A 144,179-nucleotide genomic window follows, 5' to 3' on the forward strand; every position below is an offset into this window, starting at 1 on the left:
TCGCCAAAGCAAAAAGCAGACAGACCTCGTATAAAAACACAATATTAAAAAAAATACATATCTATTTGTTTGTAACCAAATTCTATTATTAAAATTCTAAGGCTGAGTTGCACCATCTTACTTTAACTTTAACAAACGTCAAAATTCTGTCAAACTCCATACAAAAAGCACCGGTTACCGTTATAGTTACGGTCAAAGTTAGGTGGTGCAACTCAGCCTAAAACTAAGAAAGATTGAAGAAAAAGAAACATTTCGTTTTAAACCTTAACCGTATGACAATAAAGTGCACAATGGTATTTCGTATTGCAACCTAAGCCCTGATTGTCTCTTATTGGTCGTAGTAAAAATATAGTAAAATGCGTAACCAATTAGAGACGGGGTGAGCACGTGACCGGAGCGATGCGCTTACGCTAAAATTTCTACAAAGTGGTCAGGCGGAAGAGTCCCCGATAGTACCAATAGGATATCTAGAAAGTGATACCATTGAAACAAATAATACATAATTATATGAAACTACTAGGTACATAATAAAAAATAATACCTAGTCCTAACATAACGATTTTCCACGAAAATATTACCTACATTTCCCTAAAACGGGGGGTATTGAATGATAAAGCTGTATCGATTTTCCGCCAGTCCTTTGTTAGGGGTTCCAGGAACATAGCATTGGTAAATAGGTTTGAAATATTTAATTCCGCAAATACTTATATTATTGTAAACATGAAGGTATTATAGAGCTGGAACCTATTTGGATGAACAAAGGCAGCTGTAATTGGTAATCCACTGACACATTTCAATAAATTAATGGTGTCGCTGAAAGCTTCTAAATATCGAATTTGTCTCTTTTGGTGTAACATTATGCCGTTAAATTATTTAAGGTTTCTGGTTATAGGAAGCACATTATGATGAATTTATGCAAATAAAATACTAGGGAATAAATCAAGTACAGTCAGCGTCAAATAGTTCGAGATAACAAAAAGATCGCAACTCGTCTTTGTTACAATTTACTTAGATAAAGGTGGTGTTGTCAACTTTTTAGTCACTTTGGACATCACGAACTATATTTTTAAATAAACAACTTGAAAAAATCGAACTGCCTAAGGCAGAACTCGAACGACCTACCGCTTGCCGGGCGACTGCTCTTCCAAAGAAGCGACTCTATGCGCTAAGAAATTTTAATAACGATCACGAACTATGTGTGACGCTGACGCCCTGCTGAACAATAAACTTGAATGATTGAAATAGGTGTGTGCTTTTTTGCTTCAAAAAATGTAGAGTCCGATGCGCAGGCGGCAGAACATTTCAAATAACTACACCCAGTTTCTATTTCACAGGATACCAATGTATTTCGTAATTAAATCACAATCCTCAAATAGCAGCTCGTCATAACGATATACGAACCATAGGTATATTTGCGGTATTTAATAAACCAGTGCAATATCAGAATTATTCGACCAAAGAGACGCGGATTCCGATTGTGAGTGACCCATCGGACGCCATTTTGAATCCTTTGTGATACCCGAACTGGTATTAAGGTATGTGGCCTTTTCGTTCTGTGTGTACTCTGCATAACAAAGCTTCGAATTTTTGGAATCTACACTTGAGTCTATTTTTTTACTGCTTCAAAAAGATTTGAAGTTGCGAAAATGTTTACAAAGCTATGAATTGCTTTGACGGTTTTTGAAAGGGACGTGCGCAATAAAACCTTTCAGCAATATTCACGAGGGCGAAGCCGCGGGAAAAAGCTAGTGTTAAGTTTAACGTAACGTAAACAATTTAGAAACAAATTACAATTTCACTTAAAATGTAATTTGCTTCTAAGTTGTTGATCTTCTGTACTGTTATTAATTTTAAATCACGTTAACTTAGGACTAATAGCAGTACAGAAGTTTGTAATTTTGGTCAAAGGTCATGCTTCCCATTCAAGATGTGCGTACTACATTATACAATCAGCAGCACAACAAACTATACATTTTTGTTCCAAAATAGTCCTCAACACTACGACATAAGAAACCACTGTGTATAGCTTGACGTGCTCGTCCGTACATTTGCCCTTTAAAAGTATTGTTCTTATCCGTCACTTCACAAAGCGGAGCTTGCGGAGTGATCCAATTTTGCCTTCCCGAATTTTATTACACTTTCCTGAGAGTGATAAAATTTCAAGCGAAATTCGTTGACGGAGTTTCTCGAGGCGTTTTTTCGACGCTAGCTTATTTACACCTTAGAACCAAAGCACACGATGCGTTGCGGCGTCGCTCCGCAAAGATTTCGCCGTATGGCGCGACACGGCGCCGCACAGCTCGTGGGATTTGGCTCTAGTTGTAAATAAACCAGCGTTAAAAAAAACGCCACAGCGATACAAGACTACGCAGTGACACCGCTCCGGCATCGCACCGCCGCCGCAACGTATCGTATGTATTGACTCTTATTTACACCTTATAAGTGAGTGTATAGAGCGAAATAATGTTATGTGTCAATTATAATCATTCTATATTTGTAGTTATAACATTGTTAGCGTTACGGCCTACACGTGGCCTCGTTTCCAGTTAATAGGGAACGATGTTCATGTTAGGATTCTAAGTAAGTACTCGTAGTTGGTAGAATATTTTAAAAACTTTTATGTGTATATCAAAAATGTTTATCATGTAAAGAACTTCCAATCAGTAATTTAATATTAACATTCCGATACCTGTTCGTCTGGATACCAAATATTTTGAACTTTACAAATTCATTTTGAATTTAATTAATAATCAAAATACACTTGAATATTTGCCTCTGCGAACGACATCCACTTTAATTGGCTCAGTATCGTCATGCCAGTTTGATTTTGTTTGATCTCGACGTATTTTATTAGTTTTATTCAAAATATTTCCTGAAAACAGACCCAAACGATCCGAGCTGCGAGTAGAAAAATAATTATTGAAACGGCTCATGTAAAGTAATAATTTTTTTTTTCAAAAAAGTAATTTGTGGTTTCCTTGAACTAGAACTTGACTTAAACAATCGATTCCTATTTTAGTTCATTATAGATAGACTTAGGACGATTGATTTCTTCATCTTAGTTTTCTTATTAATGATTTTATAGTATGCTACGAACCGCTACGAATGATTCAACGGTTAAACAGCAAACGTTTTGTTAAAAAATAATGCTGTACAGTTAATTTGTATGTATGGTAATGAGAATATAATATGAAAATGAAGAATCTACCATTAATGTTATCTAATACCTATTTGGCGATTCAAAAATACACTAAATAAAGTAGATTTATGTTTTCGTCTCTGAGTATACATTTATCAAATTCATCTCCATTATCGGTGTCTTCATTTCATAACTTACAATGCAGAAAATGGAAACCTTGATCATAGAGATATGAAATAGCACCATCCATTTTAACGCCGAACGCACTCACGTCCAATATTGATTTAATTCCAATATCGTGACGTACGAGTGGGACGCAACAGGTTTTCTGCATACAATGTTCGAATAGCTCACACATTGCTCGCTTCCTATCGGCTCTAAAGGCCGTATCCCCCAGCGATAAAGTCCACAATTGATTGACCTAGGTCTCAAATTATATTGCAGCTGAATCTAGGTTTCCCCGGGCCTCGATAGAAAGGGACAGATATCTCAAAAACTGTAACTAACTCGGTTCAGCAAACACGGGACGCTCTGACCTTTCGAATTTAAAATCTGAGTAAATAAAAATGGGTCTATGTACTTGTTAACTTTTGTTTGTACGTGCGATACAAGGCTGTTATTTGAATGGTGTGGGCTTGAATGGCCGAAAACGCTCGGTTTTGCTCATTTAATTTGCTCATTGACAATTATGGGACCACATTATACGGATTACGGCAGCTGGATATACATAACGGAGAAAGATTGTCGTTTGTTTAATCTTGTTAAGATGCTTATTTAAAACAATTGAAAATTAACTAAATTATTGTAAAATCTTAAAGGAAATCTGTGGATTTTGATAGGAAAACTATGTGTAGTGCTTAACCATCAGTTGAGATGCAAACCAAGAGCTTCCTCGTGGATAAAAATATTGTAAAGCTTAAGCTTTACAATATTTCTGTATCGAATATAAAAATATTGTAAAGCTTAAGCTTTACAATATTTTTAATCAACTAATACTTCAAATAATACTTTAAATTTTTAATCAAATAATACTTTAAAGTAAAAGCGGTAATCAAAAAATTTCAGTGCAAGTAAGCAAGCAGAGCCAAGTCTAAAGTGGTTGTACTTTTACAGGATCTGAATTACATAATAGGTAGGAACTCTTATACCTACTATTTTTTTTAAACCTACCGCCTTGTTTCTACAAGGAAAAATATTTCCAGAAATCTGCAGAAAAACTGCATAAGTAAGTCTGAAGACCTATAAAATAGTTGCTGTAACTTTTTATACCATGGAATTCGCTAGTAGAAGACCTATAAAATAGTCGTCATAACTTTTTTTAATTTCTATTTCCCTAGTAGGGGTCCAGGCTCTTCCTACCCCTAGTAGGGGCTTGCCCGGGCGAGCTATAAATAGCAGCTGCGATTGCAGTTACCTTTGCACTTTGCGTAACATTTCTCCCGCTCTATCGATTAGGGAACACTAACACATAGAAAGTAGGCACACACACGCACGATAACGTTGTTTTAGGTCAGTTGTGATTGGATATTCGGGCGGTTTCTGGAAGCTGTATACAAGTAATTATAAATACGAAAGTCTACTGCCTGTCTGTTACCTTTTCAAAACCGCTGAAGCAATTAATTTTGGTACAGAGAAACCTTGAAGACTTAAATAGGCTACTTTTTATCATAAAAATAAAACTTTCAGCGGTTTAAATAGGATGAAAGTTTGAATGGAAAATTAAACATTTTTCATGATAGTGCGATAGCGGTTTAAACACTTATTTATACCTTTAGACGAATATTATGTTATCTGTGCCTTTAGTAAGAAATAAATGAAGGTCGCGGAATCCTGGGTGAAGCCTTTGTCCTGCGGTGGGCGTCATTAAGTTGAACTAAGAAATAAAGTGTTTCTGACCTAATAACGCGCGCGACAAATAATACATCATAACAGTGTACATAGTTTAATTATATTTAATGCTATATTTGAACAAATTAAACTCTACCCCTCTCTTTAAGGTAACTTATTAGCATAGAATGTGGACAGAATGCCGATGAAGGTGGCCGAATAAATGTAAAGCACGTTTAGCTCGGCAAGATTACATGTACGGGCCGTGACCTAGAATTTACGGGGTTAGGGAGGGAGCTAAGTCGACAGCACATCAACCTATACATTTTTGTTGCAAAATAGCCTGTATTACAACGAGATAAGACGCCACTGTGTTTAGGTTGATGTGCTGTCGTCCGTACGTAGACTGTAGCAAGTAAAGGATAATTTCGCCCAGACATACTAAATTACAGATATTACATCCTTCTGTATCATTTTTGTAGGCTGGGTAGGCGTTTGATATTGCGCATGTAAACATATTTTATTGAAAATGCAGGTCAATTCCAGCCTGTAAAGACAGAGTAGAGCTAAAAAGAACTTAGAATTTCGTGATTTACAGTTTATTATATTGTCGTAGTCACTTCAAATAATACTGAACAAAGCTGCTAGCCTTTTAGCTTTCAAGGTTAAAATTTTAAGTCAGAAATTGGTCTGTTGTAGGGCTTCCAATCCCGCAATACCGAGATCTCGGTATTCCGGGATTCCGCATCATTTTTTAGTCCCGCGTGCTGCGGGATTACGGGTGCGGGATCCCGCGGGATTTGCGGGACTGTAAAGAGACATGCGCACGACCATTCGCGTCACCGTCTCGGGCTAACAGTCTCGAATCGATCATAAAAAAAGAAATTACTCTTTATGAGTCCGGAGGGTCAATGGGAAAATATCTCACATTTGCATAATATATAATTCTTTAAAAGGAATACCACCAACTAGTGTGGAAGCCGAAAGAGCCTTCTCTGCTGCTGGCTATATTGCCTCTAAAATACGCTGCAGTTTGGCAGACAACACTTTAGACATGCTATGTTTTCTTCGCAAACATTTCCAATTGAATGATAAAAAAAATATGAAAGAAAGTAAATAATTCTTTATCATTCAGCTGAATCTGTTTTTTTCTATTGTAGGTACTTGATTGTATTTTTATATTTGATCTCAGTAATTGAAGTGTAATTTGATTGATCTCATTTAACGTTAATTAAAGTGAATTACGTTGATTTCATTTGATTAATGTATTGTTTTATTTGCCTCACATAATATTTTTCATAACTAATATGCGGGATCCCGCCAATACCGGGATCCCGCGGGATTTGAATTCCAACTCCCGCCAATACCGGGATCGAGCATGGGGTGCGGGATTGGAAGCCCTAGTCTGTTGCCAAGAACTTGCGTCACAGGTTTTTTATTTCTATCTGTAACTTTAAAGAACTAGTAATAACATAACACGTTTAAAAAGACGCTTTGTATCTAGATAACACGAAAAAGCCATTTGTTCGAAACGAATAAATAAAAGATTAACAAAAACATTTATAGTGAAATCGATCGTTCAGGCTGAAGCTGAAATACTCACTCCAGGCGCCTTTCAGAACGCAGAATTCTTTGGAAAAGAATTATTGTATTGTTCAAAGGACTACTTCGATCATAGTCAAAGTAAGAAGGTTACCGCGACAATACTTTCTTCTCTCTTTGCCTGGCCCTTTCCAATTTTATTAAGGGTCGGCCCTCCATATCACGTCTCCAGGCGACTCGGTCCTGGGTCGTCTCTCTATTGACTTGGGCATCTTTGAAGTCCTTATTTACTACGGATATCCATGTGATCCGGGGTCTTCCTCGTCCTCAGGGCTTAGTTTCGATGTCTAGCACTTTTCTGTTCATGTGGACGGATAGTCGCCTCATAACCATGTCCGTACCACTACAGACGGTTCTCCTGCAGTTTAGCTGGTATAGGTCTCACTTTGAAGGTGCCTCTTATGATCGGTGATTCTATTTTGCAGTAAAATACATCTTAACAATGTGATGTGCTGGCCACTTTGCATTACAAATTAACAGTACTTATTATTATTCTGTGCTATAACTCTATTTTCTATAGTAAAGAAAGTCGTAACCGTGGTCGTTAAGTTTTAGACGGGTCTTTGTAATAACTAACTTTGATAATGATCATAGCGGAGATTTGACAAGCTTAGACAATGTCCACGAATATTAAACTGGAGGGTACGCATTGTTTAGGACGTACAGTCAGCCTCAAATAATTCGTGACACTCTAAGTAGCCAATAAGTTAGACGCGACTTTGGTGCAATTGGAATAATCTTGTTTTGTTATCAATTTTTGACCAATTTGGGTGTCACGAATTATTTCACGCTGACTGTAGCTATAGATGATGGCATTTCAAGCTAAATACTGTGGCATCTATTACACTGTAATAAGATTTTTCAAAAGAAAAGTATAGTATGACTAGCTTTCCGCCCGCGGCTTCGCCCGCGTCGAATTTTGTCTGTCACAGAAAAACATTATCGCGCGCGTCCCTGTTTCAAAAACCGGGATAAAAACTATCCTATGTCCTTCCCCGGGACTCAAACTATCTCTATGCCAAATTTCATCAAAATCGGTTCAGTTACTTTCGCATTTATAATATTAGTATAGATAAGCGCTTGAGTTTATTTACTTGTTTTGAAGTTACCTAATAAATCATCTCGCATTTATTTTCAGTGTCTGCACAAAATTTTCAAGGCTCAAAAACAATGCTGGAAGACTTGGAATACGTTTATTTATGACCTTTATTTTGCCCTTAAAAACATTAACCCTCCTTCTGGCGCAGTCGGGTAATGATCCAATGTAAACAATGTTATCTTCAATGCAGTACATACCTTTGTGAGGCAAGACAAGACAAAACTAAATGCTGAGATCCTTAATCTCGTAAGCTCCAGCTTGTTGAAGGCAGATTATGGGAGACATCACATCAAGCTAACACTGAGGCATCTTACGTACGTTGTCATAAGAGCGATTTTGCAAGAAAAATGTGAAGTTTGATGTGCTGCCTGTACCTACAATGGATTAGATATTTTATTTGCTCCGGTAAATAACAATGCCAGGTAAATGCATTATTTTTAGACATGGTAGAAGCTGTCTAAGAAGTATAAACTCACCTATAATGGTGATTAAAAACCATTTATAAATACATCTTTATGAAAGTTTTTTTATGCAAGACAAGGCAGGTATTTGACCGCAATCGCACCTGGTGTTAAGTAAGTTTTACTAAATACCTATTGTAAGATATCTCAAGACTTGCCTTTAAGGAAGGTCTGTAGTGTTTATATGTAGATGTAAATTCAACTTCATAATCACTTCGCTTAGTCCTTTTAAACGTAAATCATATGCCGTATAAAACGAATCTTAGTCTAAAGTACGTAATTTAGACAATACAGCTACAGAATTGCCTTGAACTAACAATGAACCAAAAGGTCAAAACTCTCGTAAGTAATTTCAAGCCCCGAAACTTATTATTCTCATAGCAACCAGAATCCGTAATTCGTTAAGGAATTCCCGGGGAGCCAAAACTCGTAATTAATCACAACCTGCCTAAACCATATGAAGAACCTTGAGCAAAGTTTCAGAAAAAGCTGGCTATAAAATGTTACACACCCCTGGATCGCGACGTTAAGCTGCCGAGTCAAATATACCGGACCCGCGTAATGTGGGTAAGGACTAAACATACATCGTTACAAAGTCAGGTAGCTGCTTACATGGACAGGAAGAAAAGCCTGTTCATTTGATAAGAATATCAAGCAACCCCACCACATTCAACTAACAGTACAGAAAAAATGCACTGTTTGATCATAGGGTCATAGGTGTCAGTCCCCTAACACACACAGTAGTATTTTCAAGGGAAACGTCTTGTTGAAAAATTAATTTATATTTCTTATTCTTACTTTTTCGTAACTAAATAAATGAATTATAAAAGCACGGTTCTGAAATGTGCATGAAAAAACAATGTAATTGTTTATTTAGCTTACCTAATAGGACTAACTGCTGCTACTAAAAGACTCTTATGTATGTCTTATAAAATTGGCATAAAATATTTTATTGCATTTCATACACCTATCAAAACGCTTGAAGAATTTGAAACTTGAGTATTCAGCTACATCCTTTGAGTCTTTAAACGTGTATGATTAATAACGTAATCGGCTTATCTTACTGGGATTTGCTACGAATATCTACGAGCGTCTGCGTAGCAGGACGACCCGCGCCTGTGTGAGTGCGTGATGTTTATTGCTGTGTGCGTGCCCTACATCGCCAGGGCTGCTCCCTCCATAACATCAGATGATACTCACATACTCACATCTCGCTTTATATGAGCTCGTACGTACGATAGTTATTTTTATTGCAAACGTCTGAGATTTATTTTCCAATGTTGCTGTAATAGTTATATTTCCTGGCGGTTTTGCTTCGCTGATCAAATGAGAAAGGTTTTACTTTAATAACGATTCTAGTTATTGTACCGTTGCCGTTATTTGCAGGAATAAATGTTGTTACCTACTTACGCTGCGTTTAATATTGTTAGCAAATTACTTCATTCTCTCTTCCCGGAGTAATCTATCAATACGTAGAAAAAGTTGATTGAGTTCTCTGAAGTTAAGCAAGTTGTAATTAAATCTTTCCAAAGAAAATGCTTTCCAGGAATAGGTACTTATCTTCCTGATATCAAGATCGATCTTCTAATCTCGACTTATTTAAATTAGTTGGATTATGATTATGTTAATATGAAGAATTCAGACTAACAAAGGTGTTGTTACTCCAAAAGAATCTATTTAAATTGCTGGCTGAAATAATTTACTAACTCGAATAAAATATCTGTAATTCATATAGAACGTGTACGGAACATGTGACTGTATGAAACTGAATGCGGCTATCGGAGAGATGGAAACTACATAGGAACTGATAGAAACTAGAACATTAGAAGTTTATTTTTTGCAGAATAAGGCTGGTATGAACGCAATCACGTCTGATGTGTGAGATGCAGTTTAGGGTTATTTTTTTTGGCTGAATTACCAGATTTCGGTTTTTGATAGTATTTTTAGAAAGTACTGGTGGTTTCTTGCTAATAATACGAGCAAACTTGAAGACCCCATACGTTTAATGTGCACATGTTTATTATTACATCTGTCTTGTAAGTATTATAAGTATTTTACAAAGATTAACTGCTTGTAAGTAAATAATGAAAAGGGACAATCAAAATCGTGCTTCTAAACTTAAACCTTAAGTAGACCGTTCTGCTGGGTACTTACGCCCGTAGTCACAAACTTTACTATGAAGTCTCACAGTGCGCGTGGACGCACAAGGTGCCACGCGAACTAATCACAGAGCTCTATTCAACGCTGTGCGTTCGATTAAGCAAGCGTTTGTGAATAAGGGCGTTAGACTCTAATAGACCATTTTCCTCTTTTCTTCCACCTTACTCCTCCAACCGCTATCTGCCTACGTCAGAGCAAAGTACGTAATTGGTCTTATAAAACCCGGAACAGCTAGCTCGCTTGAATGTCAGGGGTCGCGCGATCGATGCAGCGACCTTGCTCATTCATCGTTTTGGATCGGCAGCCGGCATTTGCAACACTGGCGGATTTTATTTATAACTATGATGTTTAGAACTTTTCTTTGATTAGGCTTTATGGTCGAGTTTCGTGTCAAGTTAAGGGCTTCTAATGTACTTGTGAAAATGTGTTATAAACAAAATCGACTAATAAGTAATTACAGTAACACTGTAGGTGTAATATTAATGTAACTAATGGATAATGAGGCCGAAGGCGAAACGAGTTTCAATTGTAATCCCCACTCGGATTTTCCTTGCATAGTGACTGCTTCTGGAGAAAGATACGGCTTCAGCCAGTGATCTACAAAAAATTGCAACTAAAACGAAAATTTTCCCAAACTTCAGCTAACGTCTAATACATAACCCTTTTCAATACAAAACCACTGGCTCATATAAATCGTATAACTTTTTCTTGCCCCGTACTAAATAAGTGGGTCTCAAACAAATGATACAAAAGACCTTAAAAAGGGACCCATTTNAGACCCAATTGTCCACACTACTGGTCTTTTGAACAATTTCCACGAACCTGTCATTGTATTCGTCCACATTTTCTCAATCTCCTAGGCATTCGAAACGATTTTGCAGCTCGAGCTGAAAGCTTTCGGGGTTTTAGTTGGATGGACGCTGCGCGGAGTACGCTCCGTGAAATTCGAATTCATTAGTCGATACCTCTCGAGCTTGGGTCTGATATTCAATGTGCCTCTTTCCATTCGTTGATCACTTCCTGTTTTGACCGAGTTGATCACAGATACATCATTTAATATATGCTTCTTCGTCGACAAAATGAAGTTGATCTCATTTTTTATAGCGCCATTGGGATACAGCCATATCCACTTTCTCTGCTTTGGCTTCCTGAAGAAGGAGTACATCATAAAGAGGCTCTCCCTCTCCATAAAGCCAGCCAGCAGTCGGCCACCTGCGTTCTTCTCGCCGTACCCAAATTGCCCCACTTTCAGCTCACTATCGCTTCGTTTACCCAGCTTCGCGTTGAAGTCCCCCATCATAACGGTAAAATGGGACCGGGAGGTATGAATGGCTCTGAAAATATCCTCATACATAGTATCTACTTCGTCGTTGGGGTGTTACGTGGTCGGTGCGTATGTATATACCTGTATGACCTCCAACGAATACCGTTTGGTGATTCTGCTGAGTGTAAGTTACGCTACGCCGAAACACTCTCGATCTGGACCACGTTGTTGACAAGGGACTTGTGGACGATAAACCCGACACCACCCTAGGACTGCTGGTCGCCCTCCCGGAAATAGAGCAGATTCCCGGATTTGAGGATTATGGTGTCCTCCCACTCTCTTCGGACTTCATATAATCCTACGATATCCCACCGCAACCTGCTCAGTTCTTCCTCGAGTTCGGCGAGCCTCATGTCAGTCCGCAGTATGCGAGTGTTAAAGATTGCCAGGGCTAGAGATCCGTCCGGTACTGCAGTTTTTGTCGCCTCTTACGACACGCCATTCATGACACGCTGTTCCTGGTAGAGAAGAGTACTTATTCTTTATGGCCGTTCCCACACGGCACAAAGAAGTTAATATACAGAAAAATATCAGAAGGAAGGCCGTGATGACAAAAAATGACATGGACTTACTTTAGCTTACAGGAAAAGCTATATCTGAGGCTAAACTAACAGAATATTAAAAGTTTTCTGCATCTAATACCAAAACGACACACACAATTTCTACAAAACCCTGAAAAGCAGCAACATAGAAGACCATATCGACAGTATTACCGGGCCTATCGATTTTGAGGTAGAAGACGATAATAATAGTGATTTTAGTTTGAAGGGTTCGTGATTCCAATTCACTATCTAATAAAAGGCATTAAAATCTATATTTTATATAGAATGACTTTTAATTTTAGATTAATCACAACAATGAAATCTTACATCCATTTTGCAAGAAGGAACTAAGCAACAAAAAATGATTTTGCAAGAAAGAACCAACCGGTTTTTAACGATTTACTTTAACTTTAACTTTACAAAATTTATAAATCTTATATTCCTAGATAGGCTGCAGTATCCCACATAAGATTAACAAGTAATCATTCATTTATATATTATGTATGCATTTTGCGCACTCTTTTTACAAAAGTCTCATTTTCTCGAAACCACCCTGCTGTGGGTTGGTTCTTGTTTGCATAAATGGGTCCAAAGAAAGACTTGATTTTTTATTACTCTTTTATAAAATGAACACTTGAATCTCCATTTTATAGTAATATTAAAACTAAAACTTTTAAAAGGACTTCGCATCTGAGTCATGCTCGACAACTCAAGCTGTTAAAATATGTACGGCGAAGTTTTATGTCTTTAAGTCTCACAGACAACACAAATAATGTAGTTTTTATTCACAATTTATTTTTCAACAAACAAAAAATCAAGTTTTTAGTTTTAAGACTGATATCATCGGTTCCTAATACAGTTTCAGATACGAGTAGTAGCTTATCTTAATAAAATCTATCTCCCAATAGCTAAATTTTGACAGGCTTGATGATTTTAAACGCATTTAACATAATATAAGAACAGTTAAAAAGGCGTAGAGTCTTTCTCAATAAGGCATAAAAGAGGCATAAAACCCGGGGCTACGTCCCCAGCATTCCACCGCTCACGTGTGGGGTCTTCTCAATGGCTGGAGCGATCGATGCGACCTTGTTCCGTCATCCCACTGGACGTCCATCCGTTCATGCATCAACCCATGGCATCAACTTGATATTATTTAATAAGAATTATTAACATTACAAAATTGTAACACCTACTGATGTAAACCCATTTTTGCAAAATAAATGATTTGATTTGATTTACAATAAATAGGTAGGTAAATACATGTTTGGGTGCAACTGCGGAACTTAAAATACAACTATACTACTACATAAATTGCTAAAATCATAACCCTTTTGACTTCGATGTAGTCGGGTAAACGATAATAATTTATGCAAGGAATGAATATTACGATTTAATAGAATGAATTCTTTTAATGCAGAGCTATCAACTTGCTACATAATAAGAGGTAATTAAAACACAAAAAGAACCTCTTATCAATTTCAGTTATACTTGTAGTTGTTGCAATAATTCACGAAGGCGAGTGAGCTTTAGATACATGACTGTTAGTGGCTCGTTTTTACAAGTTTTGATAGATATTACACTATCGTTATGTGCATGTAAAGCTCACACACACAAGTAAAGCTCACTCGCCTTCGTGAGTTGCAAGACTTGTGTTGCTTTCTTGAGATTAATGTGTTAGACTATCTTCGTACCTATCTGTTTCGAATGCCATGGATGTCGGTGTAATGAACGGATGATTGATGAGGCGCTGCTATCAAACGAAGATGGTTCATTACGACAAGCTTTGATCAAGAAAACACCCTGGTACAGTACTGTTTTTATCTCTGATTATTTAGATATTAACCATGTAACAAGAAGAGTAACCATACATTTGCTGTTCGAAACGTTGAAATCTGTGTGTTTAACGTAAACTCATGGTGTGCTCGCTAGTGAGTACGTCAGAAAAAAAATTCTATGAAGATTTTAGTTCTTGAAAGTAGCCGCTAGGGGCGCTGTACAATCTTTCGTACATTAAAATGTTTTTTTTGCGTAGTCGTTAGCAAGCACACCTAACGTAAACTCATGGTAAGCACACTGTATCCTTCATAGTATTACACACAATGTGACTAGGTAGTTTTCTACAGCGCTTTATAAGGCTGATTTACACGTATTAACCCTTAAATTGGCACTCATTGAACCCTTGCTTCAAAAATGGTCAAATTTGGGATTTGGGTATTGTGTTGATAGATTAAGAAAAAAATGTTTTCTTTTTGAAAAAATTTCAATTAGTATAGAAGTTATGACATGTCACTCAAAACGGACATTGCCAATTATTTAGAATTACATCCATGTCACTTAAGGCGGACATTGCCAGTTTAGGAAAACAAACATAAAACAACTTTTATTAATAACAATACAGGAATCCCTGATAATCAGCCTCTGGCTAATCCAGCGCCTTTTGCAATCCATCCGTTATATTTACTGTTGATTTTACAAAAATTTATCAAAAAATACCCAGACATATAAAAAAAGAAACTGACTGCCTGATATATCAACATAAATCCCAAACCGGTGGGTATAAAGACACAAATTTTGGCATGTAGTTTCCTTATTAGGGTCTAAGGGTGTTATCAGAAAGGATTTTTCCAAAATTACCCCCTAGGGGGGTGAAATGGGGGTCCAAAGTTTGTAGGGCGAAACAAAATTAGTTGCACTATTCAATTCGAAACTTCACAGGAGTACTCTTATGGATAAATTAATAAACACGTGTTTCAGGTTATTTCAGAATTCAACCCCTAAAAGGGGGAAATGGGTTAAAAATGTCTAAAAATCAACGTGAGTATTTATTACTCATACATGGCGTTGTCCGTTTTAAGTGACATAACATTTGTAACCTTGAAATGAATTTTTAAAAATCGATATTTTTTTACAGTTTTGGCAATAATCGTCAGTTTTATTCGTTAATATTCTAAAATCAGTCAATAAAGCACAAGAACAAGTGTAATACCCACAGTGTTGCCATATTTATCAACAGCGAAAACTTGACCTTGCTGTTGCAGTTATTCAACTGTCTTAATTTTTAAAATTCGCGGTTTTTTATGGAACTACTGCCCCGTGTTTCACATAAAATATCATGCTTTTTATAAAATATCCCTTGAAAGTCGATAAATTGCTTTAATTTAGATTCTGTAGGCAATTGTTTGACATGTCCTTTATAACGGACAGAAACCATTTAAGGGTTAAGTAATTAAGTAGTTTTAACTTCATTTTAAGTGATCAAATTCTGTGTAAACATGCAAATTAAATTGCTACTAAATTCTATTTTCATGCAATTTGATTACTTAAAATTAAGTTACCTACTTACAGCTTAATTAGCCTTTACAGTGAGAGTTAAGCCAAAATGTTTAAAAAAAGGGGGTAAGCCTATTTGTTTTTTACAGCTTTATAAAACTTTTTGTTTATTAAATAAATTAGTATCCACCTTGTTAATATACAAGAAAGCCAGAACTAATCTCAGCAACATGTTAAAGCTGACGTGAACTAGAATTGAATGTCAAGGGTCACGATCGATGCAGCTAACTTGGATCCCTGTGGACTAGATCTGATCTAAGCCTAGCTGGAAAGCGACCACTTAGCAATAACAAGAAACAAATCGCCATCACGTTTCGGTGGTTAGAGTAGGCGCACACCGTTGATTTTTAGTTGGCCGATAGTTGTGCCCGATTTTAAATTGTATGAAGAATCGGCCAAATCGAATCTGCGTAGTGTGCGCACTCCCATACTGATCAACTGCCCGACTAAACTATCGGCCGACGAAAAACTACCTACTCTAAACCTAGCTGGAAAGCGACCACTTAGCAATAACAAGAAACAAATCGCCATCATGTTTCGGTGGTTACGCCCGTATTCACAAACGAGTGAAGCAGCAAATCTAACGCACAGCGTTGATTAGAGCTATGACGCCCGTATTCACAAACATTACTATGAGGACTCACAGTGCGCGTGGACGCACAGGGTGACACACGAACCAATCACAGAGCTCTATTCAAAGCTGTGTGTTTGATTTGCTGCTTCACTTAAAAACAAGCATGTTTGTGAATAGGTACGTGCGTTATGATTGGTTCGTGTGTCACCCTGTGCGTCCACGCGCACTGTGAGGCCTCATAGTAAGGTTTGTGAATACGGGCGTAATCTAGAACTAGCTGGAGCGACCACTTAGCATTAACAAGAAACAAATCGCCATCATGTTTCGGTGGTTACGCCCGTTTCACAAACGATGCTTGCTTAAGTGAAGCAGCAAATCGAACGCACAGCGTTGAATAGAGCTCTGTGAATGGTTCGTGTGTCACCCTGTGCGTCCACGCGCACTGTGAGACCTCATAGTAATGTTTGTGAAATACGGGCGTAGATCTAGCTGGAAAGCGACCACTTAGTAATAACAAGAAACACTCGCCATCATGTTTCGGTGGTTACGCCCGTATTCACAAACGAGTGAAGCAGCAAATCGAACGCACAGCGTTGATTAGAACTCTGTCGCCCGTATTCACAAACATTACTATGAGGACTCGCAGTACGTGTGGACGCACAGGGTGACACACGAACCAATCACAGAGCTCTATTCAAAGCTGTGTGTTTGATTTGCTGCTTCACTTAAGCAAGCATGTTTGTGAATACGTGCGTTATGATTGGTTCGTGTGTCACCCTGTGCATGCACTGTGAGACCTCATAGTAAGGTTTGTGAATACGAACGTAATCTAGATCTAGCTGGAACGACCACTTAGCAATAACAAGAAACAAATCGCCAGCATGTTTCGGTGGTTACGCCCGTATTCACAAACGATGCTTGCTTAAGTGAAGCAGCAAATCGAACGCACAGCGTTGAATAGAGCTCTGTAAATGGTTCGTGTGTCACCCTGTGCGTCCACGCGCACTGTGAGACCTCATAGTAATGTTTGTGAATACGGGCGTAGATCTAGCTGGAAAGCGACCACTTAGCAATAACAAGAAACAAATCGCCATCATGTTTCGGTGGTTACGCCCGTATTCACAAACGAGTGAAGCAGCTAATCGAACGCACAGCGTTGATTAGAGCTATGATGCCCGTATTCACAAACATTACTATGAGGACTCGCAGTGCGCGTGGACGCACAGGGTGACACACGAACCAATCACAGAGCTCTATTCAACGCTATGTGTTCGATTTGCTGCTTCACTTAAGCAAGCATCGGTTGTGAATACGGGCGTTATGACTGGTTCGTGTGTCACCCTGTGCATGCACTGTGAGACCTCATAGTAAGGTTTGTGAATACGGGCGTTAATCTAGATCTAGCTGGAGCGACTAACTTAACAATAACAAGAAAAATCGCCATCATGTTTTGGTGGTTACGCCCGTTTCACAAACGATGCTTGCTTAAGTGAAGCAGCAAATCGAACGCACAGCGTTGAATAGAGCTCTGTGAATGGTTCGTGTGTCACCCTGTGCGTCCACGCGCACTGTGAGACCTCATAGTAAGGTTTGTGAATACGGGCGTTAACTAGATCTAGCTGGAACGACCACTTAGCAATAACAAGAAACAATCGCCGTCATGTTTCGATGGTTAATGTCGTAACGTCGCGAATGATTGATGAGTCGCATTGATACGAATTGGATTTACAGACGACAGAATATCAAGGTAAAAACATAACCCTCATTCTGGCGCATTCGGGTAAAAACTGAGGAAAATTATTTATGTTATTGGTAATATAGGTGTTGTTTTGCAAAGAAAATGTGTAGACTGCGAAATACTTGTACTGTACACTGACTGTTTTAAGTGTAGGTAAATGTATAGATAATATTTTTAGGTAAAAGGTAGGTAGGTATGTGATTTACATTGAAGCTAGCTGTGGTAGTGTGTCCGTATCTGCTAGGGGGAATATTTAGTTTGACGTGCTCGTCAGTTATATGTATTTGGAATCCTTTTTCTACACGTTATGGTTTACAATCTCAGATTTCTATGACTGAGTTTACAATACACTGTTGAATACTAAAACATGGTTTTCTTAAGTGGGTATTTATTCAAGTAATACTTAGTTGTTTTCTAACCGCTAAAGTAAAGCTAAGCTCTGATAAGTTGAGATAGGAACATGTTTTTTTCTCCTGAAAATTAGATAATTTTTATACTCTCACTGAACGCCAAACTAAATCACTGTACAAAGCCAGACAAAGGTAACATTAAAACCACCACAATATCTATTAACACAGGAATATTAAATATAATGTATCTTTTATTACCACAATCTCAGGTAAGTAAGGCCTGATTCCGGCCGCCGTAGCTCACACGAGCTGTTTGAATGTCAGGGGTCGAGCGATCGATGTAGCGACTGCCTACGCCCGCATCCGCATCCCTGCTATGGGGCCGAGGCATGGGCGGCAGCGAGGCTGGTTTGGATGAACGATATAAACTTTGATATAAAGCAATTAAGCAGCAGTTATTGCAAAGGTTCATCATTTAAATGAGTAGGTACTAAAACCGTAGTTAGGTAATAAAAGTTATTTTAACTTTGTCATTTGCCTTTAATCGGTTATGTTTTACGATTTATGTTAGTCGATAGCACATGCGACGATGTATATAATTTTGTTGCAAAATAGCACATAAGTTACCATCATCACCATCATTATTTATCATTTCAGGACGTCCACTGCTGAACATAGGCCTCTGATAGGTCAATGATTTCCATATTGAGGTTGGTAGCGGCCTGCATCCTGCATCCAACGCCTTTCTGCTACCTTTATGAGGTCGTCAGTCTACCTTGTAAGTGGATGCCCCGCGCTGCGTTTTCTCCAGTAAATGTTCTCTAGAAAAACTGCGGTTGCTTGGCAGGTCCAAGCGTGGCGATTTTTGAAAATTTCCCCAATTAGATGCCACCTTACCTTGAATGCTTTTGACCGTATACCCTAGCTAAGACTTATTTATTTATTTGTGGCAACCTCTTATGCCTTGAGTACTCAAGCTAAAGCCCAGCTCAAATGTAGCTGAAAGAGCGAACGGTTGTAAGCGGCGATCCGAACCTTTGCGTATGCTCGCGACCGTGCGATTAAGTGCAAACGGCCGAAGACGTATTGTACGGTTTCGACGATTTTCCATTGGACTTCGAATAAAGGGGCTTTCAATAAAAGTTTTACTCGCGGATAGGAAACTTACGCCCGTACACAAACGATGCTTGCTTAAGTGAAGCAGCAAATCGAACGCACAGCGTTGAATAGAGTTTTGTGATGGTCCGGGTGTCACCCTGTGCGTCCACGCGCGCTGTGAGACCTCATAGCAATGTTTCTGAATACAGGCGATATATTTTTACAACATATACTCCATAGTACTTGAAGTACTAGCTCTGCATACTAGTAGTCAGTACCATATTCATTCAAACAAATTAAATAAGTCCGAATAAGAATCACAACTATAAACAGGGCAGTCTAAAAGGTACTCAAAATAATCCAAACTAATATTCTTTAAAATAGTTCATAACAGTTTTCGAAGCGCCTTTAAAACTATGTTAGTAGGCCGAGACCCAGGCAGGGAAAGCACCAGGCAAAACTTAGTCTCACAAAGTACCTGCATTGTCCATTTAGTTACACACGGGAGTGCTTAAAGCTGGATTTACATTATGCAACTAGCACAATATAATTTTTACGAGTTCAGTTACATTTACGAGTACAATGCATGTGTTGATTAGATCATGTCATTAAGCATAATTAGTGATTCTAGAGTAATAGAGAGAGATTGTCATTTTATACCAACGTTCATCCGCGTTAAACTTTTTTGTAATAGATACTGTAATGCATTCCAATTATACATAGGTACCTCGAGTATCGAGTTTAAAATATCAATCACCATTATCGTCGTCGGATCATTTTTATCCACTGTACGATCTTAATTAATTTACCAAATCCACTAATGCTTTATTGGTTGATCAACTTTTAATGAGTTAAATTCCATAATCCCAATTCCCGATCCATTCACAATTTGATTACATTTATTTTAATGGCTGAAATAACTGTAAATGCGGAATTGACTTGACAACAGGAAAACGTCTCACAGTAATTTTACTTAGAAATTACTTAAATAAGTATGTCTTTTGTTTGCTTTATTTTCTGAAACGATCAAAGGAAAAAAGTTCCCATAGTAAAATATTAAAATCAACGTCAGAACTTTATTTAATTTTTGCAGTAATCGATAACAATTATGGAGGGTAGATACGTATATCTGATAATCCATTATAAACGTTTCCTCCCCATCTTTTGTGTACGAATATAGAGGTCTTAAAATAATATTCCAATAAGAGTTTCCATTTCCATATTCCATCATATTAATTAGATGGTACACTATAGTCTATCCAATATAGCTTGATTAGAATGACAGTTGTCAAACGAATGTGACTAGTGTTGGGTATGTTTCGTACGGTTCACATAGATGTATTATTATTATTATAAAACTTTATTGCACAATAAAATAGTACAAAAGGTGGACTTAATGCTATTTAAGCATTCTCAGCCAGTCGACCCCTGGGTTATGCAGAAAGCTGTGAGTGCGAAGGTAGAGGTAGAAGGGTAGAAGTTAAAATTGAAGTTAAATTTTTAATTGATATCGATAAGTTTTCGAAAAAATGATATAAAAAAATACACCCAATTTTTCTTCATATCTTTATTCATAAAAATGACAATTAAAATATTTAAAATTTATATTTAAAGACAGTAAAATTTAAAATTTATGCAGTGTTGCCAGTCGGGTCTTGTCAGAAATTACCAGAAATATAAAAAAATGTAACCTTTTTGAATAAAAAGTAACCTTCAATTCATTCATTTCATTTCATTCATTTCAACATTCTTATAGCCGTTGATGGATGTGTGTCATATAAGACAGCCCTCTACGACATGGGTGTTTTTGCTATGGCTCCGAAAATTTATAATAAAATACCTAATCATATTAAAGAGTGCACTGATATCTCAATCTTTAAACAAAAGCTATTTATATTTTTGATCAGTAACAGTTTTTACTCAGTGCATGAATTCCTACAATTTAAATAGTTTTTCTACAATTTCTTCCTTGACAACCTTGATTTAATCTAATATTGACTAATATCCGATTGACTGCCCTGCATTTATTTATTTTAATCTTACAATTAATTTAACTGACATTTATGATTTGACATTTAATTTGCTCATTATTACTTTTCTTTATTTATAATCACGCTTTAACATTTGTATGCCGACAAGGCTGATCACGGCTTGAACACATCTTTTGTTTGTACATCATACTCCTTACCTGTGTTTCACAAATAAATNGAATTTGAATTTGAATAAGACTTGTACATTATAAGTTAAAAATGATTGAATAATAAATTTCAGCGAGTGATATCCCTTTTTCTTATAGTTTTTAGGATCTGCAGAGAAGGGGGAAAGGAAGAAAAAGAAACAGAAAAAGAAGTCTGAAGATGATGATGGATATTTGTCGGATGATGTCGCAAAATACGTTGATAAATCTTACAAAAACTGTGCCTCCAGACTTAGCTATAAGGTGGGTGATTAAGTTTTGTTTATGTGTTAAACATGCTGTATAGTCTTACTATACTAGTTGACAAAATGGTACTTAATTAACTATATTGTTATGCTATTCTAGAGTATAAAACCAGGAGTGACTATTCTGGGCCGAGTGCGAAGCGCACAAGAAACTAAGCTGACAGTGTCGTTACCGGGCAACATGATGGGCTCAGTCATGGCGTGCCATGTTAGCGAGGCTTACAACAAACTGCTGGAGGCTTACGTCAATGATCAGGTAACTCGAAGTTTTATAGTTAATGGTGTTCTTAATAATGCTGTTTACTGTTGGTTTTGACCTATTCATGTCATGAGATTTTACTCAATGTCAACGTAAATTTATTTTTATTGCTTTAATTAAATGATATGTACAGATGACGGCACATCTGAACACTGTGAGATCTTATGCGAATTTGCAATAAAAATGGGTAATCTGATATGCATGTAATCGGTACATAATAGTAGATATCTGAATATCTGTGCTTTAGCTTCATGGGAGATGTTCTAAGTGTAAATTTTCCTTAACCAAGAAAGTATAGATTTCTATTTTTTTCAATTTGTTAAGGAACGTCAGCGTTTCCTCTAAATCTGTTCTATTGTTTTCGTCCAGGCTGAAAAGATACGAGAGCTGCCTGAAATGTTCCGGCCCGGGCAGTACATCGCTGTGAAAGTGTTGGAGGTGGAAGGCACTAAACTCATGCTGTCCATGATGCCGAAAGACATCTATGGGGGTCTCGCACGTGAAGATGTTCAGAAAGGTTAATATTTTTTTAGTGAAGGTAGAAGTCCTGTGAAATCTGAAATCATTTTCATCTAATTTAGTCAGATTTTAATTTTTTATTTACTGTTAATAGATAGATCATTCATTATATTAGACTAGCTTTTGCCCGCGGCTTCACGCGTGAAATTTAGAGCCACAGGTTCGCATAAATTATAGCCTATATGATAATCTGAGTTACAAATAATAATATTGTAAAGTTTCAACCAAATCCGTTTAGTAGTTTTTGCGTGAAAGAGTAACAAACATCCACACAAACTTTGACCTTTATAATATTAGTGTTGGATAGATCTTAATTTTTTTTAGAAAAAAGTTGCTGGATTATGGAATAGTGTAACTGAAGCCAATGTAATATGAAATTTATAACGTCTTAATGTCTTATTAATCAAACTATGTATAATATTGTGTGCAGGTGATCTAGTGCAAGCTGCTGTGACGTCAGAGGAAGACCATGGCTACATTATGGATATAGGCATTCCCAACACCAAGCCATTCTTGCCTAAGAGCAAACACAACCCAGAATTGGAGCTAAGTGAGTATTTCATTTAGGGCTGATTTTTCAATCGTCAGATAACTTTTAACCGAAGAATAAGTTTGACATATTGACAGTTTCAGTATGGGAAATATGTCAAAATGACAAGTTTATTCTTCAGATAAAAGTTATCAGAAGATGGAAAAATCAGCCCTTAGAAATGTATCCTTATACCATAATCCAAAAATTAACTGGAAGAGAGAAGGAGATATATTTGGAAGTTTTCTTTTTGTACCCTGTTCAATACAAATAAGGATAATTAAATTGAAGGCTCTCCTCAATTTGCAAATAATTTCATTTCAATGACCCACCAGGTGCAGGTATGGTGACGTGGTGCTCCGTGCGGTCGGTAGCTCCTGAGACCGGCATCGTCAAGCTGAGTACCGACCCGGAGACCGTGCGGCGGTCGGCGCCCTCCAGAAAGCCTGGCAAGGCGCTACTGCCCGCCACTTCAGTGCAATTCGTTGTTGACAAGGTATGTTGAATGACCCACAAGGTGCGGACGTAGTGACCCGTGCGGTCGGTAGCTCCTGAGACCGGTATCGTCAAGCTGAGTACCGACCCCGAGACAGTGCGGCGGTCGGCGCCCTCCAGAAAGCCTGGCAAAGCGCTACTGCCCGCCACTTCAGTGCACTTCGTTGTTGACAAGGTATGTTGAATGACCCACAAGGTGCGGACGTAGTGACCCGTGCGGTCGGTAGCTCCTGAGACCGGTATCGTCAAGCTGAGTACCGACCCCGAGACAGTGCGGCGGTCGGCGCCCTCCAGAAAGCCCGGTAAAGCACTGCTGCCCGCCACTTCAGTGCACTTCATTGTTGACAAGGTATGTTGAATGACCCACAAGGTGCAAGCGTAGTGACCCATGCGGTCGGTAGCTCTTGAGACCGGTATCGTCAAGCTGAGTACCGACCCGGAGACAGTGCGGCGGTCGGCGTCCTCCAGAAAGCCTGGCAAGGCGCTACTGCCCGCCACTTCGGTGCACTTCATTGTTGACAAGGTACGTTGAATGACCCACAAGGTGCGGACGTAGTGACCCGTGCGGTCGGTAGCTCCTGAGACCGGCATCGTGAAATTGAGCACCGACCCACAGTTTAAAACTAAATCTTAGTCTCCCACAAAACTAAATCTTGTCTCCCCACAGACTACCAATTTTTATGCCCATTTCACCATCAATCCCTAATTTTTAAGTGACCCCTATGAAACGTCAGAGAAAGTTCCAGAGCTACTAAAGCCTGGTCCGTGAGCACGTAGAATCCCGTCCAATGACCCCAAGCTACCCATCCCTATCGCTCGCGCGTAATTATGTTGCTGTCCCGACTGTGCGACGGGCGCCCGCAGTGAGTGTGCGAGCGCGACAGCAACATAATTACGCGCGAGCAATAGGGATGGGTAGCTTGGGGTCATTGGACGGGATTCTACGTGCTCACGGACCAGGCTTTAATACAATGCGGACCTTTGATGCGTAAGCGGAGCTTACACCTGGGCAAACATCCTAAGCCCACAAGATGTAAATCTTAAAAGCCTTAGGCTTGATTACCTTTTAGGCTGACATCGGTGACCGACGTCAGCAGCGCGCATGATACACACTAGTTCTATGTAATCATCTGCCGCTGACGACGGCGTTTCAATGCGGTGCTTCATAGAACATTGTGTTTATTCGTACGCTCGACCGATGCACGCGACCGACGTCAGCGTAGGAGGAAATCAAGTTTTAGGGGGTAAAACGGGATCCACGCGTACAAAGTCGCGGGCGGCGGTTAGTAAATAATAATACAATAAGAGCTATATTATTATGTTGCAGCCCCTTGACAACGGGCTGGAGGGCCGCGTGGGCGAGCTCACCGCCTACATCCAGCGGCAGCACCTCGACAAGGTCGCGGGGAGGAAGCCCGCCATCGGACAGAGGGTCAGTGCATTTACTTAAAAGCTAATTATTATTATTTACGTGATTGCTACCATGTACCTTAATTTTGGGTTTCGGATATTTTGACTTTCGGCACTGTTGCAAGCGCCTTGGTAGCGGCAGAGAAAGAGAAAATACAAATGAGTAGGTCATCTTCATAGAAACGCCCGAGCGCGGTTTGTATGTGAGCGCGCCATTACGTATGCGGCGCGCACGCACACACTGACAAAATTTAGCGTTTATTAGCGGTGAGGTGCCCCGAATTTTGTCAGTGTGTGCGTGCGCGCCGCATACGTATTAGCGCGCGCTCACATACAAACCGCGCTCGGTGCGTTTCTATGAAGATGACCTACTTATTTGTATTTACTCTGGTAGCGGAGTAACTGAGGAAACTTGTGGGTGAGATGTTATGGGCAGACATATCGGTCTACCCTCTTTCGCAGTCCTTTATTACGATTGCCTCCCGTTCATCAATCACTGTTCACCAACTCACTATTTTCTCTCAACTGTTCTCGACACACAACACTTACAGTTACCGACCGAAATAATAGTTTGCCCATGTCGCAAGTCCAAAATTTAAGTACTTGGTACTTAGGCCGGTAATACTCGGACAGCTCGAGCAGTTAGTCAGTGATCAACATACACGGACCGCTCTTGCAGTTAAGAGTTAACAGCTTGAAGCTGCCAGCGATAACTGCTCGAGCAGTTGGTATTAACTGCTCAACAAATCACAAGCGCGCGCGCCGTGGAATGAAGAAAGTGGGCGGAAGTAACTGCGCGAGAGCTGTTGACAGCTCGAGCAGTCAGTGTATGGCTGCGACTGCTTGACTGCACGATGAAAATTCACCGTGCTGTAGACCGCCCGAATCAGTTACAACTGCTCGAGCGGTTCGTGTATGTGCGTCCATAGAACTCTGCAGTTCACTGTGCAGTCGCAGCTTGAAGCTGTCGACCCTGACTGCTTCAAGCGGTCCGTGTATTGCCGGCCTTTCATATGTTCAATGTATGTAATTTTGACAAACGTATGCGTTGTAGATAAACGCGCGCGTGCTATACGTGATGCCGACGCGCAACACTCCGTTTCTGACTATGAAGGACATCTTCGCGACCACCTGCCCCGACCTGCAGCAGGAGCAGACGCTCAAGGAAGGGGACATCATCGAGGAAGCTCAGGTTTGTGCCTCAATTGTTACTCTATGAACAGGAAATTTCTCTGCTAAATAGAAGCACGTAGAATTTCGTCCAATGACCCCAAGCTACTCATCCTTATCGCTCGCGCGTTATTATATTGCTGTCGCGCTCGCACACTCACTGCGGCCGCCCGTCGCACAGTCGCGACAGAATATAATTGGGGTCATTGGTCGAAATTCTACGTGCTCGGCGACCGGACTTTATGTGTTTTGAATTTTTTTTTTATAAAGGATTTAAGGCATATGTTGGTTTGACCAGCCCTCAAAAGCAAAGTCTATTCACTCGCATGATGTGTGAACAAGCCATCACTTCACTCAACCACTATGCAGGGAATATAGCGATAGGCTGTTAACAGATGATGAGCCATGTAATGGTTAATTTTAGATTTCATAAGACTCGACCTGTGGGCGAGGGCCCTAAGGTGTTCAAGCGTCAAGGGGGCTACTGGTGGGGCGTCCATTAATTACGTGAGACAATTTTGGCGATTTTTCAACCCCCCCACCACCCTTGGTAAGATTTGGTGAGATTTTTCCAGACCCCCTCCCCCTCCTTACAATCTCACGTGAGATTCTAAAAACACCATAAAATATTTGCAATGTAAATCTATGCTTCGATTAGGATTTAATATAAAAAAACCGTTTCTTCTAAATTTTAAATTAAAAAAAATAAATCTAAATTTTTTTAATTTAAAATAACCCAGTTTTTTCATTCTGAATACGTGGAATTTGAGTTTTCCGCAACATGGCGAGGGTTTTTATGTTCCTGGTCAGGCTATACATACTTTGTTGTAAACAGTCAAGTCACTGGACCTGAGATGCAATAGAGAAGTTTCCAATTTTTTTCTATTGATCAAACTTGAAAAATGATGTATTTTAAAACCATTATTTTGACATTATCCAAGACCTGGCCAAATGCAAAAAGAAGAAGACTTTGACAGTGTAATTTTCGACAGTTTCGTAACCGCCTATTAATTTCCACGCGAAAATATGTAGGTAATTTAAATAATTAATTTCTCAGCTGCAGGATTTCAAAAATAACTTCACTGACTTTTTAGTTTTGGTCTATATTTTAATCCCATTCAGTGAAATATAATGTTTTCAACATCACGAAACTTCTACATTGTGTACTGTAAAGCAATCGTATTCATTTGACAGATCAAAACGCTAGATAAAATCTGTTTAACAAACCATTTGACAGAATATACCATATTATGTTTTGAACTGTCAAATGAATACGATTGCTTTACACAATTGCACCTCTGGACCATTTATGGATTAAGTGCAAGGCAAAAAAAGAAATTTTAAATATGGTTGACCTGTGCAGATGGGCGGGCGCCTTGTTGAGCAGCGTGTAGTACTGGCGGACAAACTCGCGGCCGACGCTCTGCGGGGACGGGGACGCCTCCATTACCATCGCTGTTGTTTACAATGCGCCAATACAGCCCTCTGCTATACGCTGCCCTGTAATTGCAAAATCATCATTCCTAACGGACACACATAACACCAAAATCAAAATTCGTTTATTAGTGGAACATACGTAAATTACATATTACAGGTGTTAAAAATTAAGTAGTCGGTATCACTATGTTTGGCCCAAGGTCGGCGTACAAATTTACATAACACCCCCTTATCAAATCGTTTATTAATGTAAGTAGACTTCCAAAGGCAATTATGCAGATCCCAACCCTACCACTGCTTTGGGACAGCAAGCAATATGGGCCAATGTTGAGTATTTAACCAGTATAGATAAATAATATGAAAATGAAATCATAATTAATACACCATTTTTATGGTTATTGCTGATTAATCATGAAAACTCAGAACTTTAACACTTACAAACTTGAGGCACATAGTTATAGTATAATACTATATCGTGCAACGAAATACATTTAACACACCCACAATACAATGTATGTATATTTTTTACTCATTGTAATCATATCATATTTTTCAACTAGGTAATTTTTCCCTCTAGAATTGACAGATGCTCTCAATTCATAATGCTGAATGACTGTATCATCAGCTGTGGGTCTAGACAAAGTGCACTTTTTGATCGAATCGAAAATCGAATCCCTCAAAACTCCATACAAAAAAAGGCTCTTCGACCACTTTTCGACTGGTTTGCGATTAAAATGTGCACTTTGTCTAGACCCACTGCTTACAATGGTAAATAAAATTGAAGAAATAAGCCAGTCTATGAGTTGACTGAAGTGCAAATTGACACTTTGACAGTCTTTTTGATGTAAATAATTTAGATCAATATCTACCAAATATTGCTCATAATTAAAATGAATCATTAAGTTAGCATTTAATAAATAACATAACATTAAGTTAAGAAGTGTAATTAGCAAATTATTGTAGTATTAATAAAAAATAATTACTAATGAAGCATTAGTTAATAGGTGTAATTATGTAATGTGCAAACAATGTAAAGAAAATATTATGAAATAACAAAATATATAAAAATCTTGTACCCGTTCGCGCTAATATTGCCAGTCTGTGGAATGCGCGTCAACAATTAATTAGTGATTAAACCCAATTGTCTTATATTACGCAAATACACAATTTTTACCAATATTAATAAATAAAAAATATTTTCAATATAGTTTGCTATAGTTATAGATGCTTTCCTTCGAGTGATGTCATAACTTATCGCGAACGGATAGTACCTCCTAACTACAAACAAATTACATCCATGTTATAGTAATTAGTAGTTTAAAATATAATTTCATACTAAATATCACTTTAAACCAGGTTACACTGCATGTGTCACCATTTTGTAGTAAGACTGCTAGCTATTTGACCACATTTGGTACTTATTACAGTAGAACGCCGATTATCCGAATTAATTGGGACCGGGGTCGATTCGGATAATCGAAAATTCGGATAATCGGACATAGACTGGTAATAGAGAAAAACCAACTGTCACACATAGAATAAAGTTTAATTAGTTTAACAAACAGATATATTTCTACTTGGCGTTATTGTAGAACTGCTACAATAACGCTCAGTTGAAATATATCCGAATTCAAACAAAAAAATCAAAAATTACTTGGTTTTAATTATTTATATTACGCTTAGGACCGATTCGGATAATTGGCGATTCGGTTAATCGGCGTTCGGATAATCGGCGTTCTACTGTATATTCAGGCAAATAAGTAAGTAGTCAAAGTTATTTAAGTATTTATTTTATTCTCATTTAGTTTGTACAAAACAGTTTAACAAAATGATTTACAGCAGACAAATATTGAAATGTAGATAAACATTTCAATATTTGTTTCAATATAATGGGAAAATTTGTATCAGTCTGAGCAGAGCTCAAAGATATGATTAATGGATTTAGAATTTGAATGACATTCCTAAACGAAGTCTAATTGTTTAGCAGCAGTTGCATGAATGTTGTCGTCCTTCGAGCTGTGCAATAAACAAATAAATAGTGCTGCGCTCCGAAAACCCTACGCAACTTTTTATCAACAATTTCAAACTCGATTTTGCAATCATATGAAGTGGCCGCAACCTAATTTTCGTGTTTGTAGAGCAAAAATACACACTTTACAACGGGTCGAGGTGCCCTGCAAAATAACTGGCTGGCTCGTATTGTCAAAGCACGCATGGCGACTTCACTTGGATCCTGAGACATTTTCTCGGGAGAACTTCTCAAATAATGTTTGACATTAACAACATATGTGTTAATTACTAAATACATAGCATCTTTAATAGTGTAAATATCCGAAATTTACTTTAAAATAGTATTAGATGAAGATTAACCTTTAAAAAGATATACTCCGCCGACAATAATAATATTGGTCCACGGTTGAAGTTGATCGATGTTTATGCAAACAAAACTTACCTCAGTAAATTTTAGGCATCAAAGTGGAGTAATCTGCTACAAACTATCACGAAAATCGCGTAATTTTCACTATTTTACGGACTGAAAACAGAAAAAGAGCCTACCTCACCGTTCGGATGTCAAGTTTTTTTTTAATACCTTGATGTAGTGTTGCCAACATTTTGTTTAGTTCAAGAGAAGTTATAGGATTCGTTATAAAAATAAAATGCCTAATACAAGCATTATTTTATTAATTCTCTAAGATAAAAGATTATTACATACTTATTAATTTAAGTTAATATGAAACTAGTATTTTAAAATAGGGCTACAGACTATAAACCATTTTGTTTCTTACGCTTAACCCTTTAACGCCGTAGTATTATTTGTTTATATCATTATCTACCATGTATTTTATTCTAAAATATCTGTCGAATCGAATCAGCTAGAAGAATCAATATGATCATTCGATAGTTTATGAGAGAATCAGAATCTCTTTATCTCTAGAAGAGTGCACACAAAAGTCTTTAAAAAATAAAAATGTTTTATATTTCTGATGATTTTGAATATTATTTCGGACTAAAATTATATATATTAAAAGATCACCAACAAATTGTATGGACTAATAAAGGATTAAACGAAAGCACATACAATGCACTGACTAGATAAACAAAATCTAAAACGGAAGTCAACAAAATAACTCTAAAATCAAATAATATCGATCATAGAATGATTGTATTTGCATGTATTAACTACAATGACTTGCTTGCTGACTTGTATATTGATTAATTTATCCTACTTCCTATCCTACTAATCCTACTTAATATTATAAAGGCGAAAGTTTGGATGTCTGGATTTCTGGATGTCAGGATGTCTGGATGTTTGTTACTCTTTCACGCAAAAACTACTGAACGGATTTTGATGAAACTTTACAGTATTATTGTTTTTAACCCAGAATAACAGGCTATAATTTATGACGATCTGTCACAAACTAAATTTACGCGGGTGAAGCCGCGGGCAAAAGCTAGTTAAAAATAAAACGTAAGTACAAAACAACATATTGGTATAAGGTCTCCCTCCAGCGCGTGTTTTGCCCTACACAATCGACAAAAACATGTCAACATTCAACATTTTTTTGTAGGCAATTTTGTTGAATGTTGAGATGTTTTTAGACCTGGATTTAATCTTTAATCATCTGCTCTGCCTCAGGTAGCCTCCCTTCACACCTATAGCTATGAAAGGTTTTAAATTCAATCTTATAAATCATTTTTTCCTGTTTCCAGATTATCCAAAAAGTTGAATTTAATTCGTATTTCGTTATTTTAAATTGTTTAATTTAATTAGTCATTGAGATAATATAATGTAATATTATAATTAATATTACTTCAATGGATTTAGTGACATGATGGCTGATGAGCATGATGGCCAGACGGCCACTGGTTTGGCATTGAGATGAGACGAGGCAGGAATAACAGCCCCCCTAGACAAAACGCACTTTTTTGATCGAATCGAAAATCGAATCCGTCAAATCTCCATACAAAAAAGGGGCTTTTCGACCACTTTGCGACTGGTTTGCGATTATAATTTGCACTTTGTCTAGACCCACAGGATGACGATTATCACGGAAAAAAAAACTGTTTTCTATTTAGTTAAATAAACTAAAGTATAATGTTCTGTATATATTTCTGCATATATAAAAACACTATGAAGAAATATTTATTATAAATGTACAAAAATTTTGACTTAAATATTTTGTCCTATTTATTTATAAACCTGTAAATAGAATAAAATATGTTTACAATTCCTGAACGATTGGATTTCCGCCAAAAGACGCGGTAAAGTGTTATTCATGTTGGTAGTACTATTGATTTTTTGTTATGCAAACCACGCTCTTTGTGTCTCTTTCTTTCCTATTCATAATTATTATTCCGTTTCTTCCCTGTTGTTGACAGAAGCCAATGACCCTTCACGTTCGCTTACGATCATTGGTTCGTTTAGAAGTGGGGATGAATACTAAGGAAAAAAAAGAAGCGTCCCTAGCAATGCTGCCAACATAACAAAAAATTTCGCGCCGACTCCTCACGCATTTCCTTTCATTCTTCTTCATTTGGCATTCGGTGTTGAAGGTCGTGCGTAGACCATACTTTAGTTTGTAATTCAAATACCTAGTTATTTAAGGTCGTGATTAAACAAGCTATGGCTAATAACGATAACTTTGCACAAGACGTTACGGATAACCAGCTAAACGGAAATATGGAGAACGGTGGTGGCGACGGTCAACAAGACAATGGCGATGGCCCAGGACGCGATGACGACAGGTATTTATATTTTTCAGTAATTCCTTCTACTTTTTAGTAAATGAATTATGTTAAAAGTCTATACAAGTTGAGGTAATTCTATTATTACTAAATCATTTAGCTTGCTATAGTTCTTTCACAGTTCTAATCTTTGCCCGCCACAATGGCGGCGGTCCGGCATTATCATTATCGGCTTGTAAATCTATTGTAATCATGGTGATCTTTTCAAAATTGTACTTTTACACCTTCGCAGTGTGTTCTCCGCGATGTAAAACAAGTCTTAGATGTCATAGTTTTAGTTTCAGAGTACTTTCAGGTTACTATTGCTAAATTTTATTTTATCACGGAGCCGCATGAAGTAAAATGGCGTCATATTCGCGTCTCTTTTGCACCCGGCACCGGTTCAGTCCCGTTATCGATTTTTTGTAGTGATTTGGCAGTATCGTACGATGTCAAGTGAGCGGCCCCGGCCAATGAGCACTGCGGTAGTATAACTTCGTATAGAGTAGGCATTTGCAAGATTTTAAATCGGTGGTATCGCAAAGTGCGTCAGTGGGTCGTCCAAGTTGGGGCGGCCCGGCGGTCAGTTTGGGGCGCTACTAACGCTGTGTCTCTCTGCAGGTGTGAGCCTGCCGAGCCGCCGCACCCGCCGCCGGAGGACGTCATGGTATATATCTGCTGGGCTCACACTAAAGTAACAACGACCAAACTGACTAGTTTGCCTAGGCCACTTAACTTTGGGCCTTGTTCACACTTGCCAATTTCAAATCTTGCGATTTCACTGTAATATTGTTTCATTTTTTGGTTGTCCTTTCTGATAATGTTAAATTTCCAGTTTACCTTTGTAACTTACAGGTTGACAATTTGTTTTGCTGCAGTGCTTGGAGTTTGTTTTGAACAAAAAAAGTAGCTGTAAAGTACTGTAAACAAGTACTGCATAGTGTTAATGTTAATTAACTGTAATATAAGTCAGTTTCTAAATCGAGACACAAGTCTAAAGATTATTGTACACTTGTTAATACTTGTGCTTTGATATTGCAGAAAACTCTTTGTGGGAGGCTTGAGCTGGGAAACCACAGACAGTAAGTAATCAGTTTCTTATGTCATGTTTATTTTCCTTAAATTAATATATGATATTATGATGACCTAATTCAGTTCTGCTTCTGAGTATGATTGAAGACAACTTTACCCACAATTCTGATGCTCCATGAATTAAATTTTTTTTTGTCATAGTTCAAAGAAAATATTTTCAACTTGACGAATTTTTCCAGAGGAGTTACGTGACCACTTCAGTGCATATGGCGAGATCGAGAGCATCAATGTGAAGACTGACCCTAACACAGGCAGATCCAGAGGGTTTGCATTCATCGTATTTAAGGCGCCAGACTCCATTGACAAAGTGATGGCAGCCGAAGAACACACAATAAACAACAAGAAAGTTGATCCCAAAAAAGCAAAAGCAAGACATGGTAAAATATTTGTTGGAGGACTCAGCAGTGAAATTTCAGATGATGAAATCAAGAACTTCTTCAGTAACTTTGGCACCGTAAGTTTCTTTTTGATGTTAATATGTTTTGATGATAATAATTGCAATTATGATGAAAAATCCGGATTTGGTGAGATATTAGTTTCTTGATCATAAGTGAAGAGGAAACCGGGCCACTGACGAATCCAAATAATGTTTATTTTGTTTCCTGTATATAAATTAGTTATTTATCCTTGTTTTATTATTACAGATAATCGAAGTCGAAATGCCGTTTGACAAAACAAAGAACCAAAGAAAAGGATTCTGTTTCATCACATTTGAATCTGAGCAGGTCGTCAATGAGTTACTCAAGACACCTAAGCAGACCATCGGTGGAAAGGAGGTCAGTATTCAGTATTTATACACAATATTCATTCACTGTTACAATCCATACATTGGATGCGTTATAATCGAACATCTGAACAATATTTGAACGTTCTGCAGGTCGATGTGAAGAGAGCGACGCCGAAGCCCGACGGCCCCGGAGGCATGGGCGGGCGCGGCGGGCGCGGAGGGCGCGGGGGCCGCGGCGGGCGCGGGGGCCGCGGCGGCTACGGCGGCCAGGGCGCGTGGGGCGGCCAGGGCTACGGCGGCTACGGCTACGGCCAGGGCGGCTACGGCGGCGGCTACGACGGCTACGGATACGGGGGCTATGGCTACGACGGCTACGGGGGCTACGGCGGTTACGATTACTCCGGCTACCCCAATTACGGTAAACGCGGCAAGCAGTACTAGTATAGCGGCGAGCCCGCGCCGGCCCGCTCACCGACACATTACCTCGACTGATGTTACCTGATCCCTAGGATGTAAATGTAGATTAAGTTGGGGGGCGGGCCGCCGCCCCCGCGCTAGGTTATATTATAATGGTTGCGAGCGGGGCGACGAGCACCCTCCGTCCTCGATGATGCCTATTTACATTATGTGTATAACGTATATTATCTTACATTTAATTCGAAGAGATCGACATCACGCGAAGCTTAGATATTTAACTTAGTGTGTAGAAAATATTTATTTTTCTATATATTTAATATTCTATCGAGATAATGTGTAGTGAATGTTGTGGAGGCGACAATGTATATCTGAATATAACCGTGATCAGTCTAAACGTTTTCACTAAATAATAGTATTATACTTCATTTAAATTGATTAAAATATCATTAGTTGCATTATTCTGTTCTCATACTAATTTGGCTCGATATTTACTGGCACCTCTCGCACTTGTATGAGTCGCGGCGAGCGTTCTTCGTCGCTAAGTATTACGAGTTGAGCGCTGAGCCACTTCTCTTTATCATTATTTCACTGGGTACTATATTCTGTACATATGTTACCTGCCTTATGTTTTAAGTATGTTTTATTTGTAATACCACTTTTGACATATGTAGCAATGTTGCCTGAGTTTTGTTTGGTATTTTTTGTTTTACCTTTTGACACTCCGCCACATGCTACATCTGGGAAATGGGGTAAATATGGAGAGACATTGTGAAAGTGATAAAGATACTATGATGAAAGCTTTTGAATAAAGCACTGTTACAAAAATTCTCAATGTGTTTCCATATCTAACCCCAGTCCTCTTCCTACCTTAGACGCCACTACCTCGCTTCACGATGACGCTCGGGTGCGACGATAAGATAGGGCACACTAACTGCATGACTAGCTAACTGGCATACTCATCGTCATCGAACAGGTGTATCATTGGGATCTGGTTAAATGCCTTCAAAATTATTAAATCTCATAGCCATTGCAAATACACCGATTAAAGTGTACACGGTTAGGGGGCGAGTAGAGTTAGCGAATGGTCTCTGGCTCAGCACTAATGCGCGTTGTGTTGGGCAGACTACGGCGGGTACGGAGGGTACGAGGGCGGGTACGGCGCGCGCGCGGCTCCTCGCGGCAAAGGTACCCGCACACTTACTACTGCACACGCCACAAGACGCTCGCAAACGCCACCCCTAGATTAGACATCGGGTGTTCTCGCCACTCGCACCGCGAGTAGTAGTTCTTTTCGTACGAGTGTCTCGAATTGCAGTGCGGATCGTTTGAAGTCGTCTTGTGAACAGTGTATTTGTGTAGATAAGTAGAGATCATGTTTGCCCCGCTTACGTAGTTGCGACACGTTTGGCATTGTTCTGATCTTATTTGGGTAGAATCTAAAATTTTGTTACATCGGTCGAAACTGACGAGCAAAGCTGGACAAACATTTTGTTCGATCGTGACTGATTCAAACATGTACTAACATTTTAAGATTACATCGTTACTAACTGTTCTTCGTTCTGTTGTGATTATGTATGTCATTGAATTTAATGCCAATGATGCATGTCTAAAACGTTTATTTACACAATTTTGAAGTATATTATTTTATAGTATAAAATCTTACTTGATTGACCCATAGCTTTATCTTTCCGAAACAAAGTAGTAGTGTACCTGTTCTCATAGTACCTATTGTCCTAATTAATTAAAAGTAGTACCTCTTCCGTTACGTATTTAGTAATTTTCAACCGTACGCGTCCACTCAAGGTGCTGTGAGCACAAGCTAAATATATTTGTATCGAACATCTAGTGAGCCACACCTGCAATCAGTGCGCGGCTGTTCACCCACGACATGACTCACATGCATGCCGCACGCTATTGTTTGTTCACACATTTACATTCATTAAAAGTAATTGAAGTGTCGAGGTGAAATTCGAGAGCTTGATGAGTCGCGGTGTTACAGCTGGATACCAAGGAGGCAAGCAGCGCGGTGGCGGCGGAGGCCGCGCCAACCAGAGGCACCAGCCCTACTAAGCAACTCACGTACCTGCCGATAGTCATCTCAGTCCAATAGTAAGGTACGTGCCCTTCTAACCGATGTTACCTATGAATAAGCGGTGTATTTTTGACATGAAGTATAGATTCGTACTCTTCAGATTAACGCTTCTTATCTAAGATTTTAACCGGTAACAAAGTTACTTGTCTGCTGAACCTGTTAATAACCCGCCTTTTGATTGTTCCAGGTTAAGTCATCGGTCATGAGTGTCCCCCGCGCCTCGTCTCGCCGCGTCGGGGGCACGTCATTTCATTCCACATAATTTAATTTAAGAAAGTAATCTGTTTAAGAAATTTTTTAAGGATAAAAATACTGTCGTATGTAACGGTCGCGAACGGGAGGCCGCTTTGCATAAAATTATTATTAATATAGTATGGATTATAGATTCACTTGAGTATTATTGCCGATTAGAATCAATTTTGACCTTGGAACTGAAACTATAGTTGATATTATCTATTATACAGAGCTTATAAAATATGAATGAATAGTGTCCCCGTCGCCGCCAGCGGCCGCGGCGATGTGTGCGCTAGGTGTGTGTGGGAGCCGCCCTCCACTTGCAGATGAATGTTCTGGATCTCATTGCAGAAATGTTGTAGTTTTGTATATTTAATTTGGTTAATGAACAATCAGAATCATGTATTTTATACAACTAGTTTCTTCCATCGAATAGGGATGAAATTAAATTCTTAGAATAAGTGATTGGACATGAACAAACTTCTGAAGATATACATTGTGTATGTCGCAATAAACAAATGTGTAAATAAAATTTTGACTTTTTGTCTGTGTTTATCACTTGGTTAGGCCAATTTACTTTGACCTTGGTCCACGTTTAGCATTTATACAATCGGACAGGATAGATAACTACTAAGATCTCTTTCGAGACACTCCACTAAAAGACTTCTTCTACCAATGGTTTGGTCTCATTAGTTCGGTTAGACGTCATAACCGTACTAATATGACTTTATTAGTATAGCCTGACCAGGAACATAAAAACCCTGGCATAGAGGCGCGTCAATTGCATTTGATAGTGCAACACTGAGTACAGTCGTACATGTGTTAAATTAATAGGCTAAATTTATGTACCTATCAGGATTCAGGATTACGGGCTAATTTGATATTTTCATAAATTAACGAAAAAATATGATTAAAGGTAACCTGGTTTAAATAAATTAACCTTCAACTGGTGACGTGAATATGGGTCACAGTATTGGTGAGGTGACGTCATTTTGACGTAATACTAAAAAGCCGAAATTCAGGAGACTTACAGCATAATCAATGTAATAAATTACATTATTTATAAGAATATGAGTTTGTTTTCGTAAATAAAACACACTGGTCGCAATAAATATTGAAAATTTTAATTAAATAACGCTTAGAAACATGGCAGTCATTTTTGGTCTGTTTTTGTAGACATGAGATCAATCATAATAGAATTTAAAAAAAAACAAAGGAATTTAACAAAAATTACTTTCTTCTTAAAAAACAATAAGACCATCAATCGAGCTAGTATGATTTATTTTATTATTCATCAATAATCAAATTCAGAACTTGAATATTCAACTGCAATGTCTGCTCATGAACGCTTCAAACTCGGTACTTCTTTCCCAATTCCATAAAATTCAAAACTTAGAAAGTGACAAAAACTTCGAAATAGGTAGTTGAAACAGACTTCAGCTAATTTTCATAGTGGACTGTACTATACGATAAACTGTCAGTCAATTTGACAACCTTTGTCGGAAACATTATTCAATGAAAATATTGTCCGAACCCTTAGTATTTCTCTTCGACAAATACATTAACACATTGTGAACCACTTTTCTTTCACGACTATAAAAAAATTTTAGCAATTTAATTCACAAAATCAATTGCACACATTTAAAATAAAGTTTGTTTACACTTTGACAACAATAGACTGACATGCAAGGTGACATGTCAATGAAGTTTTCAGTTATTGTTGCCATTAAAAGAAATTAGTACCATTAGTTTTCCGCAACATGGCGAGGGTTTTTATGTTCCTGGTCAGGCTATATCAGAAATCCGGGACCGGGAAACAACGGTATGAAGAGGTCGGAGGTATACGTATCAAGTTGAAATCATGAAAAATATGCTCTGCTGTCCCCTTGCAGCAGCTGTAAGTCACAACACGATTTCATATTCCTCAACATTTTTTGGAGCACTTAACATCCTTCAACAATGGTTCAAGTGTTACATAAAAATGGTGTGACTCAACGGGAAAAAACGAGAAAAAATTTCCAGTGTGACAACGAACTTGTAGAGGAAAGGAAACTACTTTTTTTAGTTCCTATCCTCTTGCCTGGGCGTTGCCGAGGGCGACGGCAACTGATAATAATTACGCCTTTCAGAAAGTAAGAGGTGGTTTTTTGGTCGAAAGTGTGCCTGGAAGCTCTGGAAGGTGATGTGTGAGAGGAGGATCGCTTATCGGTTGGACAGTCTTACTTCATCTATTACTTAACACAGAATAAGTTAGAGTACCAACCATCAATTTCTAATTTAAGTGATCCTTAATAATGTCTTAATTGTATTGTAAATAAATAAATAAAAACAAAATTCCTGTTATGTGTTACCATAGGCTCTGTGACCATTAGGGGTCACTTAAAAATTAAGAATTGATGGTGAAAACGGGCATAACTCTTCTAACTAGTGAAGAAGAAGCTATTCAATGATGCCAATGAAGTGCTGAAATTATTTACAGTAGTAATAGGAACTCATTGGTAATATTTAGAGCCTTTGGAGGACAATAAGTTATTAGAAAAACTCAGATGTAGGTAGGTAGGTACCTAACTGCGTAGACTACGTAATAAGGAAGGTAAAGGTTTTGTTCCTTTTGAAATGTGAATAAGTATACTTGTGTTTTACGTTCACATGTAATGTAACGCGCGTTAACGCAGGTCATACTTAATTCAATAGAGCCTTAATACAGAACCGAGTCTCTTGTTCAGTGCCCCGATTGCGCTATAAAAATTTTCAAACTTTCTTAAACGACGCCCTACTCGAACAAAAGAGCACTTTAAGGCCTATTCAGACCTATTAGCGGTATTCGCTACCGTCTGCGGCATAGAAAGAAAACCCAGTGGGTATGCGGTAATAATACTGTTCAGACCTAAGCGGTATTCGCTACCGTCAGCGGCAGAGAAAACGCTCTAGCTGCGATACTTGATACTAAAATACCTGAGCGAAACCCGCGCGGTATGTACCTCTACCCACAGCGGCAGCGAATATCGCTCTGCTTTGAATAGACCTTTAAACTTACATATTTTATTTTGCAAACAGATCCCTTAATCGAAAAATAGTCTTAGAAACCCCTAAGCCATTTTCAAAGACCTATGTATCCAACGATACCCCACACGATGGGGTAAAAGATGAAAAAAAAATCATCCCCACTACTAGGGGAGCTACCCTAAAATGTTTTTTTTAAATTTTATTCTACCACTGATGGCGGCGTGAGATTAATATACACATACCTCCACACAAAATTACAGCTCTCTAGTGCCAATAGTTTCCAAGCAAAACCTCGGACAGACAGACAGACAAACATATCGAAACTATAAGGGTTCCTTGTCAGGACTAACCCTAAAGGTGTGCCTTACCCTACGTGTTTCTGATAAGTTGTAACATAGGTAAGAAGATAAATGTGTCGGGCTCATGCCGGAGTCTATGTATACATAGACTCTGGCATGAGCATAATATGAAATGGTCAATGTCCTACGCTGGAGTCATCGCATGGGCAGTAAGGATCGTCTAACATCTTGAAGCAGTGTAGATAGATAAGGTAGGTAGGTAGGTTGGTGGGTTGGTTCTCCCAACCTTTTTTTTGGAGAAACATGATAAACATTACATATGCCTTAGATTTTAATTTGGTATGATAACCGAATCACAATTCACAACCACGTCTTTGTTACAAGGTTTTGTTATCAAATTTTTGGCCACTTTAATGTCACGAACTATTTGACGCTGACTGTACCTATCTACTTGATCATCTAAATTCCATAAACAGCGAGTACCTAGGTAAGTATAATGTAAATCGTACCTATCATTCTATACTCAACATCAAATAAACCGCACCTTCCGCGACGCGAACTTTAACGATTTTCTTCTGACACAATCATGGTACCCCAACAAAATTGGTGTTATTTGAAAGCCCAATAAATATCCTTAAAGAAAAACACATTTAATTTCTTAATAAATGATTAACATAATATACCATAAATGTGACTTGAAAAAATACCTCACTTTGGGGCCCACCCATGGGATCAATTAGACCAATTTTTATGGTTATAAAACCAAAATAATTTCACGTGTCCTCCAGATGGATAGCAATTAAACCCAACTTAACAGTTTTATAGCCATAAAAGTTGGCTCTAGCGTAACTACCCATTTTTTGAAGAAGTGACTGGATCCTTCTAAAGACATTTTTGGGGTAAAAACCTTTCCTTTAATGAAATGAAGGTTAGAACTAGGCTTTTCAATGGTACCAATATTGGTGGGAAGTGGGGATGCATACGTTTGAAAATGCTTGTCGCGGGAGGTGCGATTTATTTGACGTCGAGTGTAGATTGCCATTGATAAAGCAATTCAATTTCCACTTAATGCAGTAGTCCCAACAAACCACTCAGGGCTCCTTTAAATAAATCTAGATAATGTATCTGTAAATATTCAGTCGTATCATTTTTGCTCAAGATGGCAAACTACTTGCGGATTCTAGTTTTACTTGGCCTTACGCTTTCTGTAAGAGCTTTGACGAAAGCTTCACATCTGTAAGTTATTTTATAAGTTCGCCTTACTAAGTTTTATCACTTCCTTGTTGCAAATCTACATATTTAGGTACAATAATTTATCATTTTAAATAGCAATAGGTATTAACTATTGTACTTTCCTAGGCATATTGGATTTTATGAATCGCGATATCTCAGAAATTGATTTATTATAAAAGTATTAGCTTTAGGATTATTTAATTTTATAACGAAAAATTTTTGTCTGAATTATACAGTGTGTCCGGGTTTGTAGTGATCCTTAGTGATCAAACTATAAGGGCGTAATCTATGGACAATTTTATCGATGAATATACTTCTTTGAGGCCAGAAAACCCATTTCTCGAAAAAGTATATGGATTTAAGTTTTTAATTTTTAGTTTTCACCTCTTCCTTCAAAAACAAGTGAAAGTGTGGGTAGCTTAACATTAATAAGCAAATATTTCATATCATGCGATAGCCAATAAAATTATCTATTAGTAGAAGTAGAAAACAGACTCAAGTTTCATACATTTTACGGGAGTAAGAATGCTACCCACGCTTTTACTTGTTTTTGAAGGAAGAGGTGAAAACTAAAAATTAAAAACTGAAATCCTTGTAATTTTGCGATAAATGGGTCAAGCCCCAAATTTGAAGTATTTAATTATCGATAAAAATATTGTCCCTAGATTTCGTCCTTAAAGTTTGATCACTACATGCCCGGACACATTGTATATTTGGGTATAGTTGTTGCAATTCACGAAGGCGAGTGAGCTTTACATGTGTGGAAATCGTGGAGGAGGCTCGCAACTGTTCGTTTTTCAAAAGTTTTGAGTTCTTTCTTTCTTTTAAGTACCTACCTCATTAAAAAAAACTCATTTATTTCTGTAAATAGGCTTAAAAAGCACTTTTACACGTTCCAGTATTAACCCTACCACTGCTTCAGGACAATAAATGGGCCAGTGCTGAGAAGAAGCAGCGCAAGAAACTCAGTCACTACTATTGTCAGCCTCTTTTTCAAAGGTTTACATGCTTTAAAATGTACAAAGTTATAAATATTTATGCGAGCTAGGCAGTAACGTTTCAGTTCGTAGGATGTAGGATAGAAAGTCAGTTTGTAGGATAGAAAAGTCAGTTTGTAGGATAGAAAACACGCGCGGCACAACACACTGACAACGCGTTTGCGCGAGGGATTTTTTATATTATTAGGTAGGTATGTCGCCACGCGGATCGCGGCGGAGCGCGGTGCAGTGTGATAATCGCCTAAAGCTTACTCGCCTTCGTGAGTTGCAAGAACTCTATCAAATGTCAGTTCTGTGTGGTACCTAATGTTACTTAATTGCAATTTTACCCAATTTTCCGATATATGAGGTTTGTGATCGCGGATAACTATGTTAAGGAAAGGATGTATTGTAGATTGAGACTAAAAAACATTCTTTCAGAAGCAACAAACGTGAGGTTTCGGACATATGCGCCGATAGCTCGATAACCCAGATATCCTGCGCGGACGTGGGCACCGACGGGCTCCTGGCTCACCCGGACGACTGCCGTCTGTTTTACCAGTGCACGTACGGCGTTCCATTCTGCCAGCGCTGCCCCGACGGCCTGCACTTCAACCCGGCGCTCCACGTGTGCGACGCGCCGGAGCAGGCGGGCTGCGTAGCGCCCGGGGCCGGCCAGGCGGCGCCCGTCGAGGACCAATTCAACAAGGACGATTCTAAAAACGAGATCCCGCCGCGCTGCGCGGTCAACTCGGTGACGCCGGTGTCGTGCGCCGACGCGGCCAGCCCCGACGCGCTGCTGCCGCACCCCGACGACTGCAACCTGTTCTACTACTGCGTGGGCGCGGCCGCGGCGCCCGTGTGCCGCCAGTGCAGCGCCGGCCTGCACTTCAACCCGGCGCTGCACGTGTGCGACGCGCCCGACCACGCCGGCTGCGACGCGCCCACCGGCGATCCCACGCTGAAGCTTTTGATCGTTTGAAGCACCGCACTAGCGGCGTAAGGGGGGGGTGGCGGTGAGGGCGGTCCGCCCCGGGTGCCAAGCCTCAGGGGGTGACACAAGTCGCTCAAATTAGTACTGATTAGCGCATCTGCATGACAAGTTCATGATACGGGGGTTGAGATTGTCTTTCAATTTTCAACCCCAAAATCCTGGGGGGTAGGGGGTGCCTTAGGACTTATGAGGGNGGGGGTGATCGCCCCGGGTGCCAACCCATGCTACGCCGCCACTTACACCGGTGATGATATTCAGAGCCGCTTCATACTGTTCCACTGAACGGCGCTGCCTGCCTCTTTTCGATGAAGATACTTAACACTAAACACCTATGCAATAATATCTACATTTTAATCAATAAAACATGTTATGCGAAGCAACCGGACGTTTAATTGAGCGAGCACGAGAGCACAGCACACAGGACGAGCGCGGGAGGGCAGGAGGTCAGCAGGGCTGGCCGCTCGACGTGGCGTACAGCACGTCCAGCGCGTTGCACAGCGCGCGGTAGTTCACCTGCGCCGGGGATGCTCATTATTCATCCATAGATAACTAACTATTCAGCGATGTACGTAGGTTGAACTGACAGGGAAAATGTAATTCACTCAAACCATATAGGGTGCCGAAACTACCCAAGGTCTGACTTAAATAAATATTTTTGAATAAAGGCCTATTCAGACCTAAGCGGTATTCGCTACCGTCTGCGGCAGAGAAAACCCAGTGGGTATGCGGTAATAATACTGTTCAGATCTAAGCGGTATTCGCTACCGTCTGCGGCAGAGAAAACCGCTCTAGCCGCGGTACTTGATACTAAATACCTGAGCGAAACCCGCGTGGTTATGTACCTCTACCCACAGCGGCAGCGAATATCGCTCAGGTCGCTCTAGCCGCGATACTTGATACTAAATACTTGAGCGAAACCCGCGCGGTATGTACCTCTACCCACAGCGGCAGCGAATATCGCTCAGGTCGCTCTAGCCGCGATACTTGATACTAAATACCTGAGCGAAACCCGCGTGGTATGTACCTCTACCCACAGCGGCAGCGAATATCGCTCAGGTCGCTCTAGCCGCGATACTTGATACTAAATACCTGAGCGAAACCCGCGTGGTATGTACCTCTACCCACAGCGGCAGCGAATATCGCTCAGGTCGCTCTAGCCGCGATACTTGATACTAAATACCTGAGCGAAACCCGCGTGGTATGTACCTCTACCCACAGCGGCAGCGAATATCGCTCAGGTCGCTCTAGCCGCGATACTTGATACTAAATACCTGAGCGAAACCCGCGTGGTATGTACCTCTACCCACAGCGGCAGCGAATATCGCTCAGGTCGCTCTAGCCGCGATACTTGATACTAAATACCTGAGCGAAACCCGCGTGGTATGTACCTCTACCCACAGCGGCAGCGAATATCGCTCAGGTCGCTCTAGCCGCGATACTTGATACTAAATACCTGAGCGAAACCCGCGTGGTATGTACCTCTACCCACAGCGGCAGCGAATATCGCTCAGGTCGCTCTAGCCGCGATACTTGATACTAAATACCTGAGCGAAACCCGCGTGGTATGTACCTCTACCCACAGCGGCAGCGAATATCGCTCAGGTCGCTCTAGCCGCGATACTTGATACTAAATACCTGAGCGAAACCCGCGTGGTATGTAGGTACCTCTACCCACAGCGGCAGCGAATATCGCTCAGGTTTAATAGACCTTTGGGCAAACGCATGCGAGACTTTAAGGAGAGATCCTAAATGTTGATTAAATTAAGAAAGCTGCAATAGATATTCTAGAGGGCGTACTTCGTCGCCGCAGCCGCGCCGGTAGCCGAAGGCCTTGTAGACGAGGTCGCGCTCGCGCGCCGACACCAGCTGCAGCAGGCGGCGCTGGCACAGCGCGCGCTCCACCGACACGCGCGGGATGGTGCCGCAGCGCTCCTTGTCCATGTCCTATAACAGTCAATATAACAGTAGGGAAGGATTCAAAATCAACGGTGATCGAGACTTGCGTACCCACTACACTCGAAAAACATAACCCTCCTTCTGGCGGAGACGGTTAAAAAGGATTTCTATTTTTTTATGGATACTATAGGCTTGCTCTTTATTAAAACCCTCATCCAACAAGTAAAGTAGGAACTATGCAATCTAAGGTGGAGCGAGTTTGTCCGGCATAGATAAGTAGGTACATACTTTTTAGATAAGTGGGGTATTTGCTCTGAATTTGGAATATCAGATTACGAAAGAGGCATTTATAAACTTTCTTTAGTTAGCACATAAAAGCAAATGAATCCCCATGGCCCGCACTTAGTTACTTATATGCTCTCGCCGCACTCACCTTGAACACCTCCAAGATGTTGGAGAGCTGGTCGGGGAACTTGGCGAGCTTGGTGAGCGCGCCGGAGACGATGTTGCGCTCCTCGAAGGAGAGGAAGTTGAGCGGCGAGTCGAGCGTGGGCACGTGCGGCACCGGCTCCAGCAGCGGCGCGCGCTCCAGCCCGCCCTGTGTCTGCGCCGCGCCCACCGTGTCGCAGAAGCGCTCGTACTCCACGTAGCGCCGCCGCCCCGGCGCGCAGAAACTGCCGGCCACATTACATTGCCGTGGAAAAAATCTTTTTTTTACGACAGGATTGACGGCAAGCTTTTGCCGTTAATCCTAGGTAGGCGATTTATGAAGGCCTATGTATCTCAGACTTGTAATGTAACGAATTAAGAGATGCATTTTCCAAATTATTATTACTGACGGGATTGCTACCATGTACCTTAGTTTCGAGTTTCCGATATTTCGGCACTGTTGCAAGCGCCATGGTCACGGAGTAACTCAGGAAACTTGCGGGTGAGATGTTATGGGCAGACATAACCGCCTCTGTGGTCTAGTGGTTAGACCACCTGCTTCAGACGCAGAGGTCCCGGGTTCGATTCCCAGTGGGGGCAGAATTTTCTGTTCGGTTTGGTTGGTGGTAGGGCTTGTTCTAAGTCCGCCTGGCTAGCTACCACCATCTTACCTAAGTCTGTCGCCATAACAACAATGTTAACAGCATTGTTGTGTTCCGGCAGTTAGAGGTAAGATAGCCAGTTCCTCCGTGGTTGAGGATTCCGGGTGAAGCTCGCTTCCACCTTCGGCCTGATCATCACTTACCATCAGGTGAGATACAGGCCAAGAGCTTCCTCGTTGTGAATAAAAAAAAAAAAAAAACATAAATCGGTCTACCCTCTTTCGCAGTCTTTTATTACGATTGCCTCCCGTACCACCGTTCACCAATCCCGTCAGTAATAATAATTATAATAGTGACAATAAAAGATTAAAATAATAAAGGTACTAAAGCCTGGTCCGTGAGCACGTAGAATCCCGTCCAATGACCCCAAGCTACCCATCCCTATCGCTCGCGCGTAATTATGTTGCTGTCGCGCTCGCACACTCACTGCGGGCACAACTGCGGGCGCCCGTCGCACAGTCGCGATGCGATAGGGATGGGTAGCTTGGGGTCATTGGACGGGATTCTACGTGCTCACGGACCAGGCTTTAATGCATTTCCAATTTCTCTAAGTTGTGTTGCTCTGGCTGACCCTATATGAGGGTTGTGTGCTTGGGCGTCGGCTACTGTGGTGTTGTGGGTACTCACACTTCCATGAGCGTGTCCATTTCGAGCGGCGTGAGCGCGAGGCCGGAGGCGGCCAGGCCGCGGTAGAAGTCGGCGCGCGGGATCACCAGCTCGTTGCGCTTGTCGAACTGCTTCAGGAAGTCGCGCGGCCGCACGCCCTCGCGCACCATCTGCGTGGCCACACAAGGTCACCATATCGTTTGTAAATTGACGCGGGTTGTCATCATCATCATCATTTCAGCCATATGACGTCCACTGCTGCATATAGGCCTCCCCCAAATATTTCCACAATGGCCGGTTGGAGGCGGCCTGCATCCAGCGCCTCCCCGCTACCTTTATGAGTTTGTCGGTCCACCTTGTGGGTGGACGTCCTACGCTGCGCTTTCCGATACGTGGCCTCCACTCCAGAACTTTGCTGCCCCATCATCGGCCGTCAGTTCTGCGTACTATATGCCCCGCCCATTTCCACTTCAGCTTACTAATCCGTTGGGCTATGTCATCGACTTTAGTTCGTTTACGGCTCGGGTTGTAGCAGTTGCTAATTCTGGTTTAATAATGGTTAATGTACCTTGCCCTTGATCTTGGCGAGGATCTGCACGATGTCGGTCTGCAGCGGGTCGTGAGCGGCGTGCGCGGGGCGCGGCGGCGGCCCCGACGGGCCCGCGATGGTCGCGCTCTCCGGCTCGCGCTCCTCCATCTGTGGGAAACCATCGCACGCTTTTAACATCAGTCCATGGCACTAAGTTGTTGGACGAAAGCCTCTCTCAAAGTACGTTCTCTCAACTTTATCATCCAGGCCCCTGGCTAGCGTTCGTCTTGAGGATTCGATCGAGTTGGAGAGCAAGAACACTCAAGAACCCTCATAATACAATAGGGTATTTTACACCATGTAAGAAAAAAAATTCATGATTTTAAAGATTTAATAAAAAAACAAACGAGAAACGTTGATATTTATTCTTAAAAATCTAATTTAATATTTATAACTTACAGTTAAAAAAACATCTTTTTTAATCTGTTGAAATACTTTTTTTAATCTGTTCTTCAATTTTTGAAACGCCATTCGCCATTACGGGATAATTATTCCGATAGCCTACTTCTGCCTACTTACACAAAATACTTAGATTTTTGTCGTGCTCTGTGTTTCTTTGTTGAATTTATTTGTGTTATCATTACGTTAGGGACTTACAAGTTTTATTATTTTATCAAAATCGCGTCATGGAATAAGGTTTTGTGAAAGCGGATAGTACCTACAAATCTACCAATCATTATACGTTGATGGTTGCGAAATGTTTGCATTTAGTTAATCCCGATTTATCTATTCTGCACAGTTGAGAAATGATAAAACAGCCATGTAAGTAAACATTATAACTATTTTTTTTCATAAATTTTGTTACTGAGTTTTTGGTAATCGTATTAGGTACTTGGTTATGGAGTGACGTCACGAGCCGAATCAGCATGGTGGCTAGTTTCCGCGCGAAAAATCTAAATTAGAAATAAAAAATCTACTGGGAAATTACGACCTCTGGATTGATTTAATCCAGTTAAAAAAAGGTGTAAATACCCTATGCCTATGACTTCGCTTAGTGCCAAAGGCCAAGTGTTGGGCTGACCTCGTCGAGCAGGCGCACGTAGCTGAAGCCGCAGTCGTCCAGGTAGCGCGCTTCGAGCGCGCGCAGCTGAGGCGCCGTGGGCAGCACGCCCAGCCGCGCCAGCACGCGCCGCACCGCCGAGCGCGACACGTGCCCGTTGTTGTGTCTGCCGACCAGGTCACACCGTCCATTCGCATGATAAAATAAGAGGTAAAGCCTGGTCCATGAGCGCACGTAGAATTTTGTCCAACGGGCGACTGTGCGACGGGCGCCCGCAGTGAGTGTGCGAGCGCGACAGCAACATAATTACGCGCGAGCGATAAGTGTGGGTAGCTTGGGGTCATTGGACAATATTCTACGTGCTCGCGGACCAGGCTTTAGCAATGTTATGATTCTACAATGGTCTTAGGTCTTCTCTAGGGAAGTCGAACCTTAACTTCGAACTCCTACTATGTTCTTCAGATTAATTTTGTTGCGGGTCCAATGACAGTTTAACTTTCCCCGGGACAAACTTGACCTTCATTAGTTGGGTCTTTATGGCGGTCAAGCTGTCTGTCTGGCCACACAGGTGTTGCAGCGGTGGGAACGAGAGGTGGGAATAGTCCCGTAAAAAAATGGTCTTAGGACAAGGTTCTCGGCTACTTTCTAAAAACACTGACTCGTCGTGCTCGCCGAAGGCGGGGCGCAGGTCGATGGCGCGCTCGTGGCAGGCGGCGCGCACGCGCAGCAGCGCGGCCTGCGCCAGGTCCAGCGCGCCGGCCGACGGCCCGCCCGCCTCCTCCGCCGCGCCGCGCGGGGGCAGCTCACGCACCGCTTCCGCCGCCGCGCCCGCTACTGCTGTCGGGTGCTTCTCCAGCTCCTTTGTTGTGAACACTGCAACACACGCACGTTAGCGTACTTTTACATGTTTTTTCAGGGAGGAATCGCGAGAACCTCGGTTAACACACACTCAAAGCCAGGGGTTCCCAAATGAGGGCTATCGTTTTAGCGCTCACCAGTTAGCGCCACTGTAGAGTAAGGTCCTGTCACTTGCTAGTAGCGAAGACAGTGGCGCCAACTTGTGAGCGCTAAAGTGGTAGGAGGACTATCGCATTTGCACTCATCAAGATGGCGCCACTGTAGAGTAAGGTCCTGTCAATCGCCAGGGGTGCCAACTGTTAAGTATAAAAACGATAGCCCTCATTGGGAGGCGCCCCCCCCCAGGGGAGGCACTAAGACCTTTAAAGGGGAACGCGGGCCATCTGTGTGTTAAGTATTAAAAAACCTGCGACCGCTGAGAGCATACATTGCAGACTGCTCGATACGACCCATAAATAATCAGGACTGGAGAATGGGGGGCGCAGATTTTTTTTATGGTCAAAAGGGGGCGTTCAAAAGTTCTGTTTATGTAATTTCAAAACCTTGGTCGCAGTCGTCCTCGAAGGTGCGCCAGCAGACGCGCTCGGTGTCGTTGGGGTCGAGGTAGTGGCGCATGACGCACACCACCTCGGGCTGCGACAGCACGGCGCCCAGCCCCATCGCGTCCAGCGCGCGCCGGAACTGCTGCGGCGCGATGCGGCCGCAGTTCAGCGGGTCGTAGTCCTGCGACACACATCATCCAATAGCTGATTGACTCACGAAGATGAACACTCATAAGGTAATAGCGGCCGCCCGCGACTTCGTACGCGTGGATCCCGTTTTACCCCCTTCATCTATCTTACGCGGTTTAGATTTTTTCATACAAATGTTTTTTCCCGCTAACTCCCGTTCCCGTGGGAATTTTGCAATATCCTGTTGTAACTATTAAGCTTTAAGTTTACTAAGGCAAAGGATGATGGGCATATTGGGCGTTAAACCAACAGAAACAAAAAGTATACCAAATTAAAGCTTAATACTAGTACTTCATTTCATAGTATGACAAAAATCCTGAAATATGCGGGGATACGGAGATAGAGGTCGTTGAATATGCAAAGTTTCCATAGTATTTCACATCACATTAGGGTAATAAAAATAGTATTAGGTCAATTAGATATCTTTTATTGATCATATTGAGAGTTTTGTATCATATCTTACTATCGATTCTATCGATTTAGTAAGTATGTATACCGAATAAATCATAATCGATTATTCGATTGCAATAATCGATTATATTGCTGAAAATAAGGTATTGAATTAACAATCAAATGATAATAATGATGGTAATCAATAAAATCGATTAATCGAATTGTTAATCGATAAATCGTTATTTGGCAATATCGATTAATAATCGATCCGTGATCGATTATGCGACAACATTACAACTTAAACGGTAGAAATCCCATTGAAACATGACTGTGTTCATGTCATTTCTCTAAACTAAATGGTACCTAGGTATGGTCCTACGCTTATAATGTAGAACATGGTTTAAATATACCATTTGTTGGACATAATAATGGATAAATAACTTAATGTATTTAAAATGTAAGTAGATAAGTATATTAATTAATAATATTTTTTTGTTTGCGCAGCGCAGCTCCTATTACTATTACACATTATGTCAATTTCCAAGCAAACCCGGGAGTTTTTGGTAGTTATTTATATGAAAATATGTTTCTGATATTAAGTCCTAACAAATAATAGTAGTTACATTTCTGTTGGTTTTACGCCCAGATTCCATAGAAAAGTGCCCATCATCCTTTCAAGCGTCTAATTTAAGCGGTTTAGATTTTTCCTACAAAAGGAATTTCCCGCTAATTCCCGAAATTACAAAAGGAATTTCCCGCTAATTCCCGTTCCCGTGGGAATTTCGGGAATTCCTTTCTTAGTGTACCTTTTCGGTACCTAAGCTACTTCCCTTCCAAATTTCAAGTACCTACGTTTAGCCGTTTTGGCTGTGCGTGGATATGTCAGTCAGTCAGTCAGTCAGTTTCTCCTTTTATATATTTAGATATTATTGGTACAGTGTGAAAGTTTACCCTCAAGAATTCGGAGACTCGTATCCTCCTCTGCATGACGAACTCCTGGACGCGGAGCATGAGCTCGATGAGCTGGCGCGAGGGCCGCGGCGGCGTGAGCGCGGGGTGGAACACGTCGCCCTCGCCCAGCGGCGCCGTGGACAGCCCGGCCGCCACCTCCGGCCGCGACAGCTTCGGCAGCGTCGTGTCGATCACCGCTTTCGGGTTTGTGTATTCCTGAAAGTAAAAACCGGTGGCGAGGTGATGTGGGTCTAATTCTTATTATACAGCCTTGGCCAAAAGTATTGAGCACCCATGATATTTATTAATTTTGAAGGAATTATACATGTGTCTGAATCAAAACAGTTTTTAACAGTTTTATATTGTTTATTAACAACAAAAAATTAATACTTTGTTGGACCACCCTTTGCCTTAATTTCTGAAAAAGTTATTTTTGGTAAAGATTGTACTAATTTATTACAATCGTCACATGTTAAAGCGTTCCACTCTTCCCGCAAGCGACGTTTTAGGTCTTCTTTTGTTTTTATTCAATGGCGCCGGACCTTGTCCTTCAATAGACCCCACAAATGCTCGATGGGGTTCAGGTCTGGTGACTGGGCAGACCATTCAAGCAGCTCGATGTTATTGTCACTAAACCAAGCCATCGTTTGTGACAAGGTGCGTTATCCTGCTGGAATTTGACGCTTTCCATGTTGGTGTCACCAAAAAGTGTTGTAAACGAGGGCAGAAGTGCGGATTCAAGAACGTTTATGTACTTTGTAGAGTCCATGCGTCCTTCACACACAAACATTTCCCCAACTCCTGCGGCGCTCATGCACCCCCAGACCATCACACTGCCGCCGCCATGTTTGACGGTAGGTACCTTACACTCCGGGGTAAATTCTTCGTCTACTCGACGACGGACAAATGTCACACCAGGTGTGCCAACAATCGTAAAGTAACGAAATTTTGTTAAGTGTTTTTCGGTCCAATATTTATTTTTACAAATATAGTTTTATAATATTATTGTCGCGTATTGTTATTACATGATATTGGCTAACTTACCTCAAAGTTTGATTCATCTGACCACACAATATTTTTCTAATCTTCCTCGGTAAAAGTTTGGTATTTTAAAGCCTACTCGTAACGAGCTGTTTTGGTCTTTACTGAGAGCCATGGCTTCTTTCTGGCTGTATAGCCCTTAAGCCCAGCTTCTTGGAGTCTTCTGCGAGTTGTTCTTGCAGAAATCGGCGTATTAATTTCAGCTGATAACTCAGCAGCGAGGTCGGAAGAAGATTTTTTATGATTTTTCAAAGACTAACAATACTACAGTATCATAGCTTAACATCTCGAAACGTGTTTTATTGCACGTTGTGCCGTGAGTTTATGTTTCAAAACCTGTCAAAGAAAGGTTTTTATCAAATATCTTTGAGTATCTTTTATAGTTATCACGTATAAGCAGTATTTAGGGGGTGCTCAATACTTTTGGCCAAGGCTGTAGGTACCTTTCATTATTAGTCTATCATAAAATCTATTCTCGAAATAGACTATTAAGATCAAATTACTCACAGCGCCAAGCCCCTGAATGCCCTCCTTCTTGACCGCCTCCACCGCCTTGAGGAACTCCACGTAGTCCAGCGTGTAGGAGTCCTTGATGAAGCGGCGCACGAGCAGGTTGAAGTCCTCGGGCGACACCAGCACGCCGATGTAGTCCAGGATGCGCGCGAAATGCGCGAACGTTATGCGCCCGTCATTTTTCGCCACCTAGAGAAGCAGACTGATGGTGTTTCAGGAGTACACTTTCAGGATTTCACTTGAATCAGATGGTTTTTTTTAATCCACAACGAGGAAGCTCTTGGCCTGTATCTCACCTGATGGTAAGTGATGATCAGGCCGAAGGTGGAAGCGAGCTTCACCCGGAATCCTCAACCACGGAGGAACTGGCTATCTTACCTCTAACTGCCGGAACACAACAATGCTGTTAACATTGTTGTTATGGCGACAGACTTAGGTAAGATGGTGGTAGCTAGCCAGGCGGACTTAGAACAATACCTACCACCAACCAAACCGAACAGAAAAATCTGCCCCCACTGGGATTCGAACCCGGGACCTCTGCTTCTAAAGCAGGTGGTCTTACCACTAGACCACAGAGGCGGTTAATTGGTCACATTGTACCAGTTCGTAGTCCTGGAAGTAGGGCTTGAGCGGGATCTCGCGCGCGGCGATGGTGGCCAGCAGGCAGCACAGGCGGCGCAGCTGCCACTGGTCCAGCGTGTGGCAGGCGGGCTCCGGCGGCGGCGGGCACGCCTCCAGCAGGCAGTCCGCCGACGTCTTGTCGCGCCCGCCGGCATCTGTTCAGAGGCCACAAGTTTACAATAGAGTTGACAATCAACCCACAGCCAATATAAGTATCGTTACTCCATGCCAAGATAAATTTACAAACCTGACGAATCGATTCTACGAGTTGGAAGAAATTGAATTGCTGGCTAACAAATTCTTTCTAATGTCGAAAAAACGACGGATAGCGAGTATTATCTTCGTGTACGTGATGCTCATAAGTCGAATGACTAATATTACACCCTCGAGAGATGTCGGTTAGTGGAGCTAGTTTGTAAGCAGTTCAGCTGGGACCTGGGGCTCAGTATCGACCGCCGTGACCCAGTGGCCGCGACCGTTCGGTCACAAGAGAGCGATAATAGTAGGGACCTATTAATAATAGTTCCATGTGTTACAATATCGATTATAAATAATATACCTAACATGACGTCTGACGTTCTTTTTCTTATTAGAATAGGAATCATTTTATTATAAGATTAAATTATACGTTTCCATTTCATTTTTAAGTCATTTTCTATTATGATAGGTATCATCAGGTAAGGTAGGTATCATTTTATTGAATCACTAGTTTCAGAGAAATACCCACATAATGTGAAGTGATCCATCTAAAGGCACTTGCACTATGCAGTGTGCACTGAGCTAATTGCAGCGGCAAAAATAACTCTTCCACGTGCTTGCCACTTCAATTACTCGCCTTGTTTCAATTAAATCTTTTTATATCGACCTTTCCCGCGGCTTTGTTTAGCTTATGCACTTATTTTATATTGGATGGAAACTGAATAAGTAATTAGCCAGACGACAGAATTAAAAAAAAAAAGTTATGTAAAAAAAAGAAAAAGGAAAGATCGATATATGTATTTTTACGATATTTTTTATTATGATCCAATGTCTACTTAGTTAATGTAAACCCATCTGAGTATTAGATGACATTTCTCCTTCTGGAACCAAAAATCATGGGTTTTAAAAGAGTTAAGCAGACCTGCCTACATGGTAGGTAAAGCGCTGACGTAAACAAGAGCTAGCACGTTATAGCAAAGCAAGGGCTCGACCACCGAGCGCCGTAGACAAGAGCTGACAGGCTGCAGCGAGAGTCGTACCTTCCCCGTGGATGATCTGGCAGAGCTGGTGGTAGAGCACGCGGCCGTCCTGCGCGCGGAAGTAGTCGGCCAGCTGCGCGATCTCCGCGTCCGACAGCCCCACAACAGAGCGTAGGGGCCCGGCTAGCACCGACACGAACTTCGACTCTGAAACGGGACACCAGAGTTAGGGAGAAGCCACACAGGTCCTGCATATAAAAATCAATGAATATGCCAGACGGTGCGTTCCGGCGCCGCACCGCAGGCACACCGCACTTCGATTGAGCGAGACGGTGCCGTATTGCGGCGCCGCACCGCACAGTTGGGTTTCTCACTAACGACGAATAGTCAATAGCCCATAAATGTTACAATTTTACTGTAATCATCATCGTCCACAGCTGAACATAGGCCTCAATACTCAATCGTTTATTGCATAATCACAATATTACTGTATAAGATTTCGTCAAAATGTATTCAGTAGTTTTTACGTTAAAGATTAACAAACATTCACATTTAATATTAGTAGAAAATAACATAAAAGGGCCCTTCAGATTCGCATTTCAAGCGCGTAAAAGCTGTCTTCGAAAGCACGTAGGTGTTCAAGTGCCACCTACGTAAGTATAACACGCCTCGTTCGACGGTGTTGGAGCGTGCCTAGTTTTTTGAAGTGTTTAAAAGATTGTATGCCGAAACGATCGGATACTGCGTAGGAAAGTGATAATCTGAAAGAGCTACGGGTATGATCACTACCAAAGCAAAAAGTTGAGGAAAAAAATACAATGAGTATTCATAATTTCGTATTAATATCTATCTATCAAGTGGAGATAACGTATGACATTTCCCCTCAACGTAAGTTCGTGTGTACAAATTTGGTGTTATTTTGTATTCTAATGTACAGTGAAGTAATAAATAATGTATAAAAACATTAAAAACTTCGAATTTGAGCGCGCATCGAGTGTCGAATGAGTTGTCGTATGAACAACCCGCTTTGGACCCCACGGCGTCTTGAAACCTGCTTACGAGAATACTAATTTTCACGGATTCACGAAAAGCAATTAAACTGAAACATCCACGTTCTACTGCAAGATAAAAAATTAAACTCGACATTGGCAGAAATAAACCTCCCACAGAGGAGATGTGGTTGCCATTAAAAAAAAAAGCAAGTTCGTAACTTTTAACAGATTTTATGATAGAAGGAAGAAGGATCTACAAATCATAGTGTTATTACCGGATATGAGCGAGTTGCCCTCGGGGTCGAGCGGCCGGTACCAGTCCCACAGGTTGAGGCCCACGCGGAAGGCGGCGGCGCGGATCTTGTTGCACGTCTTCCACACGTCAGCCAGGCGTACTATCTGCCAAGTAAGTGCTTTTATTTAGCACGGCCAAGAGTCACGGTGACAAGTCACCCGTGCGCGCGAGCCCTAAGTTAGCTGTAGTGCAACACCTTGCGATACGAATTAAATTTTGAATAACAATTACCTACCCTCAAATTTTAACAATATCTTTTTAAAACAGTGATTAGGACGATGATAGAAAGCAACTAATTAAAACGTGAGTGTTTAATAAAATCGCTAAAATAATTGAATTGAAAGCAATGAGTCGTCGTAACCACGTCGTAGACTGTAGCTATGCTACGGCGTAGGGCGTCGTAGCGCTTTCGTAAGCTACGATCTACGATAACGAAACTTACGAAAGTTGCAAACAAAATTAAGGTTAGATCTTGGTTGTTAACGGCAATACTATCTTTTACACCTTGTTTACTATACTATTAATGTAGAAAAAGGTAATACTTAAACAGAATATTATTACAAGGTGTATTTTCAGTAACTTGCATATCACCTGACATTGCGTTGGCAAAAGTTAGTGGTTAAAAAAGCTTGTAAAAATGTATCTTACCGTGTCATGCATTTTGGAAGATTTTCTGCGATACTGAATGTAAAGTACAAGATAGTGTTAAAAACTTTTGAATTTAATTTTGAACGTGTTTTAACCGCACATGAATTTTGATATAAAGCTTGATTGATTGATTGATTGATTTTATATCAAGCTTATGTCAACCGCGACAGCTGTCAAATCTAGAGGGTATCAATATTTTTTAATCTAATCACGAAGAGGTTAGTTAGGTAGTATATTTTATTCTTAAATACCTAAGTTGTTTATGAGTTGTTTTCATACATAACCCGACGTGACCCGACGGATCAGCAAGCTAAAGTGGCAATGGGCAGGGCACATGATACGCAGAACTGACGGGACGGCTGATGGAGCAACAAGGTTCTGGAGTGTGGGCTATGTACCGGAAAACGCAGCGTGAGACGTCCACCCAAATGTACCAATCATGTGGGCGATGTGGGAATCATTGGGAGAAGTTATTTTCAACATGTAGGGTAGGTACACCTACACCACCAAAACATTTTAACTAAACCAATAAAATGTTGAAAGATTAGACATAGGTAACTCATGTTGTGAGCCGCTGAAAGTATTTATATCTCAGAACAATGTGACTAGTCATTAAGAATCCCACTCATCAATCAATTTGTCAATGGAAAAGCACGCGCGGCGCTGAACCGTCCCGGTACGGCGGGTCTCCTGCGCCTGCCTCTCGGCCAGGTGGAACGTGCGCCGCATCGCCGAGTACCTGAGGCGTACGACGTGGCTGGTTCACTCCGAGCCAGCGATGGACGCCGAAAGCTCGGCGGTGGGTGGGCTCCGGGCCGCGGCGCGCGGGGCAGACATGCGCGCTCGGGCGCGCGGGCGACCAATGACGTCAGGCACATCGATCCGCCCGCCCTTCGGCCATTATGACCTCCTGTCACAGGCCGCGCACGTGAAGAGCTGGCGCACACGATGGGCCTTACATAACGCGGGCGCCCGCCGCTGATGCCCGGGCTGCAGGCCACGCGCGCCCATGTGCGGACTAAGCTTTAGGACCAGAAACAGTCCGTCGCAGAAAACCTCGCTCCGATGGGGCGACTGCTGCCCGCAGGCTCCCAGTGACGTCCCGTGCATAGTGACGACAGTGGTATTTATATAAATATATTTTTGATCGTACGTGTTTATATCGGATGATATTCCAAAATGGACGTGACTGTAGTGCGGTGTGTGTGAATTAAGGAGCTTATACATATAGAGGACCGACGAGGGATATATTCTGAGCGAGTAAGTATTACATTACGTACGTAATTTGTAGATTGTCGAGCTTAACGCTTGGCCATTACTCTAATTGAAAGAAAACAACCACTTTTAATAATGAACCACGTAAAATATGACTGTAGGTGTAAGCTTTGGCCACAGGTGTAACGGTCCCTCCAGATATTCAAGTTATTTGCTTGGAAAAAATAACAGAAAACTAGTACAAAGTAGTTTTACTTTGTCCATAAGTGTTAAGTCAGACACTGTCAACACTTCTTTCGGGTAGTGTTTTATGCTTTTGTTGTAAACTTGGAAAGTATAAAATCTCACTTGTTATCTAAGTTAATATTACTTAAGATTGCAGGAAAAATTGATGATTGTTCTTTCCCCTCAGGGACAAATAAATCATCCAAGATGATCAACATAGCGGGGGTGATCTCGATCATCCTGTTCTACGTGCTGATCCTGGCCGTGGGCATCTGGGCCGGCCGCAAGAAGCCGCCGGGCAACGACTCGGAGGAGGAGGTGATGCTGGCCGGCCGCTCCATCGGCCTCTTCGTCGGCATCTTCACCATGACTGGTGAGTCAGCATCCTGGGGCCGTACAGGCCGTACAGCTGTGAGGCCTGAAATATGGCTGGAATGGCGGATAATTTGGTCTCCTAAAGTCATACTAGCACAATTCGTTTCATTCAAGAGGTAGTGAGCAGGTGAGTCAATTTGTGCCCAACCTTGGAATCAAAATAGCATCACCAGTGGTGACTAAACTGTTCAATTCTACATATAGATAGTGGCCGATTAATGACTTGCTGCGACCTTCAAAAGTTGAGTAATTGAAACGAAGTCGTTAATCCAGTAATTAAGTATTAGATAAATTCCTTGCCGCTGCAATTCCAGGTAATAATTGATTTTCAAACTACCTTGGCTCTAATTTAAATTGTGTCAAACGGTTCCAGGAATATTTAAGTACCCTACCAATCAATATGACATCATTAGGCAGTAGGTTCGCTTTTCGAGGTTACTTGTAAGTATATCGAAAAAAAGTATACAGTTGGTACCTAGTTACTATACCTAATTTAAGAAGTTAGTGACCGTTTTGGATGACAACACTGTAAAAATAAGATTTCAGGTGTTGTTTCATGTTTGACTAAAGAGTACATTAATTTTTTGTATGAACTAATTTTGTAATGAGTGAATACCTACTAGCTACGAGTATACATAATTATAGTACTGTATGAGGACACGAGTATCAATTAGTCATTGTACCTGGATGAATTAATCTCATTATAGGGTGGTAAGATCTCATTAGCTGTAATCCATTTAATTCACAATCCTATAACTCAATTAGTACGTATCAAAGCCGTACTAATAAAAATCACAGTACCTATAGTTAGGTTATCACCATTTAATCACTTACTAATTTGTTATTTAGTTGTGACAATAACACTCTAGTTCGATTGTTAGTTAGAAATCTTAGAGATAGCTAAGAAATAATCACGAAAGATAATGATAGATACTTGATTGATGATCTAAGGACCTAGGTAATAGGTACTGGTAGGAATGTTTATTTTATTGTATGATGTCATACTCATGTAGAGGATCCAGAATGTGTAAATGTATCGCTATCAAAATAGGTATGGCGAATTGGTGGCGGGGTAATAGTATTAGCAAGCGCAATTATTATTCTCTGTAGTTTAAAACATTTTTGTGTGTCGCGGTTCTAGATAAAATATGGAATAAAGATCTTGAGTCGAATGTCCAGTTACGAGGGACCCTTGACCTTTCATGCGCTCCATTTACTACCTACACCTCATTAGCTTTATCTTTGGGTCCCATTCAATATAAAATGGACAATATGGTTTTGTTAAAGATGTTGTGATGTAGTAGCCTAGTTCACCTGCCTTTTTTAGTAATATGTGTTTATTGTTTGACTTAAATAAGTTTATTATGTGCAGGACAAAAGTAATACTTGTAGTAACTACGAAAAACAATAGGATTCTACTCTATGGCGGAGTCTTCAGTGATCGAAGTAGTAAGAGCCGTAATAGGTAATGTATCAATAAATGGCTTAATCGAACCGGCTTGTAATCAGGTACTATTTACGACAAAGATAATAGTTAGGCAATTCAAAAGTAGTATAGTAAAAGTTTTCAAACTAATATTTTTACAACTGAGAAAAGAGTGTGATCATGATGTGGTTAATTTATTAATTCATATATTATGAGGAATGCGCTCATGTTCTGTGTCTGGTTGAGAATTTCAGGTATAGCTCGACCTTCGTCATTAGGTACCTACTTTTAAACAGATGAGATGCAGGCCAAGCTTTCCCGTTGTGAATAAAAACAAAATGAAATCAAACCTTGTTGGTTGGAAAGAAAATGAGTTCAACAACTTAATTTCATTAATACTACGTAACGACTAACAGGACCGTTCATTGTGGAAAACCTTAGGGGAGGCCTTTGTCCAGCAGTGGACGTCATTTGGCTGAAACGAACGAACGAACGAACGAACGACTAACTAAGCTCACGTGAGCTTGAGCTTAGTTAGAAAAGTACGTAGATACAGAGTGAGCTTAGTTAGAAAAGTACGTAGATACAGAGTACAGTCGAGATCATTAATAAGTGGAGCGATACGTGGAGCAGCGCTAATGTTTCAAAATATTATAAGCGTTTTAACGAAATATTTTCAATACAAACTCAACATCAATAAAATGTAGTCCTATAGACTGTTCATATAAATATGTTGCGGCAGTGCAGTATGGACTACGCTACTGCGCTACAATATTTTGAAATAGTGGCACTGCCAATATATTAATGAACTCAACTGTACCTACTTTTTCCATCAGCAATTCTTTTGAAGGTTTCTGGAAAGTCACTTAACACTTATATTAATAGTAAACAAATATAATTTTCGTCCTCTAAAAGCTACCAATTCAATTTTGCTCAACAAAAATTTCGCGCTTCTGAGAAAGGTAAATAAATAATGGTTCGGAAATTACAAATAAATTGCTTATGAAATATTATGATTTCATGAGTTTTATTGTTCCAGAATAACCAATAAAACGTTGGTAATAAAATTTGATGAATATTTATGAAATTTATGATTTCAGATTATTTTTCCGATAAGTGGGGTACTTTTTACACTCCAAGCTTTACATTTTTGAAGCATGATTTGACATTATTCGCGAGCGTAGATAACTGTTTGTTTCAGTAAATACTAATTTAAAAAAGACGAAATATGGTTGTTTAGTTTAGAATAGATGAATAAAATCATCTGCCATTCTGTAGAAAAATAGCACTAATAAAATGATGATCATACTCTATGGTGGGTCTGTTTGGTGCGGAGATATAATCTGTGCACTGCTCGGAATGGCGCCAGGGTGTGGATAATTTATTTGAGTGATTTAATAACGGTACGTAAAATAAGGTTTTTTACGTTTTATTTCGAATCTAGGCTTGCTTTCACTGGGTTGTCACGAATTTTTTAAACTGAACTGTAAAAATACTTAGGACGCGATGGGATTGTTAACCGCTAAATTATTCAGGTTTGCATTCGAGCTCGTGTTAATAGGTTTTCCAAAGGACTTGAATTCTCAAAGATACGTATCAAATTGGGTATAATAAAAACAATGGAAACCTATTATACCTAGGTACTTAAAACTTACAATAAAAGCTACTTATTGCAGTTTAAAATAGAAGAAAGTACATTATTTAGGTACAAGTGGGTAGGCCTAGGCATCAAGATTTTTTTATCTACAACGAGGAAGCTCTTGGCCTGTTCCCACCTGATGGTAAGTGATGATCAGTCCGAAGGTGGATGGTTAACATTGTTGTTAGATTATGTTGTTTTATTGAGCAGTGTTGTGGTTGCAGCGACGTGGGTGGGCGGCGGCTACATCAACGGCACGGCGGAGGCCATCTACACCTCGGGTCTGGTGTGGTGCCAGGCCCCCTTCGGCTACGCGCTCTCGCTGGTCTTCGGTACGTACCACTACATCTACTCATAATAACACTGAACTCGGGCAAGAGATCAGAGAGTGATATTATGTTTTTAATCCTTGTTTTAATGTGAATACTTGTACGTTTAATCATCAGTTATGTACCTACTACATAAATAAATAAATAATAATAAATAAATAATCTTTATTCACAAATATCATTTCCTGTGATGTAATAAACCACAGCTTCTGCACTAGGCTCGCAGGCCTGTGTCGCAGTAGTTGTGTTGAGTGAGAATTACAGATTACATTTTTACATTATGTTCTTCTTCATTCTATTCCATGTTGGCTTATAAGGATCGTGTCGTTTCATTATGCCACTTCGCAATTTTTCATATGGAAAAAATATAAAAATGATTGTATGATATCGAGGTAATTCAAAAGTCAAACAAAATTATAAAGTTAATCGGTGGACATTCATTGATTGAGTGGGAAAGTGGCGGTGTCAGCCTGAGTAGATTGGAGTTATTGAATCATTCAATATTTGATGTTAGAAAATACATTGATCGTGTCGCAGTCTAATATAAGATTTAAAAATTTCTAAATGTTTTATGTAAAATTACGCTTTTACAAAAATAAAATGAGTTTAGTGAATTTGAATTTGCAATTTAATACACTAGGGCAGTACTACGAGTATAAAGTGCTATTTAATGGCGGCAGAATGTAACAGTGAAACATTTTGCAATCAAAATTTTTAAAATCATGCATGTGTGTGCTCTAGCACAGATTAAATAACAGTTCTATACCCTAGAGCGCGCAACCCATGGACAGTCTATGCAGCCTATTTAAAAAAAAACACGAGTGTAAATATTAAACAAAAATAAAAATTCTGTAATTTTATTTTTTAAATTGTATGGTTTTTGGCCAATTTAACATTAATGTTATTAAAACAATGGAATTATTTCTATAAATCGTGTATGCTTTCGAGATGATTGCTTTGCATGTAATTTATTGCATAAGTTAGCATAATCATAAATCTATGCTTCAAAATATAGCGTGAAAAGGAACGCAATAAAAAGTTTATACGGAGTCGGTAGTCGAATCATTTCAAGTCACGGTAGTACACGCACCGGAGGCTCTTCGTGAATCGTGACAAGTTTTTGAATAGCAGTGAATTGAGGGAATAAAAATTCGCACGAGGAGAAAATGTGAGTTCCAAAAATACTTTTACCTTTGTAAATATGTACTCCTATACCTACAATATTTATGAATAACAGTGTGTGTAAAGGTAATAATGATGAGTGCCCGGTACCTGTAAAAACTGTTTTTTTCGTTAACTATTGAACATGAACGGGGCGTTGGCCAACCAATAAAACGTCATAGTGAACGTTCGCGTTAGGAGTCTGTATAGTGTTGAAGTGATTTTAAAATAGGTAAAGTAGGTACATAATAATAATATGTAGGTATGATAGTAAGATGGTGATTTTCTGATTTAGATCACCTTTGACCTTTACACTAGATATTTTCACATTTTCATCTCTACATGTTTAAAGTGGGTAGGTGATGATGTCCATCGCAGGAGCAATGTGGCTGAGAAAGGTGATCGGGCTGAAAAATCCTACCCCACAAAACCGATATCACTTACCCGATAGGAATGTATAGTTTCAGCAATAGACTTTAACTATACAGGGTGGAAACGATAAGTGAGTTCACTCGATTATTCCTAAACTATACAAGAAATCGAAAAACTGGTTACTGATCCTGAAATTGCTTCACGGGCGCTTTCAATACCAATAATAGGTTACAGAATAAACTGGAACTATCCGAAAATGCAACGTTTCCACCCTGTATATTAGTTGCAAATGTTAACGATGTTGGTGGCCGGCAGGCGGGATCTTCTTCGCGAACCCGATGCGGCGGCAGGGCTACATCACGATGCTGGACCCGCTGCAGGACTCGTTCGGCAGCCGCATGGGCGGGCTGCTGTTCCTGCCCGCCCTGTGCGGCGAGGTGTTCTGGGCGGCCGGCATCCTGGCGGCGCTCGGTAAGTCACTCATGCTACAAGTACAAGTGTACAAGTTTCCAATTTTTTTCTTTCAATAAATCTTGAAAATATAAGTAAAACTAATAATAATTGTGAAAGAATCATGAACATATCTCTACAAATACAAAAGATACAGGGCCCTAAAGTTGCGCATAACAAAATTCGCGCTATTTTGATTCTAAGTAGTCACGACAGTCATTCGAAGTACAAACAGTAGATCACCCCAGCCCCCCTAGACAAAGCGCACTTTTTGATCGAATCGATAATCGAATCCGTCAAAACTCCATACAAAAAAGGGGCTTTTCGACCACTTTTCGACTGGTTTGCGATTATAATTTGCACTTTGTCTAGACCCACTGGTCCAGTGCTGTTACTTTTTGAAAACTTAAAAAAAAACTCATACAAATTCAAAAATTTATTCATTAATTGCACTTAAAATTATTGCGTATCATTATACTTTAAGTTAGTAAACCAAATTATGTCTTAACTCTTTTATTTATTTTTATAAATAAATATTTATCCAAAATGGCACAAATCAATCATGAAATTTTGTGTACCCTAATACTGGATACTGTATCTTCCTAATATCGGATATCCCATATTAGGATAACAATTTAATATGGAGGCCTATTTTCGGCAGTGGACGTCCTATGGCTGAGATGATGATGATGATGATGGTCGCGGTAGCTCGTTTATTAGGTAACTGAATTAAATGAAAGCTAATTTTGGTATTTATTGCTAGTTTTTTTTTTAATTTTTTTTTATCCACAACGAGGAAGCTCTTGGCCTGTATCTCACCTGATGGTAAGTGATGATCAGGCCGAAGGTGGAAGCGAGCTTCACCCGGAATCCTTAACCACGGAGGAACTGGCTATCTTGCCTCTAACTGCCGGAACACAGCAATGCTGTTAACATTGTTGTTATGGCGACAGACTTAGGTCAGGTAGTTATAAAGCTAATTTGCGAACGTCGAAAGCTCTCAAGCCATAACAACTGTTGACCATCAGTAAACAGTAGTTAATAAGCTCCTTTTCCATTTTAGGATAAAAAGTAGCTTTTCGTCTTAGCTTCGTTTTAATTAACTGGTCTATTGTTTTACATCGGTTTTTCACAGCTTTCCAATGTTGATCGAGCCCCGCGAAAAGCTTTGGATACTTTTAAATATCTCATTTCCTTATTAATAATAGCATTTTATGCATGTCACACTGTCAGAAGAATAATAAATGCTACAATTTATTTAGGTACCCTTATACTGGATACCCAGTATTGGGAATAGCTAGGTATCCAATATTGAGGTAACTACCTATTTTTACAAAAACCGTTATGAAATTTTTAACCTATTTCAATTATCGAGAAAACGCATTTAATATGCTTCAATAACTTTATACCTGGCTATTATGTACTATCACTAAAATAAAAACATCACTTATCATAGTTTTATTGCCTCCTGAAGTCAATATCAAAAATAAAACGACGAACGAAAATCTAATTGCCAAGTAAAGAGAAATATGGCGATGCCGTTTAGGAAACTATCCCTAACATTGCATTGACCAACTGGTTTTAAATATTTCATGAAGATAGCGTTGTTACTTTTTCAGTAATTGGAGTATCCAGTATTGCGCACGTATACAATATTCGGTTCCGCTCCCCTACATTTTTTTTTAATCTAGTAATTTTTAATTTTTCAGCCAGGCTCATAATTATTTAAAAAGAAAAAGAAGACTGACATTATAGTGTCATTCTCAACAATGCGTTAAGGATGGTATAGTTCCAAAATACTGAACTGTCCTATCCCTGACATTGACAGCGTGGCGCCACCGTCAATACCGGATCGCTGGTTCCGATTTTTGCCATGTTGGAAACCATATAGTTGAACGATGGTAGCGCCACCCTGTCATTGAGTTTGGTGGGACAGTTCAGCGTGGGTCATCATAAGCATTGTGATTGAAACTTGAACAGGTGGCCTGACATCACGGCACCGCCTATTTTTAAGTTTCACCCGAAAATACGGAGTTAATTTAAATAAATAATTTCTCAGCCATTTCTTGATGGATTTCAAAAATAACTTCACCGGCTTTTTAGTTTTGGTCTATATTTTAATCCCATCCAGTGAAATCTAATGTTTTCTACATCACGAAACTTGTTATTTACTAATGTCGTTGATATTTACAGGACGATCTAGATGATTATCTAATTTAAATGTGTGGAAACATGTTTGTTTCTAACTATCCATAGGGAATAGAATAGTTGATTTAATACCAGCAGAATGGAAATGCATACCTACTACAAGTCTCCTTATTCCTTTCGTTTACGTAGCGTAGGCCTATAATAATTATTTTCCATCAGTTTCTGACCTTCTCATACATTTGAATATTTGTGATACAACCAGTTGTCGGTACAAGACACTGGTTTTGTGTCACCCATTACAATATTCAAAGGGTTGAATCCAGTCGGATCGTTTGCATATTCTGGAGATAGGGACGCTACAGGACCTTATGTTTAATCAGCGAGGAGTCGCAGATTCCGAGTGGATAGGCAACATAATAATATAGAATGCGCATCTTAATGACAAATATTTTCAATCTAAGTTGCGTTTAAACATTTTAAACTATGCGAGAACTAAGTAACAACCATTTAACAACAATTTAGGTCGAGTAATGAGAACGTTACGTAAAATTAACAAGAGTGAAAAGCGAGTAGGTAATAAATGAAAGAAGTTGCCAAGCTGTAAGCTTGAGATCAGTCAATGTCGCCTGCAGATTCGGCAACGTTTTGTGATAAATTGGCGGCAGCAACTTTTCCTTCCTCGCCACTTATCTACTGAATTTGAACTGTCGAAGTTCGGGGTAAGTTTCGTTTACTATCGCTTTTTGTAACAAATGAGACGCTTCACAAAGTCGTTAATTAAATTACACTGTCGAACTATTTTATTGAGAAGGATTCAACATCTTACAATAACTTTATAAGAGCAGGTTAGGTATTAAAGCTGCATAGAGCTAGAATAAATATTAAAAACTGTATGTAAAGGGTATTGTTATAAATGTTCAGTTAAATTAGGGTGGAAGACAGAACAGAAGAACGTTTCTATTATTCATGCAATATGTGCTGTACCCACGTTTCTTGTACATTATGCCTTGTGCATATTGCAGAATATCTCTGTACCTCAGTGGATTACACTGCATGTGAATAACTGAAAGTAGTGGTAAATGACTGCTACTATACGAGATATTTACTACGTCTGATGTTTCAGTTAAGCAATTCGGAGGGAATGGGGATTTTTAATGATATTTGATAGCATCAAATGATTTGTCTCATCACAGAATCAGAAACGAAACGGAATCACGAAAGGGATCTTTTTATGACGCTAATTAGATTTTACACCATGTGAAGCCACTGCGATTCACCGAACGGGCAAGGTTCCGTCATCGCGACTCGCCTCGCCATAATGGCTCCTCATATTGTCCCCACTTCACAGATCTATTTGTGAAGTGCTGTTTCGGCACTCACCGAGAATATCAAAGCACTAGCCGACGGCTGTAACGTTTCCAAACGAGCAGAATTGCCGTTTCTGCCACTCTGTCCGAGCAAACGGCCAGAATTGTGTTCTTTCATTATTTACACATTCAAGCGCGATGTGAAGGTACACACGTACCTATTCCATTTCAGTTGTATTTTCAGCTTTACTAAAATAGAAGATTTTGCAAAAGGTTGTTAGGTTGATTTTGTGTTTTGTGCCTTAGCAATTTGTCTAATTAATATTTGTGTTTTCGACCCTCCCATGCGTATTCTATCTAATGGATTCATTCAAGTATTCAATTTTAATCAAAACTATTTAACTAGTACGTGTATGTGGGTCTTTATGAATTATTTGGTTTAGTGGGTACCCACCTAAAAGTGTGTAAGATGAACGAGGCGGCGTACGTGTTGTGTTGTTGAACCATCCCGTGTATCCAGGTCAAAAGTCCTTCACCGCGGCTTTGTTCCGCCCCTTTGTTCCAAGATCCACGCATTGCGAAATTAAATGAGCAACTTTTAACAACCCCCGTTATCGTGTACCTACATTGTTGACTACCCACCCATGCAGTTATTTTTAGATTCATACATATAATAGGACTCACAATTTTGTACTTTATTTGGAAGTGTCATATTTTACATGGTTATTATGACAATTTGCAAAGTTTGTATCTAAATGTCGGCGTGGGAGTTCGCGTGAGTGATATTAGTCAAACAGCCCGAAGCGAGCTATGTATAAGTTTTAGCTTCAGTAGGTAAAGCTCCTTTGAGCAAGTTCACCCGAGCTAAGTAATTACTATGTTGCGGTCTTAAGTAACAACTAATTACGAAGTGTCAGGAGCAGGCCGCTATTCAAGTGTATTTCAATAGGCTTTTACATGTACTTAATTAATATGTTTCGACTCTTTCAACTTAATTAATAAAAAAAATTATGCTTGTGGAAATAACATGGATACAAATTATTACCATGTAGGTACTTACTCGTATTTACCTAACGTATTATTTAGCTAAATATTATGTTTTCTCTTTGACATTGTATTATATTTTTCCCAGAACCACATGTGGTAAAGAGAATGGTTAATGTGTTTATAATGGTTGTATTGTAAGAAACATTTTTAATTTAGTACCTAAATAGGTAAGTCTTGTAATAAATTAATGAGATTTAAGGGCTGATGCCCTTGTATTGGCATATTTGACACTCAGATTCATAAGTAGGTATCTCACTTTACTTTTTGTTGAACGTTCAACTTATTAGTAGTCAAATTAGAAAAAAGTTACTTTTCAAAAGATTGCAGTGAAGTGGAAGGAAAAGTACGTTTTCCCACAATCACGTTCCGGGAATCCGGGAAAGAGCCCGCGTCCCGGCCCGAATACAAATGGGCTCCCCGGGGACTGCCCCGGGATCGCGTAGGCGACACGGCAGTCAGAGGAACCTAAGCGACTACTAATGAATGTCATATGTAATAAAATAATTTGGCTTCTTAAAATTATGAAGCTTTCTTTTTGAATGTTTGTTACTCTAACGCGCTATAATGACTTGCTAATCTTGTTATTGAGTTCGATAGCAGAATTTGATCTCGAATGTTTACGCCCACTTGACTGAAGACTGAACTGACTGAAGAACAAGTAAAATTTGTCAGGAAAATGATCTCATTCTGAATAGAAAAGTATTTTCTCAGCGAAGTAGGTAAAGTAACTACTTACTCGTAGTTGTCGAGAAAAGAAAATGCAGAAGGAAAGAAAATGCTTTCTTCGTAAACTACTTTATTTTGAGAGTAGGTAATGTTATGCGAAAGAGTGTTAATAATGTTGTATTTATTCAGTAAACTTAGGAATCTTCAGTTTATTTCTGTAACTGTGCAAACAAAAGACTAAGTATAGAGCAGAAAGCTCAGCGCTGAACTAAATTATGCAAATTCAGAGAGCCCGATCGATGGCGGGCTTATTTTTAACATCGGGCGGCTGCAGAACGGCAATAACTTATTCAATACTAATGGATTTACAACACCGGCGGACTAATTGAAATAAGAGGCAGGTAGTCGCAAAAATTAACCTATAAGGTAAGTGCCCCCTACTTCGGTATATTAAGGCGATTAGAGTCCTCAATGACCTTGGGCGTTTGACCTTCACGCCGCGAGCAACACCCGCGTACCCCGCACCAAAAACTCCGATTTGACACCGATCAAAAATACACGGGCATAGGTAGATACAGAATAGAAGCTCTTTCTTTATACATTACTGCCTATTATTTTAAACTTAAATTGATGAACCTTGATGTCGGTGTCATTTAACTCAGGCGTAAAGGTATTTAATAAAAATAACAAAATCCATGAACATTTTGTACGGGATAAAATTTTATTNGTTTACCTTAGTTACGTTCCATTTCTTGTATAATCACAAACTGGAGGTATAAGAGCAGGATTATTGCGAAATATTGTCATTTTATATGAACTACGAGTAATACGAAAAGCTGCAGATGCCCCATTCCAAGCAGGGTTTTCAACATAAAGCATCGCTTTAATTAAATGCTCTAACTTTTGTTCTAAACATGAATAGTTATCGTTCGTTTTTGTTCCTTACCTGAATTTCCTTCACAGGCGCCACACTGGCCGTGATCATCGACATGGACCACCGCACGTCCGTGATCTTCAGCGCGTGCGTTGCCGTGTTCTACACGCTGTTCGGCGGGCTGTACTCCGTGGCGTACACGGACGTGATCCAGCTGTTCTGCATCTTCCTGGGGCTGTGGATGTGCATCCCCTTCGCCTGGGCCAACCCGCACGTCAAGCCGCTCGGCTCTATGGAGGTGGACTGGATCGGGAAGGTCGATCCGGAGTATTACTGGTTCTACGTGGATTATGGACTGTTGCTGATCTTTGGAGGAATCCCGTGGCAGGTTAGTGGCTTTGTTTCAATAAACCCTTAAACTCAAAGGTACTGCAGTTTATAATCCACTAGTAACCTACTAATAAATATTCAGGCTACATTCACATTATAGATTCTGTACTGTGATTCACGTAAATCGCAACAATACACTGCATATTAAAATTTAATGGGCTCTGCTGTTGATAGTTGATGTTTTAATCGAGCAAACAATGTAAATCCAATTTTACTGCTCGCAAAGACAATGTCGTGTTTGGCAGCCATTTCCCTCGGGAAGCGAGAGCGGGCCCAAAACGCCTGTACATTTGCACCTGCAGGTTAAACAACGTGCTTTCTTATCGTGAATAAAGTAAATTATCAACAACAACGAGCGACCTTTCCAGTGTAGTCTCAATAATTTAACGAGAGCAACAGAAGAATAGAAACGAGTCTTTGGTATCTTGTACTGTTATGGATTTTATTACAGTTTATATCCATTGAAGTAATATTACTACGTAGTAGGTACATTATAACTCAATGTTTATATCCCGAAATATACCTTTAAGATTTGTTGCGCGTGAACCTTTTTATCAAGGAGCTGATTTATATTACGATGCGGTTGCCCTAGGAATACAGAATTACAAAGAATAAAACATATTTTTATGGGCGTTTTCCTGAAATTCTGCTATAAACTTACAGTTGTTGTACTCGTGTAATACAACGGTATTATTAGTCTAACAAAGAAAGCTTTTCTTTTGTAATCCTGTTTTCTCTTTTATATACGATTTCTTTTGCAGACAAAAGAATATCTTTTACGCGAACATAATTCCAGTAACTTAAAGAATAGCTTAATTAAGTATTTCAAATAATTTCTTGTTTTGCGCGGATGTTTAATTTGTTTTCTTAGAAATCTCATTGAGACGAGCGCCAGACATTTTTATTACGCGAGCTCTGCCCGCGTTCCGACTTTGCTGTAGATTGGTTGGCATATCGATTTTTCAACGAATTCATCTCAGGGATTATGACATTGAATCTATGTTGAGAGAGACACTTCGTTAACTAAGTTAGTATAGAGTACGTTGTTTGATGTGATTTGTAGTTTCTTTTTATACGAAATCTTCGATGAAATGGTTTGTCTCTTTGTCATCGGACCTCTCTGCAACTTTTCTGTTACATGAGTTAATGAAATGTAGGAAATGATTTTAACGTCATCACCGAAAAAACAAATTACTCATAAATTTTCCGGGAAAACTGTTTTAAAATCTCTGATTTTCTTTTGTAACACACATAGCGGTTATGACATTATCCCTGTGCCCTGTGTAAGGATAACTTTTGGGTTAGCCTAGTATTTCGTTGGATAGGAATTAGGGATCGGTGTAAAGCCCTTGACAATAGGTTGTCATTAATGATGGAGTTTCTCAGTACTGGCCCAATTATTGTCCCGAAGCAGTGGTCGGGTTAAAGTAACGTGACGTTGAAAAGAGCTTGTTGAAAACGAACTTTTAGAGTAGGCGCACACCGTTGATTTTTCGTCGGCCGATAGTTTAGTCGGGCAGTTGATCAGTATGGGCATGATGGGAGTGCGCACACTACGCCGATTCGATTTGGCCGATTCTTCATACAAATTAAAATCGGGCACAACTATCGGCCAACTAAAAATCAACGGTGTGCGCCTACTCTTAAAATGAATGAATTAGAATTTGAGTGAGTGACTGTGCTGCCCCTTCCACAGGTATACTTCCAGCGCGTGCTGAGCAGCAAGACGGCGGGGCGCGCGCAGGTGCTGTCGTACGTGGCCGCCATCGGCTGCATCTTCATGGCCATCCCGCCCGTGCTCATCGGCGCCATCGCCAAGGCCACTGGTACGTTATACTAAAGCCTATATGGAGCAAGTAGTTAAATGGTGGTAAAGCCTGGTCCGTGAGCACGTAGAATTTTGTCCAATGACCCCAAGCTACACATCCTTATCGCTCGCGCGTAATTATGTTGCTGTCGCGCTCGCACACTCACTGCGGGCGCGCGTCGCACAGTTGCGACAGCAATATAATTACATTCATTGGACAAAATTCTACGTGCTCACGGATCAGGCTTTACCACCATTTAACTACTTGCTCCATATGAATCTTGGTCAATGACAGTTTAACTTTCTCCCGGACAAAGTTGACCTTCACTGGTTGGGTTTTTATGGCGGTCAAGCTAGATCCTGGCTACGCAGGAGTTGCAGCGGTGGGAACGAGAGGTGGGAATAGTCCCGTGCTTGGTAAATAACAGCGCCTGTAAAGAAGAGCAGCATCAAACGCAAACAGTGAACGTTTGGTGGTTGATCATCCCTTGTGACCACCGTACCTGTACGTACATTGGTATCTTAGTTTCAACAAGTTTAGAACATTTTAACTACATATTGTGTCATAGGTACCGACGATACATACATTTGAAGGGTATCAGGAAATGTTTTACACATGAGGAATGCCTACGGTGTAATTTAACTCTCAGGCTAATTAATTTGCTAAATAAATAGTTGGTATTCGAGACGAAGAGATATTTGAATATTACGCAAGAGACAGCATGGCGCCTTTAGTAATTGGATGATTTGTATGGACCCAGCAGCGCTCGCTTACGGCAACTCTATAAGCAATACAGCTGATCAGGCCAATTATTTCATTTGTTAGGATGTCACGTCCCTTTTCGTGCACGTGTCATATCCTACTAACATTGTATAGTAGCCCAATGGCTTCATTCTAGTTAGTATTAAGTTGCTTAGCCACAATTTTCCCAACTCAACAATATACACGTGGCGATGTATTCTCCACAGACAAGTCTGGGGCATTTCTCTAACCTTCGGAATTAATAATTTAAACTTTGCGTTTCGACCCGTAATTACACGCGCCGAACCCTCGATGGGCCAGGTGATAAATGGACGGAGTTCTAGGTTTTCGGCACAATTATTTTATCTCGATTTCGGCGTAGGTACTTCAGTAATTAGTTATTTCAAAATATTGCTGTGTTATTTCAATAAAGTTTATAATACAGGTCTCGTTTGTTATGTTTACCATCCTAACATTAATTAAACGAAGGGAATTAATTGTTTTTATAATTACTATCCGAAAAGTAGGTTGGAGGTAGGTACATACCTACTTCTGAAAATTCTATAATTCGACTGTAGTTAGGAAGTAGGTAATAAGTGTGAATTCTAGAACATGACTTTTCTTTAATAGAAGCGGAAGAATATTTATAAGCTTAGATTCCTTCAACTTTAAATCTAGCCCTTTTATTACAGATGTAGTCATCTGGAATGAGGGCTATCGTTTTTATACTTAACAGTTGGCACCCCTGGCGATGACAGGACCTTACTCTACAGTGGCGCCATCTTGATGAGTGCAAATGCGATAGTCCTCCTACCACTTTAGCGCTCACCAGTTGGTGCCACTGTCTTCGCTACTAGTAAGTGACAGGACCTTACTCTACAGTGGCGCTAACTGGTGAGCGCTAAAACGATAGCCCTCATTAGAGGACTCTTAATTGGTTTGCCACACTACCAATTAGAATATAAGGTAGATGGGTATAGGTTGGAGCCTATAGCTACGCTGACAGGCATATGCTGAGGGGTGGTGGTTGTTGCAGCGTGGAACGAGACGGAGTACACGGGCGCGCTGACGCCGGACGGCGAGCTGACGCCGGAGCAGACGTCCATGATCCTGCCGCTGGTGCTGCAGCACCTGACGCCGGACTTCGTGTCGTTCTTCGGGCTCGGCGCCGTGTCCGCTGCTGTCATGTCATCAGCTGACTCTAGCGTGCTCAGCGCCTCCTCCATGTTCGCGAGGTGAGTCACATCTGACAAGTTTTCTCATTGTTACAGTGAGCTTCGTCTAGCAAGCATAGTGCAGGATGCTCCTCAGCTCGATGAAACGACTATATAAAGAAAATAGACGTGAATGTCTGGATGAAACGGAAGATTGTTTTTTAAGTCTTTTTGGAGTTTATTCAGCAGTGATTGCCTGAATTAACGGAAATGATGGAATTGATAGAAAGAAAGAAAGTTGTGTTTCTGCTGTGGGTGTGCTAGTATCTGATTGAGCGTTAAATCTGTCAACTTTGTATTGTTCAGCTGTACTTAATACTTAAGGCGGTTATCACACTGCGCCGCGCTCCGCCGCGGAGCGCGTGATTTCATATAAAAAATCACGCGCGCGGACGCGTTGTCAGTGTGAAGTGCTGCGCGTGTTTTCCATACAAACTGAGGTACTTGCATACAATTATTAAATCTGTCGCCCCGCGCTCCGCGACGGAGCGCGGCGCAGTGTGATAACCGCCTAGGTAGTGAAGTCAGGATAGAATAATAGAATCCAAATAAATTCTGGGTTTCGCTGAAAGTGGTCTCCCCCGCAGGAACGTGTACAAGCTGATCTTCCGGCAGAACGCGTCGGAGATGGAGATCATCTGGGTGATGCGCGTGTCCATCCTCGTGGTGGGCTTCCTGGCCACGCTCATGGCGCTCACCATCCCCTCCATCTACGGGCTCTGGTGAGTCTAAGCTATAATTTGTATTCTACGTGTTACATTCAACTTGTAGAGCGAGCGATTGCTGTTTTATTTCAAAGTCAAAGTCAAAATTTCTTTATTTGTTTAGACTAATAAATAGTTCTTACAAATCGTCATTTTGCTCTTAAGGAGCCTCTACATGTCTCATAATCTTTTTACCCTACCAGCGCTTCGAGACCAACATTTGGCAAGTGCTGAGAAGAAGCGCCGCAACAAACTCAGTCACCACTGTCTGCCGGTTAATATAAATAAATAGAAATAGCATTTGTGTATATGCAAGCCACGATAGAGGCGATCACTCTAAGGATAATAATTTTAACTTGTATGGAGCAGCGAGCAAATTTTACCTTGGGTATGTTCTTGATCACCTAGGTAGATACGAATAATGGAACTCCAGACCACTTTACAGCAAGTCCATTCTATTTATTTTAAATAATAATTAATAGTGTCTCACGTCAGTTTTATTGTTTTTTGGCCTCAATCATGCCTGTATGAAAACGTTTTAATAACCCCGTGCGACACCGCGACAATGGCGGCCGGAGATCGTTCCAATGAACATCTATTTCCCATTAGCCCTGCGTCAGTTTCGCAAGGTAATCGCCGCGCGCGCCGCAGATTCTATATTATTTTAATGGGAGTTGCACATCGCACCATTACAGTTCACCACTTGGGAACGTGTGGGGCATTGACACAGTTTCACGCGTTTTCACGCGAATTTGGTTCTTATGATGAGCAGGCCACGGGGCAAATGTTAGGTCCAAGGACTGCGGCCGTCGATAAGTCCTGATAATGGCCATCGGTGTTGCCCTTTCGGCCGGTAATCAATGAAGCATGCCACGCGGTAATGACCGGGGATCGAGGCGAGTTATTTATGCATCGAACATCAATCGGCGTACAAAAGTAGCCCTTTACTGAAGGATTCTATAATTTTCGGTCATTTGCCTTGGGCGTTTTGACTATCAAATGACTATGAAATATGCATAGCCTTATTAAACCACCAGCCAGCATTCGCAGTTGTTTTCATCATCTTCAACTAAATTCACAATCGAAGTAGAACTTGTATCAGAATTTTTGTCGTCTATATTGCTGATACTTAAAATTTTGAGGAATGTGCGTTTGAGTGGAGGACACTATAGGCATATCATAGGTAGGTAATTCTCGAATGTTAAGGATTTGTATTGTATTCCTGCATTTTTCAGTTCAGTAAGTCCACGCGAAAATACTGTAGCTCGTCTCGTATAATGTTCAAAATGTCGAATACCTATCTAAAATGGTGAATATTTTTATCTCATTTTCAAATAATTTCATAGCAGAAAATTCAAATTCAAAAGCGAGTTAATCAGTTCAGTAAGCTTATTCCTCAAACGAAAACATAATCCCTTAAAAGTGTCAGGGTTGTCTCATAATTAACAGAATAGGCTTTATCGTTTTAAGATCTTATCTCGCAAAAGATGATTAATTGTGTTTGAAAATTAACTCTTATTAAAGTCGACCTGGTGGAAAAGCGGACAGGAAATTTCAAAAGACTTTTTTTGGCTGAGAGTACCTATTGGTAGGCGGGTAAAATTATTCCTGTGCAATTAAAATATGGTATATGACACGGTGCATAAATATCGCACACCTTATAGAAACTTACAATTTTGTGAAGTGATTTTATTAAACTTTATAGTCCTTTGAATTCAAATCCTTTGATTTCAAATGAAATCGGTTGCTGGATAAAAAATCATATCGTGCTCATTGGTATACCTACATATTCTGGCTGACGTACAGCTATAGATTGGAACTGGCTCATGTATGTTCTTAGTTACGAAGAAATTGATAGATTAAAGTAAATATTCTAGAGAACCAGATTTTCACATAGAATAGTTAGTTACCGTGAGAGAGTCAAACTGTATTCAAGTGACGGCAACCCTAGCTTTATTCCCAATCGATTCTGGAGCAGGGCTGTGTCGCTGCTCGCGGCTGTTTGATCGAGTTAATTGGATATCGAGCCCGCGGCTCGTCTGAGCTTTCATAGATAGACCCGTCTGAACTTCTGATTCTGCTCGTGCACACTTTGCTTACCTACACGTGTGTTTGGTTTTCATTTAGCACAATTACCTGCATTATTTGACATTACTAAGTTGAATATCCGCATAAATCGCATTTCCTGCGACTTTAAGACTAGGCTGTGTTTGGCTGTATTTTAAAATATTGGATAAGTTCATTCAGCACTTATTGAAGTCGAAAGCATGAAGTTGTAACAAACATTGTACTCGTATCTATTTATCATCTACCTATTTTAAAGTCTAAGAAAAAGCGTTACAACATAATAGCACACCATGAGTGAATGAACACTTTCATAAAAGTAAACCGATTTCAATTATTTGCACATAAATAAAAATAAATCATTGTCGAATTGATCTCACGGTCCAATATAACCATGTGAATCGGAGAATCAAGCTTAAGATCGTCCCAGCTTGTATCGAAGTTCGCAGCTAAATCTGGAGCAGTGCCAGCCTGATCTAGTTAGGACTTACGTAATTGGATAGCGAGCCACAAGATGGCTTATACATCCCTCAGTTACAGGTATCTAATGTCGGCAATGACCCTTTAAGGTACTACGTTGTACGTCAGTAAGAAGTTTTGGTAAAGTTGGTCAAACGAGCTTTATTTTTTATCGCTTCTCGGCCTTTTGGCTAAGATCAAAGTGTGAGCTTTATTTTGGCCGGTAATTGAAGGCTGATTTTAAAAGTTTATACTACATATTGGGGAAGCAAAACGTAACGTAAAATCCATGAAAATTTCACTCTAATTAAACGCATAATATCTACTCGGAAATAAAATGCTTGACGGCTCTGTGGCGGCGCGCCAAGGTTACAAAGTTTTTGTTACCATTTTGGAACTTTGTTTATGTCATCTGTAGCGATTAATTGGGTTCGTTTGCACCTGGAACCCTGGAACAACTGGCATTTTATAGGAAACAAGGATGTTTAGTACTTTCTTCCAAGTTTAATCGTTCAATATAATAGGTTTTATAGCATTAACCATTAAAGCCTTTAATAAACATCAGACCATCGTCGAAGCAGATGAATTAACCCAATTACGGAGGCATCGAATTACGGTAATGCGAGGCTTAATTAAAGAGATATGTTACTGTAGTATTGTTAATTGCAATTAATGCCCATCTCCAAATTATTGGCTTACGTGCAATAAATATGAGCTATCGCGTCCTCGGCGAATAATTCAAGCAGAAGTAGGTCCAGTGGGATTATATGGCACATACACTGTAAAAAGTTAACTGACAATTCTACGATTCCTTATCTACACTGTTAAAACTAATTTCTCTAAGCTCAAATAGCTTATGTCTCACGGTTTCACCGAATAATTTGGTTTTTAGGTATTAGCTAGATTTAATTCCTTGAACTTTTGCCAAAGGGATAGTGTGGCTTTGATAAATTTTGGCAATTATAAAGATATTGTTCATCGTTCGATTGGTCCCATGCTGTCACTCTTGTAATGTGTTGATCCTCAATGCGTGTCCTGTGCTTTGGGAGCCCACTGAATGAGCCTCCGCGTTGATAACCATCAAATAGTGGGTAATATCTTGCTGCGAATGTGCGCGTGCGCGGTCACCGCGCGCACTAAATCCCCATGTTTATGGCGCCCAACGTTGGAGAGGCGTTGCGCAAGCGACGGTGTCGGGCAGAAGATTTTAGTGATGATCAATACTGTATCGATTTTAGTTTTAGTACAAATCATTTTAATTTTCTTTGTACTCGTGCCCGCAGATCCCAGAACCACGCAATCCTATGAATGATTATACGCAGTGTCTTGAATCACTCGATTTATTGCGGTTTATAGATAGATTGATTTGAAGATCAAATTCAAGTGACACGTCTTAATGTTCGCCTATTTTATAATGAAGAGCTATTTCGTAATCTCAATGTGTGTAGTGACAATGTATCGATGTTTTACCTAAACTTTACCGTCTCTAACCGCCATAAAGCGAGTCCTTGTCAGTGCTATTATATCGTAAACTGCATACCTGAATCAGATCAATGACTATATTGAGCGCTGGATCTTAGTACCTCTCATTTTGTATAATTTAAGAGAAGGCACGATTCTATGTTCGATTAGGTACATCAAAGTACGTACAGATTGTCATAAATACCAATATTATGATGAATACGAAGGATGAGTAGGACGGTCACGATATTAGTACAATCATTAAACAATTTCAACGGTAAGCAGCTTTGCCGCCATTTTCCCAAAGTGAGAACGACGTTATTACAGTATTAAGAATTTAACTATACCTACATATAAAGTCTAAGTCCGCATATAATTTGAATGTAAAATTGCGTTTAGCGAAAAAGTGGGTGTGTACCGTTATTATTTTATAAGCGTCATTTGCATTAACCTATAACATAATAAATAATGCACACCTATGTACGCAACCGTAATTGGCAATATTTAAAGGCTAAAGTAGGTAATAACTTTGCAAAAACTTATTTCATTTTGCGTGAGCAACATCACGCAATATTGTGTACTTTGAGCTTTATTTTATCGTGGGTGTGTACTAATATTTATAACAGACTAGCTTTTGCCCGCGGCTTCACCCGCGTGAAATTTCGTTTATCACAGATCGTCATAAATATGTTATTCTGGGTTATAAAAAATAATACTGTAAAGTTTCATCAAAATCCGTTCAGTAGTTTTTGCGTGAAAGAGTAACAAACATCCAGACATCCAAACTTTCGCATTTATAATATTAGTAGGATATTAGTAGGATTCATCAAAGGTAAAGTTGGCTGCCGAAAATGTATTTTTTAAAATGATTTTACCCGTTACTATTAGGTGCGAGATGAACTTTGGTGACGCGTATTTCCAACCATCGCATATTTGAAATAATGTATGAAACCATAAACCGATACCTATATGTATTGATATTCTTTTGTTGTTATGTGTGTGTGTGTTTTTTTTATTACACCCAAAGCCTAGCCAACAAAAAACATGATTGTTGTTGAATCACAGTTCGTTATTTGTATCCGTATTCGTATTTTCTCCAAAAGCAAGAAGATCAATCGAACACTTACCTAAACCCAGTGCGGGATTCTACTGATGCTTTAACTAATCAATTCACACCTGTACCCCCTGCAAGCAGTAAAAGTTAACGAAATGCGACTTGCGACTTTTACGGATCTTGAATTCTCGGAAAATAGAAATGTGATAGCAATTTTTTAGGCTCTTAGGTTCCCCCAAGACGTGATGCCCTAAGCAATTGCTTAATATGCTTATGGGTTAATCCGGCACTACCTCAAACCTAGCCTGCCGTTGTAACGAGTCGCGCCCGCAGGTCGATGTGCTCGGACCTGGTGTACGTGATCCTGTTCCCGCAACTGCTGATGGTGGTGCACTTCAAGAAGTACTGCAACACGTACGGCTCGCTGGCCGCGTACGTCGTGGCGCTGCTGGTGCGCATGTCGGGCGGCGAGAAGATGCTCGGCCTGCCCGCGCTCATCCACTACCCCGGCTGGGACCCCGTCAACGAGGTAACATAGTATACGATTCAAATTCTTTCATCATCATTATTTCAGCCATAGGACGTCCACTGCTGAACATAGGCCTCCCCTAATGCTTTCCACGTTTATCGACTGGTAGCGGCCTGCGTCCAGCGCTTCCCTGCTACCTTTACGATGTCGTCGGTCCACCTTGTAGGTGGACGTCTCACGCTGCGTTTTCCGGTACGCGGCCTCCATTCCAGAACTTTGCTGCCCCATCGGCCGTCAGTTCTGCGTACTATGTGCCCTGCCCATTGCCACTTCAGCTTGCTAATCCGTCGGGCTATGTCAGCGACTTTATTAATCTTTCAAATTCTTTATTAGTGTGTAAACCCTTTTCAGAACAGTCTCATAAGCGCGTCGCTCACTGGTAAGTCGAGGCGGGACGTCGCGGTGGTGGCGAAGCGTTGTTTTTTCCCATTTGTTTCTAAAGAAAACCTTGTGCGGCGTGCCGTATGCGTCCGCGCCTCTACTCCGTCTGGAATGTTAATCCTGTGAGCGACGCGCCTCTATTCCGCCTCGACTGTTGATCGTGTGAGCGACAGCCATACACGTCCCAATATAGCTGCCCTACCACCACTTCGGGACAACATATCGGCTGGTGCTGAAAAGAAAATCGGTCACATTTGTCAGCTTATTCATAACAATCATTTCAGCCAAAGGATGTCCCCTGCTGTACAAAGCAACTTCTAATTAATTTCGTTGCGGGTCCAATGACAGTTTAACTTTCCTTTCACTGGTTGGACAAACTTGACCTTCACTGATTGGGTTTTTATTGGCGGTCAAGTCCCGTTGCTGTACAAAGGCCTACCCCAAGGATTTCCACAATGTCCAGTCCTGCGCTGTGTTTTCTACGACCCGAGATATAAGATATCAACATATTACACAAAAAAATATAACCATAGATAGACAACAGCAGATTTTACTTTCTTACCAAGCGCCCGCTCAGTAATAACAGTATGTTACATAAAAACTATACAAAAAACATAACACTCCTTCTGGCGCAGTCGGGTAAAAAGACAAATGAATTCTGTGCAAGATATTAATTGAAAAAATAATAAATCCAGGTGCAGCTGTTCCCGTTCCGCACCATGGCCATGGTGCTGTCGCTGTTCACGCTCGCCTTCATCTCCTGGCTGTCCGTGTGAGTACCACTTTTTTCAACTAGTTTAAGACAACTTTTCAGTGGGAAGCTAGTCTTTTTCAGCTTCAGGATCTAGCCATCTTGACTACAGATTTTTGTAAAACTCGATTTACCTATATTATAACAAATAGAAAAACTTTGTTTGATAGAAAAAACTTTAGTACAGAAACAAAAGTACTTACCTAACTTAAGGTTTTTTATTGGCTAAAGAAATAAAGCTTTTCCGTTTATCAAACGTTACTGGCGGCTAAAGTTTTGCGCTCTACACGCTTAATGCTATAGAAGATGAATTATATTATCATTATCTGTAGTACTCGTAGGTATAGCCATTAGCCGTTTAGTACATAATTATCTTTCGCTGTGATAAGTCCTGATTTTCAGGTTATCGACTACTTATTTCAGTTATTCCGTTTCAAAAAAAGTTTAAGTCTTAAGAAAATTACTATTTTCATCGCAATGTTTTTGGGTATACAGTGTATATGTTATCTTGAAGGATACTAGATAAGTACAAGCGAGTAAAAGTGAGTACAATCTTTTTTTATTCAGTATTCAAAAAGCAATCGTTGCAAATTGATAAACGAGATTTACAGCGAAAATCTCCATGGCTGATGGTATTCCCATGTTGTGTCAAGTATGGTCCCGTTACATATGTGATGGGCAACTAAGTTGACATGAGATGCGTTTTAGGCGCGCGGCTTCCTAATTGTGGAACAACGAGGGTTTCGTACATACGTACGATATGATAGAGACAATAAAATGCAAAAACATTTTCAAATGGATTTAAGTACGATCCTATTGTTTCTATCTGAATAAGTACTGTTAAAACGCCGGAAATGTACGCTAATCACGGCCGAAATCAATATTTTCCGATATCGTTAAATATTCACGAAGGCCCCGGCCCTTAGCGACGGGCTCATTATGCTGATTGGCTTCGTATTTCGCAGCGAAGTTCTATTTATTTTACCTCATAATAATTATGCCAATTCTAAAAACTCATTGTTATAAGGTAAATAATAAATGGGTACTGTAATTTTCTTAGAATCTGAGGATAACACGAATCCTATTTTACTTAAGTGTGAAAATTTACGTGCAATTCTAATATCCTGAGAAGTTTTGGAGAAAGTAATAATTAATTATTCAATTTATAACAGGGTTTTAAATTGCCAAAATCGTTTAACCAACGAACTTTTGGTGTCTTTAGCTTTGAAGAACTTTTAAACGCTCTATTTCTGCGGCTTTAAAACGGCTGTGTTACAAAATCGGTACCAAAATTAATAATCCTTCACGCATGTATAGAGTTCGTGTGGTGAGGGGCTATTAGGTGTACATTATCGGCGCGGGCGATATATTAGAACATCATTATTGAGTGTAATTTATCCGCGCGGTCCCAGCAACAATGTAGAGCCGCACGACATTGCTCCTCGTAGGCTGCGAGTAATTGCGCGGTGCGGGCGAGTCGCTGACTTAGGCCGTTTGTAGACATCCGTTTTTTCACCGGACGACGGACCGTCAAAAAACTGATATCCTTTGTTTGCTGTTAATTTTCTCGCCGGACCTATGTCCGATGCATGTGCACACGTTCATTATAAATCATACGCCACCGCTAAATCCGGTGAAAAAATCGGGCCGTTGTCCGGTCAAAAAAACGGATGTTTACAATCGGCCTAACGGCGTCGTGACGGACGGACGCGTCGCTATGTATACCAGCTCCCAAATTATTTAACTCATAATTCAATGGACTAAGGTTGAAAATGCAGCTCGTTGTTCAGATTTCGGACAAGGAAAGTGACGGTCGCTCCTCACGAGCCGATAAATAAACGTTAGAAGGGAATCTAACTCTTCGTAATTGTTATTATTATCGATGATCAGTCATAATGTAATGTCATTCTAGTAAAATAGAAAGTTTAAACTAGGTATATTGTGTCATTTTAAACCTATTTCGTAGTTGGATCGAGGGTTATTATATCGTTAAGATAACTGATACCAATTACTTACCTAACCAAATATTGTTCCATAATGTCTAAAGATGATTAATGGCAAAACTTTAAAACTAATTTCAGTTTTTCTAACGTTTAGTTTACATGATACACCTAACAATAAGATAAAACGAGTGTCTATCAAACAGAGATTTCCTGACAATTTTTTCACGCGATGCGTATATTACCTCTCATGCTCATTTCTCAAACGTTCGCCGTTTAGCTGAAATGAAAAACAGCCGTACATAAGTTTGTTCGTTCAAGTGACGGCAGAGCAGAACTTATCCAACAGGTACCTCTTCAACTCCGGCTACCTGAGTCCCGAGTCGGACTACTTCAACTGCGTCGTCAACATCCCCGAAGACATCCGCCGCGTGGACGAGCCTTCCGAGGCGGGCGAGCAGATGTCAGTGCTGGGCGGCGTGCCGGGCCGGCTGTACGGCGCGGCGTCCACGCTGGCCGGGCCCGACGAGAGCAGCGGCCGCGTCAACCCCGCGCTGGAGCCTGACGACGACCTGGACGACCCCAACGACGGGCCCACGCCGCTCTTCGGCTCCAGCAACGCCCCGCCGCCGGTCCAGCCCTTCGGCAAGCAGACGGCTTTCTGAGATATGCATAACTATTAGACCGTTTTCAGCGGGTGGGGCGCAGCCAGACGTGTTCAAAATTAGATCGATTTTATTTGCTAATGTTCGCGCATCTTCATTCCAGAAGTAGAGGGGTCGAACTACAGAATCCGACTCTACCTTATTAATTTAAATATGTTTCACAGATTTCAAGGTAAGTAACATATTATCAAACAATGTGAAGCAGATAAAAACAGTTTAACAATTTTGGAGTCTATAGGTAGAGTCCATTGGTACCTGGATTAGGACCCTGATACTATTTTGTTATTTTCGAGCATGATATGCCGAAAGACACTTTCAAGAGTTTTATTATATCAAAGTTTACAAGATCTAAGTAAATGTTGCGTTTAAGTTTATTGTGTAAAATGAGTGTGGGTAAACATGCGATGCCCATTGCTAAATCTCTGTTTGACTTCACATCAGAGGTCAAGCGGTAATGATAAATTAATACAAGGCTAGACATAGGTTTTCTTTCCAAATATTAGCCATTTTGCAACAGTTGCGTAACTGAGCAGCTCCGTCTGGCCGGGCCCCAGCTGGTAGGCTCGTGAGCACAAGGAGGCATATTTTATGACGATTTTACTGTCCGCGCAGACTTCGACTTCGAATCGACCACATTTCTAAACTACATCGAAATGGGGAACCGTTTGATCTTCAGTATTTTTCGAATTAGAATGTATGCTCAAAGTTATGACATATCGCCGTATCTTCCGAACTCACTTTGTAAGTTTACGTAGCGCTACGAGTAGTGCACAGCCTCAGCTACTCCGCTGACGACTTCTGTATTTTGTCTGTCTTCCTCACTCCTGCGTGAGTGAGAGAGCCCGACGTGCGGAGCAGACCCTGGACGTGGACCGCACGAGACCGACCGCAGCGAATGTATGTAGCAGGTAAGAAGAAGCAATAGACTATGTTCTTAGTGGATGTGTAATGATTAAGTGAGTTATTTTGTAGCTAATTGTATAAAAGCAACTGATACATATCATAAAAAGTCTTAGTTCGTTGTTAGAAGAGATTTTATAAATTATATTGTTTATATTGAAGAAGATTCCTTATTTAAGTCAATTAAAGTAGAGAATTGAGAGCACATAATATGTTGCGTGCTTCATAGGTCATGAGACAAGTGTATGTGCGTCGTAGAACTATCACATAATATATTGACTACACGTGACCAAAGTAATATTCGAATGTATCTATCTGTACGTTGAATGATTGAAATATATATGGACATGAACATATCGCTTGCAAAGCAAATATTAGTAGAGTAATGGATTTAATATCGTTGATTTATGAATACGATCGAATATTTGTGACTATTGTCTTTGTTTTAAGTTTCTAAGCGCCGCTGTACAAGCGGTCATATACGTAATTTTTTTAGAATAGTCAGTGCGATTTAGTGGCTGTAATTCTGTATAAGCAAAGCTTAAAAGACATAATTTATTTATATAGAAATTCATTTTTATATTGTTTTTATTATATATTTTAGCTATAAGGTTCTCAGCTTCGTTAACATATTGATAAGATCGATGGGCATTTATGAGGTGGATTCGCATCATCGGCCAAAATTGACAAGATTAACGTTGTTGAAAATGATGATATAGCAATATCACACAACCGTCTACTTGTCAGGCTCGAACTGAAAAAAATAATCATCATCACCATCCTTTCAGCCAAAGGCAGTGCACAGCTGGACGTAAACCTCCGCTGTAAGTAACACTTATAAAAGCACGATCTCCTGCAATTGTTTAAATTCAGACAATTGTGGCTTTGTTCAATTTAGACGGCCTAATACAGTTGCATTACTTCGTGAAATATCTTTAAGAAGATATAGCTTGTAACATGTGGTGACATGTACTCAAAATATAATGGCTTTGATAGTGCGAATCCACTTTTTTATATAGGAACTTATTGTAATCGGTGTTCAGTATATCCCTTCCCGTGGGCGCCGCCCGCCCGGCGCAGCCGCCGCTCGGCCGAGCTCTGCGCCCGGTGTTTCGATCAGTGTTTGTAATCGATGTTCGTCACTATTTTGACGCTTTTTAAATGTATTTCCTATTTGATCACAGTGTACGCTAAGTTCTCATCTGATCTTGGAGTTATATAGGTGTAAATAAAGGGTCATAAAGACTTAGCTGCTGTTAAAATGCTGTTGGGTTTATAACTTCGCTTACTGCAGAATACGGTATCGAGGTCACAATAACACTCCCTGTAAGGGTTTCTGCGTAATCTGCGAAAACTCCCGCTAAGTCTGCTTGATCCTTATTCTATCGGCTTTCAGAAATTGTTTTACTAAAGATTTATTATCGTAGGTGTTACACCTACGTATCAAATTATATACCTAAATATTGGAGATGTATTTATAACTTTATTTTTGCGCAATTTCCAATGTGATACCAAATTATATGATGACCTTTCTATACTAGCGGTGATAGTCGCCCGAGTGTAACTATATTATTATACTGTATGCTAAGACTACAAATACGATACATATCATGTCTGCGTGATTAAATATACCTATACATATTATATAAATAAATATACATATCATAGATATTTAGTGTGGAACGAAACATATCAATATTTGTAAGAGTAGAATAGGATCGTTGTTGTTCTTTCGGCCCCGTTTTCTAATACTCGTGCGCTTGTTAGTTGATTGTGATTTTATAGCTACGTACTTTACAGTAGCAGTTAGCATTACTGGCACTGCTTTAAAGGGCGATTAACGCACTTTAATATTCATACAGATACGTCAGTCTACAGTATACCCCGAAAATATGATCAACTTTGATGATAGAGCCAATAATAAACTACGATTAATACCTATATTAATACCTAATAAGATACCATCTTCTATGTCATACCCAATACTCGTATAATATAGCCTTTTCGCTTGATCCATCTAAGTATTGTAGCAAAGATGATAATATAATATAAATACTTATATTTTTATTGCTAGAACGTCGTCCTTTAAAGTTACCGGTATACTCGGTATCTGAGCAACGAGAACCATAAATAGATACCGATTTACATACATATTTATTAATATCCCACGAATTGTAGAGATCGTATGAATATATGAATAAATACGATCGTCAAGCTTTTCAGATTATACCCTCACTGTAGCTGTAAAAAGTATCCGTCCCACGCATTTTCACTTGTGTGGTTTCCTATGCTTTTATTTGTGTTATGTTGGTCTTTAGACAAGTAGGAATATTTGATATTTTTACTAAGATGAGTTTAAAGTAATGATGAATTGCGGTATTAGGAAACGCTGGGCCCACTGTTAGTTATTAGATATACCTACTATTTATTGACTTATTCCTAGTTCTTGTTGAATATTTTGAAAATGTGAAAAAAATGTGTAATGTTGTGAACTCTGCCGCCGCTCCTGCGACATAATAAAAATATAGTACGTTGACCGGCTGTTTCACTCGTCGCGTCGCGGCTCTCTGGCGAAGTGTTTAGTTGACAAAGGTGCATAAAATAATAACTCGACACTTACTTATTTACAAAAGATTTAATTTATACAAAATCATTTCCGTACTTAATCTAATTTTTTGTACAGTTCATTATAATTAAATAAATTTAATACTTTCGTTTAGCGTCGAGCTCACAAACAGTAGAGACAGTACGGCGACTGAATAAATAGAGAGACTACATATTCGTGATTCACTTTACCGTGTTAAATTTAACATAAGTACTGACCGTCTCGAGCCGTGAAGACTCACACATTCCGTGGCCTCTACTCTAAATATTGCACCTTCCACTATCCCAATTCCACTCGCAAACAGACGGTAACTTAACAAATTGACTATATTCCAATTCACAGTATGGAGAATGATGTAAACCTAGTATACGTAGCCACCGTTGGAGTCGTAGCCTTGGTTGATGGTGGCGGGCACGCCGGACGAGTAGCCGCCGGAACCGCCGGACGAGTAGCCGCCCGATCCGCCGCCGGACGAGTAGCCGCCTGAACCGCCGGACGAGTAGCCGCCGGAGCCACCGGACGAGTAGCCGCCGGACGAGAATCCGCTAGAGCCAGAACCAGAAGAGAAGCCACCAGAGAAGCCGCCAGAGCTGGGCGCACCGTATGAGCTGGACGGGGCGGCGGGGGCGCCGTAGCTGCTGGAGGGAGCGGACGGGGCGCCGTAGCTGGAAGAGGGAGCGCTGCCGCCGAAACCGCTGGAGCCGAAGCCGCTGCCGCTGTATCCGCTACCTCCGAAGCCGCCAGATCCGGACGATGGGGCGCCGTAGGAAGATGAGGGAGCGGGGGCGCCATAGGAGCTAGACGGAGCCGGGGCGCCGTAGGAGCTGGACGGGGCAGATGATGGAGCACCGTATGAGCTAGAAGGAGCGGGGGCACCGTACGAGCTTGAGGGGGCAGGAGCGCCGTAGGAGCTTGAGGGAGCCGGGGCGCCGTAAGAGCTTGAAGGTGCTGGGGCGCCGTAGGAGCTGGACGGAGCGGGGGCACCGTAGGAGCTAGAGGGGGCGGGGGCGCCATAGGAGCTTGACGGTTTAGGCGCGCCGTAGCTGGAAGAGGGGCGGGAGGCGGGGGCGCCATAGCTGCTCGAGGGCTTGGGAGCGCCGTAGGTGGTCGAAGGACCGGTGGGGACGCCGTAGCTAGTCGCGGGTGGTCTGGCGGGGGCTCCGTACGAGCTGGAGGGCTTGGGCGCTCCGTAGCTAGACGAGGGACGAGGAGCTCCGTAGCTCGATGAAGGTGCTCCGTAGCTCGAAGAAAGTGCCGGGGCTCCGTAACTGGACGACGGGGCGGGCGCGCCGTAGGAGCTGGATGGTGCGGGGGCGCCGTAGCTGCTAGACGGCTTCGGGGCTCCGTAGCTGGAGGAGGGCCGGCTGGGGGCGCCGTAGCTGGAAGAGGGGCGTGGGGCGCCGTAGGAGGACGAGGGCCGGCCGCCACCGAACCCTCCGCTGGACGGAGGCAGGTACGACGAGCTCAGCGGCGCTGCGAACAAAGGTATTGGTGCTTTACTTGGCATCGTATAGAATCCTAGTTTGTATATCAGAGCCTCTACCATTTAATTAATAGATGTGTCATTGAAAATGCATGTAGTAAGCAGCTTACGGGGGAAACGGGAGCAACACATTAACTGGATTAAAAACTAAAGCTCCATATTTGTTTATTAGAACATTGAAATTGCTTGTTGTGCGTCAAAAGGTTTTAGGTAGAGGCTCTGAGGCTAAACGGGTGGTAGCGGGGGTTACCATCGCGCTTGTTGTGCTTGCGCGGGGTCGCGGCCGCGAGCCCCAGCACCGCCAGCGTCAACAACACCTGCAACAAGTTACACCACAATTAGGACAAATTACGACAACAGACGCTTTCTTTTCCTAGGAGCATCAACTAGCTCACACCCTCATGGACTGGGATCGATGAACTTAACCGTTTGCATAAAAATCTAAAAATTAAAGTCCCTAATTCTGCAAGTTTTTGAAAATCATGAGCATAGGTATTATTATTATTATTTATTTACAAAGATCTACCAACTAAAAAGGTATAAAAAAAGAAAATATTTTATTTGGCACTTTCACACAAAATGACATGTTAAAAAAGTTACTTTGTGAGTGGTTATGTAAGAATAAGTACGTCCAGCACCCAAAGTAAAATACCTACTCAAGTTCGGTTTAAAAACTTAGTAATAAAAACGCTCGTGTGGTTCGCATGCAAATGGGGCCGAATTTACCACATCCTAGTGAAAGACTTTGTATTCAGGTTATATGCTGGGGACATGATCTGACTTCAGAGCACCGCCTCAGTCGTCTGAAAGCTTCTGGCAATGACCCTGGCTTAGATCCTAAAAATGTGTACTTCTCGTATATTTTTATCACCGCATTATAAATTTATCTTAGGCTATTAGATGTTACTGAGAAATATGCGCGTATACACGTGTTTCAGGTTTCATTTATTTCAGTGAAAAAAAGTCTTCACTAATGGACAACACGCATAAGTTGTAATATTAAGTTAAATTATGACTTAATTTAAAGTTTAGATCACACACATTACACTAGTTTTTATTTCACCTCAATCCATCCAGTATTACCGAAGATAGAGCCTCGAGAAGTTTACGGACTTTTTAAAATTTTCAAAAATTTCCAATATTCGCGCGTGACGTCACAACATGATTTTGCAGCCCCGCACGTTAACCCATTTACCACTTTTTGTCTTTTTCCAACTAAAATAAAATTTTACCTAACTGACAACTGTTGTTAGTTGTCATCGTTCAATCACATTTGAAACTAGGCGCTAAAAAAGTAACCATTATTATGCCACCTATTGCCAATTTTGTGCAATATGAAGCCATATTTACATTTATGCACTTAAATATAAATTTTCTGGAAAAATAATTAAGTTTGTGTCTCTGTGCTCAATAACGAGTAAATAGTCCAGTTATTTGTTAATTTTACTTGGAAAGTTTTCCGGAATTTTTGAAAATTGGTGAATAAATAGATTTCGCTATGTTCTTTCCGAATTTTGCGACCTAGTTTATAGCCGCGCGCGCGCCCGCTTTATTGAAAAAAATCCGCCTTAAAAAGGTTTTTGACAACTACTTTTTTCATTTAATAATTTTTGGGACATAGACAAGCTAAGAAGCTTTGATAAATGTGATAAATTTCATGTAATGTAAGTTAAATAGATTTAGAGTTGTGAAACAGTCAAATTAATGTACCTGCTAAATTGCGAGTTCTTTTTTCAATATTTAACTTATTTAAATATGCTGAAGTATAAAAAAATTCGCGTTGCTTAAGTATAATTTTTTTTGTCTTGTTTGTTTCTACATTACATAATTGTATCCTACTAATATTATTGGTAAATGCGAAAGTTTGGATGTCTGGAAGTTTAAAATAAAGTAAAGTAATGTTTATTTCTCACCAACATAACAGATAATATTATTAAGATAACAAACAATCAGGAAAAACAAAAAGTAAGAATGTTGGTGGGTTGATACCTGAACTAGGAAGATTCCCGTGTCTCAGGTTTGTTACTCTTTCACGCAAAAAGTACTCAACGGATTTTGTTGAGACTGTATAATATTATTGTTTGTAACCCAGATTAACATATAGGCTATAATTTATGCCGATCTGTGATACTAAATTTCACGCGGGTGAAGCCGCAGGCAAAAGCTAGTCGTGAAATAAATAGGAAAGTTTAAGGTTCTGAAACGTGGTCGCTTACTATGGGCCTCATAAGAAGGCTCAAGGTCACCCAAAGGGTGATGGAGCGGGCTATGCTCGGGGTGTCCCTGCGTGATCGAATCAGAAATGAGGAGATCCGCAGGAGAACCAAAGTGACCGACATAGCACGCAAAATTGCTAAAATCAAGTGGCAGTGGGCGGGACACATAGCTCGTAGAGACGATGGCCATTGGGGCAGAAAATTTCTTGAGTGGCGACCACGGGCTGGAAGACGTAGCGTGGGCAGACCTCCTACTAGGTGGACCGACGATCTGGTAAAGGTCGCGGGAAGAACCTGAATGCGGGCAGCGCAGGAATGTTCATTATGAAAAACCTATGGAAAACCCAAAGGATTCTCGCCCTTGTCCAGTAGTGAACGTCATTAATTTGGCTGTAACGACGAAATAGGAAAGAATGTAACTATCAAAAATCTTCTCTAAGGCAGCATTTTTCCAATTTCGCACCGAGCGCGGCAATCACACTTAACTAACAGACTAACAGAGAGCACAGCGAAATCTATTTTAATCACCAATTTTCAAAACTCCCGAAACACTTTCCAGGTAACCACGTTAATTTGTACCAAACGACTGGACTATAATTTAATTGATATAAAAATTTGGGTACATCTTCTCAAAAACAAAAGAACTGGTGCTAAAAGGGTTAAGTGACGTTTTGACATTTGTAGAGGGCCTTGTAGAAGGGGAGGCTATGGTGCTGAATGTGGATTAACTCGAGTGTCATAGTAACTTATTAGACTGCTAAGCTTGATGATAAAAAGAAAAATATTTTATTCAATGTACATAGTCTGGTCATAAGTTCTGTCATATGATAATAACTTTTGAATTTTGAATGAAGGTTTCAAAAACATTTTTTACTGAATTAGAATTAAAAAGAAAAAATGTGCGATAGTTCGAATTTTATTGTATGTGTAGTGGACGCATAAAGAAGTCCGAACTGCAGTTGTCACGTTGCATTGCTACGCGCCAAAGCAGATTTTCGTTGTGCTGAAAAAATTTAGTTTATCTTTTCATTAAATGATAGGTATAGGTGTACCAGAATCTCATGGCAAACAAAAATATTGGAAAAGTGTGTCTTTCATATGGCAAATGTCTATGGCTTTATTGTCACCTGTCAAAGTAAATCAAGTGAACTGTCAGTCGCTGCAGAAATTTTGTAATCTCTTCATGCCTATTTGTTATTTTTGTGAAAAAGTCGAAAAAGCTCAAGCAAGTCATATTGTTTTCAATGTGTATTGTAAAATAAGGCATAATTCAAAGTCAATCTTTGATTTTAAAGCGCGTCGTTGAGTTGACAGTAAGTTGGAGTGAAATTGGATACATTTAGTTTATTACCTAACTGCGTCAGAAGGAGGGTTTTTTTTAAATATTATTCTTATAATAGCTGCTTTATCGGGGGTTTCAGGTGTACCTCACAAATTGGTGCAGAGGAATGGTGAAAATGTTATGACCATGTAAATAAAATTGAAAAAGATTTCATCAAGTAAGATGTAAGATAGAATAATTGAAATGGTGGAAGAGCAATTTATAATAAATACCTCTTTATCTTGATCATCTATTGAAGAAAAGTGGAATCCTTGGAATCGTTTTCTAGTTCTGAATGAAGTGATTAGTTATAAGTATGATACATAATAAAATTAGTTACATAAAGTAATATACGATTTACTTATTTTTCAAGACATTTTCCTATTATTATTACTGACGGGATTGCTACCATGTACCTTAGTTTTGAGTTTCCAATATTTCGGCACTGTTGCAAGCGCCATGGTCACGGAGTAACTGAAGAAATTAAAACCAGACATCGTTCAGATGTGCGTTCAAAAGACCTGAGATTTAAAAAAATCCCACGTTTTGTTTAAACAGTAAGCGAAAAAAAAGTGACTTGAAAATGGAATACAAAATGATAAGGTATGGTAAATGATAAGTCTTTATCAATGAAGAAGCAGAAGTTCAATTTCATGTGTCCTCCATCTAGGCTAGTTTCCATCGTCACTCAAAGTTTGGCTGCGGTCTCAAATTTGGGCTTAATTGAGGTATTTTTTGGGTGAGAGGCATAAGAACTAATGCCGTTTTATATCAAAAATTCATACTTAAAGGTAATCAACCAGGTACAAAGTATTTCCTTGTATGTTAGTCTGCCACTCTTTAGTAAGTCCCGAAATCCCCGCTTCGGCTCCCCTACTAACCATTCTAACCATTGTACACAGATAATATCTTACATGCAGCTTTTCATGTTACTACGTCACATTTTCAAAATCCGCGCGGAAAATCGCTCCTAGCGGAAGAGCGCACTTTGAGCTTGAATATTTCAGTCATTTTTAAAGATATCAAAAAAGTAAAAATACAGTATTCATTCTATTTTTTTGTAGTTTTTTTTGGCATCTTCAACAAAAATTGTGCGCCATGTCCATTACGTAAACATTTTTGTTTGTTAATAACGCGTTAGGGATTACCTATGTGCGAGAGTGATAATGTCAGTTTAAACTTCTAGCTTTTCCCATTTGTTGTGATTATTATTTTTGGTGCACCCTATGGCCTTTGTTAATCTTATTTTTAGGTTTTATAAGTTTAGGTGTAAGTACACACAGTAGCAGTGTTTGGAGGGGACAACGTTCCGCTCTAGCTAGATAATTACTTTTGTACAAAATATTTATTAAAATAATAAATTACACTCCGCGTCAATAGACTTTAAGATGATTTTGATTTATTTATGGGATTTGAAGTTGATTGTAATGGACTGAACAATAATAGCAATCGCAACATGTTTTCACTCAAAAATATGTCTACAAAAAATACTAAGGCTGCGTTGAAAGTAGGCTTCATCATCATCATCATGCCACAGGATGTCTATGCAGAGCATAGGCCTAAAAGTAGTCTAACTGCGTCAGACTAAGGTAAATTAGGGTAAGTAAATGAAAAGTGCGTCAATGTCACGCTGGGTGTCAAACTACAAAGGCAGATGCGCTTGCGCCACGCGTCCTAGGCGTCGCCTTGCGCAAGCCGGTGAACTTGGGCGCCTCAATGAGTGCAGCTTACAGTGGCCGTAATGGGAGCTAGCTACTGTTAAGGTTTTGTGACTTAGTCTGTCGCAATGACGGATGTGTGGACTGTGGGTATTGACGTTTTGCCAATGTGCAATTTGCATGAAGAGGTGCAAAATATGTGTAAATAAAGTGTGTCAGCTAAGTTCAATTCTTCAATACAGTTTAAATTTGAAGAAGCCTTGACCCGAATCTACTGTTTACCTTTATCATGACTACACTAGACATTGCAATACAGTACTACAAGTACTTAAATAAAATCTACATACATCTTCGATTACATTTTATTAGCAACTTAAAAGAAGTGCAACAAAACAATGCCACGACTACTAATGACCGTTAAAGGCCAATTCAGATGAAGTTTGCATGCGCAGTGCACGCCGCGTCGCGGCGCACGCGGCTCTATCAAGTGACAGGAGAAATTTCAATTTATTGACTATTTTCTCCTTGTTTTTACATTAAATCCTGCAACACGAATCTTTGGAGTGGAAGAAAGAAGAGAAATCTGAGATTCTTAAAAAAATTCTACTTATCTATTTTCAGTAAACAAAGGCCTTCAATGATATAAGATGATTTTTAAATTATTTTATATGAAATAATATTTTCATTTAGGCATTTTAACTATTCAACTGTAGTTTCAGCATTTTTTTTTAAATAAATCTGAAACTGTAGTTGAATAGTCTTAGGTATTGCGCGTTTACACCGTCTACTCGTGCTCATTCGCTTTCCCAAACTACATCGATCTCTATCTAATAATAAAAACGTGAATCTTTTTGTTTGTACATTGCAATCTTATCTTAAGGCGATTAGAGTCCTCAATCCGCGTCAAATGGGCATTTTGTAAAGCCTACTCCTCTTTTACTGCTGGACAGAAATAGTTGAAAAAAATATATGTTATACAACAGTTCAAGGACTACATTTGTGACGTTTGAATTTTCGCTACGTCTCTTTGTTTTGGATTAAAAAAATAAATACGGGACATCGATTTTTTACTTAAATTCCCTACTCCTCCAAAACGGCTATGTTAATTTAAAATATTTTTGCACGAGTAGATTAGGAATTCTTTAATCTTTAAATGACACGTTGCGTTTTTCAATCGAACATTACTTTCATTCATAAATTTTACTTTTGATAAATTCCGAACGTTTTGCTGTTGAGNTAATTTTTGGTAAAAATTAATTTATTTCATGCCTTTAATAGACTATAGGTACTCAATAGAGCTTGTTGTTGCCACTGAAGGTGCATAGGTACACAGTACATTGATACCATATTTTTCATGTTAAGTGCAAAATAAACTTCCCTAAATTACCGAACCATGAAACGTACCTATAGGCTATAATAATTAAAAAGTTTCGTCGATAAAAACTGAAATCCTCTTATAAGATGATGAATTTTGGGAGCATGTCATGAAACTAAAATTATTAGCATACAAAAACTTGTTTTAAAAAAAGGTTTTTTCTTTTAATTTATTTTTTTATTTATGATGCGGAATTTGCTGCGGCGTAGTAGCAAAGGTTTTTCGTTATGTAGCTCGTAATAATTTCGAAGAATAGGGATGTTTCCTGGGTAAAGCAAGAGTTTGTCAACAGTCGGTCAACTTACCAAAAAAATACTTTAAATGTATTTTTCACCTTTTTAAACTTATGAAAATTTAAAGAGATAAAGCGCGCCAAAGTTTAGAACAGGCACATGACGTTAAGGCGTGCTTAAAATTGTTGCGATTTGTGACGTCACGCGGAATTTCATCGCATCATAACTTCGTAATTACTTGTTTGTTGACAAATAAAAATATCCCGTGTCCAATATTTTTTGATAGTGTAAATTGACGGACTAAAAGTGTTTTTTTTAAGAAACTAGCCTATTCCTACGGCCACATTCCAGCTCCATCATCAGACCCTGTTTGCCTTTGAGAATTGAAGTAGGTAGGTACTCGTGATTTTTAAAGTAGCTTACTTACTTATATTTATATAAATAAATAAATACAAATCAAACGAGCCTAAACTCGATCGAATCGTTTAATCCCGGAGTTGCTATGGGGCCACTGGCATTCCAGTTCTATCATCAGATCGACTCCATATCATCACAATATTGCATTGTCATCCGAATTACATGTATATCCAAAATTTTAACTCAATCAGTTGTTGAAGGATTTCTAATAAAAAGACGAGATTAAATACATTTTCAGTTTATTCTTCATAAGTGACACAAAGAGAATGACAATAGACAAAAGAAGAAACATTTGCTTTTTTAAACCATAGACAATACTACTATGTGTTCCAATACCTACAGTTGTCGTCAGGAAGTTGGTCTAACAAATTTAGCTTGCAAGATTCCACCCGAAGTTACCTACATATTACATGTTCAAATTTCGAGAACGGCTGGACCGACAAAAACATTAGAAAATTTACGAATAAATTTAAAAAAAATATCCCGTACAAAATGTTCATGGATTGTGTTATTTTATTAAATACCTTTACGCCTGAGTTTAATGACACCGACATCAAGGTTCATCAATTCAAGTTTAAAATAATAGGCAGTAATGTCAGAAAAAAGAGCTTCTATTCTGTATCTACCTATGCCCGTGTAATTTTGATCGGTGTCAAATCGGAGTTTCCGTGCGGGGTGCGCGGGTGTTTCACGCGGCGTGAAGGTCAAACGCCCAAGGTCATTGAGGACTCTAATCGCCTTAACAAGTGGCTATTGTCGACATTTTCTTTCTACACTCGTATCGTTAGCGTCGTTTAACTTTTGATGGAAATATTACATGAAACATGAATGACTATTGTTTCGTAAGTAAGTGATACTAACTGGAACCAACACGCTAATATTATTATGAAGAATGGCCGCTTTGTTTAATGTTACTAACATTATTTAACGTCTAGTTAAACTTTTTTAGTAAAGTGGGAACGTTTCGATTATTAACTAGCTTTTCTATTATTTTGTGAAATTGGCAGAGAAAGAGTAAGCACGTAAGTATATTTTTACACAAAGTATTTTTGAGAACAGAAATTATTCAATGAATACCTAGATATTTTTAGATAGTTTCAAAGATATGTCAAAAAGTCTGGGAACCTCTCGCAGTCCCAGAAACAGGGCACCGATTCTGTTGCGCCAGAGCACACAATGGCGGCATGCAAATTTATTTAAATGGCTACACGAGAGTGCCATTTCTTTTGCCAGTGAGCGATTTGCTCATTGTTGGAGTGAAGTAACTAACACCTAGCCCAGTTTGTGGGCAAAAAGTGTATGACCACTTAGCTCCTATTAGAGGGTGTTGTTTACTTTTATGGCATTAATTTAGTAAATAACAGAGCATAAATTTAGCTTAGTCACGTGTAAACACTTACAAAAGATTACGGCATCAAAACGACGCAGATATAGAGGAGGATCGCTAATAGAGGAAATTATATTACTTTCACCACTTTAGTTCCAGCTGTATGTTATATGCCGGCACAGTACAGTCGGAAACAAAAGAATCTGGTAATTTAGAAAATTAATTACTTCTTGGGCTTTAAGGGATACCTATGGGTAAATAAAATCTTTAGATAAGAAGGTATTTAGCATCTATTAGGTGATTAATATCAGAGATCAGAACGATTAATTTATTGATTCTACTTATTGCTGTTGGCACAGATGGTGTCGTCATTGTAGGTAGAGTCATGATGAAATATGCAGTAAGTTCTGTCGCATCATTAATTAAGGACTTTTCAAATGACAATAATTGTCGGAGAAACAATAACGTATGCGATATGTTTAATTGCATGTAAGACATGACTTTAAGGATATAACAAAGCAGTTGTGACATGTAAGAGTTCATTAATATAATAAGTAAGTAAAAATCCAAGTTAAGGCAATTCTAAACAAACAAAAGCAATTCAAGATAGTTAAGTTAACCCCAGAAAATAAATTATTCAATGACAAGCTTAAGCTGTCAGTCTTAAAAAGCAAATGAGGACAAATATAGAAAATGGCACACATTATTATATCATTAGTTGCACATTTCCGAAACTAAATTATATAATGATGCATTTGACTCGCCGACAGTGAGTCACGAGGCCACAGGGCTCCCGACGCCCCTGGGAAGACCTTTTGTTTCATCTTTGTTCAGTTTTCCCTTGTAGAGTGTAATGATAATATTGTGTAAAGCTTTATGATAGTGGCTGAAAAGATTTAAGACTACTTTGACTTGGGAGAAACATTTATAATATCTACCAACTAATCTTTACTAATATTATAAAGTTAAAGACTTTGTTTTATTACAGTCAAATATTCAACCTAAAGTGGAATAGAACTAGAGCGAACTTAAAAAAAAAAACAAACATACTAGAATCGTTACAGCACCCTAATGGAAGAAGACAATGGAACTAACTATAACTCCCTAATCTTTTAGTTTACAAGCGTATTACGATAACAATGATTTAATTAGCCTTTTTTGTCAGAGAAACAGGAATTATTCCTAGTTCAGGCACATAAGCAAGCGTATGTAATTTATCTTTTATGTTTCAAGATTAGCCTCTAATTAAAAACTGGCCAATAAGTTATTTAATAAAGATTTTCATTAATTTACTTTTATATATTATTTTATGATTTTATTGTTGGAAGCTGTCACCCCTAGCGCGCGCATGCGCTGCGCCCGCGCCGCTCGTTGCGCCACTGTCGTGCTCTCCGCGATCTCATTGTCTGCGGGACGTCTACTTAATTGTTTTAAGACATGTCGCGAATTATCGCGTTGTTGGTCGGTACTGGTTTTTGTTGATTTATAAATAAAAAAAGTAATTTATTAATTTTGGTTTGGTGACATTTTGTCCGTATTGAGTAACCGTAAGTTGTCAATACTACAGGGGCACATGCAAACATCGGCTAGTACCAGGAACTTTGTTGCACGACTCTATATTTGTGTCAATTTGAGAGTAGAAACCATATTAAAGAGGGCAGTGTCGCTAGTATTTCTGATTTTATTCAATATACCTAGACTCTACATTTTATTAGTTAACTCTTTACTAACTTAAGATGCTCTGTCCTATTTTTAAACGTTGTCAAACCGCAGTGCTCACTTCCTCGTCGTAACAACGCACGCGGAAACCGAGTCTAATCGACGTCTTGTCAACTGTCGCATAAACCGCCTCGATGATTCCGCACTTGCATCTGAATGCACCGAATAAACTCATCAATCTTAAGGCCGGGTAACAGAGAAAATGGCGAAAATGAGGTTTTCATTTTTCATTTTTGAGGTACTAAACAGTAAAATAAAAGGCTAAGATTTTTTTTGGGCATAGTTGAGGATATTTTCTAGGGCTATTAACGGATGGAAACACGATTTGATGAAGTTGACTCGATAGAATAAATTCCCAAAGTTACCTCTATTCGTTTTCTAATTATGGTTTTATTTTTAAAATAAGCGATTTGAGATTCTGAATCTTTTACTAAACTAAAGTTCAGAAATAACTTGAGGGCTTTTAACGGATGAAATTTTTATATTGCGTCTTATTTAGTTACTATGTTAAAAAATGTGGAAAAAATCGCCCATGACGGCTTGGACAATCTCAATCAGTCGCGCGGTGGCGCTTACGGAGGACGGACGCGTGCCAGTTTTTTGGCCGTGACAGTTCTCGATTTGTCAATATTTTTGACAATGATGACTTTGATGAGTCACAGTATAATAATACCAGTGTTACTGGAGAAAGCTAAAATTTTTGATAATTAAGAATTCTGAATTTTGTCTACCTATTGAAATTTAAATCGTTGGCATCCTTTTAAACTAAGACTCTACTCATGATACATTCCTCAAATATGAGACAAAACCAATGAGTTAAAATTACATTTTAATAGTACCTACATACAATCGTCTTCACTCTTTAGAAGAGCACACTGACACAAATAAATAATAAAAAATTAGGTCAGTGGGTCAAATATAGGGGCAGCTGCACGTCACTGAAAGACGATTCTGTTTACTCGGCATCTGGGCTGGAGAACATGAATCCTTGCTTACAGATGCAGATGTAAATAGAGTTATAATTGGACAAATTTTACATGAAATGTTTAACAGAACTCAGTTAAAAGACACATACATGGAATACCAATAAGGTTGCGGAGGGAAAGCTACCTATTATAAACTAGCGGCCGCCCGCGACTTCGTTCGCGTGGACCTCGTTTTACCCCCGTTAGATATGATGTTTTACCTCATTTTACCCATGTTGATAGATGGCGTTTCACGGTTTCCCCCGAATGAATATTTACGAACGTCATACCGTAGTTTGTCCAGTGCTGTAGATTTTAACCAATGACGATAGATGGCGCTTTTAGACACGTCTTATTTATTTATTGAAATTTATTTGCCACATATCGTCATAATGTTAATCTGGGTTATAAACAATAATACTGTAAAGTTTCAACAAAATCCGTTCAGTAGTTTTTGCGTGAAAGAGTAACAAACATCCAGACATCATGACATCCAGACATCCAAACTTTCGCCTTTATAATATTAGTAGGATATTTCACAATCCAAACTAATATTTACTATTTAGCATTTACTTACAGTAAATATTAGTTTGGATCGTGAAATATTTAAAATAAAAAAAAGAATAAAACAAAATAGGGTTTCAAATTACCTATCTATAATCTAATATTATAAAGAGGTAAAGTTTGTGTGTTTGTATATTTGTTAAATTGTAAGGGGTAATCTCGGGATCTACTGAACTGATTTTAAAAAATCTTTCACCAATAGAAAGCCACATTATATCTGAGTGTAATAAGTTATATAAAAACCAAAAAATTCCACGCGGGCGAAGCGGCGGGCGGAAAGCTAGTTTATTTATAATTATGTAAGAGCATAATTATTAAAGTCGAAGTCAAACATTCTTTATTTGTGTGGACCTATATTAACGAGAGATTACAAGAGATTACAAGGCGTCAAATATTTCAAGAAAAAAATTAAAAACTATTATAAAGCTAAATTTTGCTCTCATGGAGCCTTTACCTACTCTGACAAATTAAGACTTAGAGAAGAAACTAATAATAAAACTATTTAACTGTCCTGCAATGAAAAGCTTGATCGGGTACAACACCTCAAGTTATTTCAGAACTTGATTTCATTAAAAGACTCCGAATATCAAATCGCTTAGGTATCTAAAGTCAAACGATTCTGAAATGTCAAGTGGACTAATGAATAACCCATTAAGATAGTAGCGCCCTCCTGTCAATGACATACCTGGAACGATAGAGTTTTGAACAACTAATAAAAATGCTTTGTCCTAAATGACTGACGGATATCGTAGAGACCTGAAAGTTGGAAGGTGTGTTCTTTTTATGACGTAGGCATCTCATAAGAAAAGATTTTCCGAAATGGGGTCATGAAATGAAGGGGGTGAAAAAAGGGGGCAAAGTTTGTATGGGACAAAGTGATTCCTTGGTTCAATCTACTTGAAATTTAGTTTAACAATACCTTAATATAATTCATGAAAGACGTGTGGAACGGGTAGAAAGTAATTTTGGCAGTCATTTTCTTCGAAGTTGATATCAATACTACTTAGTGCCTTTGATTTAATTACTTTTTATTTTTACAAGTGTTTGAAAACTCCATTTCAGATTGTGTTCAATGTCAAGTGAAATCTCAAATTGAAATGTCTCAATCTCAATGAGGAGACTCTGTATTTATTCCTAGAATTCCCCAAACACCGTCAAATTACCCTTTCGAATTCAAGACAGTGCAGTTTCCCATCAGTCTGCTTCGTAATGACTATAAACAAAGCTCAAAGTCAAACTCTAGGGACCTCTGCTTAAACTCCCATGAGTGCACAGAGGTACGCAGGTAACCGCGTGTGATGCTTATAGCAATTTTCGATAGGTACAGAACCCCGTACATACGTCATACATATTATAGAAAGAAAACACCCAGACCAATACAAACAAATATGTTTCTGCAATTTTAGTATGATATTTTTATTTATTAATAAACAAAGAGACTGAACAAAATTGATGCGTACCTATACTGATTAATGTTATTAACCACATGCAAAGCTTCGTGAATTGCAACAACTATAATTAAATTTATTATCCAAGCTCTAAATAATCGCTACTAAGAGTAACTTATCATAAAAAAAAATTCCAATCGCTCAAGCTCCCAAGGGCCTACCGATAGGTCGGGTGACGTAATCTTGAAATTCTTTAAGCCGGCGCAGAACTTCCAGAAGGTCGGGCGACGCCACGGCCACTTTGAACAGTGTTTACTTCTGCAGTTATATTTTATATTTATTCGATTCTAGAATATATTCCCAAAAAGTCTGAAAGGTGTTTTAATTTGTATCACTTGGATATGATTTCTATTAGAAAGTGTTGTGAGTGTGACGCTTGAAGGGAAGGAAGTCAACCTAACCTAACCAACTGCGTATTTCTATACTGTGTAGCTGGAAATTGTGGCGGGAGCTCTTTGACGCGCTGTTTTCGGCGAAGAATTGCGCGCGCAGATTTTGACAGCGCGAAATACCTACTTTAGAAGAAATACCAAGCCTTAACTGCAAGTCGTTTAAAACGCAACGATTCATGCAGGCACACGGCGTGACGGTACGGCAGGAAAACATTTTCATTAGGTTTATGATGAATCTTCTACCAACAATGTTAATCGACTTAGCGAAAACTAAGAAACCCATTTGAAAGATTTTGACTCTACCATTACTTTTTAATATTTGTCACTTCTGTTTAAACGTTTAATTTAGAATTAACTTGAAATTATGCTTAATTAACTTGATTTCAATATTTCTTAAATTTTCCGTTATGATGGGGTTCTTGATGGCAGCCGGACGGGCCAGGGACGCGGCCTGTCTCACGGGAAACCGCGGCGCAACCACCATTGTTGGCGTTGCCAAACCCGCCGCAACCATTCAGACCCTTTACGAGCGTTCCCGCGACACATCTCTAGATCGGAAACAATTAACTATAATTACGCCTTGTTTCACTACAATACCAGATCAATCTTGAATAATTTTAACACGAATGTTAGTTTTTCGTGTGCTTCACACGCAGTCATTGTTCGGCGACAAAAGTGAAATATAATGACCTTTTTCTAAGAGGAAGCGTATTTCAATACGCGCGCAGTTAGCACGCGGAACCCGCACAATGAGTGCGCGCTTTCCAATACAAGATGGCGCTAAGCGTTTTTCCCGCCCAACTACTTTTTGCTTTCTTGCGTTGCGCAAGGGCGCCATTACAAAGGTCGGAGCGCCACGAGGAAGCGTTGTCTCAACCCGGGTCAGGCTCGTGATGAGCTGTCACCGCTGCTACCTACAATTAAATGTCACTTGTCAACGTTGTGATAGAATCGATAGGCTGTACTAGAAGTGATTACCGACGGTATGAAAATTGGGACACAACGCATGCCGTAATAAGCTCTTGTGAAAAAATCATCCTTTCTTGTATCAAAACCCATTTCAAAGGAACATTCTTGGAGATTTCATTTGTATGTGCTTATCATGATACCTTATTAGACTCAGAAAAGTCGTTAACCCCAAGATAGAGGCAACAACATGTGTATTACAAAACCGACGCTCACTGTCTCCCAAAATGGCTTGATAACCCCGTGAGCATTGATGTTGAACATACTAATATCGCATACGATGCGTAATATTCACTTACGTTACGTGTGCGTTATTAAACTCCAATGCGCTGGTAAAGTCATGTAATTGATTAAGGAAGGTACATGGAGGAAAAGTCTCATCTTAATATGGTGACCTCCACGCGACGGAGGCTCCCTCTCATTTCGCGATGATTATGTTATTATGCTGATTGCTAATTAGTAACAGTAAGTATGTTATTAAGTTTCAGAAATGTAGTTCCGGTATTGTGATTATGATATCAACACTAACTGCATAAGAACTTACATAAATTATATTTTTATTGCATTATCAACGCAAGTATTCGTAATTTTATGGCTTTTAAGATAATGAAAATGCAGTTCAAGATTTCGGTCAGTAAGTAACGAGAGCGAGGAGCACACGTGACGACACCGCCCGTTTAAAATGCAAATCTGCGCATAACTTCCCGCGAAAACTTCCGAATGCGTTACGTTCTAAATGTATCGACATAATAAAATGCGTATAAATTTAAATAATGCGAGTGACGTAACGTCGTCACATGATGGTTCACACAGAAAGTAAAAGCTGATGCGTGCGGGAGTCCGTTTTGCATTGGACGTCACACATTGAGGGCTGTACTATTAAATCAGTAAAGTTCTGATGCGCACGCGTCGATGTGTGATGCTTGTGGTCGACGCTGTTACGTAAGGAGCAATCGAGGCTGCGAACTGTGACCCAGGCTTTTTGCGGCCTACGAGGTGGCTTCGCTCGCGTAGTCGAGATTCATTCATTTCAGCCGTCTGACTGTTTGACATAATTCCTATTGTCACAGTTTTGAATATTAACGCAACATGTGTTAGCGTGAGTAACATGTTACATGAAATGACATTGTGTCGCTAATTATTAATCTTGTCTCCTTTTTTTGCTTATTTGAATATGCAAATGTGTTTGAAGATAAAATGATAATTCACTGATTGTACAATTATACTTATACTAACACTTAGGTACACGTTAATATTTAGTGACTCAAGAAAGTTATTGTAAAATATAATTAAGTATATCAAATGGGTAAGTAGTAGGTATTTTGAGTTTTAACAAAATTATCAATCTGCATCACTCTTGATCTCCGACTGAAAGTTGTAGAAATCTGACTGAAATCAATTAATATTTACACGTTACGTAATTAATTAATAGCAGCGCTTGAATGGGAGTATGTGGGCACACAATGTGGATTACAGCGGTAATTAATGAAGAGAGAGTAATGATAATGATACGATTACTGCGACTTATCATTAGTCTTGCGAGATGAAAGTAAAGGCTGAGCTATTGTGACACGTGGGTCGTTATATTTAGCAAAAAAAAACGGAGTTTATTGAGGCAAAAGATAATAAGAAATAATTGATGTACTTTTTCTTCGATCTTGGCGGTTTTTGTAACAACTAGTCACTACACGGCATGGTCGACTCATATTACTGTCCCGAAGCAATGGTACGGTTGGGACATGGAAAAGGGCTCTTTGAGAGCCTACTTTCATAAATAAACGATTTGATCTAATTTGATTTGACTCCAGTATAATCCACGGGACGTTGGCCCTGGGCCTAATGAGCCCTTAGAAGCAAAGAAACATTTATATTTTCGAATGATTAGATTAATTCGTGATTGCAATGTCCGCACAAGAAAAACAAATTTAATAAGACTATCCCACCAGTGAAGTTATAAGGTATTAATTAATTTACTTAAATGGTGAAGCACTGAACTCTGACTCACATATAGCAATTATTGATAAGAATTCCAGCTATTTGAAAGTCAGATCTGTGGGCCAGCTGTGACACATTTAGCATTATCGGCTCGAAAGTAAGAGGATGGATCAATTCGGTGGCATTTGCGAGTGTGCTCCAAATTCGGCGTCGTTCGCGGACCGCGAGCGGTCACGAGCTGCATTCCGGCCGTCGGCCACGCACGACTGTCAGGCCTCATTAGCGACATCACGGATCAGTCAATAATGTAAGTGTCAAATTGACTGAAAGTAATGAGCTGGTGTCAGTTTGTTATGTAAGAATATATGCTGTAAATACAAGCCATTTAATATTTCATTCATTCATATAAGCCAACTTCAGAAAGATTTAGTAAGAGCTTTGGAAATTCGGTTTGATAGAATTATGTAGATAGCTTTTTTCTCCAGCAGTACTTCGAAAGTATTAATTGTGCTTATGTTTACGAGTATGTAATTGAATTCTTAATAAAGGCATTCTTGGCCAACGAGAGAGGCTTTTAGCCGCCAAGCGCCCCGCAAGTAGCGCGGCGACGCTCGGGCGGCCATCGGTGGCGCGCGCGCATGCAAATGACGGGCTCTATTCACACGTCACCCCGCACTTTAGTACTTTACCAATGCTAACCATTAGCGACATGCATGAACGGGGGTAGCCAGGACAACTATACAATGGAACATAAAAGTGTAAGTAGATACCCCAAGAGACCAAGGTTTCAAGATGTCCATTGTCAAAAAAAATAGTTTACACTTGTGGTGTTTAAATTGGCCCTGACTTCTGAAGTCTTATTTTGCAAAACAATACAAATATTGTTCCATTGGTCATATTTATTTTATTCATCCCAAAGAAACAAGGGTTGAATGGTAGTCTTAAATTAATAAAACGGTAGAGTTGACATAATTAATCGATCTTATTTATATTCTCTCCCCAGTATGAAGTATGTAGATAAAGTTTATCCACTTCACCTAAGAGTATTTACATTTTGATTGCATAACTGTGGGTGGACAACAGTACTTATTGGCTCACTGCCCACCCACAAATGTAAACATTTACACTTTCAAAGCAATTTGCGGGTAGTCGCAGACAACAGCCTATTGACCCAATGGCCCGTTTTGGGAACACGTGTCAGTTACGTCACGCGAAATACAGCCGAAAGGTCAGCGCATAGACAATGCTGCACTTTAGGATTGGGCACAGGCGGAGCTATATGAAAGCTGAGCCAGCTCTGGAAGGAAAGATAAAGTTGAGAGTTTTGTAAATATGTACCAGAAACCAGAACTTAGAGAGAGTACTTCAGTAGGTAAGTATGTATAAAAATGTATGCAAAGTAGGTAGGTATTAATCAATTGTAATACAAGCCTAATCACTCTCATATACTTTGTTAATGGTATTTATTCACAGCGACATTAATATGGATAATTTTATGTTTTACCTATGATTTGAGTGACTTTTAGAGTGGTTATAATAAAGTATTCTATCCCAATTTTTTGACAAAATCACATAGCATGCATTGGATTGCAGCTTTAGCACATCACACGCAGTAGTGACGTAAGGCGCGCGGAAGACGACATTGACCTTCTTCCGAACGCATCGGACGCATCGATGTTACGTCGCGTCTCAAATGTCAGCGAACACGAGCGCCATTGTTAATGGGCCGATAAACTTTGACAGAGGTTGCGTGGAGATGACCGGCCCTATGGCCTACTTTACGGCATCTTTCAAATGAGGTTTGAAGCGCACGGAACTGTCTGTTGAAGTTGTGCAGAACTGGATGTTATCATTAATAGTATAGCTCGGAAACCAAATACCTCAAGAATGTCTCAAGACTTAATTAGTAGTAAACCCAAAATAAAACAAGCAAAAAGCAGTGCAATATTAGGTTCAGATACCCGAACAGGACTACATAAAATGGAAATTAACAGATAAGGTTTTTACTCAGAAGTGAATCTTCTTCAAATCTCAATGCAAGTTCTCAAACTAAGAGCAAACTAGACCGTTACGAGTAGGTAAATACTGAGCGAGCACTTTGCTCAGCTTTAGATATGTTATTCAACAGGGAACTCCTAAATTCGAACCAGTTTCGCGAAATGACAGCATGCAGAATTGTTCAGCTATGACCCTGATTATTGCACGACAGTAATGATATATTTGGGATATTATGTTATCTAACAGTGAACTAAGATGTCGATCCAAATTCGCGCAGTGACAGCGTTCGACAATGCGCTTTCCCCGCGAGATGGATGCGATAGCGACGTGACGCAAGCTGCGGTCGGTGGCGCAACACCGCTTAGCGAGGGATGCCCGCGCTAGCTCTAAAAATTACACACGTAATAAAGACGACGGAACTTTATAATTCAAGTGTAAGTGCAAAAATACGTGTAGCAAATAAATAAAAGTACTTGTTGCACGTTTCAGCATATAACTGTAAAGATAATTCAGTAGTGGTAATATCTACCGGGCTTCTATCTGAACTGTTGAGAAATAACAAAATTGAGTTGATCAATTCGAAATAGGTACAAAGTCCAATACAAGACACAAATCTAATAGTACAAACAAAAAGATTTGTTACATAATTCGCCGAATATCCATTATGTAGGCAGAGTTGGCAACGGCCGATTAAACTGTGATTTAACTTCGGCAGTTAAACTTATTGATAAATTGAAGGGTCAGTTGTTTTACTCCCATGAGCACAATGTTTCGGACTCGTATGCTTAAAACTTTTATGTTTCCCGTGAGACGCTGATTGGATTTTGGTTACTGTCTGAATATTATTTTTAATAGGTATTGTTATTGTCTACTCTAGTTTATTGATTCAGGATGTACCTTCTTAAATTATTAGATTGACGAGCTACACAGAAGCAATTCAGAATGCAAAAGAGTTTATTAACAGTCTATGGACTTTTTGATTAAGTACTGTTACTCGGACATTGCGTTTACTTCCGTAAGATTACGTCCATTAATATTTCCAATGTTATCATTGTCATAGAGATCCTTGTAGCCTAAAATATTTTCGATTTTAAATCAGTTTCTATTAGCCACCACCTTATCGTGGTAACTTTTGAAAAAGGTAATTCGCTACAGGTTAAAGATAATAAATCTTCATTGCTTTCGAGAAAATGTCTTCATTGAAAACTTTTCGACTTCAGACCAATATTCAGCTAACAAACTTGACCTTTATTATGTATATTGTCAAAGTTTTTGGGAATGATAGACATCTGATATTTATGAAGGTTCCCAAACTTGGAGATCTTTGCACAAGATTGATCCTGCGGCCCTCTCCCATAACTCGGTCACGTCCGTGGCTGGTCTCCTCCAGGGATCCTCCCAAAAACAGAAGAATGTACAGCAGGCCTAATGTATAAGCAGCGCTTCTTATACATTAGACTATACAATTTGTTGCCAAATTGTGCTTGTTATAGCTTTAGATGCCACATGGCACAGCTTGATGGGCCATTACTTACTACATTATTTCGTACTATCAAAAGACAATACATATGGCATCGTCATTCTGCAATGGATTTCAGTTACCTCTGTGGTAAGTATAAAGATTCAAGTTCGTCATGATGGAAAACTCATTAGCATATCGAAAGAAAATAGATCCATGTTTAGGTTCTACTGTTTTAATTTCTATTGTTCTCAAACTGCGCCCAGGAAGTCGGCCTGCAAAAAATATTGCTTTTTCGCCCACGAGATATTACTTGTTCTATGTACTTAGGCCAGAGAGATAAACCAGTTACATAGTTTTCTCTCGAGTCCTTTCCATCGATATTCTAGTCTATGCTTTGGATTAAATAATGTCTAGATTCTAGGTACAAATTAATACGAACAAAAATTAAGTTATTCTTTGTGGTATGTACGAGTAAGTTACCCAGAGAAATAGTGAATTATTTACTTAATGGATGTTCAAGTAGTCTAATAATTAATCAGAAAGCCACTTGGTAGAGTCACTTGAGACCATTGCATTGTGCAATTTTATTTATTTATTTATTTTATTTATTTATTTTTGGGAAACATACAGTTACAATATAATTTAACTTAGGTGCAGTGAGAAAACACATAAACCAATTAAGTTTCCACAGTTAAATATACACATAAAGTTGGGCAAACCATTAAGACTAAATTTTTGTTGTGAAAAATATAAACTTATATAAAAAAAAGTAAACAAAGTGACAAAAGAAAAAGTATCAACTACCTAATTAATAAAGGAGCGAACTGCAAACATCACCCGACGCTCGCAATTTAGTTGCCACAAGACAAATCCCGGATTTGTTTTTTAAACTTACTTAAATTAGACCCAAGTATGTCTAATTCTTGGAATTGTTTGTTGTAGCAACGGCAAGCGCGAGGCAGAAAGGTGTTGAAAGCATAATTAGTCCTACAAAGGGGCACATCAAAATCAATAAGTGTAATATCTTACAATTTTAAAAATTAATCACAATACTTATTCATGCCATTTCTCACAGAAAGAAGCATAGCTATCGTGATGCAGAAATGAACCGAGTCTACATAATAGTAACGATAGGCCATAAATAAGTTCCGTTCGTTGGCTGCGTCACTTTTTCGGGCTTCAGCTTTGCATACGACGCAACCGTGACGTAATCATGCGCTCGATTTTCATTTGATATTAATCTTGTTATTGAATAATTATTTTTTACCCCTTGAGTAACAGTTTCTCGCTGTTGTTGTGTTGCGATGAGAGATAGTGAAATGAACTGACAATTTATTGTTGAGAATATGCAAAGCGATGTGAAGTAATTATTGCTTGTTCGTTTGATAGGATTGCTTCTGCTGTTTTCATTCGTGAAGCAATCATATTTCAGTTAGCTGACGTTCACAGAAATAAGATTAATTTACTTCTAAAGTTCTGCATATTTGGTATATGAATTCTTAAAATAGAGAATAGGATGCTTTTTTTTATTAGTAACTTAAAGACTGAAAAGTAGCTTTTCCTTTCATTAAAATTTTCCCGGAAGCTATTTTTAGTTTAATATGTTTTAGCACTGTCTAATTTCATGAGTACTTACTACGCTACATAATTTTTGAGTGATAGACTTTGTGACAGATCGAAATGCAGTCTAATTACGATCTACTAAAATATATAAAATTCCTAACAAACATAATGCCCTTATAAGCCGAATTTCGTTATCGTTAAACCTCCAAATGCGGTTGTTACCATGTTAACAAGGAAAGCGAATTAGGCATGTTATTGTTTCTATGCGCATCGGGCTTGGCATAATAACGACACTTGTGTGCGCCCGCGTCCGTTCCCAGCGCTGTTTGCCGGCGCTACTGTAAACATGCGCGCGAGTGCAAGCTGACCGGCTTACATGTCAACTATTACTTTTATCCAAAAATCGTCCCTTGCCTCTCTAACTGACGTAACTGACATTTAGCAAAATTTTCAGGCGATTAGACAGATCGATTCGTCTTGCGAAATTGATTATAATTAATTTAAAAAAATAAAACCGACTTCAAATGCGTGAACACAAAAAAAAAACTAAAAATTAAAAATATTGCGTATAAAAAAGTTCATCCCCAATTTTCCACCCTTGGGGGTGAAATATTTTCTTCAAATTCGCATGAAACCACCCTTTTGATAATACCTATTCAACAAAAAATAATCGTTCAAATTGATTTATAATCGGCGGAGATATTGCGTATAAAAAAAGTTCATCCCCAATTTTCCACCCTTAGGGGTTGTTTTTTCTATTATTAAATTTAAATGGGACCACCCTTGAGGTATTACCTATACGCCGAAAAAAGATTTGTTCAAATCGGTTCATAATTGATGGCCACCTTCCAGCTCCATCATCAGATCAGCTCCATGTCATCATAATATTGCATGGTCATCCAAATCACATGTGTTTGTGAAATTTCAGCTTAATCGGTTGCCTGGAAGTGGGTCTTAATTCAGTTTGCAAGATTCCACCCATACAAATATGAGCCAGTCGTTGTAATATGACGTCACGCGCATAAAATGGCGGGCCGGCCGCCGCCCGCACTTTTAAAATTCAATATCTTGGAAACTAATTGACGTATCGAAATAATTCTTTCACGTGTATTTTTTATTTTTAACAGAGAATACAGAAAGCTAAAAAACAAAATTAGTGAACATTCTTCATTGGCGGAGTTATCGCGTAACAAACATAGAAAAAAAACATACGGGTCGAATTGAGAACCTCCTCCTTTTTTGAAGTCGGTTGAAAATGGTGTGTGTAGAAAACTCAGTTTCGAAAAAACTGTCAGATACGTCAGTTAGAGAGGCAAGCGACGAAATGACAGTAGAACCAAATAATGTAATTGATAAAAAATAGTAATGTCACAATTATTTATTTCTTATTGAAATTGTTAAACGTTTAACACAAGAATTAAAATAAAGAGACAACTGAAAAGTGTTAAAAAGACTTGAAACAACCTAATTTAATTTCTTATTTTATTTTCGGATGATATTTTAGTTTAATAGGTTCGTAATTAAATTATGAATCAGTAATTTAAATAGTTTGTTAATTATAGGCTAGCGTAACCAGTAAAGTTTTTTTCAGGAATTGAAATTGAGTTAAATTCGCATCCCAACTAATATTATAAATGCGAAAGTAACTCTGTCTGTCTGTCTGTCTGTCTGTCTGTTACGCTTTCCCGCTTAAAACTCGCAACCGATTTTGATGAAATTTGGCATAGAGATAGTTTGAGTCCCGGGAAAGAACATAGGATAGTTTTTATCCCGGTTTTTGAAACAGGGACGCGCGCGATAAAGTTTTTCTGTGACAGACAAAATTCCACGCGGGCGAAGCCGCGGGCGGAAAGCTAGTTCTGATATAAACCGATTAATTGAAAATTACTTAGTAAATAAGTTGACTTCGTTATAATGTAGATACCCACTTAAAGATAAAACAAAGGACAAATATAAAAAGGGTTAAAACTGAAACAAAATATTTCAGTCTTATCTTACAGCAACAATGGGATGAGCCGCATAAGCTCATTAATTTTCTTAATTTATTAAGATTGATAAGCAAATAATTTTTTGTTCCTCTTGTTTTCCAAATAAACCAAACAAAATGAATATTCTTATAAATTCAGTAAATGTAAAAATACAATGTAATCAAATTAGGTTTTAGGTTTCATATAAATGATACCTTTTTACCAATTTGATAACAAGTCCTAGCAGCTTATCCAATTTATGTAGAAGCTTAGCTTATAAGATAAGAAAGCGAAAATTTTTAAAAGATTTTCTTTAAGAACATGTGTTTTTTTAATAAGAATTGAATGAACTTAATGTATTTTATTGGCACATTGAACTTAGCTTTAGAGTTAGTAGAATAAAATAAAAATTGTCACTTACCACGGACTTCACGTGAACCATATTGCCGAGTGCGGGCGGCTAGCTCTGTAAAACATAGCGGACATTCCATTACACTGTTTATATACGGATCCTAGAGGCCCGGACTGCACTCAGTAATCTTGCGGTTGAAATTCAGAAACTACCCAGACGCCGGGATTTCCTCGTAATTATATCACGACTCGAAATTGCGACTACATTATAATAACAACAATTATTGTGATGTTACACAGAAAAACTAAATTATTTCTTCATTATTTGTTATTAATCGGACTTATCTGTCATTTCACAGAGCACAGATCACACGCCACAGATAATGATACTCACCTAAGGCTAAGTTTAGGATCGTTTAGGGGTGAGTTCACGAGTTCGTAAGTTCGAGGAGTCGGAGCGAGGGAGTGCGGGTCGCGGACTGCGGCGGCGGCGCGGGCGCAGCGCGTATATACGCGCGGCCCCTCTCCCGCGCACCAGCTTTTGTTACCCATTTTAATAATAAATTATGGTCTAATTGGGACCATAAAAGCTCCATTCACATATTAAATGATAGACCTATATTACTTACAATCAATATTAGCTGAAAATTTTAATTTTAATAATTGTTTTGAAAGTGATGATTGGTTTGTGACATTCTAAAAATCATCCAATTACGTAATTTCAGTTAAGATTTTCTCATGACCTTGGACAGGGACTGGTCTGTGTATATTCCCAGGAAAAGCAGTGTTAAATTGCTATAATACATGAATTTGATAATTCGTTTTAATTAGGTACTAGAGGTGAATTGTAGATAACTTGTCAATTAAAAATTTCTCATTGTTTTTAATTAAAGTTATTTTCATAGATCTGAACTAACTTTCTAAGTTTTAAGGATCATCATAGTAACCGTTAATTAGTTTAACTACTGAGCGAAGTTAGAGGATAGTGTTTTTAGTTTTATTGCTTTAACATTTCTTAGAGCTCCTAACAAGGTAAGAATCATGGTCAAAAAATAAATTGTTCAAGATGGTAGAAAATTATATTTCTAACACCAGGAACGGCAAAAGGTAAAGGGCAGCTATTGTCTGATAGCAACTTATGGGTTGTTAATGTTACCTACTGAAAAACCTGTATCTGAAATCTGATTATCAAACTATCACATCTTACATAAAATAAAATCATTAAAAAATATCCTGTGGGAAATGAAGTCATCACCTTTCGCTTGCGGGCGACAACTCTAACCACTGAGCTACAATATCATGTTTAAGTTCTGTTTAAGTGAACTTTATGAACTACCAATATCTAACGTGCTCATCTTATTTTACTAATTACAACTGTCTTCTATTTATTGTGTCTGCAGATATCGCTTTCTGTGATAAGACCTGAATTGTGTCGTTGCGACTTTACAGTGTATCTCGTGATCGTCGGTGTGTTCTGGTGCAATCAAGATTATTATCTATTTATTGAACAATGAGGTCAATTATTAAAGCCAGCATGTTTACCGCATACAAATCAAAAATCATCTCTATACCTACCTACACTTCACTACGCCTTGTGTGGATTTTTCATTTGAGATACGAGTAGTGAGAGCAGATTTTCAGTACGAGTCATTAACTAACTGGTTTAAGATCCAAATCCAATAAAAAGTATCGCGAATGGTAAACATTTTCCATTCGTTATTATGGGTGAAGGACGCTTCTAATTTGGACCCTCTTCTATATGGATGTCAGTGAGAGATGGAAGTTGGGCCCCGTCAGCGTGACAAAGGCCTCACCTTTGTACCTCCGAAGGGCACTCGAAGGGTCTGAAGCTGTGAAGAGACGCATAATCAATAGTGCCCGCGTTTTTCTTCAAGCTTCGTGGATTTCGGAGCGATAAAATATTAAGTATATCTATTTTTTATTGGGGACTCGGTTTGCGGTTACTTCAATCTCTTATAATGATAATAATGTGAATATGATGATGATCAGGTTCATCTCAAGATATAACACATCTAATACTTTAAGAAAACGCTTCAAGTAGGTACCTAACCTACATTAGTTAAGAATAATGCATTACGATGATTAAACTCCTAACCAATAGTATTATACCTACTAATATTTTCCCAATTTAAAATTAGTTAAATATTGAAATGAAATACTAGATACTATCAAAAGAATCGAGTGCCTCTGGATTTTAGGGTTGGTTAAGTACGAGTATATTTAGTTTTTAACATATTATGCAAATATCTAAAACAGCTTACAGTCTCTTATCTAGACAGAAAGGTGCTTTGAAAGCTTTGTTTCCATTAGGAAAGAAACTTTGTATCTTCGGCTGGCGTAGGCCGAATGAAGCCTTTTTTCGATTGGGATAAGCTTTTGCGTCTATCTATTGAGTATCTAGCCATACGGGATGGTATTGGTTATGTGGGACTTGCTCAGCGGGTTTCTACAAGGTAAAAAGACAAAATATAATAATCTAAAAGGTAAAAAGTTAAGTGAGTTCGTAATAAATGTAATCTTTTATGTGCCATTCAAGTTTATAGTTGTTCGACACTGAACCGGCCCAACTATGACATTGTCAGGAGGGCACTAATATAAATAATGGGCTTTAGTTCTGATTTATTCCACTTTGAGAAACACTGAAATGTCATTTACAGGAGGACGTTACTATCAATTACAAAGATAAATAGTTCTGATTTTTGCTACTCGACATTTCAAAATCGTGCAACTATAAATAACGTTCCTACTGACTGTCATGTGATTCACATGATTTTAATAAAGCGCTCCGTGGACTATGGGACCAGGCGTCAACGGAGACAATAATATTATTCCCAGTTAGTATAATGGTTAATGCAGTTATTAAGATTAAATATAAACGTTAGTTAATTACTGCCGCGCAAAAAGCATTTTCACACAGCGCGGGCGCAGCGTGCGAACTGATAACCGCTGAAGCAAACTTCTTTATGTGAATTCGAACTAAGTTTTCACTTGCGAATAAAAAAACGATCGACTTCGTATTCATATTAATTAATTTAGATTGCTTATTGTTTTTGGTGGTGGACAAATAAATAGAGTCAAAATTGATCAGTCTGATAGTTGTAGCGCAGTAAGGAAATCAAATATCAAGTGGCTAATACAAGTGGCGGTGGGCGGGGCACATAGCTCATAGATACGATGGCCGTTGGGGTAGAAACATTCTCGAGTGGCGACCACGGGCGAAGACGTAGCGTGGGCAGGCCCCCGCTAGGTGGACCGACGATCTGGTGAAGGTCGCAGGAAGAGCCTGGATGCGGGCAACGCAGGATCGGTCGTTATGGAAATCCTTGGTCCTTTGTCCAGCAGTGGACGTCATTTGGCTGAAACGAACGAACGAACGAAGGAAATCAAAATAAAATTTTAAGCTGTTTAAGTAACTTACGCATATAATTTTATACAACAGAGTGGCTACTTTCAGTCGCGTTACACATTTAAATAAATGAAAGTTGAAAGTCCTAAGTCTATTGGAGAAGCCTCGTGCTTTGGTCATCATGCTCTTACTTCCTTCATGCGCCCTCGCTTTCAGTTTAGGCTGTAATCCTACCTTGACTGTAATAATCAACTTAGCACACTTGTTCATATCTTCATCATCATCAAATTATTTAGTCTATAGCAGAAGCAGGGTTATTTTAATTCATCAGAGGAGAAGATGGAGGTTCTCACGCCTGAAGAGTTGGGGAGGCCTGATATGCACATATTTCTTGTATTTTACTCAATGTTTAACTAAAATGTTGCCATTAACTACTTACAACTCAAATATTAAGCAATACGAGTACCAATAGCAATAATAATTTGTAAGATGAGCGCTTATATCTTTGATAAGCCCCACGCCGTCGTAAATTGCGGGCGCCTTTTAGGCGAATATTTAGACCAATTAAGAGAATCTAATTTACGTTATTAATTAGTTTCTGTGGACTAAGCCCTTGGTAAGTGTTTAGAACGGTTATAGGGGTGGCAAGCTTTACAGTAATTAAACTCTAATTAATTTTGAAGAACAATGTTTGAAATGAATTTACATGAATAGTTTCAGTAGAGCTTATTTTTTCCGAATCCTGAAAATACGCAGTCGCAAACTTGATTTACCCAACTTTATGCGTCGATATCTTTGATATTTATTTTGTTAGCTAATTTGGATGATTATTATGTCTGAAAGTTTTACAAAATTTTGAAAAGTGCCCTAAAATTAATCGCGTTATTTATATTGTTCGATGCGTGTTTGTCTCTGTGACGAGGGACATAAAGGATGGCACACTTATAGGTACTATCGGACGCCTGCCTATGAGAAACGCATTTCCCGACGACTTTTCTTAGTGCTCTCTTATCTAAAATAAAAAAATAACAGAATGTCAATTATTGCTCTAATAAACCTCTGTCGATCATATTTGGCAGCCCTCAGTCACGAGGTCCTGCGGAGTGAAGGCACAGTCGTAAGTAATGATTACTTTAGTGTTTCAGACCGCCTACATTCATTTTGATTGGATGAGCTCAGGGAATGGACGTATATTACCTTTACTGTCGATAGTGCTATTAGTTATTTAGGCTATAAAAATAGTCGAGGACGCGTTTGTAGTTTGAATTGGATTTATAATAATATTATAGGTACATATAATGATTTATGAAATATTCTAAACTCAAAGCTATTTTAATTTAATTGGGATAAGGTTTTTTTTTACCCACAACGAGGAAGCTCTTGACCTGTATCTCACCTGATCATAAGTGATGATCAGGCAGAAGGTGGAAGCGAGCTTCACCCGGAATCCTCAAACCACGGAGGAACTGGCTATCTTACCACTAACTGCCGGAACACAACAATGCTGTTAACATAGCTGTTATGGCGACAGACTTAGGTAAGATGGTGGTAGCTAGCCAGGAGGACTTAGTCTTAGAACAAGTCCCACCACCAACCAAACCGAACAAAAAAATCTGCCCCCACTGAGAATCGAACCCGGGACCTCTGCGTCTGAAGCAGGTGGTCTTGCCACTGGACCACAGAGGCGGTTAAATGTTTCTTTTTTTGTTCATTTTATACCATGTATTATCTATTGTGTGCCAAATAAACAATATTCTATTAATATTTGATTATTACCATGAATATTAATCTTCTACCGAATTATCCTTTTTAGGGCTTTTTTTATAAGTATTATGAAACCAGAGTGCGGCTTCGAGGAAAATAATATAGGTATCATAAAAACGGTACTACACGGTGGACACACTAATGGTGTGCGTCAAAAATATATGTAGATTTTAGTTCCTGAAAGTAATCGCTAGGGGCGCTGTACAATATGCTAGCGAGCATACCCAATGTAAACTCATGGTAAGCACACTGATAGTCGTATTGAACGCTTCATTGCCTCTTGCAAACAGGCATCCAGGCAGCCCATATTCCCAAAATCATGGCAATAGGGGAATTTTCTTCGCTCTATCGTCAATACCCAATAGGTTAGACAAATTCTCATAAAAAAAAATTTTGCTAGTCTAGAATAGCGTAACGATTTTTCTAGCCTCTCAATCCGCCTTTTGTCCAGGTCAGAGGTGAACAGCTAAACTGACAGCATAATTCAAAAGAGAATTTGCAGACATGTTAATTATTTCGAAGAACGTTCGTTAACCATTTTATTGCGTGATGTATATGCGCTGTAATAGAGATCGTTAAGAAAGTGCACGAATGATAACGTAATAATTTAACCCCGTAAACTAAACATGACGTAGAGCAGGGTAGACGTAGCGTGAGCAGGCCTTCCACTAGGTGGACCAACGATCTGGTGAAGGTCGCGGGAGGCGCCTGGATGCGAGCGGCGCAGGACCGGTCTTTGTGGAAATCCTTGGGGGAGGCCTTTGTCCAGCAGTGGACGTCTTTCGGCTGAAACGAACGAACGAAACTAAACATGAATAAAGGGACTTGTCTTGGCACCTTAAAATGAGGAGCCCCTGGAGAAAGGGACAGAAGAGAAGAAGATCCTAAGTAGATATAGAAGCATAACTTATTCAAGAAAAACTTGACATAAGTTAGTTACCCTTGAAGGTCGACTGTGCGAACTGTCGAACTAAGGCTGAGTTGCACCACCAACTTTAACAGCAACTTTATCGATAACCGGCGTTTTTGTATGGAGTATGACAGACTTTTGACATTTGTCTAAGTTAAAGTAAGATGGTGCAACCCAGCCTAAGAAAAGTCGTCGAGAAATAGTACGTTTCTCATAGGCAGGCGTCCGACAGTATCAGTCATGGATTAAGGATGTCCCTCGTCATACAGACAGACTCATCGAACAAATGCATAATGTAATTTATTAGTTTTCTCTCCCAATCAATTAGATACTAGGCGTGGGTATTTGATCGTCCAAATTATGATGTATTACAATAGCATTTTCTAATAATACTTATTTTATTTGTTATTAACCTCACACTTCCCCACACTATATTTAATTACGAGTATACCTACTTATTTCATAATAATCAATTAATCAATTGTCTCTTTAAGCATCAAGGTTGGGTTTATGTACACAAACATAAATAAACAAACATAATGCCAACAAATGGCGTGGTAAAATACACCAGCAAAAGTATTATCTAACCTCTTACTGGTGATCAGGTATTGAACTCACTAAGCTTAATTTAGACGAGTGGGAAAATGCAGTTATGTGTTTTCATTAAAATTAATTTATAAATGGGCCAGAGCTTCATCAAGATAGCACACTAATACTGAATCTATTTGATTTAGTATTATAATGTGCAATCCGTAGATTGGTATTCTATTTACCAGCAGGTATTTGATAAGTACGGTCGTCTAGAACGGTGGAGTCATGTTTGAAATAACGACAAAGTAATGATACATAATAATAAGTACTTAGATAAGTACGCGGGACATGTTTCGATATGAAGAGGCTATCTATAGGAGGTATTTCGTGTATCGGTATTGTATCCAGCAAATTGTTTCGTTGCATACATTTCCTCAATTAAACTCAATCATGTGATGGCTCAAAGTTACGTGATGAACGGACATAGATAGATATTCTCGTAGTCAGTCTGCGGTGATAGCCTTTCGTCTACCTTTTCTTCCTGATTGTCTATGGGCTGTGTTCTCTATGTCACCGATATTTACGTGACGTAAGACCGCCTATATTTCCCGCCGTGTGTGATTGCTATTTGCTAACTAATGGGGGTCAGGCGATGCGTAACTTAAGTTAAATTACGCCATTGTGTCAGATAAGTGCCAGCGAGTTGAGTGTTACTTGTGTTGTGATCTCGTTTGCAATTAAATTGATTTGTTTTCAGTCAACGGTTGAACATAAAGATGATTCTGACACGATAAACACACAGTGTTTAGTCAGGTAAATAATATGAATAGTAAATTTAATGGAACCGACATTGATCAATTGCAACAGTTTATGTTATTCATTCCTTGTTTTACGACCATTTATTACAAATAATAATTTAAGCTGAGCAAACTAATGCATTGAAAACAATGGTTGAATTCATTTAAATTAATTTAGTGCCAGTCAATGTATTTCGCAAGTTTTTTGTAGCAGAGTGCTGCAGAAGCACAAAAGCACATATAAAAAAGCTATAAGTAGTAGTACCGATTCAGGCGCTTTTAGGAAGCTCCCTGATAACGCTTTTCCATCGCCAAATCCCGATGCACTGGCTCGCGGTTGTTAAATGCTCAAGCTATGTGCAAAGTCAAACCTTCACTTCTGGCAATACAATTAGAGTTCAGAATACTCTATTTGAAGCGCTATTAAAAACGGATTTTCCTGAAATAAGTTCTTAGCCCAAAGCCTTTCTTAATGAGTCACTCTGAAGGCCGCGTCCTCAACACAGTTCCCACACGAATTCGCCGTTTGCCAAAACCGAATGCTCTGTTTGCTCGTCCATACGTGACTGTGGGCGTCATGTCATGCGTCATTTGTACAGCTGAGCTATATACAGCAGGCTTAGTCAAAGCAGGAAAGACAATAAAACGCGTACAACATTAAACATATTACGATATAGAGGGCATACGCAATATCGTCGCCTACCGTTAAAATTATCAGCAGGGTTATTTTAACAACTAATCAGTAAAACAAAATTGACATATACATAACTTCGGATATAGGTGCTTAGTTAGGGCGTGACGACACGCGACTCATGTGGCAATATTGTACCTACTTGCAGGACAAGTTTAGGTAATTCGAAATTAATAAAATCTGGTAAGATATTCAATGATTCAGATGGTACAGATACTAAGATAGTTATCTGTCGAATTATATCAACATATTCGACTCTTGTTACTTAACATGGACTGCGCGGTTCGAGTCTACCGTGTATACTTCTGTTGTGCTATCAGGCACACGATCTGAGCACGATCCACGCCAAAGCTATGTAGGAGGTTTCAAATTAGGGCTTTTCTTAAAATAGGACGGAACAAATATGAGACACGCTTTACTTATACTAATGAATAATGGAAAGATTTTGATCATCTGTTCAAATCGCGTTTATTGTAGAAATCTTTGCTGTGTCTTACGTTCACGAAACTGGATATTAATCCAATCTTAATTATAAGATATCGCTAGTTCGCTAAAAGGAATACATTATTATTCCAATATAATATGAGAGATAACGGAATGAAGGCAATAAATGGTTCATTTATCTTTTACCGTTTGCCTATTTTAGATCACTAATTTAAATTTGGATCATTAATGCCATCATTCAAGAATCATAGCAATACTTTACGATGGCTATAAATATCGAATTGGTAGGCATTTTCCACGGTCACGGATATCGTTCATAAAGCTGATGCACACGAGTTGATATTTTCAATTTCCAGTTTCATTGCAGATCTACTGAAATGGTTCACTGCTTTTGGTCAAGGTTCAGTTCAGGTACATTCAATTTATGCTGCAGAAAATATTCTATTCCTATAACGAATTTCCTATTCGATGTCCAATAGTTATAACGTTACAAATTGTGTTTTAGTATACGAATATCTACTAGAATACTAGATTACCCGAATTTGAATGGAAAATTGACAACTTTTGGCCCTTTCTATTAGTATTACAAAATCAGCATGTCTGAACTTTGAGAAAGGCACATTAAACAGTCAATCTGGGATATTAATATCTAGTTCATATGTTCCTAGGGGTAATTATCTTGGCATGAAGTATGGAGATTAGTTTTGGCAATGCAGATGGCGGAGCGTCGAGTGCATTTGCAAGTTAATGCATATTGCAGCGTTTATATTGCCTCTTACTTCGCTATTTCGAAGCCATTTCTAATTGCCCGTGAATATTTAAGAATGTGCGGCAGCAGGCGAGACGTTTCGGGAAGTACGAGAGAAATAAGCTCTCAATTATGTTTTACTAGTGGCCGTCCGCGACTTTGTACGCGTGGATCCCGTTTTACCCCCTTAGGGGTGGAGTTTCGTAAATTCCTTTCTTAGTCATTCATTCACCTATGAGTTATCTAAATATATACCAACAGACAGGACAACTGTTACATATAGTTGTCATGTCTCTTAAATATTCAGGCTCTTAATGTTTTCCAGAGATTACATGTTCCACAGTTTACAAGTAATAAAAGGCGAGGTCAAACTGATACGTTTCTAGCACGAAAAGCGCCTAAAGGAAAAGTGATTTTACATTATGTAACTTTTGTACTACTCGTTATGTGGTATCCTAAGTGTAAAGTTCATACCAATACAAAATTACAATGGCTATTGCAAACGATCTTTCAGTTTTTATCAGCCGTTTAATTTAATTATTGCTTAAAAAGTGGTATTATGAAAATCCTTTTCCAAGATTCAATCTTTGTTTAAAACGAATTCAACACTTATTCAGCGGTTCAGGCGTGAAAAGGCAATAACAAACAGTTTACTTTCGCATGTTCGTATAAATATTAGTATAGAGCTGATTACTCAAGTGAAAGGTCACGCAAATATTTTATCATCAAACTAACACCGCCCGAATTGTGTTACGAGGGATTGCTGGTGATTGTGTTCGTCGTAATGATTTGTGTCTGTAGTGTCATCATCAAGTGCTTCCATCTCAGAAAGAGGATTCAAGATTTGTCCTTTATGGTGAGGATATTTATTTACTTAATGACTGGCTGACCCGGTGAACAATATATGGCGAAATATTTTTTTAAATCGGTCAAGTAGTACCGGAGCCTATTCAATAAAATTAAGCACATTTTTAAGGATCTCCTCAATAAAATAACAGCAATAAATTTCGATTATAAGACTTTTGGTGGCATTTATTCATGACCGTTAAATGGTCCATAGATAAGGCTACGGATCCCCATCCCCATACATAACTACATAACAGCTCGCTCGAGGATCGCCAGGTGTCCGCAGACCATAGGTTAAGAAACACTGGATTAGAGGAGTTTTAGAAGTTAAAGTTGACAGGCAATGTTGATATAAATAAAGAAATGTTTGTGAGGTTTGAATCCCTTGATCAGGTTAAACCAAGACTGTCTTTCGGCGTCCTTAAGGTCTTAACCTTCACATTTTGTATTCATGAGATTGATGCAGAGCATGTTTTTTCAGATAAAGTGTGGTATGCGCCCAGAGCGATTGATCTTCTTGCTCTACCTTAAAATTAACACTGGTAATATTATATTTTAACCAAGAAATAATTATAGCAAAATTAAAGTTGGCTAGATCATACATAAAGGATAAAAAACCATGAAGTATGAATAACTGTGCATGTCACAAGTAGGTACAAAAGTATTATTGAAAGCACAATAACTTGTAAAGGTGATAATCTTATAAGCTTAGTAGGTACACTGTGTCCACAACTCAACATGATATCGTTCCTAATGCACATTAGAAACGGATAGAAACAAAGCTATATGCAGTCAAAACAAGCACAGTAAATAATAATAATAGTTTAAGTGCCGTGTTAATTGATTAATTAGATATTACTCATAAGAAATTAACAACAAGGTAAGTAATTCCAATATTATGAATTGTATAGTTTTGTTTACATGACGTAAGAGCGCACGCGCGGATCGGCGGCGGTTTTAGCACGTCTTATGCGCTGTTTGCCCAGCTTATGTCATGCGTTGGGCAACGACCTCGCCATGCCATGGGAGTTCTAGGGTATTGGCGTTTTCGACACTCGACCTGTCACAAGCCTGTTCTATAAATAATATTTACGCTTTCGCATACTTCACAGTCTATCCCCTTGTTACAAAAAGTTAAATTCAGGTTGATCACTACTTTAATTGACATTTAGGCTGAGTTGCGCCATCTTATTTTAACCGTAACAAATAACATAAACCGGTGCTTTTTGTATGGAGTTTGACAGATTTTTGACGTTTGTCAAAGTTAAAGTAAGATGGTGCAACTGAGCCTTAGTATGGAAATTTTATTTTAAACCAGTATTAATCGCTCGTTTAGGTTTTTTTATAATAGGTATAGCACTATAAGCTTAAAAATGTTTTATGCGCCAATATCGCAGACACATCTAACAATGTCGAGTAAAAGTAGAGGACACTTATCGGATGGTATTCACTTTATAAGGCTCCACTTCCGGTAGAAATTATAGGTGGAAGGTCACGACTGACAATATGAAAGTATCTCCTGTAGAGAATGCAGAGGCATTTTACTTCAAATTACATTAAAAAAATATTGCCATTCCGAAGAGGTTGAGGTGACTGCTTTTGGAATTTAAATTGCTTCAAATGTTTTGAGTGTACTCGTATTAACTCTCAATTAGCCAGTCAAATTCTTTCTATTCCATAAATACTAAAATACTGAAGTAAGAAGAGATTGTATTTATTAGATGATATCGACTATATAACGGGTAAATACTCGTATGTTTAACTCGGTACACATGTATCTATAAACGTTCATAGTCCATTACGTCTCAACTCCTGGATCTTAACCTGCACATATTTAGCTGTGGCACAAAGAGAGACCCACGAACCACCCAGCCCCAGCCTTTATATTAATGAAGTACTAGTATCACAGCGACCGGTATCGATCTATTGTGATCGCCACTTCCTAAAATACACCTCCGAGCCCTATTTTTTTTAGTAAATAATTCGCTACACACGGCAAGCTTAAATGACTCTCAGCAACTAGGTACTTCAAGAACTGTGCGGAGTTTGGTCGATATGGCGCAGAGGCCGGGAGTGAGCGCCTCCCGCTGCTAACCTTTACCAACTTTGTGCTAGTTATTAATCATGAAAACTACAAAGTAATGTCTTCAGCACTCTTGAGGAAATTCGAAAGCGATGGCACAGACGATGGTGCACTTTCTTGGCTTTGCTAAATATGGCGGACACTTTTATTATGTTGATTGCGGATTATCTTTAAATGTAACCTTTGTATTGTCTTGTTATATTATGTGTGTTAATAAAGTTATTCTTATTCTTCTTATTTAAAAACTAAAAAAGAACTTTAACTTTTTGTGAACAATAAGGACAAATCACACAAGTAGAAAAAACGCTGAACGCTGTTAATATTATTTTCGGCAGCCCGGCAGCTTGGTGGGTGGTTCTCGTACCTACTAATTAATTAATAATCAATTGTAATTATCCAACTTTTTTTCTTCATAAGAATTTAATTAGGTACGACAAATTTCCGAATTGGTCCAGCAATTTAGCTACTTATTTTTATTTCAAAATGCAGAGTAGGAACGACTGGTGCCAGAACTAATTTTCAACTTGCGTTTACTCGATTCAAAAGTTAACATTGTTTCGACGACTCCAAGGAGCGCCATTCTACATTTATTGGGCAAAACTAATATCCAACTGGAATGGAGTGGCGAGTGGCAGGGTCTTTGTCCATCAACCCCGAGGGAGCACCGGGATAGTGCATAGTGTTGCAGAAAAATTGCATATCGATAAATTAAATAAATAAATAAATGATAGAACAACCAGATACCTTTGATTCAGACTTTATGAGCCGTTATTGACATCTGAAATGTCAGGCCCAATGTATTTTCTACCCGTCATGTAAGAGGAAGAAACAAGAGAGTCGCTGGGCAGAGCAGTTATAAGCAATAAAGAAAAAAAATTGCATCTTTCTTGTCAATAGGTAGAAAGAATGATATTGTTTTTGAATCGATATTCAGGCAACACTAACAAAACAATGCACTCTAGTGTCTAGTTCCATGGATTTTATGAAAGCAAAGTGGTTGAAGCACCGTTACCTACAAACAAATAGCGTACTAAATATGTTTAGTGCAAACTTGAAACATTAACTTGGGATTCATAAAATTGTGAAGATTATTATTATATTACTCCAATTCAAAGAAAAAATATGTCGACGTGATTGTTTATATTTATCTTTTCTATTATTATCAAGAGTGGTGCCTGCTACTGACGACGCCACTCTTATAGCAGAGTTTTCGGATGACACTGTAGGTTTGTTGTCAACACGACAAGAAGATGATTTTTATCATTAAGATGGTACATCTGTAAGTCGTGTTTAATAGATCCGTCACCGTCTGCCCTGTTGTCAGACACGAGTTGTCCGGCAGTGACCGGTCGGACACCGAACAAAACGACGACCACACAAAAGGTGATATAACGGCGATTGACAATTTGTCTAATGTCCTTTCTCGCGGTCATTGGGCCTAGTTCCATTACACACCGCCGTGCCGCGGCGACGGTATGGAAAATGAGGTGTTTGGATGTATGTAAATAGATGCAAATTTTTCTATTTTGTAAAGTCCACACTCTACGTGTAAAAGTGCTTTTTAAAAGCCTATTTGCAAAAACAAATGAGTTTTATGAGTTTTTTTATGACTAATTAGTTCTACGGGTGTGTATTGTATGACAAAAAACATTTTTTTTGGTGTATTTGCGTTATTCAGTGGATTCGCCAGCTATGCACCGTAGATAAATTGCATAATAAATACTGGCTGGCACATGGTTGGACTGACGTTCATTTGTCATCGGTCCCGTGCCGACTTATGGAAACACGCTCACATTACTTTCAATTTCAATGTAAAGACTGTCACACACACACGGTGGTGATGCAATAATATTTTGTCTAAAGACATTGCTTACCTTTTTAAAATAAACTTTACACAATAAAATTATAATTTTAACGTTAACCCTGTACGAAAGCTATAAAATTGGATAAAATAAAAAATAATTAAGTGAACAATGATCAAATCTTTTTTTTTTCTATTTTAGACTGGGCTAAGGTAGATTTGAACAATGATCAAATCTACCTTAGCCCAGTCTAAAATAGAAAAAAAAATAGGCTTGGTGGCTAGACACTTTGTTGCAAACGGATACTTAATCTACTAACGTATTAAAAATAAATTGGAGAGGCCACTGTATACCTACTGATTGAACTGAAACGGTATGAAATGGCACTATTGACCTGTGAATAAAAAGTGTGAATGTAACATGTAACCATTTCTATCTAATAGTGTTAAATAACATTGTTCAGGTAAGATGTGCATTCTTTTTTCATAAGGCATTATTCGCTAACTTCACTTTCATATTGCTCGAACACTTCAATCGCTAATGGATTCAGAATAAGCTTTATGTTAAGCATTTATTTTATTACTCGACCCTCTTAAACATAATTTCGGCTGGACTAACATAACGTAAAATATTTTATAGGTCTTGAGATGTATGAAATGCTTATTTCTTTAACGAAAAGATCCAGTTCGACTGTTTAAGAATAAGAATATTTATTTAGTTAAAAGTACTGCCTTAAACTATTACATTTGAAGTATTTGAGAAATTTGATTTGATTTGATTTTGATTTGTAAATAGTTAATATTATTCTGTAAATAAGTTCAAAAATGCTATAATAAGGGGTAAAGTATGAAACCTCTGTTTCTACTGTTTGCGGCATTAGTTACTATCTTATGAATTAACTTTGATATACTCTTTGTTTCATGTCCATTCAACGTGGAAAATATTTTAGGCCTTTTCATAGATCTTCTTAAATATACAGGGTGGAATTTTGTAATGTCACCTGGAGGTAAAGTACTCTTAATACTGCAGATAGAAAATTTTACTGAAAGAAAACATTCTGTACATAATTAAAATAATTTAAGATTTTATGGATTTCCTTTCATTTGATTTATCAAGTTTGTTAGAGAGATTTCATCCTTATACTTGACCCTAACGATCGATGCAATAAAAATACTACTATACTTCCACCCTGTATATGTATTTTGATGAAAAAGAGAGTATACTTAGTAAATAGTATTTGGTTTTATTGTACCTACATAATACTTTTATCTTTCGCCCTGACCGTTCGTAGTGAGGAAACATTTTGTAGTTAACAAACTATGGCACCCATTGTAAAGTTGAATAAAACACCATGGAAACATCAGTTACAATAAATTTATGCGCGTTATAATGCGCAGATTAACACCGTGCGCGTTGGGTAACGGCCTACGAGACGTACACAGTACAAGTGGGTTAAGTACTTCTATAATCATCTAACCTAACTCGAAAAACGCATGGATACAATAAGAATAGGAAAATCTTGGGAACTAGCATTAATTGATTGTAAGCTATATTGTGTCCCTGTCCCATATTAGAGATAGCCTCTCATCATTCCTCAGCATCATCTTAGCCATAGGACGTCCACTGCTGAACATAGTCATAGGTCTCCAGCCTCTCCCAAATGATTTTATGACCGGTTGGTAGCGGCCTGCATCCAGCGCCTTCTTGCTACCTTTATGAGGTCTTACTAAATTCTATCTATTCTAATTATACATTATTCATTCCCGTTGTGTTGAATCATACGGGATTATTCCCACCTCTCGTTCCCACCACTGGAACTCCTGTGTAGCCAGGATCTACAGCTTGACCGCCAATAAAAACCCAACCAGTGAAAGTCAAGTTTGTCGCGGGGGAAAGTTAAGCTGTCATTGGACCCGCAACGAAATTAATCAGAAGAACACCATGTAGATAGAGCCTACTGCTCCACTTCAATTACAGTAAGAGAGAGCACGTCAAAACGGCCATAAACGCGCTTAATTTCGTGTAACACCGTTAATTGTAACACACTTAATCGTTGTAACATCGGCGAAGGGCATTCAGAGCGAGGAATGTATCTGATCTTGCGCCGTGCGTTTGGTTCGACACTGTTGTGCGAGGATTTCGATTGCACTATTTATGTTCGACAACATGAATGTGAATTATGAGATAATGATAGTTCAAGTAATCTAACTGAATCTAATGTTTGTTCTTCATTTTAGTTACTTCAAAGAATAGCGTACACTGAAATGGGCAATTGAGTCATAATAATACGATTACATGACTAAGAAAGCTTGGTCTCTGGGATGATTATCACTAGTATGGACCATTTAAATCATCTATAGCTTATGCTCCCACTAGTTATACTTATAAACAAGTACATATTTTGGTCAAACAAAGAAATACATGCAGTAGATGTATTTCCCAGTGAATGCACACACCACATATCATATCCGGCGTTAAAGTATGCTTTCGCTTTACTAGAGCATACGTCATTTTTTGGAAGTATGACCGGCTAATGCGTGACCGCTTATTCTGCACGTAGATTATCGATTAAGTTCTTTGTTGGTGAATACAATGCGGCTTTTTGCAGTAACATCCTTGAATGAACCGTCAATCATTTCGCCTCATGATGGTGTTCAGATAGCTGGGCATCTAACGAACAGTTGCGCAAGCGGCGGCATAATGCACTGTTCGTGATTGTAATTACTCTACATATTATAGTTTCGGATGCGTGAGAGATCGCAGCATCTCGGCCACGGGACGAGCAGGGTTGCCTCTGTTGTTATTTTTGATTTAACAGTGTGTTGAAGGAAAAAACTTGTATACAAGCCATCCTTGCCATGTTATCAGTGACTTCGTTCGTTCGTTTCAGCCGAATGACGTCCACTGCTGGACAAAGGCCTCCTCCAAGGCTTTCCACAATGAACGGTCCTGCGCTGCCCGCATCCAGGCTCTTCCCGCGACCAAATTAGATGCTGAAAATATTGCCTAACTTAGATAACCTTGATTTATCAGTAGGTAGGAGTGCAGTCGCTCTACGAGTGTACCTATTTAGAATCTTTGTGCCAAGTCTCTTGTCAACAAACAAACTAGACATTTCACTTAAAAAAATGTAGTAATATTTTGAAACGGTATTATAAAATACAAAAATTTACATGCTTTGAAAAACGTGTTACGTTAAACAACTATTTGGAAATATTAAGACACTGTAACAAGGAAAAATACTTCCACTTCCACATATCAATGGCCAGATTATCCACTGGCAACCCTAAAGCCGGCCTTGACCCAAACTGCGCGCCCAAGGTGCGCGCGCGCCGCTGCCCCGCCCCTCGTGGCGACACCGCAATAAGAGCAGCACCAGACCATTGTTTCTTATCTTTTTTCTAGTCGAGATTTTTAACTATTGTTTATCCTTTATCAGCCTACTTAAATTACTTAAGAACAATGGCTTTTCAAAAATCCAAAGAGGGCATATTTTAGGAAAGAAATATCTAAATGTTATCACATTTTCCCGACATTTTCTTCGGTAATAAAACAGGGCTGCATTATTAGGGGTAATATCTTATGATAATTATTAGGCAAAGAGAGATAAGCAAATTCTGTCTCTACCATATTTTATTATTGTAGGATTTCAGTAATAAAAACGTGGCAATGAAGGTAACAATGTCGTAAAGCATATTTTAGAGCTTTGCTAACTTCGCATCTTTCGTAAAAAAGTACCTATGACATAACCCGTTTGCATAAGATAATAGTTTACTCAGACTAAAAATACATATTCATTGAACTGATAAACTCTACTGTCTTTCTAGGTATTACCCTAGACTGTAAATTACAATGGGGCCCCCATATTGCTGCCTTGGCGGGAAGACTTAGTTCAGCTGCCTTTGCGGTGAGAAAGATCAGAAACTTGACTGATGTTGAAACAGCAAGGCTTGTATATTTTAGTTATTTTCATAGTATTATGTCTTATGGTCTTTTACTGTGGGGCTCAGCAGCAGACATAGAATCAATTTTCATTTTACAGAAAAGAGCTGTTCGGGCAATATACGGTCTTAAACCACGTGACTCGCTTAGAGAAGTTTTTAAAGAAATCAATATATTGACTGTGGCTTCGCAATACATATTTGATAACATTATGTATGTCCGTAAACATATACATTTATTTACTAAGAAAAGTGACGTCCACTCATTTAACACGAGACATAAGAATAAACTTGCTGTTCCATCATTTAGGTTGCATAAGATAGGTAATTCATTCTTGGGGAAATGTATTACCATATTTAACAAAATACCACACAACCTTGTCGAATTGCCAATAAACAAATTTAAGATACATATAAAAAATACCCTTATGTCCAAAGGGTACTACAAGGTTCGAGACTATATTGATGACAAGGATGCGTGGTCAGTTCAGTCTGCACATATTTGATGTACTTAAATTTGACTATTCTTACCGTTAGATAATTCCTGGCAATAAGTGGTGACTGAGTTTGTTCCGGCGTTTCTTCTCAGCACTTGCCATATGTTTGTCTCGAAGCGCTGGTAGGGCCCAAAAGATAAGGAGACATGTAAAGTGCCCCATAAGGGCTACCTTTTTCTTTTTTTTATTATTTTCTATTGACGTTCATAAGTGCCACTTGTGGTCTAAACTGAATAAATATTTTTGATTTTGATTTTGATTTTGATTGTAATTACGATTGTTAATGAAGAGCTCAAACTGCTGGACCGCTGTAATAACTGTCTTACACAATTCGTGAATAAGTGTATTGCTTGCTTGACCCCTGGCCGGGGCCGATCTGCCACTGGCATTGCAGGAGCCATTGCCAATAAAAAGTGCGGAAGTATCTTCAAATGTAGATAGCGCAACGCAGGTTGGCAGGAATCTGACCCAAAAGTATATGGTAAGACTCCCATCCACAAGTTTTCTGGGTCTTTTGTTAACTTAGCTTAGTTTTCTTAGAATAGCAAGGACGGATTCTTTGCATTGTGATTTCATTGCATATTTTTGTATAAATAAAATGTCATAAAATTCCCTGAAATAGCTTTTGCCTGTGAAAACTCGCTTCATCATGACTCTCATTTCCATTGACAGTGACTTGAGTTTTTTGCGCTACTTTTTCTCAGCCCACCTTGTTCCCCGAAGCTGTGGTGCGATTAATGTATAAAAGAAGTTAAGTTAACCTTTAAAACTTTTTAAATGCTAATATGTTATTGAAAATACTCGTAAAACATTTTAAAATGTTGATGAAGTAACAAAAACTATACTAAGACACAAATTCATGAACAAAGGACACATAATTTGAATGTATGCGTGTTGTCTAGTTGGTTGTCCTAATAATTAAAATAAAATAAAAATTACGGTAAATATTAGTGTCAATTGTGCACTTTGTATTAAAATACTTATCAAAGCGTGTGTAAAGGTATACTTATTTATGTGACATTACGTTAATAATATATTATATTTGACGATAAGAATGATGTAGGCAGTTACATAAATAACTTAATTATGTAATTTGGTCAAAACTTAATAACATTTTCCGTTCATTAAAAGTTTAAGGTTATGAGATCAAAGTCACTGGTCAAGTCAATTTATATTTTGTCATTAGTCCCAAAAATAACAGTATTTTTTCAATTTACATATCTAATAACTGATTAGTTTCCATAATTTAGTGTCAACGGAAAAAATATGATTCAAGGGTATAAGTATTTTTAAACATAATTTATTTATTAGAAGGACACAAAAAACGATGTATTTAAACTGAAAGCTAACGCAGGACCGAGAAGACGTGGACAAGATCTTCCGAGATCCACGGGACTTTGGAGACATTCCGTTTAGAAAAATGAACTTCTTCCAAGAGCTTCATTTCACAACTTATACCTTTCACTTTACATGAGCCTGCGCGCAATCGAAGGGTCCAATAAAATGAAATATAGGCCCAGACCTTATTATGAGCTATAAAACAATTTAAAACACTACACTGACCCTAATCCTGCAAATGACCATAACCCTATTCTCTTTTATACCTACAAGACTTTCTAAAGTTTATTAACATAAATGGACCGATGCGTCATTAAAAGCTTTGGTGTCGAAAACAACGCACAATTACTTTAATAATGCAATCTAAAATGTCATACAACCATAGTCCAGGAACTTTTATAAACATACAAATTGAGTACTTCGTGGTCACGAGTTACGTAAAACTTCGTATTCTTTGCGGGAAACTCCATTCATGCGCTCTTTATAGTTTTCGTAACGTTTGCGAAAGATTTGATGCGCGGATAAATCGTTAGCATGTGATTTATTTCATGATGAGGCGTACTTACGGTGCGCACCAAAAGACAGGCATATTCGGTAATGTGCGATAAACATCGACTCGAACAGAGATGTAACTGTCTCAGATCTCAGTATCTTTAAACATTATTCCACTTTGCAACCATATATAAAAATGGGCTTCTACTCAAAGAGAAGTAACTTTTATCTGAAAATGCGTTATAACAGTTAATTAATATAAAGTTTTTATTTTAATGTTTGAATTTATCTACTCAGGTATTTCTACGCTGAAATCCTGAAAGCGACAAAAAAGTGACCCGGCTTTGTTAAAAAAGGTCAAAGTGTATTCGCATTAGCGTCAAATGTTTTCAGCATACATTCGATTCATGACCACAGAATAATAATAAGTACTACGTACAGAAGTTTTACTTCGCGATGGTATTTAAAAAAATGTATGCTCTATGTCATTGACAATATGGTGTAATTTCGCCTATCTCAAGAGTCAAGCACCATTTTGTTGACAAACGTCAGTGATCGGCACTGCGCCGAAGCTATAGGGCTGACTTCGGTAAAATGATGTGACGTGAGGTGCCAAACTGCGGAAAATGGCGGAGGAAATACATGATTTAGCATGAATCATCATGAATAATATTATTATTAACTATTTATTTACTTCTCAGTGTCTTGAGGCAACTTAAAAAAGTACATTCTGTGTTTTTATTATTATTTAGGCCGTTAAATACTGCACAGTATTTAGTACACCATTTTCTTTATTTTCTTCAATCATACACAAGAATACGCGTGCGTGAGTTAATGTTCGCTCGTATGTGAGGTCTTGTCGAATAGTATCCTGTAGGTGGGCCATCGTGCGTGTTTTGTTTTCGATGTAAACTCGCGGAGATGAACAGGCCTGTCATGACTCACATCTCAACTGCACAAGTGTCATGAAAATCTCAACAGTGATTCAATCGTAATTTCTAGTTATGCAATAAATGTCAGTGCAAGTGAATAGGGTCACAGCTAGCGAATTACAGAAACGATTAGCATTGCGGCTAGAAAGTGTCACAGGGCGGCCCTCCTCTCCCGTGTCAAAGCCACGGTACACTCGGACACAAAAGACAATGGAATGTTTTTTTATCCAATTTATGAACGTCGAAATCCAAAGAAAGTTGAATTGTATTACATAATTTCTAAGACTAAATGTGCTTCTTGTATACACAATAGAGATGGTTAAAAGTAGCTATACCTATGAATATACGTTCTTTGCTTGATATAACGTTGCTCTACATTAGAAACTACAATGTGTATATGAAAATTTTAGAGCATTAACGTAGCACTTTATAACGTAAGTGCTGACCATGCGACGTGGGAGAGTTTACGCCACACTGTATTAATTTTCTATCGGTAGAGCTCAGTTCCTACCTTCCTTTAGTAACTTTATTATCGAACTGCTAATTGGAAGGCCTGTAGTTTGATCCTGGACCGCTGAACTGATGTAGTGAACCATGTGATACGTGGCATAGTAATTACTTTGAATCGCGCTTCTATTTCTGCTGAATATGAGGTTTCTTCATCAAACAATCTTACTGATAATTTAGTCTAGCGGAAGGGTTAACGGGAATATTAATAGCAATTTGTGTCCTTGAATTTTTTTTAGTCAAAAAAGGTGGTAAGTAATAGTACAAAAAAAGTCACATATTTTTGTTGGCGAGTGTCCGCGGCCGCATTCCTGCGCGCGCGCTTACGTCACGCGGACTCTTCTATTTGTTCTAAGGTCTTTATTGATTCCTGCTACTGTTAGGGCTTTCAATAACAACTTTCCTATTCCAATTGAAAAAATATATTTTTTATTCCATGAAGGACATTAAGTCTATATCTATCCCAGTAAATACTGATACTGAGATTGAAAATAAAATTCACCGATGAAAGTAATAAGGACAATCTGGTCAGGTAGGGATTCTTGGATGGCTTAAACATGGAGTGCAGGTTCGGTTTTGTTCCCCAGTCGATGAAGCACCTGATGTCGTGCCCTGAGTGCCCAAGCAACTGCACTCAGGGATTTGATGAGTGCTACTGACAACGCCACTCTTGTGGCGGAGTTTTGGGCTAATTCTGTGTAGGTTTGTTGTCGACACGAAAAGAAAAAGAACCGATGAAAGTAAAAGTCATCATTAAAGTAAGTCATCATTAAAAATATGAGGTGATTAATTGAAAAGGACCAATTAATATCGATTGAAAAATTACAATGTTCCACACAATTACTAGCAATTTCTTTAAAACCCAGATAATTTGAACGCAAAATTGCAATCAATCAATAACCATTACTACCTCAAGATGAACGACCAATTACTATGATGAATTACATCAACTTTTTTTTCGTTCGTTGATGTTGTCGTCAACCCTACAAACCGGCGAGTTAATGCTTTGCGTCAAACTTGGAAGATAGATGCGGTGTTATGTAATTTGCAAGTTTTCTTAGCACAATACATACGAGTACAAGTAGGCAATGAAAAACATAGAAGTAAACACAATAATTATCTTTGCTTTTCTTTCATCAGTTTAGTGGATCATACTTGAGTGTATCATCAATTATAACATTTTTTTGGGAAAATCTTTTGCTTAAGAAAATGAAATTGAAATAAGTTAATTATTAACGAAAAAATAATAATCGATAGTCATAAGTCAGGTGACTCGAGTGATGAACCAAGAAATGTGAGAGACCTCGAGTGCAGTGGATCACTTTGTCCATTTGACAGAAGGGCGTTTTTAAGCGGATTCGATTCCAAAGATTTATTAATCGTAATTATTCTGGCAAAGGCAGGTGTATTAAGACGCGTATTTTATTTATGGCCGATGATATGAGTAATTTTCATTTCTTAATTAGTACAGTATTAATGTTATAAGATGGGAACAAGAGAGTGTCGAATAAAAATTAAAAGCTTTTTAACATTTATACGGCTACAGCTGATTTAATTAAACTTACCGAGACTCTTTCATAATACTGTGTGTTCTTAGCATTTCTATGACTTAGTCGTTTCCATCATAGTATGTACAAGTACACAGTAAGCGATATGAATAGCAAAGAGCACATTGTCTACTATTGTCTCTGGCCACCACAATCCGGCGGTTTCAAGCAAGTTATGTTATGCTCAAAGCGCTTTACGCTTAATGGAACAATGGTGATGGATTAACTATGGTTTGTTTGCTTACGTTTCACGCTTAGTAGGTTATGGTGTTAATGAAACGTAGGGCTCTTCTATGACGGGTCTTGTGACGCGACAAGTGTCATAATACCGGTGAGGAGGCGTCAGCTGATTGATATTGCTCATACGTGATGATCGAAGATCCATGGTTTTACTAAGATAACGGTTTTTGGTATAACATTAAACTAATATTAGAAAGCTGAAGAGTTTGATTGTTTGAATGCGCTAATCTCAGGAACTACGGACTGGTCCAATTTGAAAAATTATTTTTGTGTTGGATGGTCCATTTATTGAGGAATGCTTTAGGCTATACAATAACATTACCTTGCAGCCAATAGGGGCGGAGCAGTTAAGAAAAATGTTGCAAAAACGAGAAATATTATTCAAACTATTTTCACGTATAACTACGAAGTCGCGGGAAAAGATAGCAGTGAATGTAAACGAACAGATAAATAAGCTATTTTATAAATCTTGGTCCAATTAAACCTTCACAACAACGAAGTTCACGATTTTCGTGGAAATTGCAAGCAACTCAATTAGCAATTGCCAATTACGTCATTGCGAAGATTCATGTCCCATAATGATCGACCCCCAACAACGACACGACGAAAGAGAAGCATTTCACAAGCATGATTATGATCCGATCATAACCATTACGGAATTAACTTTATGGCGGCCTTTGCCTAACGGTATGCTAAGAGGCCGTTAAGAGGTTAATAAGATAGAGCTGCGCCCGTGACTCCGTTCGCGTAAACTTAGGCAACTAAGGGCTTGAAGTAGCCTATATGTCTTCCTTACAGGCTCTTAGAATATTCAAGCGTGTGTTTTATAGCCTACTAGTTGCAAAACAGTAGTTATAGGCTCTCTACATTGTAAGTTACTGAGTTAATGATGCTTTTATTTGTGGATTCTGCTAATTTTCTACTTCTATTTGGCAAAATATGAGTCGGGCAAATTACAAATAAAGGTTGCTATCTTCAAATAAAGGTTACGATTATGTTCTAATGAAACAAGCTACGATAAAGTGTGATAATAACTGTTGAAATGCAAATAATGATACTATTAGGTACGAGGGTCAAAAGTTCTAACAAGTCGCTGTGGTTATGAACAATCAATGATTTGAGGGTCCACCAAAGATTTTCAGTCCCCGTGAGGCTCTTTGACTTGCTTCTTTGGACTATTCGCAGTACAAATGCTAAAAGCTTTACAGCAGGTCCTTTGAGGATGCTGTAAGTAAAGGAACCATAGCGAATATTCTCAGGCTCTGTGGCCGTTATGCCGGAAGCAATCCCCGCTGCGGTCTTGTGTGTGGGCCACGGACGTGATGAGAATTGAGATTCGTTGTTATACGTGTATGTAGGCTTGTTTATGCTTAATCTAAAATGAAGTTAAGTAAACAGAAGCATTATTGCATTGCCATGAAAGAAAAGAGTTCTTGAATACGTCGATTAATGTTGCTCAGTATAATAGCGCAGGATCGACGTACGAGTAGTTGGTGATCACTGATGTGCTTCTGGATACCTTACCAAACTTAACAATAAGCAGGGTTAAGCATAAATGTTACTTAACCTCCCATTATGTTAGGGGTTCAGTAATTACAATAAAGTGGTAAAGTAAGATTTGTTGAAGTTGTTGATATTTATTTGTCGTTTTAACTTTACCGGTAGAAAATCCAGAAGCTTTTCCGTGATGTAACGAGGCCGCGCTTGCGCACTCTCATACAATATTTGCGGCGGTCGCGGACAATATTTGACGTTGTTTGAACACTGGTTTGTGGTTGAGAAGATTTGTATGGAAATAGAACGTGTCCAAATTAGTAAATTAATCCCAAACACAGGGTCATTTTAATTTGCAATGACGAGGAAACCCGTCACTAGTTACGCACAGAGAGCGGGGTTCGGTTCTCAGTAGAGTCCATTTAGAAAACGATATTTTTGCGATACAAACCTTTGTGGCCATACACATACAAAACTGTTTCTAGTGCCAGTATTATTTATTTATTTATTTATTCATAGTAAAACCAATAAATATTATGTCAGCTGTGATATCAGCATAAATTCACAGCTAGATATTATGCTAATTACATTTTATACGACTTCAATTTAATTTAAATGAGAAATTAATGATAATTATGAGAAGTAGGTAATCGTTAAAATCCAAATAGGTTTGTCTAACAAGCGAAGAGGTCAAAGGTACCACACATTATTTAAGCAATGATCCGTTAAAAGTCTTTATTACATTGATAATCTGAAGTTACGAGTAAATCTATAAATTCAGTAACATTGCAGATTACGCTTTAGTGATGATAAGACGATGAGTTTAGATGTCGGTAAACAATATTCATGAATACAATAATTGATCAATTAATCTTCGGATTAGATGTTTCAGTAAAGTTGGGGCCTCGAGCACAGCGGGTGGCGGTGGCGTAGAATTAGAAAGAAAGAAAGAAAATACATTTAATTGGCACACTGACGCCCATATTCACAAACATTACTATAAGGTCTCACAGTGCGCGTGGACGCACAGGGTCACACACGAACCAATCACAGAGTTCTATTCAACGCTGTGTGTTCGATTTGCTGATACACTTAAGCAAGCATCGTCTATGTCATCGTGTAAAAGTTCTTTCTAAAAGCCTATTTGCAAAAATAAATGAATTTTATTTTTTTTAAATTTTTTATAATTTTATGAATACGAACGTAAAAACAACAAATTACAGAACTTAATACGTTAAAAAATTAATTTCCTGATCATCAGCGTCATGCCAGCAAATGTTTCAGATTATCGGAGTGTTAATTGGCGTATACTATAGAATAGACCACTTCTTAACTTTCGTCACTTTGCATTTATTTGCGTTCTCTATTCTTTAATTTACTCACCTGAATTTCTTTAAGAACAGATCGAAGAGATGTTCAGTTGATTCTTGATACGATTTTCATCATAAGACCATAATATGATTTCGCACGATAGTGTATTTGGATTGCTTGCTGTGTTACGCTATCATAGAGCACACGCCTTAACTACTAGAGATTCTATTCTGTCGCAATCACAGCAATGGGGAAAAGACAGTGATGACCGTGTAGAGTGTATGAGGTACACACAAAAACCGAGCTAAGGTCAATCGCCACGATGCGGTGTGCAATCCGATAATAAACTTAACGACGCGGCAACCCGAGTTACACAACATCGCACAACATGTGTAACGTATGAGATAATACCTATGCCAAACATTTGTTTGAAAGAAAATTTTGAGACGTGTGAGATAATAATAATATGCCAAACATTGGAGTTAGAAAGACAATTCTTCGGTACATGAATCACATGCGCCATGAGTTACGTTTTCAATTATTTTTGTAGCAGATTGAAATATGAAACATTATCGTCTATGAAAACATGAAAATCTATCCTACCTACTTCTAAAACAGATTATTTAAATAAATATTCAATAAATTATGTTATTTTTTTGTACTTATTTCTCCTGTGGGAAATCTCAGTCCACAAGTCAGACTTTTTGAAAGGCTTTTATATTTTATTTTCATGGAATTAATAGCCGCTTTAATATTGTTACGAAGAAGATAAATGAGTTGTCCGTTTGATACCCTTAGGTAAGTAAAATTTTAAATAATAACCCGACTATAGGACGGTTTTGATAACTACTCTACTATCTCAGTTTGTAGAAGACTGGGTGTATCGATACCTTACATTGTTAGATATTGATAGTTAACCTCCCTTTAACATCCGACTACGCTTAAACATATTATGTAGTTATAGTCGGAACCAACTTTGAATATTGTCTTTTGGAGTGCTTGGACACCATTAAACAATTGAAATTATCACCCACCTACTTGTTGTTTAGTGATCACTAAGCGAAGCTGCCTTTTCTACCTTAGACATACCATTTTCCTGGTAGGTATTTTTATACCAACTGTCATAAAAAGGTCCTTCACATAAAATGACACATGTACTGCCAGTAACTTCTAGGAATACCCGCATGGAGCAGTTCCTAATGCGGTGAACGGCCGCGGCACTTTGTGTGGTCCGATGAACCCGGCGGATTTTGGCGAAAAGCTTCGAGGTTAATATTTTGGTCACTTCTAAGCATAATAATTTAATAATCTGTCATATCTTTGACCTCTTGTTTTAACATTGTTTCCTTATTTTTCTCTACTTAGGTTTACCTTTGTTTATATGCTTGCTCTATAACATTATAATCTGGTAAAGGAGTGGATGTGATTTAGTATTATTTTATATCTAATTTTCCTGTCATGTAAAAAGCTGACTTATTAAAGAAATTATATTTTAATAAAAATTAATACACACCTATAAGTATTATAGAAATAACGTCTTCTTTCTTTCATAGATAGGGCCTGTAATTTGCTGTACTTAGGACCACTTTATGGTATTCTGTCTGGCAAATCAATATTAATAATTATCTTAATTGCAATTAATGTGCTATTAATATGTAAAGCATCTCCCAATCGCCTAAGGTATCTAATTAATCAGCTTAGTACGAAACTGTTAATTGAACAGAATAATGTTAACACAAATAATCTTCGCTAATGCATAGATAATTTGTTACACATTATTAGAACATGATTAACTATGAATGAGTATATAACGTGTTTCAAATTAATATTAATGGAATACGTATCTAAATTATTCACGTCAATGAACTATTTTTCCTAAGATACGGCTGAACGTTAAAAAAAATAATGCAACTTTTGGGATTTGAGTCTAATGAAACTATGATTCTGTTGACAGCAAATCAAGCTAAAAACTGCTATATTTTATTTAGTTTGCAGCATAATAGTACCGTGCGATGTGGAAGTCATTGGGGGAGGCCTATGTTCAGCAGTGGACGTCCTGTGGCTGAAATGATGATGACGATGATGATAATAGTACCTACTTAAATATAATTAATGTGTTTAATATGATGCAAACCATGGTTAATATACTTACCTGTTGCAGCGGAAACCAGTATTCTTAGTTGTTTAGATTATAGGAACTTCGGTTAGTAATTTCCTTTCAATATAACCGAACCAGTTAACTTTCTTTGATCCAGGGAAGGACGTCTGATAACGACGTGAAATTATATTAAAAGTAGTAAAATACAGTAGTTCCATTTCGTTAATACAGTAGCGCTACTTTCTCTACGTTGACAGTGAATTCCAGATTGCAAAAATGAGAATAGACTTGTAAAACTAAAAGAATGGACAACCTAGTTCAACAGTTAAACCCCATTTTGTTGTTTGGCTAATGATCAAATCAAATCAAATCAAATAAGTTTATTTGCAGAACAAAATGTCATGATAATACAGGTATACAGTATCTGAGTCAGTTCCAATTATGTTCTACCGGGGATTGTACCGGTGTGCAAATGTTATACAATAATATTATTGACTGATTAAATTAATTAAGAATATAAAATTTACAACAATTATGATCACAATGTCAAATTTTAATACCTACTCAAATAATAAATGTCAAATAATCGCTAATTCTCATTAAAATACACGTCAATACTGTAATAACATTTGTCAAGAAGCCATTTATTTATGTTATTTTTAAATACCCTAAGAGGCATATCTTTAAAATTGTTAGGCAGTTTATTGAAGATTTTGATCGCCATTAAAGGAGCGTTGCTTGCATAAAAATGTGAATTGCATTTCGGATAAAATAATCTATTTTTATGTCTTGTGTGCCTCTCTAGAGATTCAGCATGAGTATTAAAATAGCTGGGATATCGTTTTACAAAAGTACAAATTTCTCGGACATACATACACATAAAGTTTAAGTATTTTCAACTGATACTAAAGGGGTGAGATCTCACGCTTGACAATTAAAACGTTAAGAAATTGAAAATCTATACTTATAATAAATCTGTAGATGAAATATATTTTCAAAATAACTATCAGGGGGTGATTAGTGATCGATACTGATGCCAAAAATGCAATCAGTAAAATTTTTGTCTGTCTGTCTGTCTGTATGTTCCTTATAGAAACAAAAACTACTCGACGGATTTTAACGAAACTTGGTACAATTATTCTTCATACTCCTGGGCAGGTTAGGGGGCGTCCATAAATTACGTGAGACTTTGGGGGGGGGGGAGGGGGTCAACAAAAACCTCACTAAATCTCACGTGGGGGAGACAAAAATGCAATCAGTAAAATTTTTGTCTGTCTGTCTGTCTGTATGTTCCTTATAGAAACAAAAACTACTCGACGGATTTTAACGAAACTTGGTACAATTATTCTTCATACTCCTGGGCAGGTTAGGGGGCGTCCATAAATTACGTGAGACTTTTAGGGGGGGGGAGGGGGTCAACAAAAACCTCACTAAATCTCACGTGGGGGAGAGGGGGGCTCTCAGGAAATATCACGTATTTTTTTCCGCAAGAAATAGAGAAATAGTTTGCCAGAAAACTGGGTTTAAATCTAAAGTAAAAAAATTGGCCAAGTGCGTGTCGTGCCACGCGCAGTGTAGGGTTCCGTAGTTGTCCGTCGTTAACAAAATATATTTCAGAAGCAAGCAATTACTTCATCTAAAGTCGATTTTAATATTTTCTTCTAAGGAATTTTTATTAGATATGAAATTTTATAATATATGAGTTAAATGACTATTACTCTTAAACTAACTGACCTACCCTAACCGTTATAGTTTTCTTGAAAGTTCATAAACCCCAAATTAAGTCATCCAACGATATCCTACACGATGGTGTAGAAGATGAAAAAAAATTCATCCCCACTTTACATGTAGGGGAGCTACCCTAAAAAAATGTTTTTTCAAAATTTTATTCTACCGTTTTGTCGGCGTGAATAATATACATACCTCCACAAAATTACAGCTCTCTTAGAGAGGTTTTGCTTGGAAACTATTGGCATAAAGCAAATAAAGCAACACCTCGGACAGACAGACATATCGAAACTATAAGGGTTCCTTGTCAGGACTACGGGACCCTAAAAAATTATATTTTCTATGATGATAATGACATTTTATTCTATACCGTCTAAACAAATGCTTCTGTCTGCATGTGTGAATACTAAAATGCAGAATAAATGACGAAATTAAGAAAATTTCGGATTTTTTTTAAATATCACGTGAGATTAGGGGGTGGGGGAGGGGGTCAGGCAAAATCTCACCAAATCTCACCAAGGGGGGCGGGGGGGTTGAAAAATAGCCAAAATTGTCTCACGTAATTTATGGACGCCCCCTATATAGTATACTTAGGAATTCCCACGGGAACGGGCATTAGCGGGAAAATCCTTTTGTATGAAAAATCTAAACCGCTTAAGTTAGACGCTTGAAATTTGGCAAGCAGGTACCTTAGTAAACTTAAAGCTTAGTTACAACAGGATATTGCGAAATTCCAACGGGAACGGGAGTTAGCGGGAAAAAACATTTGTATGAAAAAATCTAAACCGCGTAAGATAGATGAAGGGGGTAAAACGGGATCCACGCGTACGAAGTCGCGGGCGGCCGCTAGTATTATATTAAATTTAAACATCTATAACCGACTCTGTGGTCTAGTGGTAAGACTACCTGCTTCAGGCGCAGAGGTCCCGGGTTCGATTCCCAGTGGGGGCAGATTTTTCTGTTCGGTTTGGTTGGTGATAGGGCTTGTTGTAAGTCCGCCTGGCTAGCTACCACCATCTTACCTAAGTCTGTCGCCATAACAACAATGTTAACAGCATTGTTGTGTTTCGGCAGTCAGAGGTAAGATGGCCAGTTCCTCCGTGGTTG

At 38.9% G+C, this 144,179-nt stretch overlaps 6 protein-coding genes and 2 non-coding genes across 12 annotated transcripts; 5 read left to right on the forward strand and 3 right to left on the reverse strand.

The window, feature by feature from the left end:
- Window positions 1–21,510: 21,510 nt before the first annotated feature.
- On the forward strand, window positions 21,511–26,117 carry LOC114352491 (protein RRP5 homolog). The gene is made up of 7 exons (XM_028304118.1): window positions 21,511–21,684; window positions 21,787–21,942; window positions 22,315–22,462; window positions 22,895–23,014; window positions 23,329–23,489; window positions 24,816–24,920; window positions 25,953–26,117. The coding sequence occupies exons 2-7, from the start codon at window positions 21,868–21,870 to the stop codon at window positions 26,115–26,117; spliced, it is 774 nt and encodes a 257-aa protein (XP_028159919.1). The 5' UTR covers window positions 21,511–21,684; window positions 21,787–21,867.
- Window positions 26,118–31,990: 5,873 nt separating this feature from the next.
- Window positions 31,991–37,335, forward strand: sqd (RNA-binding protein squid). Of its 4 annotated transcripts, XM_028304095.1 has the most exons (9): window positions 32,033–32,251; window positions 32,852–32,897; window positions 33,272–33,312; window positions 33,502–33,776; window positions 33,967–34,098; window positions 34,200–34,467; window positions 35,589–35,651; window positions 36,466–36,580; window positions 36,746–37,335. In XM_028304095.1, exons 4-8 carry the CDS (start codon window positions 33,633–33,635, stop codon window positions 36,534–36,536), a joined length of 678 nt encoding a protein of 225 aa, XP_028159896.1. In that variant the 5' UTR covers window positions 32,033–32,251; window positions 32,852–32,897; window positions 33,272–33,312; window positions 33,502–33,632; the 3' UTR covers window positions 36,537–36,580; window positions 36,746–37,335. The 4 variants fall into 4 exon arrangements, with proteins under 4 accessions (XP_028159873.1, XP_028159881.1, XP_028159888.1 ...); XM_028304072.1 differs by lacking the exon at window positions 32,852–32,897 and having other exon boundaries at window positions 31,991–32,251; window positions 36,746–37,296; XM_028304080.1 differs by lacking the exons at window positions 32,852–32,897; window positions 35,589–35,651 and having other exon boundaries at window positions 31,991–32,251; window positions 36,746–37,296.
- On the forward strand, window positions 33,364–33,434 carry LOC114352612 (small nucleolar RNA snR61/Z1/Z11). The gene has a single exon (XR_003655873.1). It is a non-coding gene; the product is annotated as a small nucleolar RNA snR61/Z1/Z11 (small nucleolar RNA).
- Window positions 37,336–41,225: 3,890 nt separating the features above from the next.
- On the forward strand, window positions 41,226–43,672 carry LOC114352546 (peritrophin-1-like). Its single transcript, XM_028304175.1, has 3 exons — window positions 41,226–41,333; window positions 42,749–43,290; window positions 43,540–43,672. The coding sequence occupies exons 1-2, from the start codon at window positions 41,257–41,259 to the stop codon at window positions 43,287–43,289; spliced, it is 618 nt and encodes a 205-aa protein (XP_028159976.1). The 5' UTR covers window positions 41,226–41,256; the 3' UTR covers window position 43,290; window positions 43,540–43,672.
- Window positions 43,673–43,678: 6 nt separating this feature from the next.
- Window positions 43,679–56,816, reverse strand: LOC114352554 (uncharacterized). Its single transcript, XM_028304187.1, has 14 exons — window positions 56,705–56,816; window positions 56,037–56,160; window positions 54,830–54,976; window positions 53,571–53,746; window positions 52,965–53,159; window positions 51,417–51,632; window positions 49,884–50,064; window positions 49,143–49,356; window positions 48,505–48,649; window positions 47,463–47,591; window positions 46,916–47,064; window positions 45,631–45,871; window positions 45,099–45,245; window positions 43,679–43,814 (listed from the first exon to the last, which is right to left on the reverse strand). Exons 1-14 carry the CDS (start codon window positions 56,714–56,716, stop codon window positions 43,746–43,748), a joined length of 2,145 nt encoding a protein of 714 aa, XP_028159988.1. The 5' UTR covers window positions 56,717–56,816; the 3' UTR covers window positions 43,679–43,745.
- On the reverse strand, window positions 53,478–53,549 carry TRNAL-UAG (transfer RNA leucine (anticodon UAG)). The gene has a single exon. It is a non-coding gene; the product is annotated as a tRNA-Leu (tRNA).
- An 819-nt stretch (window positions 56,817–57,635) lies between the features above and the next one.
- ChT (choline transporter) lies at window positions 57,636–87,535 on the forward strand. Of its 2 annotated transcripts, XM_028304197.1 has the most exons (11): window positions 57,636–57,964; window positions 58,332–58,517; window positions 61,809–61,916; window positions 63,762–63,917; window positions 70,028–70,326; window positions 72,025–72,154; window positions 73,914–74,112; window positions 74,679–74,813; window positions 80,167–80,362; window positions 81,439–81,515; window positions 83,784–87,535. In XM_028304197.1, exons 2-11 carry the CDS (start codon window positions 58,352–58,354, stop codon window positions 84,097–84,099), a joined length of 1,782 nt encoding a protein of 593 aa, XP_028159998.1. In that variant the 5' UTR covers window positions 57,636–57,964; window positions 58,332–58,351; the 3' UTR covers window positions 84,100–87,535. The 2 variants fall into 2 exon arrangements, with proteins under 2 accessions (XP_028159998.1, XP_028160006.1); XM_028304205.1 differs by lacking the exons at window positions 57,636–57,964; window positions 58,332–58,517; window positions 61,809–61,916 and adding an exon at window positions 62,999–63,081.
- Window positions 87,536–87,810: 275 nt separating this feature from the next.
- On the reverse strand, window positions 87,811–113,486 carry Muc91C (Mucin 91C). The gene is made up of 4 exons (XM_028304229.1): window positions 113,359–113,486; window positions 113,035–113,079; window positions 89,338–89,404; window positions 87,811–89,077 (listed from the first exon to the last, which is right to left on the reverse strand). Exons 2-4 carry the CDS (start codon window positions 113,053–113,055, stop codon window positions 87,966–87,968), a joined length of 1,200 nt encoding a protein of 399 aa, XP_028160030.1. The 5' UTR covers window positions 113,056–113,079; window positions 113,359–113,486; the 3' UTR covers window positions 87,811–87,965.
- Between the last annotated feature and the right edge of the window lie 30,693 nt (window positions 113,487–144,179).

This window comes from Ostrinia furnacalis, unplaced genomic scaffold, assembly GCF_004193835.3.
Source record: "Ostrinia furnacalis isolate ACB-3 unplaced genomic scaffold, ASM419383v2 OfSCF0140, whole genome shotgun sequence".
Classification (NCBI taxonomy): domain Eukaryota; kingdom Metazoa; phylum Arthropoda; class Insecta; order Lepidoptera; family Crambidae; genus Ostrinia; species Ostrinia furnacalis.

Coding starts and splice junctions, on each gene's coding strand:
- LOC114352491 (XM_028304118.1), top strand. CDS start 21,868: ATGATGGGCTCAGTCATGGCGTGCCATGTTAGCGAGGCTTACAACAAA. Junction 22,463..22,894: donor ACGTGAAGATGTTCAGAAAG/GTTAATATTTTT, acceptor TATTGTGTGCAG/GTGATCTAGTGCAAGCTGCT. Junction 24,921..25,952: donor AGCCCGCCATCGGACAGAGG/GTCAGTGCATTT, acceptor TATGCGTTGTAG/ATAAACGCGCGCGTGCTATA.
- LOC114352546 (XM_028304175.1), top strand. CDS start 41,257: ATGGCAAACTACTTGCGGATTCTAGTTTTACTTGGCCTTACGCTTTCT. Junction 41,334..42,748: donor TTGACGAAAGCTTCACATCT/GTAAGTTATTTT, acceptor ACATTCTTTCAG/AAGCAACAAACGTGAGGTTT.
- sqd (XM_028304072.1), top strand. CDS start 32,130: ATGGCTAATAACGATAACTTTGCACAAGACGTTACGGATAACCAGCTA. Junction 32,252..33,271: donor CCAGGACGCGATGACGACAG/GTATTTATATTT, acceptor TTGATATTGCAG/AAAACTCTTTGTGGGAGGCT. Junction 34,099..34,199: donor AGACCATCGGTGGAAAGGAG/GTCAGTATTCAG, acceptor AACGTTCTGCAG/GTCGATGTGAAGAGAGCGAC.
- ChT (XM_028304197.1), top strand. CDS start 58,352: ATGATCAACATAGCGGGGGTGATCTCGATCATCCTGTTCTACGTGCTG. Junction 74,113..74,678: donor GCCTCCTCCATGTTCGCGAG/GTGAGTCACATC, acceptor TCTCCCCCGCAG/GAACGTGTACAAGCTGATCT. Junction 81,516..83,783: donor TTCATCTCCTGGCTGTCCGT/GTGAGTACCACT, acceptor CTTATCCAACAG/GTACCTCTTCAACTCCGGCT.
- Muc91C (XM_028304229.1), bottom strand. CDS start 113,055: ATGGTTCACGTGAAGTCCGTG. Junction 89,405..113,034: donor TGGTTCACGTGAAGTCCGTG/GTAAGTGACAAT, acceptor AACTTGTTGCAG/GTGTTGTTGACGCTGGCGGT. Junction 89,078..89,337: donor CAAGCACAACAAGCGCGATG/GTAACCCCCGCT, acceptor CTTTGTTCGCAG/CGCCGCTGAGCTCGTCGTAC.
- LOC114352554 (XM_028304187.1), bottom strand. Junction 49,357..49,883: donor CGAGGACGACTGCGACCAAG/GTTTTGAAATTA, acceptor CGTGTGTTGCAG/TGTTCACAACAAAGGAGCTG. Junction 45,246..45,630: donor ACATCTTGGAGGTGTTCAAG/GTGAGTGCGGCG, acceptor TGACTGTTATAG/GACATGGACAAGGAGCGCTG.